Source organism: Diabrotica undecimpunctata, chromosome 3 (assembly GCF_040954645.1).
Source record: "Diabrotica undecimpunctata isolate CICGRU chromosome 3, icDiaUnde3, whole genome shotgun sequence".
NCBI classification, from domain to species: domain Eukaryota; kingdom Metazoa; phylum Arthropoda; class Insecta; order Coleoptera; family Chrysomelidae; genus Diabrotica; species Diabrotica undecimpunctata.
This window is the reverse complement of record NC_092805.1, coordinates 108,835,571-108,979,749: the sequence shown is the minus strand read 5'-3', so window position 1 is coordinate 108,979,749 and position 144,179 is coordinate 108,835,571. Positions and strand designations below refer to the sequence as shown.

The 144,179-nt window shown below is 33.3% G+C and overlaps 4 protein-coding genes across 7 annotated transcripts in view; 2 read left to right on the top strand and 2 right to left on the bottom strand.

Annotated features, from left to right (window-relative positions):
- Window positions 1-26,686, bottom strand: part of LOC140437209 (farnesol dehydrogenase-like) — a 123,110-nt gene extending 96,424 nt beyond the window's left edge. The window contains exons 1-2 of one of the 3 annotated variants that reach the window (XM_072526577.1): window positions 26,527-26,686; window positions 25,096-25,163 (exon numbers count right to left, since the gene is read on the bottom strand). The gene's annotated coding sequence lies outside the window, so the exon portion shown is untranslated. Of the gene's footprint in view, window positions 1-14,779; window positions 15,748-25,095; window positions 25,164-26,526 lie in introns of those variants that run through there. The other 2 variants (XM_072526579.1, XM_072526576.1) reach the window with 2 other exon arrangements.
- Window positions 26,687-53,148: 26,462 nt separating this feature from the next.
- On the bottom strand, window positions 53,149-61,769 carry LOC140437208 (uncharacterized). The gene is made up of 2 exons (XM_072526575.1): window positions 61,617-61,769; window positions 53,149-54,329 (listed from the first exon to the last, which is right to left on the bottom strand). The coding sequence occupies exons 1-2, from the start codon at window positions 61,628-61,630 to the stop codon at window positions 53,420-53,422; spliced, it is 924 nt and encodes a 307-aa protein (XP_072382676.1). The 5' UTR covers window positions 61,631-61,769; the 3' UTR covers window positions 53,149-53,419.
- A 14,257-nt stretch (window positions 61,770-76,026) lies between these two features.
- LOC140437207 (arrestin domain-containing protein 3-like) lies at window positions 76,027-138,586 on the top strand. Of its 2 annotated transcripts, none has more exons than XM_072526573.1 (9): window positions 76,027-76,269; window positions 92,347-92,453; window positions 98,441-98,593; window positions 111,056-111,267; window positions 117,433-117,615; window positions 130,083-130,274; window positions 130,331-130,466; window positions 134,036-134,320; window positions 134,371-138,584. In XM_072526573.1, exons 2-9 carry the CDS (start codon window positions 92,351-92,353, stop codon window positions 134,463-134,465), a joined length of 1,359 nt encoding a protein of 452 aa, XP_072382674.1. In that variant the 5' UTR covers window positions 76,027-76,269; window positions 92,347-92,350; the 3' UTR covers window positions 134,466-138,584. The 2 variants fall into 2 exon arrangements, with proteins under 2 accessions (XP_072382674.1, XP_072382675.1); XM_072526574.1 differs by lacking the exon at window positions 76,027-76,269 and adding an exon at window positions 76,655-76,821 and having other exon boundaries at window positions 134,371-138,586.
- A 288-nt stretch (window positions 138,587-138,874) lies between these two features.
- On the top strand, window positions 138,875-139,660 carry LOC140436014 (uncharacterized). The gene has a single exon (XM_072524724.1). The coding sequence runs from the start codon at window positions 138,875-138,877 to the stop codon at window positions 139,658-139,660; it is 786 nt and encodes a 261-aa protein (XP_072380825.1).
- The last annotated feature ends 4,519 nt before the right edge of the window (window positions 139,661-144,179 follow it).

The window sequence follows — 144,179 nt, the reverse complement described above, 5'->3', positions numbered from 1 at the left end:
CAAAGCACGCTAAACCGTAAGGCGACTAAACCACACAAAATGGTTATTTGAGAAAAATTATAGCTCGTTCCAGAAAGAATTGTAAATATAACATTAATGTAGATTAAGAAGAAACGCTGAAGAAAAAAACAGTAGCGGTTAGCCTAAATAAAGAAAGACAAAAAGATGTAATTTAATGTTTTGAAAAAATCTGATCCGAAGACTATATGAAAAACATTTCATAGTATAGACATCGAGCGCGGTGATGCCTTTGCCGTCTGGCGGCCTATATCGGAAACTTTTACTACCATTTGACTATTTGTGTACGATTTTGTGTATGGTTAAGTGGCACACCACAAAAAGTGATTTTATTTTCTCTTTTGTTCAACAATTAAAATGTATTACTATACTTCTAGATGTTCCAATACAATAAAGGATAATAAACATAAAGCACAGGCTACAAAATTATACTACAGTATACTACAATTAAAAACTATGACCACTAGGAAAAAATACGGTAGACTATAAATTCATTTGTGCTTTAGCACTATAGTAAGAACAAGATAAAAATCTAAATTCCTACATAATTATATTAACGAGAAGTTAAAAAAACTTTTGTTCGTTATCAGTAATAGAAAGCGCATTTCAGAATATATTATGAAAAATGTTGTTGATATTACAATATCAGATGATAGGAATACAAAAATAAAAAACAACTTACCTTTTCAAAACAACAATCAATCACTTCATTTTATCACGAAAAATTTAAAAATTGCAATGTAATTGAACCCATTTTGTGAGCTATAGTTACATTGATACTTATGTGGCAATTAGCTGTAAAGTCATTAGTCGTTTTCGCCGTATCATATTTTCCTGATATTTTTTGTAAGCAAGCGGTTTAGTTTGTGTAATATAATATCCCCAATTCGTCTCATAATATTTAGTTTTCAAAACAGATGTTACGCTAATTCGTTTAAATTTTTTAAAGCACTTTGCAGTACATTTGAAAATAAGTCGACAGTTTTCCTTGAAGTCTTTACTTGGAGATTACTCCTTGTTAAATTTATTAGTTTCTTAGGTAAGCCTAGTTCTGCAATGGTATTTCATAGTTTTATTCTTATGATTATATCATGTGTTTGTTTAAAATCTATAAATAACTAGTTTAATGTTTTTTTTGTATTCCCAACAATTCTCATTAACTGCCTAATAGTAAATAATTGATCAACGATTTATTAGTTTTTCTAATTCTACACTAATAGCCTCCTATTTGATAGTTCACCTATTCACTCAATCGTTCCAGGTGTATTAGAAAAAATACTGTATATCCTAATAATTAACAGATATATAGCTTATATATATCTTATATCGCAATAGTTTCTGCAGTACATTTTATTATCCCTTTTGTGTTTGGTATGCTTTTTAGGCCAAAAGGTAAATCTACCTAGGCCAAATCCTGAGACTTGACAAAGAGAACCAAAGTGCGGAAATTACTAGAAGAGCAAGACTAGCATGGGTAGGATTTGGAAAACTTAGTTGGATGCTTAAGAACCGCAAAATACCCCAATACTTGAGGAGCAAAGTGCTCAACCAATACATCCTTCCTATCATGACATATGGAATGCAAACCTAGACCCTAACCAAGGCAAACATGAATAAACTAGCCACAACAGAAAGAACAATGGAAAGAGCAATGTTAGGTATACGACTGTCAGATAAAAAAAAGAGCGACTGGGTAAGATCAAAAACAAAAGTCGAGAACATAGCAACAAAAATTGCCAAACTTAAATGGAGCTTCGCGGGCCAGACTGCTAGACAAAAAGAACAACGTTGGAATACTACAATACAGCATTGGAGACCTTACGAAAGTAAACGACCAAGAGGAAGACCACAGATGAGATGGGTTGATGATATTAAAAGAATAGCCGGAACAAATTGGAAATATGTTGCTCAGGATAGAGACCGATGGAAGGAGTTGGGAGAGGCCTATATCCAAACGTGGACGACACAAGGCTAAGAAGAAGAAGATGCTTTTCAGCAAGTTGGTACTTGCTCTTACTTCTAAATTGACAGAGCAGCTGTTTAACTGCCTGTACTGAACTTTCTTCTTCATTTTGCAAATATATATATGAAAACTAATAAAACTCTGGCTTACCGTTAATTAAAATATTGGATACCCTATACTATTGAATCAACGGAAATACTAAGATCACACGGGGAGAATATTATGGGTTATTTCTGGTTTCGTAATAATTTACACTGAAATTACTAACAAGAGAGTGCTCTCACTTCCACATGTTTAAATTGATATATAGTACCAACATATGCTAGTTATATACCATCAGTACTAATAAAATGGAAACTATCAAATTAATGTCAATTTTATTGAATAATCAAAACAATCGAAAATATATACCAAAACAACACAATAAAAGTAAAAGAAGAAGAAGAACTAACCGACCCTATTGAAGCTGGCAATATTTAGCTTCAACTAGCAATTTAAATTACTAACCTACTAACTACTACTAAACTAACTTTAAATTTCTAACCTACTAAACTACTAATTACTGACTAAACATATCTGAGTATGTAAAATTTAAATTTTTATTGAAAAGTAAAAGATTAGTCATTTTATAAAGTTCATCGTGGAAGCCTTCACGAAATTTGAAGTAACAATAAGACCACCGCAATCGAGCGTACTCTGGGTAATGAATAATTGTTAAATGGGTTAATTCTTCAATCACCCGTTCAATATGATTTTTATCAATTCGGTCCTTTTTAGGACCAACTATTCTAATTATGTCTATAAATATTAAGGACATATCTACAGATAAAGACACTCTACTTTACTTAAGCTTATGAGACATATGTGCTTAACACAAATGTGACGTATTTCTACTGCAGGAAGCAAATAGGGGGCTAAACCTAGGGTATTTGGTATTAAGCTGATCGCTGAAAATAACGAAATAAACATATTATATAATATATATAATAAATGCCGGCAAAGAAAAACATAAAATGAGAGAGGACAAACAAGTCAGCTGAGGAAACCTTTCAACGATGTTGAATTTGGATCCACTATCCACGTATATTATGAACAATATTACGGCTCCTGACTGAGGATCTAAGCACAAAACTAATTATAAAATTTGGACAGAAAAATACAACAATGGCTAATATACAAAGTGTGTAGACAAGCAAAGCAAAGACAAAGTTGTGGCCTTGCTTAAACCTGACAAAAACCCCAACGACCACAAAAGCTATCGGCCAATATATCTATTTATTTTTTCAGCTATACAAAATACTTCTGCATATGATCCTTAATATAAACCGATATTAGAAGAAAAACTTCAATTGAAAGATAAAAGTGGCTATATATGACAGGATAGATCATGTTTGTTACACATACTAAATCTTGCCCAACACAGCAAAGACGCATATGAAAAATATCAGACATGAGGAGTGGTATTTGTCAATCTAAATTCTGCTTACGACACCTTAAATTAAAGCACATTTCTTCAAAATCTATGTGATATCCCCTTAGGTAATAAACTCACTTGTATTATCCGCGTATGCCTACACAACAGAAGATTTTCCGTATCACTCAATGATAAGAATAGAAGATGAAGATGGAGAACGTAGTAGAACGGTCTCCTTTGGGGTATCGTAATGGCACCTACACTGTATAATATTTACACAACCCATACCAGTAAATACTAGGACTTTTATTTTGTAGACGATACATCTATTGTTGCACAACCAAAAAATTTTGTTGCTGAAGTGGAGAAAAATCTAAATATCATATCTTAAACACAATAAAAATAGATTATAAATTAATTTTAAGCCAAACCCTGGAAAAAGTCAGGCGGGCTCCTTCAATGTCCTTAACAGAGACGCTTTCACAAATTTGAACATATACCTGAACCAATAGTGTCATGAAATCCTTAAACACACTTTGTAATTCACAGAACTTTGTTTAAAACTAAATGGAAAACTAGAACCAGAAAAATAATATTCTTCGCGAACTTGTTAGCTAAAAATGGGAAGCACATCCTTTCACTCTTAAAACGTAGACGCTTGAACTCTATGCTTCTGCTGCCGAATATACCTTGCTTGTATGGGTGATATCAATACATACTTAACACGTAGATTTAGCTATAAATTAGTCAGCCAAATTCAGCGGATATTAAGACTCACATCGATACATAAGCTCTACAATATCGTAGTTATCAATCCACATAATATCCGAAGATAAGTAGCTAGAGAACAAAAGAAACAAAGTCTAGATTCGTAACATCCACTCCACGAATAACAACCCATTTTATGACTAGAATCGAGGAATAACTAGCTAGACCAACACATCTGCAAGACATACAAAAAAAATAAGCTGCTTCTCGCCATCTGAACTCTCGAAAGGAACTTCCTTATGGTAGTTATCTTCCTTAAATCTGCAATGAGGACTCTTGCCTTCAAATACCGGTTAACCTGTGTGAATCTGGGGTGATACAAGATTCATTACACTTTCTTAGTTGACTTTGCCATTCCAATCGCTCTTTTCTGAAGGGACAAGGTTTATTTATTTGAACTAAACATGTAAAGTACAGTCAGTAAGCTATTACTTATATTGATCATTGCAAATTTGACACTAACTACACTTATATTGACTACATATTACCCCTAAATAGGAGATAAAACATTCAGTATGTAATATGGGTGTAAGTATGTAATATGGGTGAAGTGGTATACTTGTTGTTAGATAAATTAAGCATTCTTCTTTTTTTTGTGCACTACTATCTGTAGTACACAGATAAAACAAGAAATAAAATAATAAAAAAATCTGTATAAAAGATATCATAAAACAATGGATAAAATAAAAGAAGTTCTTATCTATCGAATTCTTAAATAAAACGTATGAAGACATACTCACGTTAACAAAATACATTAGGAAATTTCCGCATGTGAAAAAAATCCAATTTGGTAACAAAATCCTTTTGTATCTATAAAGCTATTTTTAGAAAAGCACGTACCTACCAAAAACAGGTAGTTAATAGTATTCATATCTGTTACACAATGTAATGCGTTTGAATGATAACAAAAATAAGGAGTCCATATAAACCGTTCAGACTATACGCGAGAAGTATACAGCTTAATGGCAGAGTTGCCAAACTATCAGAGCTTACTTAAACCGATATACCTATGGTTCCAATATACAATGAAAAAGATCTGAACGACCCCTATAAGATATACACGTGAACTAAGCAATATACATTCATGATACAGGGGTACTTAAGGGCTCCACAAAATTTTTAAAAATTATGAAACTATACATGTTGACGAATCGACAGAGCCAATATTATGGAATGGTCAAGTGAGCTCCGTATATCGGTGTCGACTTGACCACGGAGCTCACTTGGACCTGAATTTTAACATGGGCGGAGTCCACTTTATGCCGTAGATATATATATATATATATATATATATATATATATATATATATATATATACATATATATATATATATATATATATATATATATATATATATATATATATATATATATATATATTATGACATATAAAATATATTAAGTCACTGGGTAAGATAAATATACACTTAATATAAAAATAAAATGACGTTTAACAAACGTTAACGCTTTACCAAAATAAAATAAAAACTAAATAAGATTAAATAAAATTAAATAAAGGTAAATAGAATTAAATAGGGGAGTAGGCAGATTGAGACCCAGATATATTTTATATGTCATAATATATATATATATATATATATATATATATATATATATACATATATATATATATATATATATATACATATATATATATATATATATATATATATATATATATACATATATATATATATATATATATATATATATATATATATACATATATATATATATATATATATATATATATATATATATATAAAACTTAGAGCTAAGATTAATATTATTATAAAAATTAATATTAAACTCACCAGTCTTCCGGGTTGAACCGCGTCGATATCCATTTTGCCGAGCTTTCGACATCCTCTCTGATGTCTTCTTCAGGGCTTCCGAGGTCTCAGTCTCCCGAGCCCCCAGACACTACTACACTCACTAGTCACTTCTAGTTCACTCACTAGTTCACTACTACGACTGGGACCAGGGGACTATTCATTTATACCGTCGATGGTGACGTGGCCTAGGTGGGGGTTAGGGTGGGGATTGGCGCGAGAGTTGGCGCGAACATTTCCGACAGTGGGATTTTGATTCGAAGATGGAGGGGGCGATATTTTGTTTATGAGAGGTCTCCATGTAGAAGGTAACCGTATGGCGTCATCTCTTTTATTAAGGCAATTTGGTCTTTTTTCTATTTCTATGGCTTCTCGGATAATTCTTGGTTTATAAAAGCGGATGGGGGCTATGGTTCTGGAGTTTTCGAAATCAATTTTGTGACCTGTATGAAGATGGTGTTGACCGAGAGCTGAAATTGAATCGGAATTGCGAACAGAAATGGAATGTTCATAAATCCTATTTTGAATTCTACGATTTGTTTGGCCTATATAGGATCGGGGACAGTCTGCACAAGGAATTTCATAAACTCCGTGCTGTTCGTTTGGAATATTGTCTTTGATTGATCGAACAAGAGATGAAAGTTTTTGTTGGGGGGTAAATATTGTTTTTATTCCTCTTGGTTTAAGAATTTTGTCGATTTTGTCAGTGACACCTTTGATGTAAGGAAGCAACGCTTTCGTATGATAAGAGTCTGAGTCTTTGGATTGAGATTGAGTGGGAGATTGATGTCTGTGGATGCTCCTATTGATGTGATTTTCGCGGTAGCCATTTTGGATGAGGGCTTGTTTTAAACAAGAAAGCTCAGCGGATCTACTTGCATCATCGGAAAGGCGTATTGATCTGGATACAAGAGTATTAATGACTGAATTAATTTGTGAAGGTGCGTGGTGAGAGTTGGCATGCAAGTAACGATTGGTATGTGTGGGTTTTCGATAGACAGAGTAATGAAAACCTTGGGATTGGTGTTTCTTTATGAAATCATCGAGAAACGGTAGGTATATACATATATATATATATATATATATATATATATATATATATATATATATATATATATATATATATATATATATTATGACATATAAAATATATCTGGGTCTCAATCTGCCTACTCCCCTCACTCGGGACGTACCAGTATCGTGTTCTATATATATATATATATATATATATATATATATATATATATATATATATATATATATATATATATATATATATATATATATATATATATATATATAGATATATATATATATACATATATATATATATATATATATATATATATATATATATATATATATATATATAGATATATATATATATATATATATATATATATATATATATATATATATATATATAGATATATATATATATATATATATATATATATATATATTATGACATATAAAATATATTAAGTCACTGGGTAAGATAAATATACACTTAATATAAAAATAAAATGACGTTTAACAAACGTTAACGCTTTACCAAAATAAAATAAAAACTAAATAAGATTAAATAAAATTAAATAAAGGTAAATAGAATTAAATCAAGTTAAACATAATTATGTTTATTAAATTAAATTATTTAATATAATTTTTCGAGCGTTTGTGGTGGGTGTTGAATAGTTTGTCGGATCGTGACGTATGATACATCATTGGAAAGCAGAGGCGGCAGCGAATATGTTGAAACCTTAGATTAACGAAACCGGTTTCTTTAATCTAAGGTTGAAACAGAAAAACACACATTGCGGGATTGCTAGGAAGGCATTACATCATATTTCCTTTGTGTTTGGTCCGATTGGAGCGTGTGATACGTTAAATGAAAGGGAAAAATATCACGAATATATTAAGATAGAAAAAACAATCAAAGCGACTACCAAAAGGGCACTTCACAGTGTCTTCATTATAATGAACGAATAGTTACATACGAGATGTCATAGGGCACTATGCATAAAAATTGTTTAACTAAAAGACAAATTTTGATTTATTGACTTAAAGAAGGGGTCTGGCTGAGTACAAAATAAACAACCAAACTAACATGCGACATAGCAAATGAAAGGAGAGGATATAACGAATATATTCAGATAGAAAAAACAAACAAAGCGACTTCCAAAAGGACACTTACAGTATCTTCATTATTAATAAACGTATAGCGACATACGAAGGATCATAGGGCACTATAGATAAAAATAGATTAACAATAAGACAAATTTTGATTTATTGACTTAAAGAAGGCCTCTGATGTATACAAAATAAGTAACTAATCGAATCCTAACATGGCAAAAAACAAACAAGGCAACTACTAAAAGGGCACTATACAGTATCTTCATTATTAATGAATGTATAGCGACATAGGAGATATCATAGGGCACTATGGATAAAAATAGATTTACCGTAAGAAAAATTTTAATTTATTGACTTACAGAAGGCATCAGACTGAGTAGAGACGTACAGACGTATAGAGTATGACATATTACATGACACTATGGATGATAATAGACATATTTGCCTCTGACTGATTACAAAATAAATAACTAGCCTAATACTAGCATATGACACATCAAATTAAACGACGTGAGACGAATGTATATCGTGCCATCAATATATCTATATATATATATATATATATATATATATATATATATATATATATATATATATATATATATATATGTATATATAAAATATATATATATATATATATATATATATATATTTATTTATATATATATATATATATATATATATATATATATAAATAAATATATATATATATATATATATATATATATATATATATATATATATATATTGTTATGATGTATTTTTTGTTTGAATGATGAGCAATGAGTATTATACACAATATATATATATATATATATATATATATATATATATATATATATATATATATATATATATATCCATGTGCCCGTATAATTCATACGCCAGTATTCTGCTGGCGCCTTCTATCATTTGCAAATGTAAACTTATTCCATGCAGCCAGTAATCATGTGACAAGACTACATTTGTGTCTATTTGATCAGTTCTGTCACAATGAGCAAAAAGTGGACCGTCCCAAATTGTTCAGTTTTTGGAATATTATAAATGCCCTTGTTTGTGAGACGCACATTGCGATTCACATAAAGACAGGAATTTACGAGAAGATGCATCTGAAACCATTGAAAGTAAAGTAAATATCCACGGTTTCCGTGCTTCCAGTGTAATAGCTAAAATACGTTCCATACGAGACGCATATACATTGGAATTAAATAAAATTTCAAAAATCAAGAAGTCGGGGGCCGGTACAGATGAGATTTACATACCGAAAATTCCTTGGTTTGTGGAGGCCAATCGCATCTTGCATGCAGTAGTACCGATACAGGACACAAAATCTATACAATTGGTAAGTATTTTATTTGTTCAAATATGAACCACATTATTATTATTATTTTTTATTTATTTATTTAATGTCGTCCGAACCACTGAGGTTATAGACAACAATGGAAAATACATATTAAAACAAAGAAAGGTTATAATATTATTTACATAACATGAAAGAAGATTGATATATGTAATTTGTGATATAAACTAGATTTTAATTTATATATCTTTTATGCCTCGTTAAGTCGAAGTCGTTAAAAACGTTATAATGTTGTTTAGATGATTATTGTCTATAAGAAGCTCGCCTATGTCGCTGGGAAGGTTGAGTTTACTTCTTGTTTCATGGAAAATTTGACATACAGTAAAACAAAAAATGTTTTACTGTACTGTTGGTTTGATACTGGTTGCCTTATATGATTCGGTAAAGATGTGTATGGCGTGTGTGACCAAGTCGGAGTCGAGTAAAGATGACTTGTTTTTTCCTAGGTAACAAAAAGGCTTGTTTTTGTAAAGCATTGTCTTTAATTCGAATTAGTTTTTCAGAACACTGCGACCATTTGTTTTGCCAAGCACAAATAACTATGTTTTTTAAGCTCAATTTAAGATAACTTGGCACTATTTTATTTAGTTGAACTTGACCATCACTTCACGTCGCTGCTTTGTGAGATAGACGGTCCACAACCTCGTTACCGTGTACTCCAATATGGGATGGAACCCAGAATAATACCACGTGTTTATTTTCCTCTGCAGCATTTTAAAGTTCTTTGTAAATGTCTTTATGAATAGTGTTGCTGAAGTATATGTTTTGGATGTCACAAAGGGCATTCATTGAGTTAGTTATGATTGTGTAATTTCTCTGGTCCGTTTTATTTAGAGCTTCAAGGATTGCGTATATTTCCGCATTGAAGATAGTCCAATTGTTATGCAACTTAAATTTAGCATTATGAGTATTAGAGAAAATGGCTGCCCCCACTCCGTCCGTTGTTTTTGATGCATCTGTGTAGATCTGTCAGTAGTCGCTAAATCTATCCATAATATCTTTGAAGTGGTTTATTAATATGGCTGGTGGGGATTCATGTTTATTAAATTTTGGTAGATCAGTGATCACTGGTGGTTTATTTACAGTCGATGGAGGAGGAGGGTTTTCGGAAGGGAGGTATATTGTCGGGAATATTATGCTGTATTTATGAAGTGATCGGTTAATTCGTTCATAGAAAGGAGGACTGCATTGAGGGTGAGATGAGAAGTAGTGGCTGAAACGATTGTTATGAACGTTATGATAGACTGGGTTTTCTGGAGAGGATAGAACTTTACAAGCAAACGACAAACTTAAAAAATCTCTTCTAAATTCGAGACGAGTTTGCCCTGACTCACAGCATATACTTAGAATGGGGTACATTATTTTGGAAAAGTATTAATCATCTTTATTTGCCGTGGCACAGCTTCTTCGTCCACGAACCAATAAGCTAGTTTGTTTCTAATGCCGCATGTTGAGTAAACCAAATATACTCGTTTTTGCTTTTTACTTGTTTTGCATAAAGCATTAAAAAAATATGTAGTTATGTCAAAAAATACAGCACAAAATATACATATTACATATTATATACTAAACTTGTTTTAAATTTTTAATTCTTTTTAAGTAAAGATTTTTTCAAATAGCGGTTAGATGTATGTTGTATGCAAGTAATAATCCACGACATGACAGCGAATGTCCAGATAACATACGAAACAACAAAAAACATAAAATTCAAACACCAGAGAAAAATAGATCATGGAGTTCCGATGAGGTACTCTGCATTATGGAAGATAGAACATAAAAATCCCACAGAACAACAAAAGTATTTTAAACTAAATAGCAATAATAAACAAAAACGCAGACCAGCTAAAGAAACTGAGTAATTGCCGAATGTCACGAAGCTGAGTAACGGTCTGCTCTACACGAGAATGGAAATTTTCAAAGAAAGAAAAAAGAAATGACTGGAATCACAAAAAAAAGCACCTATAACATCTCGAAAACACGGTGAAAGGTTAATCTTGGACCTGGTTGACCTATGAAAAACATCAAAAGCTGTGGTCAATTGGTCTTGTTAGAATTTCGAGAACTTTGTACTTGTTTTTGTATTATTTTGTATATGTATGGTTTATTATATTATATATATATATACATATATATATATATATATATATATATATATATATATATATATATATATATATATATATTATATTATATTTATGTTTTTGTATTGTTTTTGTTTTTGTACTAGTTTCGTAACTTTTTGGGAATCATGCCTGTTCTCTTGCTTGATAGTAATTCTCTAATTTTCTTTCCATTTTACTTCTCTAAAAGTAGTAACTAATTAATTCATTTTTGATTTTTTTAATTCCACATTTAAGTTTGTTTTTACGTTTTTTTTTGCCACAAAAAGATTTCTAATAATTTCTTTATAATAATAACTACTTTTAGTTCTAGAAACGATTTCAGGTGAAATATTTATCCTTTAAAACTGCAAGAGGCCTCTATTAAGAGTCATTCAGTATAGTAAGATAACTTTGACAGAACATGATATGGCTAAGAGAAGATTCGATGTATCTTTGATAGAAGTGCTCCGGTTTCTAAAGACCAAATAAACATTTTATCGGATATTGATGGAAAGCTTGTATACAGCTGATCTGCCAAAGACCCAAGAATTTATATAAACTCAAACAACATTTTGAAATGCTACCGTTGATGAATTTCTGCTTCAAATATTTAACGGGGGTAGAGATAAAGATCACAGAGGAAAGAGATATGAGAGAGATACTTCTCGGATCAGCATACCTTCCATATGATTCAACCAAGAGGTAATGGAAGAGCTAGTGAGAGATTCTAGTATAAATGGACTTCAATCATCGAATCTGATGTGGATCTTACTTGGAGCAGTACAAATACCAACGAAAGAGATTAGAAGTTAGTCATTACTAAAGTTTGTTATGGAATAAGATTTAGATTTTAGGTAATTAATATAACCGTGGCCTTGATTCATGTGACTAAATCTGTCAAAAAATGACATGTGTCAGATGAGCGGTCTTGTTCAGACTGTCGAACTATCTGTTTTGAAATAACAGGTAATGGGCCTATTAAAGACACTAGTTAATAGTAAATCTTGTAAAACAGACAGGGAAGCATATTAAGCAGACCTGAAATAACAACTTTGCAAATCAAAGAACAAATGAACAGACGAAAATTTAATTTCGCCAAAAGATCGAGTAAGTGGGACTAGAAGCTCAAAGTTCTGACGAAATATAGTAAGGAACTGAGAAGGGGAAAAGGAGAATCGTAGAGAAGGCATTGCGAGGGGATCTAAACCAATTCAAAAGTCAAACTAATACCACAAAGATACATGTCATCAGTCTGAACGAGACATCACTTATGATTCTAGGAAAAACTGGAGTACGACAAAAGAAGTGGTAAATAAGAACAAAATTATCCAGAGAAGTATTTATTCAATACTTCCACAGAAGAGATATAGCCTTTTGTACAAAAAAATATGTAGGATACTACAAAGCTAGTTAAGGACCGGGGTAGGTACATACCAAAAGCATAGAAGCTCATAAGGATAGCTATCCAAACATGGCAAAATTAGACAGTGAAATCGTCGGACGATGAATCAGCTAATGAAAGGTCTTAACTGCTATCTGAGCTTGAACTTGAAGAAACTTTTTGTTTCCTTCTTGATGTTTTGCCTTTTGATGTAGAAGGTTGACCTACGTCTTTATGTACTGATATTTCTTCTTCGGGCGTTGCCGTTTTTTTTTATCTAAAACTTTTTATTGAATTGTTTTTTTCTGGAGCTAATACACAATCCAAGTTTTTCTGGGGTACTAGTTTTTTTGTTTTTTTTTTGTTCTGCAAACTTTTCTTAATTCTTCTTTGTAGGATATTAGAGTAATAAAGTAATAACTGAAGCCTTTCCTGATCTGGAAAGTCCCTAAAAATACAGGGACAACTAGGGACCATTCCAGTTTTTCGGAAACCATTGCAAGATATTTCCATCGTCGCAGCTCTGTTATAAGCTTTACAAAAAATACTGGAAACGGCATAAGGCACAATACTCAACTGATTTTCTCTATGCCATTTTTCTATTTCTTGTGGGTAGTAAGTTTTCAAAGGTGCATTAAAAGCAACATCTAACGGTTGCAACTTATGTGTAGAATGTGGTGGGAGGCAAATAATCGTCACATGAATCTGCTTGGACAAATCTATTGGAGCAACATTTCTCGTATGAGAATAGTGACTATCAAGGAGGAGAAGAACAGGATCTGTAGCTGAAGGTTTAGTGACTTTTATGAAGTGTTGAAGCCATCTAGTGAAGATTAATAATGGTGGTACGAAAACTCCAGCAGCATTCATACACGTAATAACAGTAATCAGCTTGCCCCTTTCTGCTAAAGTAAGTGACGAAACCTGCTTCTTCTCTCTCATAGAAATTATTTTGCTATGTTTGTGCTGAACAATTGTATGGGCTGTTTCGTCCACATTGAATATACGTTGTGCAGGGGTCAACTTAAGATATTCTGGTTTATACAGGTCAAACAACTTGTATACAATGTCAGCAGTAAACGATTTTACTCGAGGAGATGACATTCCCTGAGGAGTACGCATTGAAAGCATCGGATACCTTTTTAGAAAGAGTCGCAACCATTTCTTTCCGGCTGATTTTTTGATTCCGCTAAATAGAGGTGGTATTGAGTTTCGTATTGCAAGTTGAAAGGCCAGTCGTTATAACACGTGCTCTAAGCCCGAAATAACGTTTCTCCATAGTTAGGGCATACTCAACCAACTCATTTTCTAATCCCAAAGGATGAATAGGTCGGCGGCCAATTGATATCTCTACGCGTTCTTCTGGAGTCTTCTCTGATTTCACATATCGTTCTAAGGTACCTTTTGGTACTTCAAAAACTTTTGAGGCCTTCAAATAGCCCATCTCTTTATTTCTTTCTGTATTTACAGCCCGTATCATATCATTTGCGTTCCATTTTTTATTTTTTGGCGGCATCTAAAAACAAAAAAATACATAAAAATAAAAATTTTACACGGGGTCCTAATGTGAGACACTCCCAAATTTGGAAGCTACGGGTATCTCAAATTAGGATTTTTTCGTTAAAAATGAAACGCATTTTTGTTGGTTATGTATGCCATACAATTACCGTTTAATTAGCGTAAAATGTATTAACTCATATTAAACTAACAAAAAAAAATAATGGGAATAAATTTAATCACCTTACCTTGATGTTTTGTAAGTTTTTATAAACACCGAAATAACTTTGTAAATACATAAATCAAATTACCTTCGACAAAACAACAACGGTCACTTCTAAGCGTCAACTGAAAGCAGATCTGCACTACCACCGCACTGAATGATCAGTTTTCAATATTTTCACTAGATGTCACCCTATCGTACACAAATATATGACGGGGTCTTAAATTAGGCGCCCGTCTCAAATTCGGTGCCCTTCCTCTATAGTCATAGTAGCTGAGGATTTAGGAATAGCAAAAAGATGGTACAGGAACTCGTTGTGGCTACAGAAAATGCAGGTTTAAATACAAACATCTCTAAAACAAAAATAATGACAAATTTTGATGATGATGATGATGATTTAGAGAAGTCAGAAATAAAAATAAAACTGACTATTTTCTCTAGGGAGCCACTAATAAATTTAAAAAAATCATCTTCCATTATTTTCCACTTGAAAGTCAGAGGAAAGTTGCCTAAAAAGTTATGTAGAGAAGGTCAATAAATTTGCTGAATATCTAGAACAATCGGTTCAGCCAAACTAAGGAGACAACACACGTGACTGGAAAAACCTAGAACAAAAAAGGTGAAATTAATGTAATTACTCCAAAAAAAGTGGCCAATTAAGGAAACCATCAATTTGAAGAACACCTGGGTTTGTTTAATCACTGGGAAAAGTGAACACTTATAGTAAAATTAAAATGTTTTATCAATACTTCGTTCAGATTAAGGAATTTTAATAATTACGACAATATTATTGATAAGCATAACACCTCTCCTAGTAGCTAAATGTCTAATGTCAAAGTATGGCACAAGGGACTCAAATATAAATTAGACAAGATTTTCTCCAGAAAGTACACAAAATTATTGAAATTATACATTTCGAATAGAGCTATTGGGGTTAAGCAACTTAACGCAAGCTAGAGTACCGCAAGGTTAGGTGTTAGAACCAGTCATGTACCTACTATTATAAACTAGTGATATCGCCGAGTCAGATCATGACACAATAGCCACCTTTAACTATGATACTGCCGTAGGTGACTGTAGGAGACTATTATGAAGAAGCTACAAGAAAACTGTAATTCTCTGCTTTAATTCTCTGTGCTAACACAATAGATTGGACTAACCGATAATGAATTCAATTAAATGAAGCGAAATGCATTTATGTTAGTTTAAATGATACTTATAAAGGATGTTTTTTTTTAGAGGTACAGAAATGTAAGTTGATAACACTTTTTTAAATGTCGGCCATTTTTAGTTTATGGTTAGTTCGGTTTGGCATTTCAGTATGAATAGACTTGACGTCCGAACAACGTTTCTAAATTGTACAAATTTATTTTGAAAATTGTGGTTCTGTTCGAAATATACACGCGCACTACGTCCATTTTAAAGTCAACGTAATAGTCCATCAGAGCAAGTTATTCGATTAACCATGGAACGTTTTTGCACTATGTTTACTCTAAATGATAATATATATCCACAGGCTCGTTGTACAGTGAGTACAGAAGAAGTTATTGCTGCTGTAGAGCGTAGCATACAGGAAGACCCGAATCAGTCTATCTGCCATCGTGCACAGTAGTTGGATACGTATCCATCCACTTTATGGAAGATTTTGCGGAAAGATCTTGCTTTGCGTGATTACAACACCCAATTCATTCAATAACGCAAGAATTGATGGTACATCATCAACTAGTAAGGCGTAAATTCGTAGATTCGGTGAGTGGGTCCAAAACGAGATTTCCGTTGATTCCGATTTTCATAAGCGAATTTTGTTTAGCGATGAAGCTCACTTTTTTTTAAATGGCTACGTCAACAAACAAAACTGCCCTATTTGAAGTTCAGATAATCCTCAAATGTATGTTGCGGAACCATTACATCCAGAAAAACTGACTGTGGTGTGCTTTATGGCTTGGTGAAATCATTGGACCGTACTTTTTTAAAAACGATGCTAGCCAGAACGTTACAGTCAATGGTGATTGCTATAGAGCCATGATTACTGCTTTTTACATTCGCCAATTAAAAAACCATGATGTACAGAAACTGTTGTTGTAATGAGACGGCTCAACATGTCACATAGTTTGTGCCATAATTGATTTATTGAAGGAAGCGTTTGGTAACCGCATAGTTTTACGTTTCGGAACCGTGAATTGGCCTCCAAGATCGTGCGATTTAACACCGCCAGACTATTTTCTGTGGGAATATGTGAAGTCGCTAGTCGACGCCGATAAGCCTGAAACGATTGACCACTTGGAGAACAACATTCGCCGCGTTATTGCCTATATACGGCCACAAATGTTGGAAAAAGTCATCGAAAATTGGACCTTCAGATTAAACTACGTCAGAGCCAGCCATGACGGTCATATGCCAGAAATCATATTTAAATGATAAAGTCAAAAGATTATCTTTCGAATAAAGTCAATTTTATGTCAATTTATAAAAATCAACTTTGTTTTATTCCATTTCAAAGTTATATACCCCTAAAAAAACACCCTTTATAACACATGCTCATGCAAAATGACGTATTCTCCAATAAAGATACTTATATAACACATGCTCATGCAAAGGGAAGTATTCTTCAAAAAAGACATCAGAGGGATGTACCTCAAAATGTTGACCTCATTTTAGTCTTCTTGTGCACACATTTTATGTAACACATTTAAATTGTGAGTATAATTAAAGCCAATAAGATAAAATTATTAAAAAAATTTTGGTTTTAATGAAACAAAAACGAATTAGTTTTTTTAGCTTCTCAAAACTTGTATTTTGAAAACGACTTCGGAAAATAAAGATGATAAGTCAAAGAAGTAGTTCCAATTTAATAAACTGTTGTTAATTATTCCCATAATATGTTCATTACAAGTGTTCGTGTTTTTACTGTGCATTATTCAGGAAATTGTTTTGAACTTGTTCCATAAATTCATTGAAACTGGTAACGTTAATTACAGACAACACGATTGTTCAGGAGTAATTAATTAGAAATATTTTAATGTTGTAAAGTAGCCTTGATGGAAAATTCGCAGACTGAATTCTATAACCACAAAGTTTTCAGAATTGTTTATAAACAACAGAGTGACTTAATAAATTAAATAAATAAATATGCTTGAACATTTTCTTTTGTGATATCATGTGATCATTTTAACATGATTTTGTAAAAGCCTTTCTGGATTAATCCAAATTGTAAAATTAGAACTCTTATTTGATTTTCGGGACAAAAGCTATTTTCAAAGCGTCTCGGCTGCTAAATCTAACGAAATTTAGAATGATATTTTAGACGGCATGTTAAAAGTATGTTATAATACAATTTTAGCCAAGTTCAAGAGTCTTTCTATGTCCCTATTATGGTATAAGAAACAACAGGTGTTTCCTTAAACCGTTTATAGAAATATTTGACCTATAATATTTCAATTAACGCTTAAACTCACAGTTATTTTTAGTCCTGTCGAAATCTTTAATCAATAAAACGTTAAAGTGTTTTGGACTTTTTATTAAAAAATTCAACCAGAAAATTAGTTAATACTGTTCTGAAGCTATTTTTTTGTGGCATCTTAATACAATTACTGTTTTCGTTGGGAATAAGCCACAATAATTGAAGTTTAAAATAAGTTTATTTTTTATGTTTCGACCTCCACTTCGGAAATCGTTCTCGAAATACAAACATTAATAAATTAAATTAAATAAATTTTGTTTTTTGTTATTTGGTGAAAAGTTCTTCTAATAATTTAATTTTATCTGACTCATTCATATATTGATAATACATTATACATTTTAAAGTAGACGACTTTAAAATGATATTGCCAATATTGTTGAGTTTCGTTCATGGGACGACTTTATTGTAAGATAGTTCATTCGATTACATGAAATCAACTTTAACTTGAAAATACCCGTCAGAAAAAATCATAGCATGTGATCCGTCTTTGAAAAGACAACCACTCAATGATGGCAGTAAAATTTTCCCGGTTAGTGATTCCATAGTAAATCATGAGGAAAAAACCAGGAAAAAAACTTATGATACTATCCCGACATGGTAAGTACTTGGAGTTATAATTATTTAACTCTCAATAAACAACTAACTCCGATTTTATATCCTATGTTATTGAAAAACATAAATGATGTATGTGTGTAATGTATGTGATATATATTTTTATTGATTTCCTCTTTTAATATGGGTAACCAGATCATCCGAAAAACATGCTGTTTTGACTTGTAATTTTTGAACTTTCAGTCACGAATAACTCTAAAAATTTGACTTTTCTAAAAAGCTCTAAAGAACATTTTCGCCTTAAAATTCACTTTTCTAGCTACTACCATTTTTGTTTAACTTTATCCACCCGCTATTTTTCATCTACTGTCAAAATTTTAACTACTGGACTAAAAAGTCTTAAATGACAACATATAAAATAATAGCTAAAAAAATTTGACAAAAAAATGAGGTAGCGAAATAGAAAAGTCTTATTACTCTTGGATAATGTCACATCCCGTCCCAAATTCAAACTAGAAAATGCAAAAATTGTCTTTTTGCCTCCAAACAAAACTTCCTTTTGACAGCCTTTGGACCAACGTATTATCGATATCTTTAAAATGGCCTAGAGAAATTTTTGGTAAAAAAATTCTTACCGTTAAGTAACAACGACAGTTCTTTTGAAAGTGAAGAAAAAAGCATTAATTTAACCAGCGTTTTGGTATGGATATCTGAAGCTTAGAAAAGGAGGGCGAAATTCCGGCGAAGTTGTGAGCTTAGAGAACATCTATTGGTTGGATGTTTTTACCGAAAATCATTAGTCTGCCGTTCCATATTCAATACGATGTGGAAAATTCGGAAACTTGTACGTCAAATATTAAAGATATTGGTGAATTTTGTGAAACATTAAGAAACATATAGTGTTTTAAATTTGTAGTGATGAATTGAGCTAGCTCTACTACAAGTACAAAGTTCTCGAAATTCTAACAAGGGCAATTGACCACAACTTTTGATGGTTTTCATAGGTCAACCAGGTCCAAGATTAACCTTTCACCGTGTTTTCGAGATGGTATAGGTGCTTTTTTTTTGTGATGCCAGTAATTTCTTTTCTCTCTCTTTGAAAATTTCCATTCTCGTGTAGAGCAGACCGTTACTCAGCTTCGTGACATTCTCAGTTATGATTGCACAAACTCAAAAAACTTTATATTGCTGAACAGAAGACTAAAATCCCTTTCTCACAAGGTGCCACACGACCCCCTTTGTTATTTAAAATTTTTGAGGGGGTGCTGGAAGGAGATAATATTTTCATACTGTAAATTGTCAATTTAAGAATAAAAATCGACCTGTTTCAGGTTTTTTTCAGATAGTACATAATAACGCTAAAAATGAATTTATTCCATACATATGGACCGCATGGTATAAAAAATGTTAATACAAAGCCAAAAGGAGGTCAGACCTCTCTTGGCGAAGATCAAGAGTTAGTTCTCGTTGATAGACTAGCAGTTTGCGCTGACTGGGGATACCCAATAGATTCTCTCACCTTACGGTTAATTGTACGAGAATATTTGGAGCGACAAGGCAAAGTTATTTCCAAGTTCAAGAACAACACCCCTGGTAGGGATTGTGTGTATTCATTTCTTACTCGGCACAAACAATCACTCTCAAACAGAATGTGTCATAACATCAAAAGATCAAGGACAGCTGTGTCAACTGAGATAATTAGTAAGTATTTTGACGAGTTAGAAAGAGAACTTAAAGACGTTATCGTAAGTCACATCATCAGCTATGATGAGACAAATCTTAGTGACGACCCAGGAAAACGTAAAATGATTTTTAGACGTGGCTCCAAGTACCCAGAACGAGTTGTCAACTCATCAAAAGCGTCTACTTCCGTAATGTTTGCAGCTAGTGGAAAAGGTAAAATACTACCACCTTATATTGTATATAAGGCTCAACATTTATACGACAGTTGGAAGGAGGGAGGTCCGAAAAAGTCTTGTTTTAATCGTACCAGGTCAGGTTGGTTTGATAGTTTTTGTTTCAGTGACTGGGTTCAGTCGATTGCAATTCACTTTTTCAAGGACCTAGAAGGGAAAAAATACTTGATTGGGGACACCTTGTCGTCTCACTTGTCAATCGATTTAATCCAATTGTGCCAAGAAAAAAAACATCAAGTTTATATTTTTACCAAGTGATTCCACTCACCTTACTCAGTCCCTCGATGTGGCATTCTTTAGACCCATGAAGATTATGTGGCGCAAAATAGTCGAGGAATGCAAAACAGGACCAGGCAGGAATGAATCCACAGTAGCAAAATACAAGTTTCCTAGACTACTAAAGAAACTGGTTGATAGTCTTCAGAGGAAAATGCCAAATCAGGGTTTAAAAAATATGGCATCGTGCCTTTGGATCGCACCAAAGTCCTGAGGATGCTGCCGAACTCAGACAATGATAATACCAGACAACCTGGAACACAAACGCTCTTGTCAGGTTTTGTTTGCGTGGAAGGGATTGATGACACTTTTAAAGAACTTTTGAAGACATTAAGACAGTCTGATACTCAGAGACAAAAGAAAAAGAAATCAAAAATGAATGTCGAACCCGGAAAAAGTGTTGTAATGACAGATTTAGAAGAAGAAGAGTTTGAACCTGAAGCAGGACCATCAGGAGTTCAGAACATAGAACTGAATCCTTAAAAAAAAATTTACAGTCGCACTAAAAAGCTAAAACGAGAATCTAGTGCTCCAGAAAACTCTCCTCAAGACAATGACAAGGAGCTAGTGTTGTCATCTGATGAAGAAACGAATACTTGCGTTAATCCTGGAGACTTCTTAGTGGTCGAAGTGTATGGCAAGATCAAGCAATCTTTCACGTTCTACGTTACTAAAGTTCTCTAACATCAAGATGGCGGCTACGTAGGAATCTCTTTTAAGAAGGTTCCACAGGCTTGGAAATTTTCCGGAACTGAAGAGGAAGCATTTTTTATACCCGATGATATTATAAGACAGTTGTCTGTATATACAAACGTGAATACCTCAACTCGGTTTAAAAACATGATTAGTTTTAACAATGATTTGTGTTTATATTAGCCGACCTTAAAAATGTATTTTTCATTTCAACAATAAATTTTTCCAATAAAACAAACTTTATACACTTTTTACCTGTTCCTATTGACCCTACAAATGTATGAATAGAAACAAAATAGTTTTTCATACTGTTGTTCCTATTCACCCCAAGAATATGAACACCAGGTTTTTATTTTTTTTTTTGGGGATTAGAGTATTAACTTTCTAATTTTTTAACACCTAAATATCAAAATAACAATGCATAAGTTCTATGTTTGCAACATGGGCTTTTTTTAGTTGAACGTTGGAAACCGTTTCTATTCACCCCATTTTACGGTATTGTATATATATATATATATATATATATATATATATATATATATATACATATATGTATATATATATATATATATATATATATATATATACATATATATGTATATATATATATATATATATATATATATATATATATATATATATACATATATAATATATATACTAAGGTACACTCGAAGAGTGGTGGGTTTTTCGGTCAAAGTGGAGAAATAAAAGACAAAGAAGGTGGCTACTTCATCTATTTATTGAAGACGTTTCGCTTTCTGCTCAGAAAGCATCATCAGTTCATCTAAAAAGAACAATATGAAACCAAACATCCATAGAGAAGTTACAACAAAAGTGTGTTACCTTACAAAGACATGTAGCAGTCAATGATGTTAAAAATATGAAAAAACTAAACTATGATTGTTAAATTGCAAACTAGGTATAGTTTGCAATTTAACAAAATTAGCACAGCAAAAGAACATGTGATAAACATACATGTATAAAAAAGTTATTATAAAAACTTAAGTAAAAAACATTAGGGTTTATTTTGAAGTGTAAAGAACTAAAAAGATCATACGAATGCACTTCCAACAAATTTATTTAATAAATTAGATTTTAATTTTAACTTTAGGTAACATTATAAGTTATTTAAGATTAATAGTAATAAGATAAAATGAAATTACCAGTCTTTAGCTTACTGAGTCTCGCCGATAAATGAATTTACAGGTTTAACACCCACGCAAACAACGTGAAGAGAATTGGCCTTGAGGTCAAAATGACATAAACAGCAAGGCAACCTACCAACCTCTATATAATAAGGCGGTATATTCAAAAAATGTGATAAATTTGGTTGACAGCTTGTCGGTAAAAAACCAAACAATGAAAGGAAAAGGTGGTTAAGATCACCATTTAACCCAACAGTGATTGATCTGTCAACAAAGAACAAAGCATGCGAAGTCAATCCAAAATATCATATATTATAATATTATGACGTCACTAGTTAGCCAGCTAACAGGTGAAGATTAATACAACTTCCACAGTCCAAAGGTTCAAACATTTAGGACTGTAATGAAAAAAATTCAGTTTTTTTTTATTTTTTATAATAACTTTTTTATACATGTATGTTTATCACATGTTCTTTTGCTGTGCTAATTTTGTTAAATTGCAAACTATACCTAGTTTCAATTAATTATTTTATACAACGTTAACTCTGAATGTCCAGTTTCGTAAGTTTTTTCATATTTTTAACATCATTGACTGCTACATGTCTTTGTAAGGTAACACACTTTTGTTGTAACTTCTCTATGGATGTTTGGTTTCACATTGTTCTTTTTAGATGAACTGATGATGCTTTCTGAGCAGAAAGCGAAACGTCTTCAATAAATAGATGAAGTAGCCACCTTCTTTGTCTTTTATTTCTCCACTTTGACCGAAAAACCCACCACTCTTCGAGTGTACCTTAGTTTATTTTGGATTGACGGTCGTACTCCTTTTCTCGATATATATATATATATATATATATATATATATATATATATATATATATATATATATATATGTATATATATATATATACATATATATATATATATATATATATATATATATATATATATATATATATACATAGTATTTATTCCTTGTAATTTTGAAGATGTCAAATGAACAATATTTATCACCTGTGAAAGATAAATACAGTAGCGATGATAGTACTGGAAAAACACGTGGTGAATCTATAGGTCACTTAAATAAACAGGAGGCAAAAATGTTAAAATGTAAGGAGTCTGAATATTTGCAACAATTTTAATGAAAAAATCAAAACTGGTTATATTTCGTTATAACAAGTAAAAAAAATTATAAAATTTTGTAAAAAATAGTAAAATTACTCTATTTAATTTTAAAAATATTTAAAATACCTAGTACGAAGCTTTTGCTAGTCTACAGTACAGCCTAATGTACCACTCTTGTTTAAATACTTTGGCGCATTAAACTATTAACTATAAGGTAATTTTCAATTACCTTAACTTAATTTATAAATACGAAAAGAGTAATATAAAAATGGCAATTCTGATTGAGAAATCGGAAGAAATAAGTAACATGATGAAATTTCTTATAAAAAAAACATATTTAGCCATATGTAGTTAAGGTTATGTGCTAAAAACATGAGCAAAATATCAAAAAAGTAGGTTTTGTCATATTTTAAGCATGTTGTTATCTGAAAATGGCAAACCTAATCCCGCTATTAGAAATAACGCAAAAATAGCAAAAATCGTTATTTATTGACATGCATTTGAGTTTAACATGCAAGTGGTAAAGTGGTAAATACATGGGGGAAATATCAAAAGATATGAATTTTTTCGAATTTTAAGGATGTTACGAAGAGAAAATGGCAAATCTAACCACGTAATTTAAAAGGACTCAAAAAAATATACGAAAAATAATTATTTAGAAGTCTCACAAAAATTACCTACATAACCTAAAAATTTTTTTAAAAAATTCAAATATTTTTCCTGAGTACAATTTTAATTTAAAAAATCTGGAAAAAATCATAGCGTTTTCGGGCATTCAAATGTATTTTTCTAAATTTTTTCAGATTCTTTAAAGCAAAGGATTGCTCAGGAAATTATTTTTTTCGGGAAAAATACATTTTTTGCGATAGGGTAGCCCAAGGGCCACCTAGAGAGCTACAAATTTGACTAAAAAGGTTTTTAGATATGAACTTTTCAGTGATAAACCCTAAATAAAAATCCAGCCGAGTGGAGATTTTATGATTTTATCCCGCTATAGCCTTTATAATATAAAGCACGAAAACCTGAAAATGTATGACAATTAAAAAAATTTTAAGGCTTAAACTTAAGGACGAGCAAAATGTACGAATTATTTGAGATACAATACCTTACAATTAGAAACTAATAAACAAGATCTAATTAATAGGCCAGTAAATGAACGTGAAATGCGGCGATACCGTGTAATTTTCCGTGTCACCACCAATTGCATGAAATTTTGAGTGTAGGTTGTACTTACCCTCCACTTCACTTTTGGAGTTGTACCGTTGGTTGCTTTTTATTTTTTAGGGGTGAAAACTACCCCTACTAGAAAAAAAATCGTATAATCGTATAATTAGTTAATTATACTGTGACATTAAATTTAGATTTCTGTACTGTTTCAATTTTTTAACACATAATTTGTACTCTTATAAAAACACTCCTTGCGAAGAAATTCGAATAGTTGTAGTAAGTATCTATTTTTCATTTAAACTATAACTATACATCCTGTAGGTTTTTTAAGGCCAATGGGTTCATTTAAATATTTTTTTTAATTCTGATTTTTGAAAGGGTTGTAGCTAAAAAGGCTTGAACAAGTCACTAATCACGAGTATATGCAAACTTTATACATCTATATCTTAACCAATTATTATTTTACAGAAAAGTAAAAAAACATATTCAGAAAAGCAAAACCTATATTTTTTTACTCTTCGAGATTTTTCGTATCACAATACTTTTTAAGTTACTTTGAAGGCATTTTTTCAAAATTTCAAAAATTTTCTTTTACTTTAAAACCTTTTTTTTCAAAAATAAACACTTTTAACTGATCAATTTTACAGATCGTATAAATTATATAAATAATACATAAATAAAGTAAATTGTTAAGTGGTAAAGATTTGTTTCATTTGGGGTGCTAATTACTGGGTTATTTTTATGATTCTTTACCAAGAAAAAGAGGAATCAACATTTTTTTTAACGTAACTGGCTTAGGTTTGATGCTAAAAACTTTTTTAAAAAACAAAAATAAACCTTTTTTAAACACTTTAAAAAAGTTTTAATAAGTTTTCCCCGAAAAGTGCTTCATTTTTTTAATATTTCACGTTAAAATATTCGATGTAGAATTTGATAAATAAAAATCTACTTTTCATGAGCTACAAATCTTCTTTTACTGAGTTTATATACTTCATAAATACACTATTTCTTTTGTTTTTTTATAAACTACATATTTGCTAGGAACATTTTTTCGATAAAATACTTACTTTTTTAGATATTTGCCAAAAACAGTCTGAAAACGTGTTTTTCTTTAAAGAACATTTTTACTCGCAAATAACTCAAAAAGTATTGACTTAGTGAAAAGACTCTAAATTTACTTAGAATTAGTCAATTTATCCATTTACGGACTTATTTTGGACGTATGATTTTTCATTCCTGAGGAGGGGTGGCTTTCACCTCGCAAATTTTTACCTCCTAAAATCCAAATTTTTAATTATTCCGTCGTAACGAAAAAAATTACACTCCAAAACAGTCATTTACTGGCGTATAAACAAAAAGGATTATTCAATCTAAGAGAGCATGATATTCACAGAAAAAAAAATTATAAATGGGTACAGATAATCCATACTAAATATTTTTTACAAATTATTATTTATTAAAGGATTTACAAATTATTCACATTAAAAATGACTCTTACCTTTATTATGTGATGAACTTCAAATACAAACTGGCATTAATTACTTTTGCGGTAATTTATATCCTGACAACTCTATAATTAAAATAATTTTGCAATCAGCGGTAGAAACGTTGTTGCATTTTGAAATATTAAATTTGAAATATATGTATCTATGGGAACTGCGAACGACAGGTACAAATATTACGGAAAATCAATGGGATTTCAAGAATTATTGCAGATTATAGGTACCGCCTGTTACCGAAACCTCGAAACGAAATGTGAAGTTCTGTGTCAAATATTATTGGAAAATATGAATAGCATATACATACTTACATTTTTATTTCTACAGAATGTCTCAAATTATTTTAACCAGTAAAATAAAATATTTACGTTCACATTAAATTTATCATTGCAGCAACGAAGAAAATATAAACTACCCATAAAATATCAAGATATCATCAATTAGCCTATATTTGTCCACTGCTGAACGTAGAACTCCCGTAAAATTTCCCACCCATTTCTATCTTGAGCTTCTTGCATCCAGTTTGTGGTGATGCACTTGATATCATCCATCCATCTAGTCGGTGGTCGTCCTGTGCTTAGATATGCCTCTTGCCTTGGTCGCCATTCCAGAATCTTTCTGGTCCATCTGTCATCCGTTAATCTGGCAACATGTCCAGCCCAAGCCCATTTAGCCATGGCTATTTTTTCAATTGCATCTGTGACTCCTGTTCTTCTTCTTATTTCTAGGTTTGGTACTTTATCTCTGATGGTAATACCTAATATTGATCTTTCCATAGCGCGTTGTGTAACTCTTATTTTATCTATTGTTCTTTTTGTCGGAGTCAGTGTTTCTGCACCATATGTAAGAACCGGTAAAACGCACTGGTTAAAAACCTTTCTTTTTAAACAAAGTGGGATAATAGACTTGAAAATGTTATTCAATCTACCAAAGGCAGCCCATGTGAGACCTATCCTTCCTTGTATTTCAGTTTATCTCGACCTAAGCGAATCTCATACCCTAGATATTTGTAAGCTATTACTTGGTCGATGCTATGGCTCTTGAATCAGAATTTTACCGCTGACTACAAGGTTGGTCATAAATTTTGTCTTTGAGGTGTTAATTTTAAGACCATTGACATTTTATAGAGCGTGTGCAGCATTTTTGTAGCTTTATTAACTCTATCAGATATTAAAACGATGTCATCGGCAAATCTTAGGTGGTTCAGATCTTCACCATTTATATTAATTCCCATGTTATCCTCTCGTTCCATTTGCTTGAACATATATTCAAGAACAGATATAAACAATTTAGGGAACATAGTATCACCCTGTCTAATCCACATTCTATTCGAAACTTCTTGGTATCTTAATGAAGGTGGACACAAGCTGTACCAGTTTCGTAAATATTTTTAATCAAGGCGATATATCGGTAGTCAATGCGGCAGTCAGCCAATGCTCGAAGCATTTTATGATGATCTATAGTATAAAATGCCTTTTCATAATCTACGAATATAAGAAAGATAGGCTTGTAATACTCTGTACACTTTTCTATTAGCGTTTTTATAACTTGTAGATGATCATTTTTCCGTATCTGGAGCGGAACCCAGCCTGTTCACAAGGTTGGTAACTATCCAGTTTATTCACAAGCCGTTTTGTTATTATCTTCATGAATAGTTTGTATGTATGGGAGAGCAAACTAATAGGTCTGTAGTTCTTTAGGTCTGAAATGTCACCTTTTTTTTATCATTTTTATATCAAGATATAAAATATTTTAAATGCATGAGATGTGTGTCCACAACTAATACAGAAATATTTCGAAAATTTACAATTTCAGATCATTTTCATGAAATATGTAGAAGATACATTATTTGTCCAACTCATATCACAAGTTATTTACTATTTTTAAACTATGAGAATGATAAATGCAGTGCCAAAGAATTAATATCCACAAATTTACCACAAATTTTCCCATTATGAGTTCGTTATGTTAACCCTCCAGAGTTTCTATCCTCCCAGTCACCTTCTCTAAGATCTCCCTCCATCATCGCATTCCTTTATACACCAGCCTATCTAGGAAAAAATCATAGATTTCACGTTAAAATCTCATACAGAATTTAAAGGCTGTTAACGGTATATGTATATGAATATTATCCACAGTACTATGTCACCGTATGGCATCATATGCAGAACGGATAGTACGAAAATACCAGGCTGGTTTCAGAGGTGGTCAATCGATAATTCATCAGATTGCAACCCTAAAACACATTAAAAAAAAACATTGGAATGAGGCATAGATACTCATCACATATTGATAGACTACAAAGCAACCTACGACTCTGTGAATAGAAGAGAAATGTTTGAAGCAATAAAAGAGCTAGAAATATCAAATCAGTTGGTAAATTTAACAAAACTACTCTTGAAAAAGTTGAATGTAGAGTACGAATTCAGGGGGAGCTGTCTGAACCTTTTAAAACAAATAACGGGCGGCGCCAGGGAGACCCTTTCTCCTGTATACTGTATATGGCTCTGGAAAAAGTAATACGTATATCACATATTACAACTATTGGTTTAATATATAATAAATCAGTGCAAATCTTTGCCTATGCTGATAAAATCAATATTATTCGGAGAACGGAAAACGCTGTACGGGAGGCGTATGTAGCATTAAAAGAATCAGCTACAAAAATGGGTTTAATAATAACACCCACAAAATGAAGTATATGAAAATAAGCACGCAACCATAAATCCTACGACCACTTGTTATAGAAAACGACGACATCGAAACAGTGAACGAATTTGTATACCTGGGTGCGCTTCTCAATACTGAAAATAATACTACCGCAAAGATAAACCGCAGAATTTGTACGGCCAACAGGTACAATTTTGGGCTAATCTCCTCGTTAAATCCACAATTATATCGAGAAATACAAAAATAAAACTCTATAAAACAGTAATACGCCCAGTCCTAACATATGGTTCAGAGAACTGGATTCTAACAAAAAGTAATGAAAACATGATACGATGTTTCGAAAGAAAAGTACTAAGGCGAATCTATGGTGCAGTGAATGACAATGCAGTGTGGAGAAGACGATACAACTTCGAACTTTATAGAATATACCAGGAACCAATATAGTAAAATATATTAAGATAGGACGTCTAAAGTGGATAGGGCATGTAATACGGATGGAACAAAATGACCCAACTAGAAAAACGCTCCTTGATAGACTTATTGGTCAGAGAAAAAAAAAGAAGACCCAGAACAAGGTTCATTGATAACATCGATGACGACATGAGAAATATGGGAATACGTGCTTGGTGGAGGAAGGCGATGGATAGGAACGACTGGAGAGAAATTCTTGAGGAGGCTAGGACCCACACAGGATTGTAAAGCCAGAATTATGATAAAACGATATATGAGGGGTAGCTAATGAAAACGATGCCATATCGTATCGAAAGATTGTTCCCTTGTTGTGTAACTCGGAATCTCTTACAGTCTTTTCCTATGCTACATTAAAGAGAAGACACGCCAGCGCATCTCCCTGCCGTAACCCCGCAGATGTTTCAAAGGCTTGTGACAGATCTCCTTGTATTTGCACTCTCTAGATCACTTTACTTATATGTAGTTGTTTTTGCAAATCTTATTATTTTTGGGGAATATTAAGTTTATTCACGGCCTTATATACTTTAAATCTTAGGACGTTATCGTACGCTGACTTAAAGTCCACAAATAGATGAAACTTCTTCTCATGGCGCCGTCTCATTTCGAAGGTTGGCGATCCAAATGGCAATTGTAGTTTTGGAAACTGCTGCGCGAAAGATTTCTGCGGATGAGCGGTCGAACCATCTCAGGTCTTTCAGCCACGAGTTCTGGCGTCTTTCTACTGATCTTTTGCCCTGTACTTTTTAATGAAAGATGAAGACGAAACAGATGAAACTTATCAATGTTAAATTCATTGGTTTTTTCCAAGAAAGATTTGACGTAGCACAAAAATCTGGTCAATTGTTAACCTACCTAGCCTTAAACTGCTTTGATATTAACGAAAAAGTTTTTCCACTTTCGTACTTAAACAGCTACATAGGGTGTTGGATAATATTTTGAATATTGTGTTAGAAAAGGTATACCCCTTTAATTTTTTACATTTCAACAAAACTCCCTTTTTGTGCAGTGGACATATGATTCCAGTGCACCATTCCTCTGGTATTTGTTCTTCTTCCCAGACTTTGACTAGTACGTTATGAGTTTGGTGCATAGTGCTGTTACTTCCATATTTGATAAGCTCTGCAGGGATAAAGTCCACTCCTGGGGAATAGTTATTTTTGAGGCGTAAATCGAAGCTTCTATACTGGCGTTTATTTTTTTTTCTCTACAGTAAAATGCTGAGGCCAGCGTCACCAAACTAATTCTGTAATTGCGTCTATCACTTCCAATATTGAAGGAGGTTGTACGTGGATGTTATTTTTTGGCCTTTGGGTTATCTAACGCATCATTTTTCACTTCGGTACCTTTAAACTGAAGTGCTCAACGCATCTGCTTTGTACTGCGTCACTGGTACTAACTACATGTCCATTTTTGTCTCTACACATCGTCAGCCGTGGTTTTAATTCTTTTCTTGTCTTATTTAGGATGTTATAGAACTTTCTAGTTTCATTTTTCGCATAATCTGTTTTTCCAAGGTCCGCAGGTCACTGCTTGATAAGTTATGATTTATGATATGAGTGACAATTAGGTTTTGTTGATTTTTCTTTTTGTTTATGGTCATAGAGATATTAGACACAGTATAGGTAACAACTATTAGATTGTTAAACTATTATAATGGAAAATAAATCTTTGCTCTATTTTACATTATAACGAGTGCTAGCGAATTTAAAAGGTAAGTTATTACGGTTTATTTTTACAATATTTTATACATAGATCATACAATTTTAGAATGACGAATGAAAAGCAACAGAAGTACTTGCAACAATTTATAGACGATATAGATGAGGAAGTAGACAAAAATATCGAAAACCAGGAACCAGATGAGGACTATGTTCCGCAAAGCAAACCAGATGGAGATGAAGCTTCTGACGTAGAGGACGTTTTTACTGATATCAATAATAAGATTGAAACCAACGACAAGATTTTGACGGTTTTCAAGGAAGTTCTTCTCAAAGTGATGTTCTGGTTGCAAAAGATAAAACGATTTGGCAAACGAAAACCGTTTACTGCAAGTCGAACGCTAAAACGTAACCTTTTGCGTGAAAAGACGGGCCCAGTACGTTCTACTAGACCTCTTTCTAGTAGAGATACATTCAAAAGTGTTTTTAGTGACGTAATGTGTGACATAATTATACGCGAATCTAATTGAAGGGTCAGGGGAAAAAACCAGGTAAGTCAATTTTTTTCAATATTGAGTTATCGACTGTATTCGGTACACAGTGAACATATGTATCTTTTAAAAGTCCGAAACTTGGAAAAATACAAGTAACTCACAAGATATACAGAGCCAAAGTTTTGATATAAGGGGAAAAAAGCAGGTAAGTCAAGTGAAACGGAAAAAGAACCAGGCAAGTCAACAAATTCACTTGACTCTGCCGTCGCGCAATGGCCACGTTATCGATATCTGCGAACGCATCAGTCATCAGTGCATTGCTACAGTTGGTAACGGTCACATCGAGATTAGTTTGTAAATAATAATATTATCGCTATGTCAAGCTCGGATGAAGGAAGCTCGGATGAAGGTATTAAGTTATATAGTGAGCCAAAAAAGAGGAAGAAAACCGGTCGGATGTCTGAGGTAAATAAAAAGTTAAGACTTGCGACACATGAAGCTGGTCCTGCTTGCCATTGTAAAATATATAAATGTTATGATGTAACTTCTGAATACAATAGAAAAAAGATATTGAGTTACTTTATTCAACTACCGTCTCATAATGAGCAAAACATGTACTTGACTGGATTAATCACCGTGATACCTGTGGCACAGAGAAGACCTCGACATTGTGAAGAGGAGGCAAAGTTACGAGAAGCTAGTTTTGCCTACAGAGTTCGAATAACTGAAGACAACGGAGAAGTGGTAGATATTGGTATATGTGCAAAAGCGTTTTGCTCATTTCATGGAATCAGTAAAAATAAACTCAGCTATCTACAGCAAAGTTTGAAATCGACGGGATCTGCACCTATGGATAAAAGGGGTAAGCATTCCAAGAAACATAGAGAGCTCAATGAGGTCACTGCTGCTTTAATTGATAGTCATATTAAGAGTTTCAAAGGTCGCCAGAGTCACTATAGTCTTAAGGACTCAACCAAAACTTACTTACCAGAAAGTCTTAACATAAGGAAAATGTACAACCTTTTTAAAGAATTACATCCTGCTGCAGTTGTATCCTACGACACTTACAGGGTAATTTTTAACACAAAATTCAATATTTCTTTTGGATATCCGCGTTTGGATACTTGTCCAGTGTGTGATGAATATACAGCAAAGGTTAAAGCTTTGTCTGTGGAAAAAGATGCACAGCAAATTCATCAGCTAACAGTAATGAATACTCTTCATAAAAAACGCGCAGAGACTTTTTATAACCTTAAAAAGAAATCACAAATTGGAGCAAGACAAAATAAGAAAAAAGAAGCCATATGCGTAGATTTTGCCAAAAATGTCTCCTTGCCGAATATAGCGACCAACGACGTTTATTACAAACGACAGCTTGCTATGTATTATTTTAATGTTCATGTTATGTCAACTCGTGAATCCTTTTTTTACGTGTATCATGAAGCTATTGCTAAAATATGACCGAATGAAGTGGCTTCATTTCTATTTCACTTCATTATGAATTATTTGGACGATGAAGTAGAAGAATTGGAAATTTTTTGCGATTCTGCAGGAAGACAGAACAAAAATTACATCATATTTAAATTTATTCACTACATCACGAACAATAAAGTTCATGGCCTTACGGATATCAAAATTACATTTCCTATTCGTGGACACTCCTACTTGGAGTGTGATAAAAACGTTGGTTTGTGGAACACAAAAACGTTGATGGAAACACCTAAGGAATTCGAAGAAATGGTGAAATTATCACGGACGAAACCATCACCATTTACTGTAATCAGTGTTTCTCAAACAATTGTGCTGGATTGGAAGAAAATGTTGGAATTAAAGTACATTGCTAAATGTCCGTTTAAAATACAGCCCATCAGATTTATACATTGTTCAACCAGTCATAGCCGCTTGATAGAATATCGCACCACATACAATGGACCAATATTCACTGGCATTATAAGGTTACCACGGCATTGTCTGTTATCATTAGAAGAAGGGTTGTTTAAACTTTTCCCTCCAGCATACAATGGTATGTACTAATAATAAAAATAATTTGACTGAATTAACCATTACAAGTTTTCTAACAAATTTCTATACAATAATATTCTTTCCAGGCCTCCTGCCAATTTCGAGTGCAAAATTTAAAGATTTGCAAACCCTAATGAAGTTTTGTGCGCCCGCTACTGTCGAATTCTTTCATCAACTACTCCATGATTAAGTAAATGTAAGTTAACATAATAATATTTATACGTAAACACATTCTGTCAATCACGCTAATTATTTTTTTGCTTTATTTTTATTTACTTATTAATATGCGTGTTATTTTCAGATTGGACACTTTCATGGTTTTTGTGACACTCCAGTGATCTTACAACACCCTTTGGGTTTTTTCTATTTTATTTACTTTTTTGACACATAAAAGTCCAGTTATTTGTATAACTTACTCCGGTATTAGTATTTATGCGTATTCTGTATGGTTTTGAACATTAAAAATGTTTTTTCTCAGTTTTGACAAAAATTGACTTACCTGGTTTTTTCCCCCGACCCTTCAATTGAAAAGCGTTTGTGAAAAGTATAATGCTGAAAACCCAGACAAACCTGGAAAAGTTTGGAAGTCACTCACAACAGAAGAATTTAATGCGTACTTAGGTATTCTTATTACAGCAGGAGTACGTCATTCGAACTCAGAGCACTCGAAAGATTTATGGAAAACAGACTCTCATTCTTTGTACCGTGCAAGTATGGGCATAAATCGCTTTTGGAGCATCAGTAGATTCCTACGGTTTGACAATGACAAAACGCGTGCAGAACGTTTGCAAAATGATAAAGCTGCAGCTATCACAGATACATTCCATCTTCTCATCCATCTTCTCATTCCATCTTCTCTACAATGACTATATAGAGAATGATGACCCAGATGTAGCTAATGATCTATTGCAAACATTAAATGAAGCCCGGAGAGATAAATGGATAAAAACAACGGAGAAAATGGACTTTAAAAGATCCAGCAGACAATCTTGGAACCTACTTAGAAAGCTAGGGAAAAGTGCCCCGCCCGTTAGAAAACCCCACTTTTTGTTCCCCGACCAAAAAGCTAGCAGAATAGTGACCCTATCTAGGGCTCCACGTGACAAAGAACATACAAAATATATAAAAAAGGAACTCAACAACTTACGTCAAATAGCTCGACATAACCCAAGGTTCTCGCACGAATTCACCAACGAAGAAATAATATCAGCCCTCCGAGACATAAAAACTGGCAAGGAGCCTGGTTTTGATGGGATACATCCTGAGTTCCTACTACAATGCGGTCAAAGGACAAGAAAATGGTTGGCTGCGTTCTCTTCACTGATCCTTAGAACTGGAAACATACCAAAAGCTTTTAAAAAGAGCAAAATAATTGCTGTATTAAAACCCAATAAACCCCACGATAAAGTTGAAAGCTACCGTCCTATAGCTCTTCTCAGTTGCTGCTATAAACTGCTGAAACGACTTATCCTAAACCGAATAGGCCCACAAATTCTTGAAAATATCCCACTCGAACAAGCAGGTTTCATACCTAATCGAAGCTGCGCAGTTCAGGTCCTAAGTCTAACTACGCATATAGAAGCAGGCTTCCAAAAGCAACAAAAGACGGCTGTAGTCTTTGTGAATTTGTCAGCTGCCTACGACACAGTATGAAAGGAGGGACTCCTCTGTAAACTAACCAAACTAATCTCATGCCAAAGAATATTGCAACTAATAAACAACATGCTCTCTGATCGATACTTTCAGGTAATCCACGGTAATGACATAAGCAAACAGAGGAAATTAAATAATGGACTACCCCAAGGATCAGTCCTTGCTCCGATGCTTTTTAACTTAATCGGACCTACCTGACACTGATGGAAGAAAGTTTGGCTACGCTGACGACCTAGCAATAGCAGTACAACACAAACAGTTTGAAACTACTCAAAACGTGCTGACAAACGACCTCAACAAACTATATGAATATTTCACAAAATGGCGCCTGATACCCAACTTAAATAAAACTGAGGTAAGCTGTTTTCATCTCAATAACAAACAGGCAAACCAAAAATTAGAGGTCAAAATGAGAAATGTAGCACTACCCTACCAACCCTACCCAAAATATCTGGGGGTTACCTTGGACAGGACTCTCTCGTTTAAAAAACATCTACAAATAACTGCACAAAAAATAAGTAGTAGAAATAACCTTATCCAGAATCTTTGTGGTACCAACTGGGGCGCATCTGCGGACACACTACGAACATCTGTGCTAAGTTTGGTTTATTCTGTGGCAGAGTACTGTGCACCGGTCTGGCTAAATAGTCGTCATGTGAAAATAGTTGATACGCAGCTTAATATAGCAATGAGAATGATTAGCGGCTGCATCAAGACTACTCCACTATATTGGCTTCCGATCCTTAGCCATATTCCTCCGCCTATTCTACGAAGACAAAAGGCCTTGATAACGAAGTATTCGAAAGTAAATAGCAACTTGTAACTACCAATCCATGAAGGCATCCCGAGTTTAGCAGCAAACCGACTCCCATCCAGAAAATCACCCATAAGAACAGCCCAACAGCTAACAGCAGATGATTTCAATGTTACCTCCAGATGGCGCACGCTGTGGATTGAGGAAGCCCCACCTGAAGTATCCAACCTTATTGACCCAGTCCAAAGCCTGATGGCTTCGACCAGCCACGAAACATATGGAAGAGCCTAAACCGAATTAGAACGGGACATGCAGTATGCGCACACAACCTACATAAATGGAGAAAACAGTAAATGTGAATTGAGGGCATATCGAGGGGACCCAAAAGACTTTTTCAAAACTACACCTGCAAGCCTTGAATGGATAGCTCAACTTGACTTAAAGATATAACCTTATCTGTTTGTATTATCTTGTATCTTGTATTTTATCTGTATTTTGTCTATGTTCGTTTTTATATAATCTTATATTTGTATTTTTGAATTATGTACTTACGTTTTTTACAATTATTACTGTATTTACTCCATGTATTGAGCCATACGCTAAATAAAATAATCCATCTTCTCAATGATAATTTACGTCGTAACTATGTACCTTCGGATTGTCTTACTGTGGATGAACAGGTAATTCCTTTTAGAGGTAGGACACGTTCCACGCAATACATTCCAGCAAAACCTGCCAAGTATAGCATCAAGGTTTGGTGGGTTTGTGATGCCGATAATTTGTATCTACTTACTGGACAAATTTATATCGGAAAAAATTCAACTGGGCGTGAAACTAATCAAGGTAAACGTGTAGTAAAAGATTTGTGTTACCGATACAAAAATTCTAGACGAAACATAACAATGGATAATTTTTTCACAACTCTTCCACTAGCCCGTCTTCTGCTGTCTTGGAATTTATCATTAGTTGGTACTTTGAAAAAAAAAAACAAATCATATATTCCACAAGAATATTTGACTTCGCCAGAGCGTGAGCCTGAATCGTCATTAGACGGATTCAATGCAGATCCTATTACCATTGGTTCATATGTGCCAAAAAAAGAAAAGAAGCGTTATCTTGCTGTCAACAATGCATAACAACGATAATGTAAGTGGCTCAAAAAATAAACCTGAAATAATTCAGTTCTATAATAAAACTAAAGAAGGCGTAGAAAACATGGACAAAATGGTTTCTCATCACTCCACTAAACGCAGAACTTTGCGTTAGCCAGTTGCCTTTTTTTACAATATCCTAGACGTAGCTTGCCTAGCAACCTTTATAATTTATACAGAGAATAATCCACAGAGTTCTACTGAAACTAGTAAGCGTAGAATTTTTCTACAAGACTTAGGGAAACAACTAGTGATGCCTGCAATTTCTGCTAGATCTAAAGTACCAAATGTATATCGAAATTTTTCATCAAGGTTAGGAATTGAGTGTATGTTAGAAAAACCTCTACCTACAGATTCAAGTAATACAGCAGAGTCGTTGCCTTTTTAGGATTCTACTGGACGCCTCAAAATTGTTGGAAATTGCTACATTTGTATGTCTTTAGCGAAAAAACGGCTAAGAAAGACACGAAAATCATGTAATGTTTGTAATCGTCCACTATATAACGAACACTCAGTAAATATAAGTAAGTACGGACAATGTCTTTGAAATTGAACTTTTATTTATGTTTCAATATCACTTTTATTATAAAAAAAAACTAGACACAGCTTCATGATTTACTAAACATTAGTGTTACCCGGGTGCCACGGATGTGGACGTAATGGTGTAAAAACTTTGACAGGTATTTTTAATATATTATATGCATTTTTTTCTTTGGTTTTTATTATAAATCTCTTAGTTCTAAATAATTTTAGGAAAAACTAGAAGCTGTAATAAAAATATTTATACTATCACCAATGATTTACATAAATCAATAACCCAGGTATTTGGGTATAGACACAAAGGTTAAACAGTATTCTTATAATGACTAATGGTTTATCATTTTTATTTAGAATGTTAGGTTTTTTATCCTCAATAACGCTATGTGGACCCGAAAACAAAGAGTTTTTAATTTGAAACACTTATATAAGTTACTGCTTTCTATGAACAAAATATTAATAATTTGATTACTAAATCCTCAGGCAATAAAACCTTATAACAGTGGGATATTGATTAAGGATAGTGTTCGTATACTACAATTATTAGGTTGGGTGTGCATTGGTTGTTTGCATTAATAATGAGAATTCGTTTAGAGCTCGTGTCGTAAATATCACCCTACTGTTCACATCACTATATTCTTGTTGAATAATACATTACGTAGAGGTGTTATGTCGATTAAGGTTTTCTTCGTATAGTACAATTAGTTAGATATATATTAATTAGTTGCATTAATAATGGAAAATCTTCTGTTGTTTATGTCAGAAATGTCACCCTTGTTAATAATACTCTTTTTAAAAATATATTATTTAATAGAGGATATAATTTGAAATATTTCGCTTATGTATACTTTATAATTAATACATAAAATATATTTCAAACTGAACAATATATTTTTTGACGGAAGAATTACAAATATATATATATATATATATATATATATACAGTGTAGGTAAAAGTTTATGATCGGTATGGACCTTACGTGAAATGGAGTAAGAAACACCTGTTTAAAACGAGAGAGGTATATTAGGGCCGCCCTTTATATCGTCGAAAATGCATTAGTGCAAATAATAAAAGAGGGTAAATTCAACGTTGCCAAACTTATTGGTTTTATTTGACCTGTCGTCTTTTTAGCATTTGAAGAATGTTCTAAGATAATAAAATTTGGGTGAATTGATTTAAATGGCTGGTTTTTATTGGGAATATGCCACAATTTTACCTTACAATAAGTTTAATTTAACATTTTGATTTCCACTTCGGATATATAAATAAAATTTATTAATGTTTCGTATTTTAAGTACGATTTCCGAATTGGAAATCTAAACGTCAAAATAAGCTTATTTTAAAGTTACATTGTGTCTTTTTCCCAATAAAAATAATAAACAGCATTATGACGCCACAATAAAAAAGTTTCATACAAAATTATTTGGCAATGTCGCGTCGTCAAAGTAACGACACTTTGATTGTGGTAACAAGCAGAACAGAACTCGTTTGGTATTCCATGGGTTAATGGGTTTTTCTTTCATAAAGCATAATAAATAAAGACAGTACTAGTAAAGCATTAGGAAGGAGTAGATGTATTATATTAAATTTAAACTGGACGAAAAATTAAGTCTTTTAATTAAAAATACGATATTATTTGGTATTTTCAAAATAATATTCTTGAAACCATATTTTCCTTTAGATTTTTTGGAGGTAGTAGGTTTGAAAATAAAAATTAATTCTATAAAAATGAAACAAAAAAATATAAAATTAGTATAAAAATAAAATCAAATAAAAAATAAGTCCAACACTACTGATTAATTGTTTAAATTAAAAATACCACCCCCAAATTGTAACGAACGGTAACCAAATCTATTAAACAACGCTTTTCTTATGGCATTGAGTTCATCCGTCGATATGTTTTGGCTAAGTTGGATTATCTTTTCCTTCAGTTCCTTCAAGTTGGTGGCTTCCTTGAACTTATACCTGTACAATTTCGTTTTCAGCATCCCCTTAAAATAAAAACCTAGACGAGCTAAGTCGGGTGACCGAAGGGGCCATTTTATTTTACCGTCTGTACTAATGACACGTTCAGCAAAAATGAACGCTAAATAGTCTCTAACGGCTTTTGCTTTATGTACAGCACAGCCGTCTTGTTGAAACCAAATTTCGTTGAAGTTAATTTGAAGACATTGAAGTGCAGGAATAATTTGATTTTGCAGTAATTAGAGATATTTGACTGCGTTTAAATTGCCTTCAATGAAAAAAGGACCAATAATATGGTCTCCCAAAATTCCAGTCCAAACATTCAACTTTTGTGGATACTGCGTCCGCACAGACACACTCAAATGGTTATTCTCCTGAGACCAATAACGTACAACGAATGGATTATGCTTCTTTTGAATTGTGAAGAAGAACTCATCTGTAAACAAAATATTTTTCAAAAAATTATTATTTGCATGGCATCTCTCCATCATAATTTCACAAAATTGCATCCGTTTAAATTGATCATCAGGAAATATTTATCGCGTTGTCTGTACTTTATAACAATAGTAGTTGTTTCTTTTCAAAATATTCCTCACTGTTTTTGTATTCAAATCAACTTCATCTGCAATTTGTTTACTTGAATACGGAATCGCTTCAGCCAATGCACAAAGTTGAATTTCTCTAATTTCTTGTTCTTGAGATATTTTCTTTTCGCGAGGTTGATCTGATAGGCAGAATTTTTTACATCTGCCATTAGTACAGCCAAACATTTCAAATTGATGAATAATGGCCAATACAGTTTTTCTATAGGTTTTGGCCTATCTTCAAAAGCCGTAATAAATAAATTAATAGTTTCTTGTACTGAATTGCCCCCAAAGCACCATTTTATTATTTGTACCCGTTCTCCGGATTTAGACGCACTCGAGACGTAACAAACGGACTGTAAATATTATTTCAATGTATAAATCGACGGAGTGGAATTTTTGCGCATGGGTAGAAACAGTGGCTAAAGTTGATGACCATGATACTATGATATCCTTTTATTATTTATTATTATTTTATAAATTTTTAATGTCCATTGTAACAAATAATCAACAAAATCAAAATTCGAATATGTTGATAGTCAACTTTACAAAATGGAGGGCGAGACAGACAGTTCACTTTGGTTGACAGCACAAAATTCTTCCTTTTGATTGGCCAGACGTAAGCAATGCACTGTAAAAGATGAAAGTTGGTCAACTCTACCGTTCCACTCCGTTTTACTTACGTTCCGTCATGCGTTTACGTTCATTTATAAATAATAGTACACAAAATTCTATGTTGATCTGTTTTCAGTGCGTCTACGTATACAGTCAGTTAAACTATAAATCCAGCTTTACGCGGTTACCTCCAAAAAGAAATACATAGCATAGCGTTCAGCCTGTTTCGTATGCAGTTTACCATTGAGAGAACGGACGAATGACGATGTTGCCAAAATTTTCTTGTTTTATTGGAAATTAGGTTACAATTTCGTCAAATAAAAACGAATCTGTAAATTTCTCATGGATATAAGAAATTTTGTACCAGTAATTGTGTCAATTAGTGTTTGACTTTTAATATAAGGCAACCCTGCCGCTGTTTCTTACGTATAAGCTGGATCGGAAATAATCGTCTGGCGTTCACTAATGGACGTGCATGAATGTGGAGGGGAGACAAAGGAGAAATATGGTTGTTATCTTTGTCTAAAAATATGATTTTATAAAATATATGTGTTAGATATCCTGTTAAATTCTATTATACCGACCATAAACTTTTACCTACAACGTATATATATATATATATATATATATATATATATATATATATATATATATATATATATATATATATATATATATATATACTAAGGTACACTCGAAGAGTGGTGGGTTTTTCGGTCAAAGTGGAGAAATAAAAGACAAAGAAGGTGGCTACTTCATCAATTTATTGAAGACGTTTCGCTTTTTGCTCAGAAAGCATCATCAGTTCATCTAAAAAGAACAATATGAAACCAAACATCCATAGAGAAGTTACAATAAAAGTGTGTTACCTTACAAAGACATGTAGCAGTCAATGATGTTAAAAATATGAAAAAGCTTACGAAACTGGACATTTATAGTTAAAGTTGTATAAAACAATTAATTGAAACTAGGTATAGTTTGCAATTTAACAAAATTAGTACAGCAAAAGAACATTTATTTAATCAATTAGATTTTAATTTTAACTTTAGGTAATATTATAAGTTATTTAAGATTAATATAGTAATAAAGATAAAATGAAGTTAACAGTCTTAAGCTTACTGACTATCGCAGGTAAATAAATTGACAAGTTTAACACCCACGCACACAACGTGAATAGATATGGCCTTGAGGTCAAAATAACAAAAACAGCAAGGCAAACTACCAACCTCTATATAATAGGGCGGTATATTCAAAGAATGTGATAAATTTGGTTGACAACTTGTCGTTAAAAAACCAAACAATGAAAGGAAAAGGTGGTTAAGATCACCATTTACCCTACAGTGGTTGATCTGTCAACAAAGAACAAAGCATGCGAGGTCAATCCAAAATATCATATATTATAATATTATGACGTCACTGGTTAGCCAGCCAACAGGTGAAGATTAATACAACTTCCACAGTCCAAAGGTTCAAAACATTTGGGACCGTAATGAAAAAGATTCTATGAATCAATTTCAGTTTAAAAAATTTTATCAAACAAGTTCATCAAAAGGAACAATTACTTAATTATGTAAAAGTGATATTGACAAGTAGTTAATAAAATGTAAGTTGATAAATCTAAGATAAGAAAAGAATAATTTATTTTATTTTATTTTTATTTATATTTATTATATGAAAATGTGATAAAAAAACCCATTGTGGGACAAAATTTAAGTAAACAACATATCAAGCCTAATTCTGCAAAATTAATGCGTGATAAATTTGGCTCAAATTACTAATGTCGGTTCTCTTATTAAGGGTATTTGTATGTTTTAATATTGAACACGTTTCTAAAAACCGTCTTTTAACGAGATTGCGTTCAGTGCCAAGAATTTTAACTTCATTAAAGTTTACTTCGTGCTTCGTGTTAATAGCATGTTGGGCAAGAGCACAAGTATGCTTAGATAAATTAATATCACTGCGGTGTGTCGTAAGACGCCCTCTCAGTGATCTCCCTGTCTGACCGATGTAACATGAGTCACACTCAGCACAAGGTATATGATATATTACATTAACTTGTTCCAGAAGGGACAGAGGTGTTTTAGTTTTAGAAAACAAATTCCTGACAGTCTTAGCATTCTTAATTGCAATTTTAACCGGTACGTTGTTATGTTTGTACAGTTTAACGAGTTTCTCAGTAACTTGAGGAAAATAAGGTAACGATGAGTAATGGGTAGTTGGATTCCCAAGTACAGTATTAGGCAGAACAGTGTTGTTAATTGAATTATTTGATATTATTCTAAGTTGGTCACCATTGGGTATGTCACTTGAAGAAGAACCATAGCTTTGAACGAAAAGGTATTTATTAATAAGGGAGGATAGATAGGAATTCTCAATCAGAATATTCTTAAGTAATTGAAGGGATTCCCTTCGATTAGTCGGATGTGTCAGTCTATTTAGCCTGCAGCTTAAAGCTTTAATAAGGTTTAATTTGTATTTAAAGGGATGACAAGAGTGGTAGTTGAGAAACCTGTTAGAGGCCATTGGTTTCCTGTACCAACTTGTAGTTAGGGTGTTATCTCCCATTCTAATGACACGCATGTCTAAGAAGGGAATACTATTTGTGTTAGAGTCCTCAAGTTCAAGTTCAACAGTGAACTGTAAATGAGGATCAAACTCATTGAATAAAGACAAGGTGGCCTGAATCTTGTCTGGAGGTAAGGCTAGTAATAAGTCATCAACATACATATCAACATAATTAACCAGGATGGGAGAGATTGAGGAACCCATAGGTGTCCCAAAAATTTGAAGGTAATATTTGTCGTTGAAGACCAAAAAATTAGTGTCAAATATTAATTGTAAAAGTTCTGCAAATACATCCCAGGATACAGGACAGTTTGGTTGGATGGAGTTCCAGTGATTTCTTAAGGAGGTAATAACGCTAGAAAGAGGTAAATTAGTGAAAAGAGATACCACATCAAAACTCACTAAAATGTAGCCTTGTGGAAGTTCAAAATTATTAATAAATTCACTAAAATGGAAAGAATCAACAATAATAAAGTTGTTATCATAATTATAAGATTTAGATAAGATGTCAGTTAAAAATTTAGCAATATTAGTGTTTGGTGAATTAATGGAGGAAACAATTATTGGCCTCATGCTCAATGTGGGCTTATGTATTTTAGGTAGACAATAAAATCTGGGAGCATATCCATCATAATTATGTAAAAATTTTGCAAGTGGTTGATCTATGATCTTTGTATTTTTTAAATGTGTAATGAATTTATTTATTTTATTTGTAAATTTAGAGCAAGGGTTGGTAGAAAGAGGTTGATAGTATCTATCATCATCTAACAACGATTGACTGAGGTTAAGATATTGATCTCTATCCATGAGGACAGTGGCTTTCCCTTTATCACTTGTAAGAACGAGAAGATTAGGGTGAGTTTTTAAAAACGATACCGTCTCCCTGTAAATCTTATCTAACTCCGATATGGGTTGTCTAAGGCGATTAGAATAGTTCAACAGAATATTATTGGAAGAAGACCTAAGAGATAAAAGGTCAGAATTGTCAGCATGTGACAAAATATTTTCCACATCTGCTAAAATTCTACTAACAGAGTAATCTCTGAAAGTTGGCTGTAAGCCAAATTTGGGGCCCAAGGATAACAACTTGAGAATGTTGTATATATATATATATATATATATATATATATATATATATATATATATATATATATATATATATATATATAGGACATACGTAATATACATTGGCGTATATTACGTCAATATACATTGACGTAAGTGTGGCAACTGCACTTTCTCGAGTCTATGCCAACATCCCTCGACACTAAGTGATAGCCTACAATTAATCTGACAAAAAATGTGACAAATAAATGTAATACAATATTCGAATTGTATGAGGTGTAAATCAGATACGCCGTTTACTTATAATAAAATCAGAATAATATCGATTCACAATATTTTGCTCTCCTTACATTTTAATGGGTAATATTCGACTTTTTCAATGAACAACAGACGAATTCACGATACGTTTTAGCAAATTAATACTTGATCAGCACAAATTATGCGAATTCATAATTTTTTACTCTTTCTCAGTGGCGTTTAATAAAGGCATCTTAAAAGTTTTGTATTGAAATTTGAATTTATTTAAAATATTTATTTTATAAAATAAAAATAGTTGGACAACGTTTTTTTTTAATAATTGGTTTAGATAATAATTAATTGCCAAATAACAAATATAACGATTATTAGTAAAAACGTTTTTATTTATAACTATTTAAATTCTGTTTTTTAAACGTAAACAATTTTACGTGATGTGGTGTGAGTAATACTAAGCCGCAAACCCCTATCTTTTGTAGTACTGCTTATCCATAGGTATTATATTATATATCCTAGGCCTAGGCCAAGTAGCAGACTATTTAGTCTCTATACTGTTATGGTACTCTTTTTGTTTTCTGGTCAGGATTTGAACAATCAATTCACTAGATCATTCACAGTGAAGTCGGGATGGATTTTCTATCAGTCATCGTCATCGTTTAACAAGGCGGCTGTAATAAGATGCATTATCCAATATGATGACAGAGTTATTATCTGCACGCTGGAACCACGTTCTCGAACCACTTCTCGAATCATGTGGAGTTTATGTTTTCATGATAGTCTCCAGTTTTCTTCGATATAAAAACACGAACACCATTTTGCATAAAACCAGTATCGATGCCAATATGAAAGACAATTATATGCTGGCCCTTTCCTGGCTTCGCTTGCAATCTTGTCAATAAACCTTTAACAAAGGCTTGTAGTGCTATTATTACTATCGTATCTTGCCAAACTTTGGCGACTGTATGTCCGGCGTTAACTAAAGTCTCGTAACAAACTTTTCGTTTTGCCGCACGATATTTCAGAATTACGCGTATGTAATTACGTCCCAGGATATAATTTCCTCCTTATCTATTAACATGGAACTCCGGCATCGTTTTGTATATCGAAAGTTAAGATCTTGTAATGCTTTTCATAATAATTCACGTAGATTTGAGAGTTGGAGCCCTGCGGAGGATTTTTTGGGATTCGTCTAACTTAATAGGTTTTCCTCAGCGCTGATTTGCAGCTGGAGGATTAAAACCATTTGTTAGTTTTTTTCTCACGTACAATACGTTCAACTGTTGCCACTGATACTCCTGTTAAAAGAGAACAGCGACTAACAGCTTCCTTTGAAGGTAGTGTTTTTAGTTATACCACTTATACAACTTATATCACTGGTTACATCTATTTTTATTCTACGAAAAACTTATGGAATATACAGGAAATCGTGTTACTTTAACCTAATATTTTGTCATACTTTAAAATAAAAATAAAAAGCGAATTAACAAAATAAATACGAAAACTGTTAAGACAAAGCAATCGAACACAAGTTTAACAGTCATAATAGTTAACAGTATAACAATAACGATAAACACTGGTTGCAAAAACTGTTTGCATGTTATAAATAACATTTTTGCCAATTGATTGATCATTTTCCGATTATGTAATTCTTACTAAGATATTATATAGACCATTTAATTTTCAATAATCAACAAAAATGTAATACACTGACAAGTGTGAATCTGATGGTAGCACTATTTTTGCCGTCGCAGCACATATTTACTTGTCGATGACAGTTTTTAGATAACATCAATAATTTTTCAATGATATGTTTATATTTAAGAAATTCATTTGGTAAAAGCTTTAATCGTAGGAAGCCACGTACCTATACTCCCATAATAGTATGGTAAGATTGTGTAATTCACAGCACGACAAAGGTACTAATAGATATAATGATAGAATAGATTTATAATAAAATAATTTAATTCTAAAAAAAATAATGAAATAACCACTGGAATTGTGTGATTTTTCCAACAGGTGGCCTTGACGACAGCAGAATTCTCCAGAAGAACGCCGTTTAGTTCTAAAAGTCTAAAGTTATTTCAATTTGAAAAAAAATTATATGGGTCCATTAACATTTGTTATGGCAGGTCAGAAACGCACATGCGATGCTTTCGGTATCTCAGAGAGGACATTCCGAAGAATTAATAACATGAGTGAGGATGAAATAAATAAAGTAAGCAAGAGAACTCGTCGGCATCCAAAAACTTTAGATTTGCATCAGTCAATTAAACTTGCAATTAAAAATATTATATATAATATGTATAAAGCCAAAGTACATGTAACAGTTAGAGCTGTGCTACAAAAAATTAAAGACAAGGAACTGTGTGATATTAGTTTAACAAGTTTGTGGAGAGTGCTGAAACATTTCTTCTTCTTCATGTGCCATCTCCTCTAAGAAGGTTGGCAACCATCATGGCAATTCGCACTTTCGATACCGCTGCTCTAAAGATGTCAGCAGAAGTGCAGTTAAACCAAGCTCTCAAATTGTTTAACCAGGAGATGCATCTTCTTCCGCCACTCCTTCTACCCTGTATTTTTGCTTGTATTATTAATTGCACCAAGTTATGACGTTCGCCTCTCATGACATGTCCCAGATATTGCAGTTTCCTGTCTTTAATTGTATTTAAAACCTCTTTATCTTTTCCCGGCGTCAAACAGGGATGCGTGTTGAGCCCACTGCTGTTCTCAGTGGTACTGAATGAAGCAATAAAGAAAGCCAAGAGAAGAATGAGAAAACTAACATTAGGATACTGGCAAATGAAACAGACTCAACTATTAGAGCTTCTATTTGCAGACGACATGGTTTTGATAGCAGAAAACAGAGAAGACCTACAGAACAACCTTGAAATTCTAGAACAAGAACTGTCAAACATAAATATGAAAATAAATACAGAGAAAACAAAAACAATGATAATTTCAAATAAGAGAAAGACACACGCAATATAACTAAACGGAAAACAACTAGAACAAGTGGAACATTTTAAATACCTAGGAGCAATAATTGAATCAAACGGTAAACAAGACATGGAAATAAATGAGAGAATGGGTCGAACAGGAAGCTTATTTAACACTATGAAAACAACATTTTTGGGAAAAAAAGAAATACCGGAGAAGGTACCTATTCATAGGACGCTATCTCGCGCCGTTCGCATTTTATGAAATACCCTGAGGAGCCGATATCGCACTTTCCGCAGAGAAAGATTTAAAGACAGAAGTTTTCTTTAGTCTTTCGAAGTGAAGTACCACTTACATATGCTACAAAAAAAAATAAGAGGACTTCTAAAATTTCCTTTTGATATTTTATAGTTATACTTATATTGGAAAAACATGTTTTGTATTTTTTTACTGTATAATTTTTCATAAGTTTTGCATAAAAACATCTTTGAATATATTTTTTTTTTCAGATTTAAATCTCAAAAAAAATTATTTTTGTGTATCAAGTCACCCTTTAAGCTTGTAATATGATATTTATAAAGATATTACCTCAATCCACGGGGTGACTTGATACACCAAAATTTTTTTTAAAGAAACCTAAACTAAAATTTATAACGTTATGGCACTTTGACTATATAACTAGAGATCGGTTCTAAACTTTTGAGGCGTATAATAACAACTGCCTAGGTCTTTCCATTCCAAAACTACAAGAAATTGTATTTAAAAAATATATCAACTCACCCCAATTGACGGTAATATTAGTTAAGTTAATAAATAAGAAAAAATAGACATTCTTCTTCTCAGTGAAATATGGTTTAAAAAAAATTGCAATATCGATTTAATGGTTACAATCTTGTCAGGAATGACAGGCACGACGGTTATGGCGGCGTTGCCATAATAATTCATAATTCAATTTCTTTTAGTGAATTAAAGTTAAATTGTAATTTTAATAAGGATATTCAAGTTTGTGGTACAAAGATTAAATACGAAAAAAGTGAATTAAGCATATTATCTATATACAGATCGTCTAAAAGTAAAAGCGAAGTAGATGATTGGACGAATATTTTCTCGGAAGTAAGTAAACCAGCAGTTATAGGTGGAGACGCTCATCATACAATCTGGGGATCAAATTTTAACGACGTAGTTGGAAAACAACTTATAACAGCTGCAGATGATTTGGGTTATATAGTAATGAATAACGGCCAACCAACTATTTTGACCCGACCTGATCAAAATATTTCAGCCATCGATGTAACTTTCGCCTCTCCTGAACTAAATGGTAAAATAATCTGGCCCGTCTATCCAGATACTTTAGGCTCAAACTATTTTATCATCAACATGGAAATGAATTACAAGAATAAAATTGAAAAGATTAATCCTGCAAGCAAGTGGAACATAAAAAATGCCAATTTGTATTTATATGCATCTTCTGTTGAACAATTTTTTGATAAGCAGTACCAAATGGAAAATATATCAGAAAAATACAGTTTCTTAATAGATAGGATCAACCAGGCAGCAGAAATTTCAATTCCACTGTATAAACCTTTTAAAAACAAAATTCGAAACCCTCCCACTTGGTGGAATAGAGACTGCGATAGAGTCATCAGTAAGCGACAAGAATCCCTTTCAATATATAAACATAATTCAAATTTTGAAAATTATTTGAAATGTCAAGAGACCATAGCAAACGGTAAGAAAAAACTAAAAGCAATAGCCAAACAAAGTTGGAAAAATTTTGTCTCTGCCTTAAATAAAAATACTCCATCATCAGCTTAATGGAATCAAGCCAGGAAAATAAACAGAAAACCAATTTCGAACACAAAATGCTTTGACAGTACATTAGAGGAAGAATTGTTTGATCAAATAACACCACCATCTGTCATACCACGGTAAATTACAATACATTCTACAAATAACGAAAAGGAATTTTTACTAGAACCATTTAATATTACTGAATTAGAGTATGCACTCAAAAACAGAAATAATTCAAGTCCACGATTGGATAATATTAAATATCCTATGATTCAGTTTCTTCTAAAAATTGCTAAACTATTTTTATCGGATATAATCAACGACAATTCAGTTCTTCATGAATTTAAAGATGTAATTATTATTCCTATTCTCAAACCAGGTAAAAATCCCAATTTATCCGAGTCATACAGACCCATTTCCCTGATGGCTTGTCTACTAAAAGCATTAGAACGAATGATCAAACATGGACTGAAATGATGGCTAGATAAGAAAAAATTACTTCCAGACCTTCAATTTGGATACAAAAAAGGATGTGGTAGTATAGATGCTCTTGCTACATTAGTAACGGACATTCAGGATACATTTTTCAATAATACATACCTACCTACAATATGTTTGGACATAGAAGGTGCTTATAATAACATTTGTCTTGACATGCTTATGGAAAAAAAGAAATTTTTTTATACCAGCTGCATTAGTGAAAACCATTCTCAACTTTTACACTTGCAGAAAAATTTATTTGAGATCAAATAATAACAATAAACTTAGATAGATCCTTGATATAACAACCTAGGACTTCCAGAAGGGTCAGTTTTGAGCCCTTTATTATTTAATCTATATACATGTGATTTGCACAATGTCTCCATAGTAAATAACAGTTTTAATATAATACAATACGCTGATTATTTTTTTATATATTCATCTTCCAAAACATACATTAATTGCATACAAATTTTGGGAAAAATGGACGACTTCTCCAATAGCTGGTTTAAAGAAAATGGGTTTGAAATAGCACCAAGTAAATCTAGTATATATATTTTCACGAGGCATAATCTCCCAAAAATAGACAAGTTAACAGTGAACAGTCGGGAATATAATTTCTGTTCTTCAATTAAATACTTGAGGATGATTCTTGACCATAAATTAACTTGGAAGTTACACATTGACTTCATGTTAAATAGATGTAATAAGTGATTAAATTTCCTTAAGGCAATTTCTAAAACTTGGTGGGGAGTCGATGTAGAAACTGCGTTACTTTTTTATCGATCGTACATAAGATTTATGAATCTCTCATAAAAACCAGCTTAACCTATGGTACAGAGACATGGAGACTAACAGAAAGCAATAAAAGAAAACTCGAAGCAACAGAAATGGATGTATTTAGACGATCACTTCGAATATCTAGGGCAGACAGAATTAGAAACGATGAAATAAGGAATCGGATGGGGGTAGATGGATCACTGGCAACAGATATAGAAAGGAAACAACTTATATGGTATGGCCATGTTCAAAGAATGCCAGAAACAAGACTACCAAAAATCGCCATGAAATGGATACCACCAAATCGTAAGAAACAAGGAAGACCAAAAAGAACATGGAAGGAGGGAATAACAAAGGCAATGAGCTCCCGAGACTTGACCGAAGAACATTGGAATGATAGAAATTCGTGGAAATTAGGCATCGGACAACGACGCAAGACGTTTTGAAACCGATATATATATATATATATATATATATATATATATATATATATATATATATATATATATATATATATATATATATATATATACATAAGATCAATCATAGATTATGGATGCGTTTTGTTTGGTTCAGCAGCTAAGTATATCCTGGGGAATATACACGTGTTTCAAAATACAATATTACGTATTTGCCTAGGTACTATGAAATCAACTCCAACCAATTCGTTATATTTTGAACCACTAGAATTTCCACTCAACTATAGAAGAGAATATCTTAGTCAAAATATTCTGATTAATATTCGGCATAGAAACTGCTCTCTTTACTGCAGTATTAGCAAACTTAATAATGCAGATTTAACAAATAAATATTGGATCCACAAAAACTCTCATCCACTTTATGACGCTTTTAGAAATCTCTCAAATTGCGATTACATTAAATTATACACATATGATAATTCAAACTTTGAAGAATTTTATCTTTTTTTTTTGGAAACTATTACGGTAATTAAACCAAGGTACCATCTAAATACTGCAATCAGCTACAATATTTTAAGGAATTTATTAGAAAACTGGCCAGCATCATCAGTTATTTATACAGACGCATCAAAGTCTTCTCTTGGCATTGGATGCGCTTTTTATATTCCTTCAGAAAGTATAGAAAACATGTTTTCTCTAGGTCGTAATTTTTACTGCTGAAGCAATAGCAATTTATGAAGCATTAAAGTATTTCAAAAATTTCAATGACAACTCCACAATAATTGCATCTGATTCTTTGTCGGTTCTTATAGCCATTGAGACTATATCTTTTCCTAGCCAAAATCACAAATATTTACATCCTTCTAATCAAAAAAATTATTTTTTAATTACATCAGGAACAAAGAACAGTTAGATTTTTGTAGATTAAAGCTCACATAGGGCTTGAGCCTAATGAGTATGTAGATATATTAGCTAAGAAAGCCATTGATTTTGGTGCGAAAACAGATTATAAGCTCTGCATACCAGATGTATTTGTAACAATCAAGAATATTGTAAACAATCAGTGGAAACAAGAATATCATGAATATAGGCAACACTCTAACTCACAAGATGCACTCATGCAACCCACAATCCCGCGTGAATTTTGGTTTAAAAATTACTCTGTTCCACGTAGATACATTACATCTATTATCTTAATGAAATCAGGACACGCATGTTATTCGGCTCATCTGGCAAAACTTAAAATTATAAATTCAAATTTATGTGAAGTTTGTCAAAAAGAAACAAATTTACACCACATTTTCTTTGAATAATAAATATATACAACAAACTGACTACTTAATAAAAAATTTAATCAAACATAAAATCCTTCCACCATATAACATTTGTTACTTTTTGTCATTAAATAACAAAATTGTATTTAACTACTTAACAGAATTTATTTCGAAAAGTAACCTCAATTTATAAGCCCAGTTAAAATAGTAACCTTTGTTTTATCCCATTTGTTTTAAACCTACTATCCGTGACCCAGTCTAGTTTATGTTTTAATTTAATGTCTTGATGGGTCCCTAGACGAGAAGCGAGGAACCATGTTTGTTCCTTTACTGACAACAAAATATGTTTTTAAAATATAATTAATATAAAAATTATTTTCTTTTCTTTCCTTTGGGAAGAACTTAAAAAAGTTGTGACTGGCTGAATGGCAAATGTCTATGCCAAAAAAATAAGATCTATTGTATAAATAAAATAAAAGCACGAATTAGAAAATTTTAATAAAATAATGATATACAAAATTTAAAAAGACGACATTTAAATATAAAAAATAAATAGGACTTAACTTATAATAATTTAAATTTTAAAATACATAATATATCGATAGGTAACTTGTTTTAATGATTTAGTTAGAATAAAGCAGTTTAAAGCTGTTTTATATTTTTTACACTTTTCATTAATGTTACTTATCTCTCTATCACAAAAAAAAATAAACCTCTGTTTTTAATCTATTAATACTGAGTTCATTATCATTTAGTATATATTTTCATCTCTTTTCAGTAATAACTTAGTCAACTTCGTGAAAACATTTGACTTGGTATTTCTTTTGTCTTCTTCCGTTTTCCATCCACCCATATAAGAAAAAAAATTTAGCCGGGGAAACATAGCTGGCACCTTTTCAACATCTATGGATTTCCACGTATTCGTAGGTAAACCAATTTGCGTTAACCTCTTTTGCTCACTAAACATATTAAGTGGTAGTGGAGGTAAGCTCTCACCGTAAATACTAAGCGAAGTTAACTGTTTTAATGGTTCTAATGCTTTTGGATGTATGTTTCTTAAACTATTATCTTCTATGTAGAGTTCCTGGAGATGAGAAAGGTCTCTAAAGGCATCTTCGGCTATATTTTGTGTTGAACAGTTCACTATTGAAAGTTTCTTCAATTTAGTCAGACCCTTAAATATGTGTTTATTTATATGTTTCGTTTTTTGTGATATTAAATCTAAACTGCGCAATCTTTTGAAACTAGATAATACTTCGTGTTTTAAACTAGGACCAGTATTATTTTTAAGTATTAGTTTTTCTAATTTGTAACAACAATTTTTAATATTTGATCCTTTTGGAAATTTGTTTCTGATTAAAGATAAACTTTGAATTGTGTTTGATTTTAATTTAAAAGATTTGAATTCATTTTCCAGTAATAAGAATACCTTTAAACTAGTGAAATTTGTCAACAGGTCTGAACTCATATGTCCATCAATTTTATATAAAGCTAAACTGAAAACTTCAGTTGAATTTAGTTTCGCTAATTCCGGATCAGGAGACTTAAGAGTCATTGAATAGCATTCCCATTGTTCCTCTTCTTCCAAAAATTTACATCCTGGTGAAATACAATTTGAGTGCAATATACAAAGCATCAATAAGGAAATTATGATGTACAGGCTGAAACAAAAAATAAAAAAATTAGAACTAGAAATTAATTTAAGATGATTTTAAATTGCTACATCTTAAATCTAAGTACACTGAACTCTCTCTTAACTAGTCTCTCTACGCGGAACCTTTTGGTAAAGATCATTTCGATATGAGGCCACCAGAACCAGAGTGGCCAAAGTGACATTTTTTCATATTAGACTTTATCACAAAAAACGATGTAAAATAATAATATTTTCAAAGCCACAGTGGCCCAAAATTAGTTTTCTCCGTGAATAACAGATCGCGACACTAGTATTGTTTTGGCATTGTAATTTTATACTCCATTTTAAAAATCATAGTGACCCAGGTGACTTACGCCACTCTGGCATTGGCAACGCTTAACTGTCATTGTGAATATTATTGAGAGGTTATTTGCGTGTTTCTTATTTTATAACAGTGTTTTAATTAGAAAATCAATAAAAACATGAATGAAAGTGAGGACGAAGGCGCGAAAGGCACTGCATGTAACGTAAAACGTGAGTTTCTCTGTTATTTAACCAACAATTCAACTGTTATAACCTTCGTCAAGTTAACATAACCTACAAAAAAACATTAATTGTACTGTTTTAATTTTTTCAAAGCTTACATCTTACATAAATAGTAATTATTGTTGTGTTTGTTTGCTGCAGATGTTCCTGGAGCTGTAGCAACTGCACATGATGGAGGGAGTGGGGCTGAAACTACTGATAACATCGAAAATGAATTACGAGATATACTATCAGGATTCAGATTCCGAGTATGTTCCAGATCATCGCAGCAGGAGCTCTTCGCCAAATTTGGAACACATTCTTGAAGATTTGTCTAATGAAGAAGACCAGTCGTCAGTTTCTACAAACACGACAAGGAAACGCATTCGCAAGGATAATACGTGGAAAAAAAAGTGAGAAAAAACAAACGAGCTAAAGGTGAGGAATACACTAACACTAAAGACGTTCTCGTTCTCGTTAAATCGATAAATACACAATATCAATGTCCCTGTAAAGAAAAATGCCACGAGAAGATCGACCCTGAAAGACAAAGAGTACTATTTTCTAAATTTTATGGATTATCCAATTTCAATTTGCAAAGCTCATACCTGTGTTTACTCGTAAATGTCGTAATTAGAGCAAGATCATGTAAACAAAATGCAAACGATGCCACAACAAAGCTGAGAGAATTTTAACTGACAAATATTTTTTTCAAGATATTTTTATTAAAATTAGTTGACACATTGAGTTTGACCACAGGATATGCAAGAGAATATGCACACAAAGTTTACAGAAAACCAACCCACACCAACAGATATTTAAATTACCACTTAAACCACAACGCAAACGTCAAAAAAGGAATTATCAAATCACTATATGATAGAGCCCGAAACACCTACTACAATGAAAATCCATTTCAGGGAGAAAAAAGCCTGCTAATAAAAGTTTTGACAAACAATGACAACCCATTGTCATTTATAAATAAGGAATTTCACAGGAATTAAAATTCACAGGATTGGAGAAAGGAAACAACAAAACACCACAAGAAATTCAGAAACCTTCACAAGTAGGGATTCAAATCTATAAAATACCCTGTAAATGCAACGATGTCTATGTTGCAGAAACCGCAAGACCAATAAGTGTCAGGATAAATGCACATGAAGTATACATCAAGAACAGAGACTTGGACAAATCTCAGATATGCGAACATGGGATAACGAGCACAGAGTACAATGGAAAGATGCATCAATAATTATGATGTTTAACAAACGTCATTTTATTTTTTTTTTGTAACGTTTTTATAACAGCTCGAGAACGACTGAATTTATTTATCTAATTTTGATTTTAAAATATTTGTATAATATAAAATAAAATAAAATCAATTAAAATAAAATAAAGTAAAATAAAAAAAAATAAATCGAATCGAATGGAATGGAATGGAATCGAATGAATCGAATGAATCGAATCGAATCAAATTGAATCGGGGCGAATAAAATAAAATAAATTAAAATAAAATAAAATGGTGGAGGGAATTTCTTTTAAGCACAAAGTCCATTTAAAAAGGTACAATATCTCGGGTTCTATAATTATAACGTACAGCCTTCTTTTTTATTTGGGGTAGCTGATAAGTTCTAACATTTTTTCACCCCTATAAAACCACCACCAACCTGTAAAAATTTAGTGTTTTATCATTATTTTGCATTTTTTGGCTTGTTCATTTTTTTTAATAATGTTTAAAACTCAATGAAACACCAATTTTATTTTTAAAAAATCTTTGTGCTTTCATCCATTTTTTTTTCTTCGGTTTTTCCCATTATGACTTCGCTGTTTTCGTCCTCTAAAACACTCTATTCTACCAATCACCTTCTCTGAGGTCTCTATATGTCATAGCATTTCCTATGTACGTTTTCCAACTTGGAAGTGTTTTCAAAATTATAGTCGTGATATTCCACACAAAACAACAACAACACAACAACTCCTCCACAATATCAGGAACTGTTATTGCGGTTTACAACCATTTGATTATTCAACAAGTCATCGCTGAGCATTAACACATCAACCCTAAAAAATGAATCAACTAAGACCATGTAGGATCGCACACAGCTCGCATGACAATTGGATTTTTTATGCAAAAAAACGTCGAATAGAAGACATACAGTTGTTGTAAAAAACGCAATTTTGACGAAATCAAAAAACATAATTTCGACAATGCCAAAAAACAGAATTTGGCAGTACCAAAAAAAATGTAATAACTATTTCCAGAGTTGATTCAAGTAAATTCAAAAGAGCAATAATACTGTGGGGAATTTTTGGAAAACAATAGTCTTTAAAAGCTCTCTTATACTCCAACTCTAATGCAAAATGTAAAAGACGCCCGTGTAAACTGTTTGAGATTTTTAAACCATGACATTTAAAATAAATGCCGTACATGTATTTAGAAAGTATTTTGAGGATTAATAACTTATGAAACAACATTGGTATCGTTGGTTCACTCACAATTATTGTTGGAAACACCTTCTTCTTATCCTTCTCTCGTCCATTTTTGGACATAGGCCTCTCAAAACTCCTATCGATCTCTGTCCTAAGCAACATACTTCAAATTAGTTCCGGTTTTTCTTTTGATGTCGTCCACTCATCACATCTATGGTCTTCCTCTTGGTCGTCTAACTGTGTACGGTCTTTAATGTTGTATTGCGGCGTTCCAACGTTGGTCTTTTTGTCTAGCAGTGTGACCTGCGAAACACCATTTGAATTTGAAAATTTTTGTTGTGATATCCTCAACTTTTGTTTTTGAACTAACCCAGTCGTTCCTCTTTTTATCTGACAGTCGTATAGCTAAAATTGCTCTTTTTATTGCTCTTTCTATAGTGGCTTGTTTATTCTTATTTGCCTTGGTTAGAGTCCAGGTTTGAAATCCATATGTCATGATATAAAGGATGCATTTCAAGGAACTGCTAGCGATTTCCGCACTTTGGTTTTCTTTGTTATGTTTCAGAATTTGGCCTGGGTAGATATATTCCTGGACTTGTTCTACCTAACTGCCATTTATAGTTATACGTCTGGAATCGTCCGCGTTGGTCATTATTTTTGTTTTTGTCATATTCATTTTAAGGTCCAAGTATTGGGAGCTGTCTGCGAGTTCCTTTATGATAATTTGTAATTCCTCGAATGTGTTCGCTATATTCACGATGTCCTCAGCGAATCTAAGGTGTTTTAACTTGTTGGCTTTAACGTCGATGCCATATGTTGACCAATTTGTAGTTTTGGTGAAAACATCCAACACAACACAATTTTCAACTTGGAAATCGAAACGTCAGATATATAATATATTTAATTATAATCATTGATTGGTCAGTCATTTATAAAACCAATATCAACTATTGCAAAACAGACTAGAAGGCCCAAAAAAAATTTTTTAAAGATGATCAACACAGAATGAAAAAAAAAACAATAGAAATAAAAACTAAAGAAAAATTTCATGAAATGAAACCAAAATGATTCAACAGTGTATGCGACAGTGGACGAGACAAGCAACCTCACAATAAATACTTTTTAAAATTAAACTTCCGTGAATATTTCTTTGTCTCATTAGGCATTATATCCTATTCTTCTTCTTCTTCTTTAGCCTGTTTGCATCTACGCCTGGACAAAGGCCTTCCCATGAGCTCTCCACTCTTCTCTGTTTTATGCTATTTGGTTCCAGTTTCTCCCCACTTTTGCTTTTATGTCGTCTTGCCACCGTTTTTGTGATCTTCCTATACTACGACTGCTTTCGCGTGGTCTCCACTGTATAATATTTCCCGTTTATCTTTCGTTGTTTTGTCGTGCCACGTGTCCTACCCAGCTCCATTTCATTTGCGCAATTCTTCGCATGTCCTCATTTCGTATATGTTCTCTCAGAGAAACTCCTAATATAGCTCGTTCGATAACCCTCTGTGTTCTTCTTAATCTATTGGCTGACAACTTTGTAAGTGTCACAACCTCCATTCCATAGGTCATAACTGTTAGAATACAACTGTATCCTTTTCTTTAAATTTATTGGTATCTTTTTCTTTTTCAACACAAGAATGAGTATTTCTATTAGGATGTTATATATATATATATATATATATATATATATATATATATATATATATATTGTTATGATTCATTTTATCCGCCAAAGATAAAATTAAAATTACTAAATAGACCATCTAAATAGATTTTCAAGATATCCTGGAGAGTTGTTATGCTATGTAAAAATTAAAAATAATATTGGTTTGCTCTTAATATATTTCAAATTATAAAACATAATAATTCAAAATATTTCAACTGATAACCTATGAAAGATATTTCAAAGAAATGAAAGTCCATTATCTTTGGATTACCTGTAGTAAACAAAAATTTAAGATATGCATAAATTATTTTCTTTGTAAAATATATTTGAGTGAACGTAGTGAATTGAACAATACGACCGGGTTTTCCAAATGGACTTGTACAGTGAATAAAGACAATAGGGTAGAATTTAGAAATTATATTTCTCCGTTAATTCTTAAGAATTTGTAGAAACCGATTAGCATGTTAATAGTTTGTAGGAAATTTATAATTGTAGGTAAAATTGTTTGTTTGTTATCTAAATGGTTTATCGGGATACGTATGACGAACGGGATTGGACGAGATAAAAAAAAAGGTGGGATGGCTATGTACGGATGAGAGTTTAGCTAGATTTTTGAGGGAGAAAAGATAATCAGTTGTTTTCCAAGGGTGCAAGGCGAACAGTCGTAGTTCTTTGGCGGTTCCCAAATGATAGTAAGCATTAGAAGTGAATGTTTGTGAGTTTTCGTGGACTAAGTGTATCCTGACGGAAGCTGATCCAGTAAAATATTGTAAGTAGTACTTTTCTACTTATATATTCCAAGAGTCACTGTTCAGGCTGGAACGAGAGATTCAGTTTATCGAGAGGAGAAGAAGTTTATCTTTTGAACGATACGTGCATCTGAAGGAGATCATTGAAGACGAGAGGCTCGCAATAATTTGTTGTAAGATTGCTGATTACCTAGGGAACTGCTAAGAATAGATAGTGTAGGCTACGAGGAACAAGGATTTGGACAACTCATCATCAGAGAGATAGTTTTTTTTATTCGTCAGTTTTTCCTTTATCAACAAAGTTTTTTTTTAATTGCTTCAGAAAAGATAGAAATATTTATCAGGAGATATAGAACAACAATTTTGATTTGAAATTTTAATTTATGTAGTATATAACATGAATTAAAAAAGGTTACCTTTGACGTATCGCGTATAATATGTCGTAATTCGGCAAAAAGACTCATACGAGAATCTTCGAGACGTTCGAAATAACGACCAAGGCATTCCAGAACATATTGCGGGGCCGGAGTTCGGAGTAGTGAACTTGTGATTCAAGAACATCCGGCATTTGCAACGAATAGAGATTAACTATAATCGAGACGTTCTAGAATAATGTATTTTTGTATATATAAGGAGCGCTGTTATTAGTTTAGTTTAGGTTTAAAGATAATATCGTGCTGTAAATAAATAGTTTATATAAAATCCGCTCGTTTTATTTAAAATCGTTACAATATGATGATGACGACGGCCTTCAGCTTCGTCGCAAAAACGCGACGAACCATCTCTGAGTGATTAGGAATCGGGAACAGAGAGTAAATAGGTTAAGAAAATCCGATTTTATCAATAACAGAAGATGGAAACAAGTAAGTCCAAACCAAATCAAAGCAATATTTGGGGAAAACGTACAGGTAGAGGAAAGAATTTGGTGAAATAAGAATGAATTTATTGAAGTATTTAAAAAGGGATACGAAAAGTAACGTGATGCGGCATACGGTTGAGAAAAAGGATTTATGACGGAATGATACAATGGATATTTATTTTGTAATAAGGCATAATCTATTTAAGCTAATAATCTATTAAATGTAATGAAATGACAGACACCAAACATGTATTATATAAGCGTTAATTGAATATCCGAATTCGGATATTCAATAAACGATATAAGGCAAATACAGTAACTCAAACCGATTTTATGTACTAAACAGTGATAACCCTGACGATAAGCTACAAAATTTGAGACGTAGTTTAATCGTTCATCAAGAAGATTTAAAATTAAATAAAATTTGTACACTTAAAACGCCAAAATAATCAACAATATAAATAGGTATAAAAAACAAATTATACCAGATGATACAAGTATCAGGTAATAAATTAGGAGAATCTCTATTGAAGGGAATGTACAAAATATAAAAAGAATCATCACTCGAGAATAAAACCAAAAGTTAATTTTAAGAACTACGAAACAGAAACATGATCAACTATGACAAATATAGACAAAAGGGGACAGAAACATCAAGAATTAAGTAAAAAATAAGTGATAATACAAATAATAGATTCGAAAAAAATATAGATAGGGTATTACCTTAATACTATTGAATTTTCGAAAAAAAAAAGATCAAGTGACACGCAACAACTACAACAGCGACGAATTAAATATATCTAAGACAATTTGTGTCAACCACAGATGCAATCAAAAGAAGAAACACAGTGTTTTTTTAACAGAAGCGCCCATTTTTGCGTTGTATTTCAAATAACCTACTTAGTACAAAATGAAAATAATATCTCTTCTAACTTAAAGAAATACGAGTATATGGACAAGACACACTTGTAATACAAAATAACTAAAAATGAAATCGGAGAGATTTTAGGTATTTCCTTATTAACACTAATTAAATTATTATTAACAATCTTGCCCATATACTTTTAACCTAAGTAATATACTTACTTCTTACAAGTCATTTTGATGAAAATTTGGTTTTTGAAATATTTTTTTGAATATATATACGAAATATTTGATACACCGGATCAGAGCTTATCAGGAAAAGATTGTATATGAATAATTTTATCTGAAGTAGTAACCTCTTTGAACTTTAATGTTTTGATTATTTTATAGAAATATAAACGAATATTTATATGGTGGTGCAATTTGGTGAAATATTAAAATATCAAAAGTAATAATGTTGTGTTACTGATAGAGTATTATCTTTAAAAAATTCAATTTATTATATTTTGTTGACACGTGAAATATTTTAAATTACATCGATGATTAAGATACTGAAGGGAGTAATAGTATTAATCACTTGTATAAAATGATAAAATTGATATTGACGTTTTTAATTATTTATATTTAGTTACCAGATGTGTCTGTGAAGATTGTGTCGTATTGTAATAACTATTGTATAATTGTTTTCACTTATGTTGCACTTGATGTTATGCAATTACAGTTATAACCACTAAATGCACACATTAATTTCGAGTTTGCTGTAAAAAATTATCATTTTTTTATTTCACAAGTCGAGTATGCATGTAAAATAATTTAAAAAATTATTTTAAGGGGCACAATAAATGTATTTTTACTTTACAAAATTTAATATGTATGTATAACTAAAAGCAAAAACATATAAGGGCGTATAAATAGAAAAAACTTTCAAAAAATTTCAAAAAACGGGTTAAAAAAGGTCATAAAACATTTAAATAAAGAAAATAAACTAAACTGAAAATGTAACACAAAAATATTTACTACCTGACGAAAACGAAAATAGACAAAGTACAGCTTAATATAAATTCAACGTAAACTGTAATAAGGAAAAAAATATTAATTCTAATTCTTAAAAAAAATTGACAATAAAATTAAAAAAAAATACTAAAATAACAATAAATGCGTCATGAATGGGTCAGAAACGGCCATAAAACGTTTGAATAAAGCTGTACTACAGCAGAACGTGTGAGAGACGGGAAAGTCCCGAATTTACCGGCAAGCCGTTCCGTGTCAGACACGGGATAATACATTAAGTGGTTAAAGGCATCGATGATTTACTTTGATTCATTATCTACTGGCAACTCAAACAAATGTAAAACCGATAATGAACGATATACTAACTGGTATGCTTTACAGGAGCTAAGAGACAACTTGACCAATTCTTATCTGATATTAATTTACTCCATAATCATATTGAACTTAACAACAACAATAGACTTGAACAATAGAAACAGAACATAATAAATCCATAAATTTTCTAGATTTAAACATTATCAGACTTGAAAATAAACATGAATTTTCCGTATTCCATAAAACTACCCATATTGACACAACTATACACAATTCATCATCCCATCCTATACAACATAAATTGACAGCCTATCATAGCATGTTGCATAGATTAATAAAAATTCCCATATAAAAAACAACTTCGAGGTAGAATTGAACATCACTAGACAAATGACAGTAAACGATGACTACAACGAACAGACAATAAACAAAATTTTAAACCAAAAAAGTAATAAGTAATGACTAAGTAAGCTGAAATTAGTCTTTCCACCAACAGAGAAAAAACCCAGTACTTTCTGCTCGATTACTTATACAGACAAGATATCCAAAAATAGTCAAACACATATAAAAGAAAGGAATGGCGCCAGTTTTCAGAACAAACAACAACTTAAGCTAATATATTCAGAACCACAAGAGCCAAAGAAAAAGAACTTACACAGTGGTGTATGCAAACTTACATATGATGACTGCCCAAAACTTACATCGGTCAAACGGGTAAAACATTTGACAAACGGATAGCAGAACATAAAAGGGCTTTCAATATTAGAAAAACAGGTTCTACTTACGCACTTCACCTTCTATATTATAATCATTCTTTTAATAACCAATTTCAAATTCTTCATATTCAAAATTAAGGTCTTAAGCTATCATTATAAGAATATATGGAAATTCTTCTTCTTATATTGCCTATCCGTTCCAAATGTTGGCGATCAGAATAGCTATCCTAACTATACTTGCAGCTATTCGAAATAATCCGGTTGTACATGTATTGAACCACTTCCTTAGGTTTTGAAGCCAAGATATTCTTCTTCTCCCTGGTCCTCTCTTTCCAAATACCTTGCCCTGAAAAATGAGTTGAAATAAGCGATATCTCTGTTCATTTCTCATACCATGGCCAAGATATTCTAATTTGCGCTCTTTGATTGTGTTATAGATCTCGCACTCCTTGCCCATTCTAGAACTTTAATATTAGTCACACGATCCTTCCATAAAATTCGTAAGATGCGCCTGTAGCACCACATCTCGAAGGCCTCGAGCTTTCCTAAAGAAGGTTCCCAGATCGTCCATGCCTCTACTCCGTATAATAATGTAGAAAAAGATTTTGGTACTAAGTGGTATTTGCAAAAAACGCCAAAAAACTGTCAAAGTTGAAACACGCTTTTTGAAGTTCCTTACAAATTTTTAGAGATTTAAACAGTATTAATACAATTCCGTAGTAGTATTAATAGAAATTAGACGTGCCTTCGGTACAGCAATAATCAAGACTCTAGTAAAGCGCCGCCCATTGTTTAAATTTAATACAATTAATATTGTGCATTCAATTGTGAAATTTGTTGCATTCTAACAGCAATATCGTTTATTGAACCACCTACCATATGAGTGTCAATAGCGGGGGGAGACCCGCTGACCCCAAAAAACCAGCAAAACCAGCTATGTCTAGAAATATATTCGATAATCAAAGTGATGCCGAAATGGATCTTTCTGTAAGTACTCCTATACCAATAAATTTAATGAATAATCCAAATACAACCAATCCGAATGAAACACAACAAAAAGTAACAAAACAGGTAAGGCAAGCATTTTTATTAAATATTAATGATCATGTATATATCAAGAATAGCTCTACTGAGTTTAAAGGTAAACTAAATCCTTTAAAGATTGGTGAAATTATTTTGTCTAACTTTCCTGAAGAAGACAATATGATTTAAAGTATAGACGCCATTGGCCGAAATAGAATTAGAGTCAAATGCAAAGATTATCAAACTGCTAATAACCTCATTCAAAACAAAACTCTAGAAATATTTCGTTTAAATAATTTAGATCTGTATATTTCAAAATTTATTTTATACAGACAAGGAGTTATTAGGGATATAGACACATATTTATCGGAAGAGTATATTAAAAATAGAATTAAACAGTATGATAGTCATTGCATATTTGAAATTGCAAACGTTAAAAGAATTACGCGTAAAGTAGAAAAAATTGTTAATGAGGAAAAAATTGTCGAATATGTCTTGTATTGTGAACTTTAAATCGCAAACCTTACCTAAATATATCGTAATCAATAGGGCGATAAAGGTAATGGGCCTGCAAGTAAATGAAGATAAAACTAAGATAATGGCATCAACACCCAACAATAGAGCCAGAAACATCGGCCACCAATTCACGGTTGATAATTCTACCTTTTCTATAATTCTACACTTCAAAATACTTTGAAGTGGTGGACAAATTCACATATTTAGGCTCCCTGATCACCAAGGAGAACGTCATGACGGAAGAAATCAAGCGAAGAATAATCCTAGCAAACAAATGCTATTTTGGACTGAGTACACATATGAGAAGCAGAAACTTAAACCAAAAAACAAAAATAATCATATACAAAAGCCTTATACAATCAGTGTTGACATATGGGTCGGAGACATTGACCATTTCCAAGGAAGATGAAAATCTCCTGCTTATATTTGAACGAAGGATCCTGAGAAGAATATTCGGTGGCATCTGTGAAAATGGTGTTTGGAGAAGGAGGTACAACTACGAGATATATCACAGATATAAACATATATTTGGTGGTAAAGACGTAGTATCCTTTATAAAAATAGGAAGACTAAGATGGGCAGGACATCTGGCAAGATCACAGCAGAACAACCCTCCTAGAAGAATCCTTATTTCGCAACCTGTGGGAAGTAGAAGTAGGGGTAGGCCAAAACTCAGATGGAGGGATGGTGTAGATGAGGATGGTAGACAAAAAGGCGCAGCAAACTGGCAACGGTTGGCAATGGATAGAACTGACTGGCGTAATACACTTGGGAAGGTCGAGGCTCTTTTATAGAGCTCTAGCCTAGCACCAATGATGATGATGATAGTCATCAATAAGGTTATTAAAGAAGTTGAAATATATAAACAGAAAGTTTTGTTATGCTTTAACTGTCTTAGATACGGTCACTTAGGAAATCAATGTAGGAGTCAGCCAAGATATAACAGATGCTAATAAACTTATAATTCAAAGGATTGTACAAAACTTGAGTTCACACAAGTATGTTTGAGTTGTAAGGGGAATCATTTGCCCACAAATTTAAGCGCGTGCCCATAATTTACACGACAAAAGTTAATAAAAGAGACAATGGGTTTAACAAACATTAATTTTTACGATGCAAATAAACAAGTGCCTAAGAAATCATATGCTAGTATTCTTAGGACCAATACAGCCAACAATGATACACATTTTCCACAAAATTCACAACCTTCAACTTTCTCCCAGAGAAAATAATTTTGCTAAATTTTTATTTAATCCTCACTCAAACACCAGTAGGCCGAATAAAAGGCAGAAACCAAATAATTCAAACACAACTGATATAGCTAGAAAAGAAATACTGTCTACAGTTTTCCCTCCAAAACATTCTGAGGGAATAGTTAAAAGTCAATTCTACCAAAAAAACTTAAACATTGCAGATTCACGGTCAGAAGAGTTAAATTCTTCTGTAATAAATGTCATTTTAGATTCGGTTCTTACAATTGTTAATTCAATTAAACAAAATAATAGTTTTAATATTTCAAGAGCTGATGTAATTCAGATAATTAGTAACCATTTTAACCAAAATCTAGCATCAAATTCGCAGACTTAAATAAAATAAACATATTACAGTGGAACTGTCGTTCAGCAGTTGCTAATAAAGAGAATTTGGAATATTTACATCAGTACGACATCACTATAGCTCTATTATCTGAAACCTGGTTCAAACCGGGAAAATATTATAATTTTAAAGAATTTAATTGTGTTCGAGCTGACCACCCTGATGGATATGGCGGTTGTGCCATCCTTTTGAAATCAAACATAATATATGAAGAAATAAATTTTCAAAATACGTATTCGTTTAAATATAAGTGTATTTCAATTAAAATATCACATTTCAAGAAACCTTTATATATAATTTATATAACGAACCCAGGAACAAAGTTTTAATTCAACAATGGATCGATTTTTTGGAAAATATACCAAAACCTTAATCAACCGTCTTATAATTGGAGACGATTTAACCGCACACAATTTGGCATGGGGCTGCGAAGTTGATGACAGATTAGGTAAAGATTTGCTAGATGCTATAGAATACTGTAATTTAGAATATTTAAACGATGGGTCCCCCACTCTTGCTATTTCCAATAAACCTTTAGCTGTAGACTTAACCATTTGTTGTCGAGATATTGCCTCTCATTTTCGTTGGAATACTCTACAAGAACATTATGGATCTAATCATGTGCCAATTATTTTTTCATCACAAAGTTTCTCCGCAACAGAAGCCACATCCGGTAGATAATATAGAATATGGAACCTTAGCAGAGCCAATTAGATAATGTATACCAGTACTTTGGGAACAATGAAAATACCATTAATCTACGAAGAATTGTTGACAAATATAAACCAGGCAGCCAACGTCGCTATCCCAAAACATTCTTCCATTAAAGAAAAAAACAAAGGTCATATTCCGAAACCATGGTGGAACAATCATTGTCAGTTAGCAGCCGAAAATAGAAAACATGCGTTTATAAATTATAAACAGAATCCAACGCTCCAAAACCTAATGGAGTATAAACGACTAGATGCTATTGCAAAGAAAATCTTAAAACAGAAGAAAAAGAAGAATTGGATTGATTTTTGCGAAAGCCTAAACTCAAGAACACCAATAAAAGATGTCTGGCGAAAAGTTAATTGTTTTAAAAACCGCAAAGAAGCCAACAAAGTACCTATTAATCAAGAAGATACATGGTTGCAGGAATTCCATAGAAAAATTGCCCCGGCATGGATTCCACATCAGGACACTGTACAACAACATATTCAAACAGTACCCAGACAAAACCACAATTTTGACAAAAATATTCATTTATGGGAATTGCATCGAGTCCTTGAACAAAAAAATAATACTTCTCCATGTATTGACAACGTGTCATATTCCCCGTTATACAACTTACCTATAGAATATAAAATTTCACTAGTAAACATTTTCAATAATATTTGGCAAATAAGACACCAGTACCAAATAGTTGGTAATTCCGTTTAAAAAACCTGGCAGACCAGAACGTGATCCAAGTTCTTACCGACCTATCTCCTTATCTTCATGTCTTTTAAAAACATTTGAAAGAATAATTAAAAATAGATTTAAACATTGGCTAGAACACGATGGTGTACTTCCAAGTTCCCAATATGGTTTTCGCAAGTCTAGGTCCACTCAAGATGCAACTACAGCTCTAGTTACTTCAATTCAGCTGCTTTTGATATTTCTGCTGCCTTTGATAATATGTCAATTTAGAAATTCTTTACCTACCAAAAAATGTTGTATATTGGAATCCCTAGATCATTTGCTCTCTTTTTAAAATCTTTATATTCTAACAGACTAACTTTTTTAAAAAATAATAGGAATTTTCATACCCCCGAATAACTAATATTGGATTACCACAGGGCAGTATTTTAAGCCCGATTTTATATATCGTGTACAACATAGATCTTGAAGTTAATATACCCAACCATACAAAAATTCTTCAATATGCCGATGATGTTGTTTTATATACAGCAGGAAAAATATTAAGTACCTGTGAGGATAATTTAAAAGTAACATTAAAAATCGTAAATCAGTACTATAAAGAAATAGAATTATCAATTTCTGACACAAAAACTGAGGTGTGTTACTTTTCACAAAAACATTGAGTTCCACAAGGCAATCTTAACGTGGCAAAATTTAATTTCCCCATAAAAAACTGTATTAAGTATCTTGGTACCTATCTAGACAGGAAATTGTTATGGAAAGATCACATTCATCAAATTGTTAAAAAATCAGAAAACTCAATAAGCATTTTAAGAGCTTTCTGTAAAACAAATTGGGGAGCAGACCCAAATATTGCTTTGATGTTTTACCGTAACATGATCAGACTGATTTTCGACTATAACTGTCATTTATTTGGATCAGCAGCCAATACACATCTAAACAAACTTGAGGTTCAAAAAAATAAATGCCTGAGATTATGCCTAGGTTATTTAAAATCCACTCCAGTACAAATAATGGAAAATGAACCGGTGGAACCTCCATTGCATTTACGCCGCCAATTCCTTAGCGACAAATTTACAGTCCGAATTATGTCCAAAAATTGTAAATACCTTCAAGATTTTAATGAGCTATCAGTTTTATTATTTTCCCTACTTTTCATCTCTTTTTCGAATGGGCATTTTTGGTCAATTACGTTAAAAAACATTAATTTTAATTCATGTCTGTGGAAACGAAAACACAAATAAAATTAATACAACCCTAAATCGTGCTTGTGTTCATCCTGGCATCGCTGCGCTTCTATCGTCCATAAAGAATACATGGTCCTATCTCCGCAATGTTATTTTCTTAACGTGGAACGCATTATAGTAAATAATTATAGATAAAGTAAAGTCCATGAAACCTTCTGGTTAAGGTCTTGTGTTGGGGTTTTCAGGTCGCGCAAGAGCCCCTAACAAAACTTAACGATCATTTACGAAGTCAGGGCCAACGGCTTTACGTGCCCTTCGAAGCGAGTTGGCGACTTTGTTAAGAAGAAATTAGGCATTAAAAATTGGCCAGTGCTGGCAATCAAACCTATGCACTACAGTCACATAGCCACTGCGTTACGGCTGCCACTATAAATTATAGCGAATGAGTATAGTGTCCAGCCCATCTAAGTCTCTGCACGTTAACGAATTTCACAATATCTGGATCGGTGTATAACTGATATAGTTTAAAGTTATATCTTCGACGCCATAGCCCATTTTCATTTACGGCCCCAAAAATCTTTCATCAAATACCAAGAAGTCTTTCATCATTTTGAGATACGTTTCTCAAAAGAGATTTTGGTCCACGTTTCAGTCCCATATATTAAAACCGGTCTTATTAAGGTCTTGTATATATTAAGCTTTACTGCACGTTTTATATTTTCATTTTTTAAATGTTTCTGAAGACTGTGAACAGTTCTGTTTGCTATTGCTATGCGTCTTTTTATTTCGTCGCTTGTCGTGTTTGTTGCGTTTACTAGCAATCCAAGATATGTAAATTCTTTGACTTGCTAAAAGGTATGGTTGTTAATTTAAATTCTCTGTTGGATATTTCAAGAGTTTTTAGAAACCAACATATATTTGGTTTTCTCCTCGTTTACCACAAGTTCTAATTCACTTGCTGCGTCCGCAAACCTTGTAAAACACTGCACCATGTCTCTCATACTTCTGCCTACTATAACTATATCGTCAGCGAATGCGAGAATTTGCGTCGATCTATTTAAAATAGTTCCATTAATTCTAATATTTAATTGTTTGATTGCCGTTTCCAACGCAATATTAAAGAGGAGACAGGCCAACGCGTCCCACTGTCTTAGACCATTATTAATGTCAAAGAACGTAGAGCTTTCTCCTTCAATTCTAACGCATGAGCTTACGTTGTACAGTCAACAACGACTGAAATAAAATAAGAGGCAGACAAACAGAAGTAATCCTAGTCGCACGAAGAAGAAGAAGAAGAAGAGCTTACGTTTTTCATTATTTATTTTTGTTTATTGGGTCAACTTAGGGATCCCAAAGTCTATCATTGCATTATATAATGCAGTTGTTCTTTTCACACTATCATAGGCTGCTTTGAAGTCAATGAAGAGATGGTGTGTATCTATGTTATATTCTAGTGACTTTTCGGGAATCTGCCTATGTGCTTGAATTTGATGTGTAGTTGACTTTCCAGTAGTAAATCCGCATTGATATTGACCAACAATACCTTTTGTAAAATGTTGAAGTCTTTCAAATAATACATTGCCAAAGATTTTATACGTAGATGCTAACAGAGTAATGCCTCTATAGTTCTTACACTCCAGTTAATCACCCTTTTTATGCAACGGACCTATTATTCCCTTCAGCCACTCTTCTGGTACCCATTCATTCTGCCATATAAGTACTATTAGTTTATGGATTGCTGCAAAAAGTTGATCACCACCTTTTTTATACATTTCCGAACAGATTTCATCGATTCCTGGGCTTTATTGTCTTTGAGTTTTAGGATCGCATTTGACACTTCTTCTCTTGTTGGATCTTAACTGTGTAGTTGACGGTGTAGATTTTTTTTCTATTTTCTATGTTGTAACCTCCTTCAATATCGTTTATATTTAGATGTTTACTGAAATGTTGTGCCCATCTGTTAAGATGCGTAATATTGTTACGATAAACGTGACTCATACCCACGGGTCCCCTCTTATACTTGTAATTGAAAGTTTCCAGATGAGGACCGAATAATATCGTTGGCGTACCGACCGAAGGTCAAAAAAGCGGGCAAAAATTTCTAGATAAACTAATCAGGTATACAACGGACGATTTGAGATTTAAAACGACAGTCTCAAACAAGTGTCAATTAATAAATTGTTCGAGCGGTTATTTAAATTGTAACCGGTGTGAATGTCTTAAATAAATTATATAAGTGTAAATAAATTATTATTTAAGTAAGTGTTTCTACGTAGTATAAATAAATAAATGTACGTAAATAAACTCGTAAATTGTTGTAAAGTGTAGAACATTTTATAATAAAGAAAGTTAATAAATTAAATTTATAAAAACAGTTCAATATAAAAAATTTGATGCCTCCATTCTCCAGCGAAGTACAGGTCTAATGGTCTCACATGTACAAAATACCAAGTTTTGTGGTACCGGAAGGGTTGACAAATGTCATATAACAATATAAGACTCTTTTGAGTGGTCAACTCTGTATTTCTGAATTGACTTTAACCAAAGCTGCATGCTGTATATGAAACGAACATTTTTAATAATTGTGCATATTTAAAAAAAGTCACGATCGTAATATTATTATCTACTGTAATAAAGTTGTACAATTGTGATGTTAGTAATTTTAAAGATCTGATACTTTTAAAGAATCTAATTTCTCATTAATTTTTCTGATAAACATGTAAAATTTTAGTATATTTAGGGATATATTTAAGTATTAAGTATATTTCGAGTAGTATTTAAATATTGTACCGTCTACTAGGTAGAAATGGAAAAATTACATACCAAACTTTTTCTCAGAACTATTAAAAAAACAATTTAGCGATTAATTTGGGTTCTACCTCGCATCATTGGGATTATGGCACCGGTACACTGATATCACAACACCACAGCAGGTTATATGTTAAACTAAAATCCAAAATTTTTTTGTTAAACCCAAATTCATGTCGACTAACACAAACACAAGAGCTGAAAATGTTGACGCAGATCTAATTATCAATGACCACAACTTCGAATCGGTCAAAGAGTTCATACATCTAGGGATATCAGTTAATCCCAATAAGGGGAAATAAAAAGGCGAATTATAATTGCAAATAGGTGTGATCATGGTCTATCAAAATACTTATCTAACAAACGTCTGTCTCAAAAAACCCGTATAAGATTGTGTAGAACACTGATAGTCCCCGTTCTCACATATGGATCAGAGACATGGACCATAACCAAAACAAATGATTCCTCTCTATAGATTTTTAAAAGAAAAGTATTACACAAGATATTCGGAGCGGTCTGTGAGAATGGAATTTGGGGGCGTAGATATTACTTCGAACTGGGAACTCGGGAGGACACTTTTCACTCTCAGGTGTTCATCAGAGCGACTATAACACACAAGACATAAATCACTGTTAGATAGGTGGGCAACAAATAGGTACACATACAAAGGAAATATCCATTCAAATGATCAAATTTTTCATTCACAGCTTTAATTTATTTTTTTGAAGAAATACCATAATCAATTTAGAAATTTTTGTATTATCTTCACCTAATAGTACATTTTAGTTTAATGGCGTCTTTAAACCTGCTTTCAGCAATTCTTGAAGCAGACACGTACTTGTATTGACATGTAATGGACAGTTAAAGAATGTGTGATTTAGATCAGCGATACTAGTTCCACATCACATTTATGTGTTAGAAGAATTCCCATACTAAAAAATAAATTTTGCAAATATGAATAAAAAAATTAAATTTATTATAATAAAAGTATATAAATAATATATAAATCGTTCTCAAAATACAATGTATTTTGTCTGACGTCAGAATGGGCGATGATTTTAAAATCCTTTCCAAACATTTCTAATTTGTGTATATTTGTCCCATAAGAAGTTGGAACTATTGTTTTTTTTAACTGCTAAAAGAATAAATAAGGACTTTTGGTTATGAACACTCATTATGTGCGATTGGTATTATTTGTTGTTCATAAATTTGTGAGGTAAGCATATCAAAGTATTAAGATATTTACTAGGAGTGTTCATATTTTAAGGTTATGTTAATGTTTGATTGAAACTTTAATTATTTTTTACTGCATTTTAAGGTAAGTATTTTGTTGTTGTTTTTAGTAGGTTTATTTCAAAATAAATCAATAAATCATTTAATTTATTCACGAAGTTAAAAAATATTTAAATGAATGTTTTATTATTTTTTCGTTGCCAGTGATTTTATCCTGTGAAAGACTAAAGATATTCGTTTTCTCGTAGTTTAAGTTGTAATATAACATTCTGTGGAGACCTTTCGATCAAATTGCCATAATAAGTGTATAAAAAAATGGTTTTTGAATGTTGTAATAGTTTTTGAGTTTATTTTTTTTGGATCTGGGCATATAATGGCTAGAAAACATATGTTGAAGATATCCAGTTTTACTCTTTAAACTCCGAGAAATCGAAAATATTTAGTCTTTTAATGGATAAAATCACTAGCATCCAAAACAGAATAAAACATTATTTTAAATATTTTTTAGCTTCGTAAGTAAATTCAATGATTTATTGATTAATTTTAAAATAACCCCAATAAAAGTAACAACAAAATATCTTAAAATACAGTCAAAAAACTTAAAGTTTTAATCAAACACTAACATAACCTTAAAATATGAACATTCATAATACATATCTTATTACTCTGATATTCTTACCTCACAAATTCACGAACAACAACTAATACCAATAGCACAGAATGAATGTTCATAACCAAAAGTCCTTATTTATTCTTTAAACAATTAAAAAATCCAATATTTTCAACTTCTTATGGGACAAATACACACAAATTAGTATGGCACATTCTTATGGGACAAATAAACACTTAGTATTTTAAATACTACTTCAGCACCAAAGCCTAAATCTGATTTTGTTGTGCTAGCACCACCGTAAGGTATAAACTGGAATACGTATCCATCAGATGAACAGAGGCATAACATACCTAATACCCAAAACACAGAGGTTTTCGCTTTATAAACATTTTTGCAGTGTGCCTTCCAAGAAAGGGTACCATTTCTTCGTCTAAACATAAACTATAGGCGAAAATACCAAATTTCAGGAATTTTAGATTCATGTCGAGAAGTGGGCGAAGTTTTGCAAATTTATCATTTTTGTGTAACACCGTATTATTACTTACATCAATATACTTTTTGATACGCCGAAATTTATTTCTACTCATGCAGTTACTAATAAATAACGCGTTCTTATCCTGACCCTTGTTCCAGTACATATCTATTTGTGGTAAGGTGTGATATCCTGTAGGAATGATTATTCCCAAAAACTTGCATTCGTGACAATTATTATAGTGGGCATATTTTATGGTAAAATTAACCAATAGGTTGTAAACTTCATCATCAAGGAACAATTAAAAATAGTCGGAGTTTTTCGGGCGACACAGTTCTCTATTTCTCATGTGATTGTGGTTCTAATGAAAATTTTGGAGCAGATTTGTAGACCATTCTGGAGTTATCACACTACATAGGTACTTTACGTTTTTTATTTGATTTGCTTGTTGTAGGTTCGACGTCCAATGAATCCTTATTAGGAATCTCTACAAAGTCGGTAACTTCAGATTTACTTGTGGAAGGTACCAAAAGGACGGTATATTTAGCAGAAATCTAAAATGTCGGATATTTAGAAAATATTTTCGTAAAGAAAAAATAAGTTTGAAAATTTATTCTAGTTACACTTATATCTTCTGGTTGCTCCAAAAATGCTAAGATTAAAAAAAAAAAAAAAAGGATTACCAATAAAAACGGGTGTGGTAGTCCAGTGGGACTACCGGTAGAAGTTACACTTCTATACACGCATTCGCCGTTACAAATTTATTTGGGAGTCAATCTGCACAATCATTACATATATAATGCTATAGGTAAGACATAGCAGAAAGAGAAACAAAATTAATAACAACTTACTAACAATTAATAAACAACATTTGACCTGTAATAGGAGTATAGTAAATGAAGGATTGAATCAATATTTTGATGAAAATGTATATTTTTATTTTCATGTATGTATGAAAGGAGTTGAATGCAAAAATTTCTTTTCGCGTACTCTGCAGTAAAATTCATTGTTTATTTTGTTATTAATATAAAAATACAATACAATACACTGCAACATAATTCAATATAATAATACAATACAAATTAAGATTATTATTTTGAAATACAAAAGACTAATATAATTATGAACGTTTATTAAATAATACAAAACATATCACATAAATAATAATATTAATAAATATATTTTATTATATATAAATATTATATGTATATATGTATATAATATATATATATATATATATATATATATATATAATATATATAATATATATATATATATATATATATATATATATAAAATTAAATATATATATACAAAAGGAATATTTTTATATTCGAGAGAGGAAGAGAGAGAAAATATATCTTCTGTCTCTCTCTTACTCATTATCTTACATATGTAATGATTTCACAGATTCACTCCCATACAAATTTCCAACGTGGAGCGCGCGTATAGAAGTATAACTTCAAAAATTCTAAAAAAAATGGAGCTAAATCGGTTAATGTTGATTGTGTTTAAAATTTTATGTAATATCACAGAGCACATGTAGTGCTCCATATTTTATTTTGTAATATGTTTACTTTCACGTGTACTAATGTATTATTTATATTTAGAATAAATATAAATAAATAAATAAAATTGTTAAAGGTGGCATCTTAAAATATAATTGCAGTCCATTTAGTTTTAATAATTTTTTTATAATTTAATTATATTGCAACATTTTATAATACCTTGTTTCGGCGCTCCTGATCACACGTACCAGACAAATCGGGCGCCATGCTGTCGTTTCAAGGCTTTACAGCATAAAAAATTCGGACTTGCTGGAAACGTGAATTCTGATAACGGGCCTACTTTTGAGTTTGAACGCCCAGCTAACAAACTTATATAATTTTTGTTTACATTATTAATTATTTGCGGTTTGTTCTGTGCAAGTGTAATTTTCTAGTAATCACTGCGGTTAAGTAACTGATGATAAATATTTGCGGTAAGTTATCTCTATTCTGGCTAATTATAAAATAGGAATGTTTCGCTCTAAGTGTTATTAAATAACAATAGTTTTCTCACGCTACTATTTACAATTATTATTATTAAGTACTTTCCACTCGAAATCTGTATTTGTTGAGAATGCAACCTTTTCTTGAATAATGATATTAATATTTTATGTAGTTTTAGTCTTCACCTGAATGAAATTATTGTCTCTAAAATACTAATAAATATTTTATAGAATCAGGGTCATAGATTTTAAATAAATCAATAATAATTACAATACATTATTGGTTTCTTATTGAGTGAACATACTTACCGATATCTATTTGTTATAAAATAAATATGGTGGTAATAAATAAATTATGGTGTATACAGTACAGTAAAGTTTTAGAGGAGGTACGATACACCAAGGCCACATGTTACTTTTTGTTTTTGTTTCCTTCTCCTGATCATGTGGATAATTGAATAACCACAGGCGGTACAGAAGGATTATTTAATAAATAAAAATATTTTTTCTTGATTACCAATTCTTGTTTATTGTTCAATCATGGTAAGTATATTATTTAATGGTAATTATTTAGATAATTAAATTTAGATAATTTCTAAAAATTATAACAAATAATACACATCCAGTACGACGGAAAACCATATCAAAAATGATTTATTTTATGTCATCCATTTATAAAATTGTAATCTTGTAATTAATAAAGTTTCGGTGTTTATATAGAAGATACGGGTTTGGTATCCTAAAATAATATTTCTTCTTGTTTAGGTGACTTCTCACTTGAAGATTAGCCATCATTTATGGCAAACTGATCTCTATATTTTGCTGTTTTTAGTACTGAATGTGTATCCGTAGATATAGGTACAATATTTTATATTTTTTTATTCACTACCATATTTTTTGGACAAAGCACATTAAAACCGTAATACCTAAATCGAACAGAATAAGTATGTTATAGTGTTTACAGATAGAAAGCACGCCGATTAATATAAATATATGCTCCTCCTCCTACGGCAGATAAACCAAACACAGAGGTCGAACACTTTTAAGAAGAATTGGGAAATGTTACAACAGTAAGTTTAAACCAAAAAAAAATTAAAATCATTCTCGGCGACTTGAATGCCAAAGTAGGAAAGGAAGCAATAAATCATTATGTAGGACATTTTGGATTGGGACAAAACGAATGAACGATGAGATATGTTGGTACAGTTCTGCTGACCCCACATAGGGATAAAGGCAAAGAGAATGATAATATATAGAAGTTTGCATGTGGGAGCATCACTTTTGTTTTAGTTGTATTTATTATTTATTTTTAATTCGTGTTTGTCGTCTTTGCTTGTATTAGCATTATTGTTTGCAAGTGTTCACTACTTTCATCTATAATAACTGTTGTCATCTGCGTACCACAACTGGTTTACATATACTCCACTGACTTAATCTGAATATATATTGAACAGAAGAGGAGAAAGTGCACAACTCTGTCGTACTTCTCTCTTTATCAGTACGTGCCTTGTTAGATGTTGACCTCTGTTAGAAGTTGTAGTAGCAGATAACAGAATAATTTCCTTTGAAATTGAATTCATAGGTCAATGTTTCTAATAGATCTTCCTGTTTTACTCGGTAAGATCTATTAACGAGCGTTTGTTTCCCATGAACAAGTAACTGTGGATGAACAGCTGGTAGATTTTAGAGAAAAGTGCCCATTCAAACAGTACATGAGCTCAAAGCCTGCAAAGTATGGTACTAAGATTTGGGTACTAGCAGACATGGAAACAACATACCTGTATAATTTTCAAATTTACACAGGCAAGCAACGAGGAGCTCAACCTGAGAAAAATCAAAATTTCAGAGTAGTACCAGATTTAGCGTCTTCTTTATAAGACACTAGTTGAGAAGTTACTTCAGATAATTTCTTTACGTCTCTAGCCTTGGCCGAATTTCCTCTGAGCAAAAATCTAACCCTGCTTGGAACTGTGTGCAAAAACAAGCCCGACACCCCAATGGAACTAAACAGTTCTAGAAACCGAGCTGTTTTCTCTTCTGAATTTGCCTTTTCGGAAAAAGCTACCGTGGTATCTTATGCATCAAAGAAAAACAAACTGGTCGATGCCCTGTCTACGAAACGTTAGAATAAGTCTGTTTCGGATAACGGAAATAGAAAACCAGAAATGATATCATGCAATTCCACCAAACGGGCAGTTGACAATGCCGATAAAATGATTTTGGAATACACGTGTGCTACGCACTTCTCGCTGGCCTTAAGTATCGACTTTTTCTGAACCTTATTGATATTAACAGTTTCGTCATATATGTAGCTAAGAATTCAGGTTTCTCATCAAGGAAACAATTTCTTCAAACACTAGGAAAGCTGCTAGCTAAACATGCAAAGGAGACTGGCAAATACAAAGAGAAATTCAAGTATTTACAGAGCAATAGTTGCATGAGAAATAAATACTCCTGAGCAAGAAAATCAAGCAGAGACAATAAATAAAAAGAAACGAGGAAGATGCAATTTGTGTCCTCGTTCACTTGATAAAAAAGTGAACTATAAAGGCGGAAACGCATTAGAGAGTCGCGGACGCGACTCGCCTCGTCGCAGTTCTTTACGTTATTTTTAATATTCATGAACGCATTTGGAAGTCGCGGACGAGGCACAGTCCCTACGAGGACTCGATTCAGTCTTTGATGAGAATTTCAAAACGTCTCCGTCGCGATTTCTCGAGTCCGCGACTCTATAGTGCGCGTATACAGAGGGACGCGAACACATCACAGACAAGACAACTTTGACTTATCGTGTATTCTCGAGAATAAACGACAGCGCTCGGCTATTATTAAACAAACGTGCCTCTCACGTCATTATTTAATTTGTAATATTTAGTTGCTCTAAGTCATTTATGTGTAATACTTATCAGGGTTTGTAATAAGTATACTAACCAAGGCGACTTATTTTATTTATTGGAAAGATGGATGACGAGCAGATAATAATCGAAGTGCAAAAGTATCCAGAACTATATGATTCTGCACATAAACATTATTTAAATCAGCAAGGAAAGGACAACTGTTGGCTTGACTCCCAAGATCTCTTAATGTTATGACTTTTTCGACCGTAAGTTGTGTGGGGGTCGATATTAGATTTCATACAAAGGAACAGGACCGAACTAGCTTAAAAAAAGGCGTCAACCTTAACTCTAAACGGAAGGCTCCAGACCCCCTCTCCTAAGCTTTTTAAATCAAAATTCAATGAAATCCTGACTTTGAATTCAATGAATGCATTTAATTTAAAGTAAAACACCTTTACATCGAGTATACTTCGTTATACTCTTTTCTACTCCCTGGATACTCCAATAATTTTTTAAAAAGTGTGAGAAATTCACACAATGTACAAAATCTCTTCGTTCAAAAAAATTGAGAAAAACTATGGTGGTTTTTTCTAGGTACTCCCTTTCTAAATTTTTTAGATTTTTTAGTGTGTTTCAAAGTCCCATAAAAATACTTTTTAAAATGGGAGTATTTTATGATTCTACATGATAAGTTTCTTCCTTTCTGAATTCTGGAGTCTAATGCCTCACTTCCTAAGCGGCCAGTACCTGTAAAGCCTCGAAATGTTCGTAGCTGATGTGGCACACCAGAATAAAACTCATTTCTTCTAATTTATTTATTGCATACTATTTATCAGCATTACCTTTAATTTCTGAGTTGCATAAGCTACGGAATTTTTCATCATTATTGAACAAAACTTTGTTGGCTGTAAAATGATGTCTTAATGCACGACAATATATTTTAATTGTACGCAAGTAGGCTGCAGTTTAATTTGGGTGTTTTTTCCGTTTTCGATAGTCAACTTCTTTATTTTTAGATCCCGACTAACGGTCATGAGACTTAGACGAAGTCTAAGACCTAATTTCCGAGTCCAATTTCCTAATTGGCCCTTTGCGGCTTCCAGCAACCTATTTGACTGGGCATTACTCAACGCTTTAGGTCGTCCGGTTTTTGGAAGATTTATACATGAAGCGTGTATTTCCATAACGTAGTAAGTGCCAAATTATAAATTTTTCAGGAGGAGTAAAAAACAGTTTTTTATCGAACATGTTTATTTCTTATAATGTAACATACTGAAAAAGGATTAGTTTAAAGGTATTATATAATACAAACATACCGCAAAGGAACAATAAACAAAGCTTACTTAAAAAAAAAAATTCAAAAATCTGTCTAAGGTCAAAACGTTGTAAGTGCCATCAGGTTTGCAAGTCAAAACGTTTTAAGTGCCAGATTTTTAACCGTTGTTTCCTACAGTAGAAACTTGCCCTGGTTGACCTAATTTTTCTTTAAAATACTTCTTGGCATCATCGTGAAGATAAGGGAGCATTTTTTCAATATCTGTTCTTTTTTCTCTGGGATACCAAAGTGAGTTCTAGTTTTTTGAAGGTCTATGATTTTAAAGTCTTCTAATGTAACTCCAGATTTGAGTACATTGGTCTCACTCCATCCAGCGAGCTCACTATGTCCTTTAGCCACCATCACCGTACCAAATTTCTCTCTTGTAAGACGAAGCTGCGTAGCTGTTGAAATTCCTAACTTCTTTGTGTTCAGTTTATCACAGGCAACGGTTTTGAAATCATAAAAGTCCTTAACCACCATGCACGAGAATGGATTTTTCTGGGCCGCACTAGTAATGATGTTAACAACATTCATCAATGTATGAGCCTTACACATTTTTTTACGTTTTTCTATGATTGCGAAATCTCTGTCGCAATTAAGGAAAGTGTGTCCTTTTACAGGAAATTTATGAATAATTTCCTCAAAAACGTTATTTGCTAGTATGGTCAAATACATGGCGATCATGAACTGATTTTTATTTTGACCCCCACAATTATCCGACCACAAAATAAGCTTTTTTTTTCCGTGATTGCCAATTTCCTTAGTAAGGTAAGTATATAAACAGGAGTTAATTTCCAAGGCACCCCTTCCCCCAAAGTCCTCAGTCCATAAACACATGAATCCCTTTCCTGTGATGGAATCGTGAATTCCTAAGTTACACACTGCAAGCTGTTGTGAATAGTACATTTCGGAGTGAGTTAATTGGGGAATGTACATTTGCTGCTGCATATCGAAGGAAAGAACATAGCAATTACTTGTACATGCATTTTTGGTCTCAGTTGACATTGCTTTTGTAGCAGCCTCTGCTCTCCGATGGTGAAGCTCCTGTTCTGTTACAGCAGCTTTATCTCCTGATTTTATTTGAACAGCCAAACTATCACATGTGGAGCATGTATCTACTTTAGGCCTTGCAAAAGATAAGTTAAATTTTGATATAAAAATTTCATTATACCATTGTCTAGTCACTGGTGGTTTGTTAGGCGGCTGATAATCCGCAGAATATTTCTCTAAAAATGCACGGTACATTCTACTTACGTTTAAATCCGGTGACAAGAAGAGCTTATCCGGGGTTTTCGCCCTTGCGTAGTGGCTCTCAATTTTTGGAAAACTTTCGATATGCTCTATAATCTTGTTAGTCCAGGCAGTCTTGAAAATATTTTGTCGAGCCCCTCCTCGTTTTTCTGACATATCCATTTTACCATCAAGAATTTTTTCTCCCAAAAGTTGCACTCTTCTTGGAGTTACGGCAAACGTACTACAAAATGTTTTGAGGCAAACCCTCATTTCAGATCCTCCAGGCAAAAGTAAATGGTAGCTTTCTCCTACTTTCACTGGGATGTTCGTACTGACCATGACGTCTCCTTTTGATTAATTGGGGATGAATAAACCTTTGTAGGTAACTTTGCTGCTTACTATAATCAGCCATTTCATAGAAATGATTGTACAACTCAACAAGGTATTCCAGTCTTATGGATCTACATGCTAGTGGACACTTGCATTTTACCTAAAACAATTTTGGATTATTTAGATAGATTTAAACAAAAAAAAATTATTTATGTTTTAACGTCTATTTAGATAGGTATCTCTTTAAACCATACTTACATCAGCTGGTGGCATTTTCTTTGTAACTGTCTTTTTATTGACTAGAGAAACATATTCTTCGCCAGAGTTTCTCATTTTCTTGGTTTTATTTTTTTTTTCAACTATCAACAACTCTTCTTTTCTTTTTGGACCGTTTTTCTGTAGTTTCATCCATATTCGTTCCAAATACTTATGTTTAAACCCAACCCAACACGTCCAAACAAAAATAATTTAGTAACTGATGCGCCACTCTACATTTAACAGAATTGCACTACGATACTTACAACTTGCACCGCTACTTTATCCCCACTTTTCACGCCGTCGCTAGCCATATCGACATGAAATAAATTTTAGGCGATGGAACATGGCACTTGCAACTCATTTAACTTAAAAAAACCAAATGAGGCATATTGGCACTTACAACGTTATGGAAATGCACGCTTCACATGTATACCTTGTTCGCATTCATCTATGGTCGAATATAATTATGGTTTTATAAATTACCTAAACTGCTACATTTTGCTCTCGAAATAGATTTACAATTTCACGTTTTTGCAATCGTCTAAATTGTACACAGGTTTTCGGTTATCCAGTTAGTACGCCATAACTTTTTTAATATTTGACAAATATGATATAACATATTGAAGTTAGACAATCATCCAAAATTTATTTCCAATGGCTACTAGATGCGAAGGTGTTTACAAATAATTATAAGACAATGATTTTTTTCTGTAAACTTTTGTTACAACTATTAGATTCTACTCAATGTTTTTAGATTCTTTAATTTCCAGTCAGTGGGTATGATTATTTACTTTTTACCAGGGCTCGACCTAAAGTGATTTTAACTAACTAACTTAAGTGATTAAAATTAAAATGACCATATGATATATGAATATATATGCATATGCTAATCGGGAGTAAATAAAGAATGCTTTAAATCTGCTTCGCCTTAGACCGTTAATATACCTGCAGTTTTGGTCATTCTTTATTTTTACTCCCTCGTGGCATAATGTGCTTTTTGACCCCAATTTTGTGGCTCTAAACTTTTTCAAAAATGTTGACATCAGAAATAGAGCATGCTGCAAATATGTTCATCCGCCTCTTCTTAGGAACATAGAATTTTTAGAAAAAACGTAAGGCATACAAAATGTATAAAAGAAAGATAAAATTAAAGTACATGATTCGCAATTAAAGTAATAATTTCTTCCGACATCTTAGGTTAGTTGGAAAACTCACGTTCGACAGTTCGAATGGAGAAATATTTTATTTCGAGTAGGGACTTATGTTTCCGGTTAATAATCTAATTATATCGGCATATTGCCGTATAATTTAATACATTCAAGTATGTTTTCATCATTGTAAATCCAACCACTGTTTGGTTTTGCGGTTAGTTATGCAAATACTCCAAAGTTCATTGAAGATGGAATGATTAGCCCGGAAACGCTCTGAACTTTCTAATCCATTTGGATTTTTTAATTTAATTTTTTAATTAAATATACCAATTACACCAGAAGTTTTTTACTTTGATGTTTGAATTTCTCAACTAATATGGTATACAGCCAACTCCCGGGAATTATTCCTTTTTAAGAATTAAAACTTCTTCAGTGTCCAAATGTTATTCCCAGTATTGACGTTGCGATGACTAGATCGTTATTCTAACCCGAAATCTATTATTGGGACTTGCCAATAATGATACTACTACTAAGGATTTCCACACTTTTCACTGTCTTCCTTCACTCAACCGTTTTCTCCAATTTTCCCTGTCATTCCAGTCTCCATCTCGCAGGGTTCTTTTCTCCATAGCCTCGTCGATTTCATCTCTGAATGACCTTCGGGGTCTTCCTCTCTTTCTTCTTCCAATCGGGCTCCATTCTGTGATTTTGTTTATCCAGCGTCCTCTGTCCGCTCTTCTGACGTGGCCGTACCAGGATAGTCTCTTCTCCTCTATATAGTCGATTATGTCTGATTGCACTCCCATTCTCCGCTTAATCTCTGCGTTTTCAATTCTGTCTCTTTTTGTAAGTCTACAGCTTCTCCTCAGGAACTCCATTTCTACTGCTCTTATTCTACCTCTATTTCTCTTGTTTATTGTCCAGTTTTCGGACCCATATGTCAGGATACTTCTTGTCAGGGTGTTATATATTCTCTTTTTTGTCTTTATCGTAATGTTCTTATCCCACAACACTGAGTTTAGTTGTCTTATACAGTTTCTTGTTTGTCTCAGTCTGTTGTTTATATCTTCTTCTGTTGTTCCCTGGTTCGATATTATGGTTCCTAAATACTTGAATTTATCTGTTCCATTTATTTGTCTTCCCTCGTCTATCTCTAGGTTTCTCTTTATCCTTGTTTTCTGTTGTTAGGTATTCGGTTTTCTCTAAGTTTATTTCCATTCCGTTGTTTTTATATTCTTCTTCTAGTTTTCTGAGCATAAAGCTGAGATCTTCTTCATCTTGTGCGATGACTACTTGATCGTCGGCAAAACTTAAGGTGTATAGGTATTCGTCTCTTACTGGTATGCCCATTCCTTCGCACTTTCTCCTCCATGGTTTGAGTGTCTTTTCCAAGAATATTTTAAACAGAGTAGGGGACGTAGCACAGCCTTGTAGAAGTCCTTTTGTCGTCTTAAATGGATTGTAGGCTTTATTTCCACATTTAATAGCTACTTTGTTTTCTTTGTATAGTGCTTTAACTGCTTTTATTAGTGTTTGTCGGATTCCGAGATCATTCATTGCTTCCCATAATTTGACTCTAGGTATTGAGTCATATGCTTTCTTTAGATCAACAAAGGCCAGATGGACCGGTCTACCTTTTGCCATTTTCTTCTCTATCAGTTGTTCTAATGTGTACGTATGATCTAGGCATGATTTTCCTACTGTGAACCCTGCTTGGTCTTCTCCAATTTTTCCTATTATTTCAGTTTCTAGTTTTTCTTTAATAATTTTCCCGTAAAGTCTACCTACCGACGATATTATACTAATTCCTCTATAGTTTTCACATTTTTTCCTGTTTCCTTTCTTATGTATGGATGTGATGTATGCTTGTGTCCATTCCGCAGGTATTTCTTCTCCATTTCTCCAGATGCATTGCCTATTGCCTAAATTCCTTTATCTTTTTTCCACTTTAAATCCTTTCCATCAACTTTCAGTTTCATATACCTTTCCTTTTCTCTTTCCTGCTTTTCATCTATATAGAAGCTCTGTCCTACTATATTTTTGAGTTTGCTTTTGTTTTCCAGCACACTCACTTTATCCGTCATGTTTTCCATTTCAATAAGGAACATTTTGTCACCTATTTTCCTATCTTCTTTCAAGTTAATGTTGAAGTGAAGATTTGTTTTTATAAATTTCTCCAGTTTATCTTTAGTATCTCTCGCATCATTAGTTTTCAAATCTAAGCCTTTTATAACTATATTAAAACCTTCTTTTGTCTTCCTCCAGCTTTTCGATTCTCTTATTTGCCCCATTAAATCCCTTCTCTAGTTCTAAATTTTTCTGTTACAATTATCTAATACAATCCAGTGTCTCTTTTTGTTCTTTACTTTAATAGGGAAATAAGATGCTTTACTTTAATAGGAAAATGATTTTAAAAACTAATAGTTTAATATATATTGAGGGAAATATTACAGAGCAATGTCGAAATAAAAGAAAATTTATGCAGTACAGTTAGAACAGGATAAATGAAAGGGAAGGAAGCAAAAGGTGTTTTATAAAAGAAAAATTCGAACTAAACTTAGCACTAAATTCTAAAAGAACGCCAAGGGAGGTTAAGTCCAAATTAGACATGATTGGAGACAATTGGAGGATACGTCCGTGAAAAGAATTAATACTCATATGTCCCAGGATAGAAACATGAAAAAACATGTAATTATAGCAACCAAACTCACGTAAGATAAAGACAAAGAAAATGATGATACAGATAATAAAAAATAATTTTTTTAATCATGTAGAAGACCATATGTACCTATATAAAATATTCCTTATTATTATACTGTTAAGATTATTTAATATACTCCAGTCGTCAGAGACAAAAATACCACTGAACCTATAAAAATTATACGAACAAGCTAAATTTTGCCGAGAATATTAATTTTCGGACCATAAAGAAGATGCAAAACCACTTTTACCCCCGGGCTTCCCCCTAAAACCCCCATTGCAGGGGGGTAAAAACGCGAAGAAATCGGTTTGCCAAGAATCTGTACACCGTAGAAAAAAATTTTTCACATAAAAAATGTAGCTGAGATAATTTAAAAAAAAATGTTTATAAGCATTTTTTGTGTAGAATGAACTGTTCGCTTAGAAACAGCGCTTGAAGCGACCGTCGATTTTACATGTCAGTTCAATCAGAATCAATGTTCAATAAAATTTGTATCAGCTTTACGGTAAAAATTTGATATCTTGTGATTCAAGTAACCTATTGACAAAAATTAAGATGCGTTTTAAAGGTAAAGAGTTCAGCTTTTCTATGAAGTTTTGTATTTTGCCGCAAATGAACTTAGATGTTATACAGGAGTTAAATAAATACACGTAGCGCGATTTTTGCCATTTTTATGATTCTCACGAGATCAATACAATATATCCCTTTTATTGACTTGCCACTATAAAGTGGCATTCGATTACTAGAGCCTAACTTTTAAAACCTATAGCATGAAATTTTAGTTTTGAGTTTTGGCAACAAATGTGAGGCATTTGAAATATGCTTAAAAAACGCTGGATTTAAACTTTCACACAAGACATGATCAAAAACATTTAATTTTAAAGTAGCAGACTTAAGTTCTCCAATCAACAATACATGATAGTTTGAACCATGTTCTTTCAACCATCAATTTATAGAGTACCGGCATGTAAGTAACGTTTTATTTATTTGTTCATTTATTTATTTATTACAGTTTAATAGACTATTTTACCAATTTGTGGGTCTTACCTTGTCTGCTTAAACATTTTATTCATTTTGAAAAACCACAGACATGTAATATTGGCATAATTACTGTAATTTATTTCATCTATCTTTATTTATCTTTATTAGACAACACCCTAACATGGGTTTATTATTTCAGCATTTATTTAACTTTGTATTGAGACCTGAAGATGCTTTGCATATTGTAGAAAGCGAAACCGGTCGTCTGGATAGTTAAATTAAATTGATTGTAAGTCTAATTTATTATTTCTTTTACTTTTTGCAATGGACTCACACAAGCAACACATTCATGATTTCATTTAAGACTTTTTTTTCAATTACACTAGTACGTTTTTCAAAAGAAAAAAACTTTTGCAATAAACTACGCCTAAAACAGTCTTCTTAAATGCATTTCTCGTGACGTGTGATCGTTTGTAATGCAAAACATTAAATTCTGCGTTTTTTATTCATATTTCAAATGCCTTACATTTGTTACCACAACTAAAAATTTAAATTGCATATCATAGGTTTAAAGATGGATCTTTAAAAATGGAAATATTACTATAACTGGTCAATAAAAGTGATTAATTTTATTGATCTCACGAAAATCGCAATAAATAACAAAAATCGCGCCACCTTAATATATTTAACATCTTTATAAAAACTGAATTTATTCTCTATTTGTCTATTCCTATAATGGTATATAATTTCACTTATTCTCGAGAATTTTGCATATGGCGACCGAGTAACCTTGGAATTTTTCACGATAATTTTGCTAATAATCATTATTATTCTATATACCTACCTAACACTTGTTAGTCAAAGTGCAATGTTTTCATATTGCTTGCAAGTATATAAATAGATATCCTGATTAATAAAATCATAGGATAACAGAAAATAATAGTTTTTAATCTATTTGGCAAGACACAGGTATTCGACAGCAGTTTCTCCTAATTTTTAACACCCACATTCTTCAAATACTTTATACTTTAATGTTCAAAACACATTCAAAGCGGGTCTATTATATATATATATATATATATATATATATATATATATATATATATATATATATATATATATATATATATCATGGACAAATCATGGACCACAACAAATGCAATGCTTAAAAACCCCGTCCATCCACTTCAGCTTTGGTCTACCCCGTCTTCTCATTCCCACGGGTTGCGCTGTTAGAATCTTTTTTATCATGAATCTGATAATTAACGAACATTAATCATATAGAGCACTTCAACAAGAAGAATTTTAACTCATAAATGGGTCACATCAAAAGTACATGTGCGAGCTCAAAGATAATTTAGTACTAAATCTAACTTTAGTTATGAAATATAGGCTTTTTAACAAGTTTTCCGGTTCGATAAAAGAGGGCGTTGCTACTAGCCTAAAGTTATTGTTATGTTGGTACCCTATTCATATGAGCGTATGTGAAGTTTAATTTTAGGCCATTTAGTATCGACGTATCACAGTATTTTTTTTTAATGGAAAAAATCAAGTATTGTGAAGTGATTGAATTTTTATTTTGGAAAGGTTTAAAAGCAAAGGAAATTTATGAACGAATATTGAAAGTGTATACGTACTCTTCGCCTTCAATTAATACAGTAGAAAGATGGATTGCTTAATTTGAACGTGGTCGTATGAGCTTTAAAAACACGGTCCAAAAACATCAACAACACCAGAAATCGTAGAAAAATACAGCATATCGTATTAGAAAATCGTTGAGTGACTGAAAGAGATTTAGTAGAAGCACTAGACATTTCATTGGGAAGTGCAAGCACTATTTTGACCGAAGTATTAGGTTTCAGAAAGCTGTGTTCCCAACGGATGCCACATCTGTTGACAATGGAACAAAAACACATTCGAATGTAACTTTCTCATCAACATTTCGAGCGTTTTTGAAAGGATAAAGTGGATTTTGTTCATCGATTCATCACTATGAATGAGACTTTATTCTATCACCATGATTCTGAATTAAAATAAGAGTCTAGAGTGGTGTAAACCAGGTTCTTCAGCTCCGAAATGAGTTCGTTATCAGAAATCGGCCAGGAATGCGTTCGCATCAGTTTTTTGGGATGCGTAAGGATTTTTTTTTGGATTACTTGCAAACTAGTAAAACAGTAAATTCTGAATATTATTGTAACCTTTTAGACAAGCTGAGGAAAAAATTGGTGAAAAAAGACCCGGTTTTCAGAAGAAAAAAATCCTTTTTCATCAGGACAATGCACCGTGGTATATGAGCATTTTCACAACGACTAAAGTTCATGAATTAAGGTCCGAATATTTGTAGCATCCACCATATTTGCCAGATTTGGCCCCTAGTGGAAAGCGTTGTTCATCAAATAATGAGGTCATAACCGCCGTGGAAGCGTATTTTGCAGACCTTCCAGATTCTTACTTCAGCGACGCAAGTAGCAGACAATCTCAAAAACGATACGACAATGGTCATATAATGAGGTTAATCTTGCATGGTTAGCTATACAAATATTAACTTCTTAGATACATAGATACATGTATCTAAGAATGGCATAGACATTAGTCATTCAGCAACTTGCAATAGATTCTCAAATACTTCCTAAAGACATTTTTTTAACATTTGTAATAATCAATCATTGTAATTACAATTTGTGAACAATAAAACATTTGTAACAATTAATTAAGTTAAATTTTGTGTAACATATTTATACATTTTAAGTAACCTAATAAATTGTTCGGAACTAAACTTTTGTTGAGGAGTGATTTCAGGTTATTTGGGAAATTTTAAGACTGTCTTTGATTTACATATTTAGGACAGTCTATCAAGAAGTGCTTTATACTGTCTACTGTATTGCATGTTTCGCATTTTGGAGGTTCATTATTTGAGAAGAGATAGGCATGAGTATACCTACAGTGTCTAAGTCGTAGATGTTTAATAATAGTTTGGCATCTTCTACTTCTGGCTGTGGACTTCCATGAAAAAATATCACTTTTGATGGTTCTGAGTTTCGAACTAGAGTCATTCCACTTCCGATTCCACGCACTTAACAAGTTATTTTTGAAATAAACTTTTAGATCGCCTGCGATACTCAGACACTGTGTTTCTGATGTGTCACTGGTGATAGCGTTACGCGCACTAGTATCTGCTTCTTCATTCCCTTCTATGCCTATATGAGATGGTATCCATAGGAAGTGGACTCTTCTGAAATTTTCTTGAGCTTTCATTTATTCGGCTCTGATAATTTTTTTAATGGGGTGTTTAGGGTATACATTTTGCATAGCTTTGACTGCGCTGAGAGAGTCAGAAAGGACTAGACAACAAGGGATGTTTTTAATTAATGTTGGCTTAACTGAGATGTGTCACTTTCTGCTTCCGATGCTTCACTGCTAATATAATTATGGATTTTTTTCATTATGGATGTGAATTTACGTTTTATGGACCTTTCCTTTAAATGAGGATAAACTTGACTGAGCATATGGGACAAAGCTGATAGGTATGTGGTATATTCTTTAATTGTGGTTATAGGATCTGCTGACCCCGTGATATTCATTAGGAGCATGTTAAGTTGATCAACGTTTAGAGGGAAAGGTAGAGGGTGATTTTCTATGAAGTTTTTAGCAGGGTCAAGTAAGAGAGAAAATGAGCATTCAGAAGTGCTTGCTAATTTTAGCTTTTTTAGATTTTGTTTGGACTTTAGGTGGTGGAAAAATGTTACATTCTTTTAAAGAGGGATCTGCTTCAGGTGAAATAATTTCATCAAAGTTTCTTTTTGGTTGATTAATTATGTGACTGTCCTTATTTGATGAGTCTACTTTGTTCGGTATCTCCTGGATATTAGAAATAGACATTTGTTCACACTGAGAAGGGTTTGTGTCATTGGATGCTTGCAAGGATATATTTGTTGCGCTGGATACCGATGCTTCGTTGTTTTGGTTGGGGTTTAGTTGAGCTAGTGGTTCGGAGCACATGAAGCGAAGCACTGTGTTGTCAAAAACAAGAGTAAATGACTCTGGTAGTGTTATATTGTGAGGACTGATATATATTTGTCTTCAAAAACTAAGGATGTGATTGTACTCAGGCATAGAAGCACTTATTTTAAGGAAGGTCATGGGGGAGACAGGAACTATGCCGATTTTTTGTAACTCACTGATTAGCAAGTCGTGCGGTATTGAAGGACATACGCCGGAGAGCACAAGTCGTTCCGCTGGTGTAACTAACCTTCTTGCTCTGACAATTTCACCTTGTATTTCTATTTGACCATGATTATTCATAAAATCGTCCACTATTTGTTTATTGGATAAATACATACATATGCGATTATTAGATAATCTAGAAGAGAAGATTATATTTCCAAGTGGGAGAAGGTAGTCTTGAAGTTTGGTGTTTTCTAAGGCACTAAAGATAATTGCTTGGGACTTTAATGAAAATTGCACTCTCGACGCTGCCGAAGAGTATGACTGTGATGTGTTTATTTGATTTTGATGGTCTTGTATTATAGAACTGTTGTGTGATTCCATGTTTGAATTCATTTCGATAAACGTTTGTGAAAAGTAAGTCCGACTCTGTACAACTGCTAAAACAGGTATATCGGTCTTTACTAAAAGCGGTTTTTTGCTGGTAAAACTGGATTTGTTTATTGACAACAATAACAAATAATTGCAATTTGCTGACTTTAATACTAATTTAACTGGATATTATGTAAGGAGTTTGTACACTTACAGTTTATTTCAATATATCACTAAGATTCACAATTTATAACTTACATTAAACTTTGTTAATGTTAAAAATATTCGGAGCCCATATTGAATACAACATTATAATTATCGATGCAAACTCTATCGAACTCCAAAAAGACGTTTTTAGTAATTTGCATTTTAGCTTTTTGAGATTACACTGTTAATCATTTGCATTTTACAATTTACATGTTGCATCAGATTTGTTTCTTGTGATTACAAATACAAAACCTGTCCGCTTTTTTATATTGCCCTACTCGATTATTTTGTTTATTTTATGGAAGAAAAATATAATACTTGCAGATATTATATATGATTGTTATAATCGTAATGAACCCTTTCTATTATAATTACAATTTTCTTCAAGGCTAGTGGATTTACCCATTTAACACAATTTAACAGCTGTAGTAACTATTAGTATTAATCATCTAAGATATGTTTTCAACATTTTGTGCTAAGAATAACGTAATTTTCTTATTTTTTTTTTTGTTTCAGAAAAATGAGCTGTAAGATTATACTTAGTAATCCAGGAACCTACCATCCAGGTGATATTGTATATGGAAGAGTAATATGTGATTTTACATCTACTGAAAGCTTTAGAGGTTAGTAGGCTTTTTTGTAAAATATTTTGTCAAAAGTTCCGCTTCAGTGTATCTTTTCAATTGAAGCATTTTAAATTGATTATTTTCTTTAATTTTTATAAAGACATTTTGGTTTTATTAGTTTCTTTTCTGTATTTCTCTCGAGAATTATAAACTCGAATGAAATGTGCAAAACGCTTATAAAGTGCTATATTTTTTTCATTCTTCTCCTACATTTATTTTTACTGTTACTTACAAATCTCTTCTTATTTTAGGAATATCTTCTTTCACTCTACACAAAACTTTATCTGAAGTCAGCATTTCGTTAGTAATATAGAGTGGATCTACTTTTCTTCTTGGGATATAAAATATTTTATGAAATATAAAATGAATATGAAATATAAAAAAAAAAAAATTTTGATATCGAGAAAAAAGTGACATTCATCTTTTTCATGAGATTATAAATAAAATGGACTGGATATATTAGGATATGAATAAATATGAATAAATAAATATCAAATATTACATTAAAAATATTAATTATTACTATAAAAATTGTACATTTTTAAAATAGAAAAAAAAATTTACAAAATTATATAAATTTACAAATTGTCCATCAATAATTTGCATCTATTTAACATATGCTACGTAAAAGAAATAATTTCACCGTGACTCGATTTGACACAACACACTGCATTTTTTTTTCAATTTTTTTAAGTATGTATTTGAGGCACACGTGTATACGTTATTGTAATCACCACAGTAAATTGTTTAGTGCCAAAAATAACGCGAATGCGTAGTAAACGAGCAGGTGATCCCATATAATTATGTATAAGCGCGAAGTCAATTAAAATTGACTTATTGAAGAAAGTATATTATATTAAATATAATTGTCTCATAATTGATTTTTGACATTAACAAATTAATTTTCCAATAGTTGATATTGCGTATATTTATGAAATTATAAGCTTAAATATAAAAGTTATATTAAAAATAGTATTGCAAAAAAAATTATTTAGTTTCAAAAGGATCAGATTAAAAATAAATACGTTTCATCAGACAGTTGAAGGGGTTAGAATAAAAAGGGTATAAGTAGCATAAACACCGTTTTGAGATAATTTAGCTTAATGTTGTTTGACTTTGAAAAAATCTACATTTAACTCATATCTTTGATTGCTTTTATTAAAAGGCTTTTATTTCAAATTTAAATTTGAAATTTTAGTTGAACCTTGAGTTTTGGAAAATATTTTGTTTTTTTATAAAAAGAAGCACTTATACCCTTTTTCAGCTCAATTTGATTAAAATGAAAAAACAAAACATTTAGAAACATTTTTATTCAGAATAAATATTGTTACAAACATTAAAATAAACGCTATTATCTGAATCAGAACAAAGCCATATCCATCTCACTTTCAGAATCCATGGTATAATTACAAGCATCAGCTGTAACCTGCTTTAATGTAGATGCAGCACCTCCGACATTAGTTTGCTTATGTTTATTAATCTTTACTGTTTAAATGGGAATTAGCCACAATTAAAGGTTAAAGTAAGTTTAATAACGTTTCAATTTCCACTTCGGAAATCGTTCTCAAAATAGAAACATTATATTATAATATTATACTAATGTTTGTATTTTGAGAACGGTTTCCGAAGTGGAAATTGAAACGTTATTAAACTTACTTTAACATTTAATTGTGGCTTATTCCCATTTAAATACCCACTTGTGCGGCTTCGTGCTATAATTCCTCTTTGGAAAGGCGGTATATCCACGACATACCTGGCGTGGCATCACAGCACACATCATAAACAGCAGACTCAGTAAAACTCTAGTTTAATTTTAATAAAAATACATTCGAGGCAAATAAATAACAAAATAAAATTACATCCTAGATAATATGTACACAATTTAAATGTCAATCCTAGGACGAAAAATAAAATATAATTAATGTTATCAAAAACCAAACTAAAATACGGTTTGTTATAGTGTATTTTTATGTATGAGAGAGTAATAAAACAATAAATTATGTATGCAAATCCCTAAACTGTTGATACGGGTGACTCAATGAAAAACAGATATTTGTCAACAAGTTTACAGAAGTATATAGGAAAACAATTTTAAATTGAGTATGACCACCAGGTATAAAGGTTGGAGCAGAATAGAATACAATAGTTGTGAGGGTTACTAATCCCTAAATAAGGTTGCCAGTGTCGAAGTGATGGAGGTTAACAGGTACTAATGAATTTGCAAGAAATGTAAGATGTTTATTTTATTGGTTATATATAACCAATAAAAGTTTAATAAGTACCTACCTATTTGCAAAATAAAGTTTAATTCTTTAGATAACATAAAACGTTTTATTTTATCTGAAATGAGTGCATTCCACGAAGTAAGGGTTTCAACAATCAAACATTTAATTCTTTAATTCCGGGAATCTACGACAGTAATTGACTAGATAATTACCTTCTAAACTTATTCCACAGAAAATATGATAGTGGGTTTTTCCATTTTGTATATAGGAAGGTCCAAGTGGCGTATTCAAAATTCTTAACAGTTCACTAAAAGTAGGTACTTCAGTTGCAAGGTGCAGTTTATTGTGTATACTAGTGTTATGGAAAATTTGGAAGTGCCGTGTAAACGCCGAAAAATTGGTCCTCTAACAGTTAATGAAAAAACATTAATATTTAATTGTTTTAAATCATTTACAGACAAACGTTTATGTGAAAGTGTTGATGAGACCGTTGAGTTAGTTAGCAGTACACTTGGTGTTGGGAAATCTACGATTTACAGAGTTATTAAAGAAGAGAAATGTGGTAGTTTTCAAATGCCACGTAATGCTCCAGGGAAACCAAAATTTCAAATAGAATATCATTTTAAAGAAGGACTTCGACGGAAAGTGCATGAATTCTTCTTTAGACAAGAATTTCCAACATTGGATAAAGTTCTTGTCTCAGTTCGAGATGATAAGGATTACCCAGAAATGAGTCGAAGTACGTTATGGAAACTTTTAAAAGAAATAGGCTTCCGCTGGAAAAAGAATCCCAGAAAGTCTATTTTATTAGAAAGAAGCGATATTGTCATATGGAGAAGACATTTTCTAAGAACCATAAAGGAAATGAGAAACCAAAAAAGAAAAATATTTTATCTTGATGAAACATGGATCAACGAGGGTCATACACCAAATAAATTTTGGCAGGATGAAACTGTTACAAGTCAAAGGCACGCTTTTGTAAATAACTTATCTAATGGTTTAAACCCAAAATCAGGAAAGGGACGCAGGCTGATAATAGTACACATTGGCAGTTCAGACGGTTTTGTTGAAGGTGGTTTATTAACTTTTGAATCAACTCGTACCGGTGACTACCATGAAGACATGAACGCTGATGTCTTTCAAGAATGGTTCGAACAAATGATAGATCTTCTTCCTAAGAACTGTGTAATAGTAATGGATAATGCAAGTTATCACTCCAGACTTATAGAAGGACTGCCCACAACCAAGTGGTTAAAAAAAAGACTTGCAGAATTGGTTGAGTTCAAAAAATATTACGTACCATCCCGGATCTATAAGAAAGGAACTTTATTCGTTGTGTGCCCTTCATAAAGAAAAATTTAAAAAATACGAAATTGATGAAATTGCCAAAAATCGTGGAATGACAGTACTTAGATCCCCACCATATCATTGTGAATTAAACCCGATTGAACTGGTATGGGCACAGATAAAGAGTGAAGTTTCAAGAAAAAATACCACTTTTAAAATTCATGATGTTAATGTCAAGTTGTTTTTGGAGGCCGTAAATAATGTAAAACCTGAAAACTGGGAAAAGGCAGTAAATCACACTATTAAAGAAGAGGAAAAAATGTGGAAGCTGGACAATATTACTGATAAAATGATCGAGCCAGTTATTATAAATCTTGGTTCTGAAAGTTCATCTTCTGAATCTGATTTGGATTTGTAACAAGTAACTGTAAGTTTTATATTAATATTTTTATTCATCTATTTAATACCTTAGACGGTTTTAAAAACTCTTTTTCTCTTTTGTAATTTTTAAAAATTAAAAAAAATGTGAATTTTTTAAAACCCTTTTTAATGTAGGCCAGTCAGTTCTAATATAGTGTGTGATAAAAGAGGTCACTTTTGTTTACATACACATAACACTTTATAACACTGAAATAATTCATTTATTTTTCACAATTATTCAAAGTAATTTTTCAATTAATCTTGAGCACGCCCATGGAGTGGTCGGAGCTACCAGTTAAAATTATGCTAATTACTCTCTCGTTCATAAAAATAAACTATAATACACACTCGCTAACGAAAAGGAATGGTCTGGGTTAGAGGTGGACGGATTAATCAAAACTCGATCCGACATGGAGCAGGAAGTGGCTAATCAACACTTCTCTGTCAGATCAACACTCTAAGATAGGTAAAGAACTGCCACTAGGTCAACACTCTAGCAGAAGCGGTTGACTTTCAGTTAACACCCTAGGACCCGTGGAGTTGTTCCCAGATCAACACTTTGATAGAACTCAATTCTCTCGTTCGGCGGATCTTTTTTTCTACTTATAAAGCTGCCGGATTTCCACCTCCTCTAGCACGCATCGATAGAAGTGAAAGTCGGTGAGGGGAGTGCGTGTATACGGAATATTGACGGGACGATGGTGATGCACATCGTTACACAACTTGGCGAAGTTTATTCTGTACACTTCTCTAACGATCAAATATTTACTTCTGGTAAAGATTCTTTACACTGTGTTTGGTAGTTGTTTTTATATATTTGTTTGTTGGACCTACGTCTTTAAATCTGTCTAACAATATATATGTTGTCAATTCCCTTAAAAAAAAAAGGTAACTTTTCAACTTTGTCGTTGGTGGTCATTCAGCTCTTTGCGTTGCGTTTTATCTCGTGAAATAAAGTCCGTCCATTCACCAGGTGAACAGCTAAACTAACTAATAACCGCCTCATTGACATATCTTCCCATCTGATATGGTTGAAACTTCATCGTTATTATTTGGAGCCGCAATACCAAATACAGCTATGTCGTTATATCAATTTATCAATTCTGACATTTATTTTGTCAATCATAGCTTCCTTTGTTATTCGTAGTATGGCACCATCTATTAGTTATATTGCGATTTAAAATGACGGAAAACAGAAAAACCTTTTTACGACTTTTCGTAAAAATTTTTAAAATTATCTTTTACACAAACATTGTCCTGATAATAACAAACGTAACAAAAAAAGAATTATCTAATTTGGTATAACCCTTAGGAAGTTATGCGCGTACAAACATTTCGGCGATTCATTTTTATTAATACAATCAAATACAATATTAACACAATACAATAATTTTTATTAATAGATTACATTTATTTTTAATATATTTATACCTTTTGTTATAGGAAGAACGGCGATTAAAAGATAATATTAAAATAAATATTTAGCAAAATAAAACAATGTAATATTTTATGTTACTTGTTTTAATGCTGGTACACGTTCAAATTTGACGAAAACCGTGGAAATATTAAATTTTTAACAGGGTTAATTCAGATATTGTTATCCCACTCCGTCCTCTAGGACATATCCAACTTGCCCAAAACCATATATTGTGTGACACTAACTCCCTTTAATTATTGTGCCAGGCATGTACTTATAGATTGTCCAAAATATCAGTTAACATTAGGAAACCTAACCGAAATTATAGAAGTAAATTGTAAAATCGAACGATTAATAAAATACCTTAAGACGATATCAAAGAAATTAACTATGTTTGTTAATGATGATGTCATGTTTATAATATATGAATTATTATTTATACATTTACGTTGCTATTAAACTTAGAACATTGATTAAAAACTACTCTACAGGGTATGTGTAGTTTTTAATCAATGCTTAGAGTAGATGTGACAAATCTGTAAAAAAAAAAAATATCTTACCTGTTATTATGTCTGTAATATTAGGTAAGAGATTAATGAACTATTAACGGTACTACAATTAACTATTGGTTTTAGGTATAAGATGTAAATTCCGAGGAAGGGAGCATACTGCCTGGACAGAAAGAGAAAGCTACTACGATAGCTCTTCCAAATCGACAAAATGGAGAACGGTCCATTACTCAGGAGATAATAAGTTTTTATCTATCAATCTCAATCTTGTTGGCGAATGTAAGAAGTTTATTATGGATTTATTACGCTTGAAATCAAAGAGGTAGGTGTGACAGTTTAGCCGATGCACTCATGTTGTACTACCAGTTAAAAAGTACCTTTTATAGACTGGCCTAATATGCGGGTCGTATAAGATATATATATATATATATATATATATATATATATATATATATATATATATATATATATATATATATATATATATAGTGTAAATATAGTTTTCAAATTTTGTTAGAAATAGAGTAGAATAGAAGTATAATATGTTCGAATATGATTTACTTAAAGAAAAGGCCAATGTAGTTCTGTTAAATAGTCAGATATCATCGTAATAAGTGAGTGTATCATTTTAAATAGCTCTTCAATTAAAATCAATTATTTTGGTCTTCTCTTTCCATATTTTAGATAAGATATTGAATATACAGAGTGTAACAAAATGGTTATAAATTAAATCACATATTCTAGGGCCAAAACCGCTTCAACAATTAGATTAACACATTTTTTTGCTTCTTAATACAATTTCGGAAGCTAGTTATAATCGAGATAATGCCCAAAATTCTATAAGCGGATGTTATACATTACTTTTTTACTACGGATACTATTAAACAGTGACATCAATAAATATTTTAAATAATACATATCAATTACTATTTAAATGGGAATAAGCCACAATAAGAAGTGGAAATTGAAACGTCAATAAACGTACTTTAACCTTTAATTGTGGCTTATTCCCATTTAAATAGTAATTACTTTAAAATGACACAAGAAAATAGCTTCAAATACATATCAAGGCGTCAGATTATTGTATAATTAAGCTTATTAAGAACAATTACATTTTTCTATTACAAATTCTACTTATCCTCCTGCTCTTGTTATTTATTTGTTTATTATTGCTAACACCGCTATAAAATTATAGATAACTTCTTTTGTCCCCAAGACTAATCTATCTAACGCATAGTCGTCAAAAGTCTCAAATAGCTCATGTTTGGTACTTATACCCTGCACATTCCTACATCATCACCTCATTTTCACTAAAAAACTTTTAACGGAAGAGTCGCAAGCCCGTTGCCCCAACCCCCAACCCCCAACCTGGAGGATTAACATTTCCTGTTGAGGTTTTTTCCTTAGCCGTTTGCTACATAAGGCACACCCATTTCACGCGATGCACCCAGTGGTTACGCGGCAAAAGACTTCGGGAACGTGAGAGTAGGATTTTTTGGCAGATGCTTAATTCCATTTCTAGAACCCCCGACTCTTTCGTCGCAAACAGTGGACATTATTTGGAGTTTTATTACAGTATGAACACTGGCAACTCATACTGCCCGCAAAATGGTTTACCAGCCTCAAACTAAATATTTAATGTGTATATAAGACATTTGCAAAATACGCTACAAATTTGTAAATATGCTTTTCATTTGGTTACTTCAAAGTGCTGTACCTTTTTTGTGTAAATTTGTACTAGTAAGTTAGGTTCAATGAACTTATTTTTGGGCTACGGATTATGTGGCTTAATTTATGATCTTCCTTTTTGCTATGCCATGTCCAAAACTTTGCCTAAATCTTTATAGTATACAGTACATCAAAAGAACTTTTACGAGACAGATATAGAAATCCAAATAAAGTATAACTATATTTAAGTCAAAAGACTATAAATATGAAATTTTATATTTGATAATGTTTATGTATATTTTTATCTTAATGTTAATAATAACCATTTTATAAAGTTTGTTTATATTTAAACTGTCTAGTCGTTTCTACGAGAAAATATTGATTTTTTTTATTTTGCTGCTAATATACAGAGTGGGTCATGAGAAACTGTACACACTGCTACCAGTTTGCTGCCGTTTGCAGGCCCCTATGGGGAATATCAAATCAAATTACCATTAAAAAGTGTTTGCTTCCATTGTTTAATAATGTACAGAGTGAGTTGTGAATTTTGACTGAAAATAGGTACTCCTATTTTAAATCGGTAAGATATATCGTTTTCTAGAAAAATCGATTTGAAAATTTTACGTTTTTTCTTCATGAAAGTTAAATTAATAGGTACCTTAATTAATTTTATCAATTATCTCTTGTTTCAATAAATGCAGCTCAATTCGTAAAAAACGTTTAGGAGAAAAGTAAAATATCAAATTGTAACACACAATTTTATTTAAAAGCTTTTAAAAACAAAGTATTTTTTACGATGGAACGAAACTAACACAAAAGAACAAGTATCAAAAGTAGATAGTTACAAAAAATGCTCGATATGATGAACATTAGTTACTATGCATAGATTAGTCCTTTTGCTTAGAGAACTCAGAATTATTAGTTATTTCTCAATTCGTTGCAAGTATCTTGTATCCTTAGCCAGAGTTGGGCACGATTGTGTATCGGAACAGAATAAACAAATGCTTTTATGTATCCCCAAACAACCCCAGGCGACCTTGCTGGCCTGGGCCGGACAGCCGTCATGTAGATACCGTAAGTTTTGCCGAATAAAGGCACATCATCTAACGAATCAGGTAAAACATTTTGCAGGAAATGTAAGTAATCAGCACCATTTAAACGAGCAGGCAATTCCACGGGCCCAAGTACATAATCGTTAACTGCTTCTATCCAGATTTTTATGCTAAACCCATGCTGATGCCTAAATTCTTAAAAAAAGTGAGGATTGTCACCAACATACGAGTTATATTGTGCATTATGCATATTAAAAATTCCATTTTTTGTGAATGTAGCTTATCGAAAAAAAAATGTACCTGAAAAAAATTGTCATTTGGATTTTTCTGATTTTGTAACCATCTAGCAGGCAGGCAGACTTTTTTACGAGCAGGCAAATCTCCTTGCAGCAGTGCTTGTACCTTTGTAAAATGAAAAGGATATAATTTTTCGTTGTGTAAGATATTTCTTAAGAAAGATTTTAAAATTATAGGATACATGGCAGATAGTCTTCGAAAGCTAATTTCTGTATTTTCCTCAACTTCCATTAAAATAACATCGTCATGGCAGCTGTTTCTCTTAATCGTTGATAAAGAGCTGTAAATGTTAAGCGCGTGGGATCACGGTTGGGAAATTTTTCAGGGTGTCTAAGTTGTGATGCTTGAGCGTTACACCTCATTTTGTCGTACGGCCGTAAGGTCCTCCTGGTTTTCAGGAGTTTCTGGACGTTCTACGACCGCGGCTCTAGAAGTGAATCTCAAGTTTCGAGAGTCCATCTTCGTTTCAAGGAGTTAATTTGGGATTCCGGCCTCTACCTACTCTACTCTACTCTCCTCGAGAGAGGCACAAGAATGCCGGTCGTATCGACTCTTCTTACTGCCCGTAGCTTCGTGTCACTACCTTTCGCTAACAGCATTTCCTATACTTACTATTTGTATAAGGTTTCTGGCGACGAAACGCTATCGCAGCACGACCCTGATCGGAAAAGCAATTACAAGTCCCCGTCAAGGATTTTGTTCGCTCTTTACCGTGACAGGTCCCAAAGAACGCTGTGGTCAGTTCGACACAATTTAAAATAGTTCTAGGACCAATGTCTTTTCTATTTCAAAAATTGTGTTCTACTACCAGGGAGCGTTCGTAGTCGATCCGCCGGTTCTCGTTCTCTTGATCCCTCGCCACCTTGTCCTTTGGCGAGGGATGAGGAAAACTCGACACTTGATCTATGGAATATTGGTTTAAAAAATATTCCAAAAGAATGACAAATATTATAAACTCTTAAAAACCAAAATACATTCATAGTCAAAAAGGAGGATAAGTAAACACACTTACATTATATTGTCCCTCTACATTTCTGTCAGAATTACTTATTATTAACAATTTTTATTTTTTTAAACTTCAGCCAAGTAGAAGTTAATAAAGAATGTAAACATATTAAACATAAATCAAACAAAGCAAATAGCAAAAAATCAAAAATGTAAATTTGGACAAAAACAAAAATCAAAAAATATTCCTAGAATTAGATAGAATACCTTTATAACTCGGTAAAGCTGGCATTACCTCAGTTATAACTAAAGCTCGGATTTATAGGCAACAAAAAATTGAAGAAAAAGGCGCCTATATAGGCAAAGATTTTTATTTAAAAAGGCAGGAATATTAACATTTAGGCAAAATATAGGCAATAAAGGAATATAACTTATTATTTATTGTACAAAGTATAAATAAACTAGTAACTAAATAACTGTAAATTAATAATTAAACATTGTAACCACTTAAAATTTTATCATTAATAGAAACAACTAAACTAAATGTTTTTTTTTTATTACTAAATGTTTTTCAATATTTTCGGTCTTAAAACTATGTCTACGATCACTTAAAATTAATTTGTACATTGAAAACGAACGTTCGACATCGACAGATGTAATTGGAGCATATTTCAGAGCGGATAATAAATCTGGCATAATTTGAAATTCCTCGGAAAATGTCCCATTCAAATCTTTAGCAACATTAGATAAAAACGAAAAACCTTCATTCTTGTCGAAAACATATTTCATTTTTTTTTAAATTAATTGACCGTTACTTCCAGGTGCCGATTTAATTTTCGTCTTGAAATTATCTATTAATTTTACTGACTCACATAAATGTATCTCTTGTTTTTCTAATAAGGTAATTGTGGTAACTATTAATTTATAATTGTCATTGATATAAGCGAGTTCCTGTTTCAATTTGGGATTTTTTAATATTTTTTTTGCTTCTCGAATGGCTTCTAAAATATCATCATCAAATTCTGACATAACTAATTCTATTTCATTGCAGTGTTCAAAGTAAAAAAAAACTGCTTTGAGCCAGGTTCCCCACCTTGTAATTACTGGTTTAGGTGGCAAAGGGACACCGGGAAGTCTTTCTTTATATATTTGCACCCTCAACGAAGCCTTTACAAAAACTTTTTTCATAAAATTTATAAAATTATTTACCAACGGAAACAGATTTCTTATTTCTTCTTCAGCAATTCTATTTACCCCGTGGGCTACACAAGTGCAATGAATTGAATTAGGATAAAAAATCTTTAAGTTAACAGCAGCTTTTAACATATATGCCGCAGCATCTGAAAGCATTGAAACTATTTTATTCACTGGTATAGCGTTGGGTAAAAAGAGGTTTGTTAAACTATCTTGTATAAATCGACTTATTGTTAAATTGTTTGTTTTTTCCAATTCTTTAAAGGCAACTAAATAAGGTTTTCTCTCAAAGTTTTCGTTCATTATATTATTATATTAGCTATATTCCTGCCGCATACATCTGTCGTTTTATCCACGATAATATACAAAAAATTGCCCTCTAACTCCCGCTTAATTTTTGAAATACATTCCACATAACATTTTTTACAGTATGTTTTCTCAATGTACTCTCGTCCGGTAAGGATTTATTAAGATATTTTTCGAAAAAGCATTTAAAACTAGGGTTCTTAACTTTATATAGAGGAATGTTGGATGCAATCATCATCTGGCATAAATCAAATTTAAATGCGTCTTCCTTCTTTTTTTTTTGAACTGTTTAAACTATCCCGCAGAGATATTTGGGCTAACTTAGAGGAATTTAATTTTTCCAAATTACGTTTATGAAGTGGGGTTCCACAATGCTGGTCTTTTTACTTTTTTCTACTTGAAATCTGAGAATTTAAAAAAAAATAATTAGAATTCTAAAACCGCTTTAGAATTTAGTTATGTTGTGGGACGAGAAAAAATAAAACTTACCGATTTGCCGCATGGTTTACAAAATGCTCCATCTCCTTCTAGAGAAAGTTCCGAATAAGGTGCGATCCATAGCCTTAATTTAGATGTCATCTTTTTACACAAATGTCTAAAACGTTTTAAAACGTGTTCTTTGCTTTTCGGTATACGCAACAAAACTAAACTCGGATATAGCAATTTGTGACTACACTCTGATACAGTAACCGACTGTACAACTGATAATAAACTAATAAAGCTTAGGGATTTCCAAATAGTTAACCCTCAAGTCTCGATCAGGTACATTTTCCTAGAAATCTGTTATATAAACAAACCATTGATATTTTATTGTTGACCCAAAATTTTATTATAGAATGGTTTAGTAATAAAATAATATCATGGGTAGTACCATGAAATTATAAAAAAGGCAAAAAGTGCAAAAAAACAATTATAATAGGCAAAATAGGCAAAAAAGGCATTTTTCCTATAATCCGAGCTTTAGTTATAACATATCATGATATGATCGGTATTATAACTTACTATCTAATAAAATATACCTACAAATCAACTGAAGAAAAAGTACAATACTTATCCTTTGATCACTATAGTATTAAACATACAAACTTTTGGGTTGTACACAAAAAAACAAAGGTTATTCTCAAATATCAAAAAATTGCCCTATACAAAATATACCCTATATATATATATATATATATATATATATATATATATATATATATATATATATATATAGCCTATACAAAAAAACTTGGCACTGCACTATATACATATGTAACAAGAGCTAAAAATGAAACCAGGTATATTTCCTTAGTTAGGAAAAAAGAGCAATACTGGTTTTAGTTTTTAACTTGATATTGTATTTTTAATAGCTGATAGAAATAAATATTATTTATCTTAACAAAATGGTAGAGTAGTCAACCTTATTTAGACTCCTTCCCACGTGGGCATTAGCGGAAATGAAGATGCAGTCTCAAATGCGCGTAGTGCAGTGACTAGTGCGGATTCAGAAACTGTCATAAAATATGCCCCTAATGACTCGAAAGTGTTGTTAAAGCAATATGTGTTAAATTACTGGCTCTATGAATGGTCATACCAGGCTTACTCACTTATATTTGTTCTCAGCATTTGTGAGTCTTGTAACAAACAACTAACTGTCAAACATATTCTCATTGAATGCACAAAATCTACACAACAACGTATTGATTTTAATATTGTGTCAAAAATATCAGCCTGCTTGACAATAATAAGGTACCAAAAAAATTTAATTGACTTTTTAAAAACAATTGGTGTATTCAATAAAATCTAATATGTTTTTGTAGATAATATATGTAACCTTATACTTATATTGTACCACAAAATTATAATTTATGTATTGTTCCGTCGCTATTAACCATTAGGTGGATTCGACTTTTTTTCTCAAATAAAAAAAATTAATATTATATATGTAGTTAAATATAAAATGTCTCAAATCGTACATCATCAAGCTTCTATCTTTGTTGAACCGATAATATTCTGTTTCTGATAAAAGTTCACTGCGAGGTCTGTATACACGTGTACATCGGCTTTATGTTTTATACCTATCACTTAGATTTAAATGAAATTTTATATACTACTGTGAGGCTATTGTATTGTTTTTATATAACTGAATGATCGAGTTTAAAAAGCATTCAAAATCATTTTGTTGACACCACAGCTATTGATTAACAATAGAGCTAACATATTAATGGAACAGTCTGCGTTTTTTAGTAATTACCTATTTTCCTTTTACAGCTATCAATAATATCTTTGTCCTGAAAAGCTACAGTCTGGAGTAATTTCTTCCTGGCGCTTCGTTTAGTGTGCAACTTCAGCAAAAGGTGGTGCAACAATGGTCGTACCTGTTACTGTCCGCTTAATAACTCTGTTTTACTTTGAAAGTGTCCCGACCTTTTAGGTATTTCTCCGCTTATGCTCTACATAAAGACCTTCATTTGGAATCTCGGGCGAAATATGGGCATTGCACCGAGATTTTCATCTTTTTATTTCGTATGAGGTGGCCCAAGAGGTCTTTCTCTTGCTATCTTCTTTTTGTTGGTCGAGTTCTATTTTATAGGTTGTATTTCCCATCCCTAAAATTGTTGACTGCTTCTGTGTCCTGCAACAAAGGATAATTACTCTTACTCACTCATTTCTTCTGGTTTCTCGTGTCGGGTCATCTTCTATTGGTTAATCCTTTCTATGAATTAAGTCATCATAATGAAGGTTATCATCATGTCTTTGTGTGTCTGCGTTTGTCCTGTTACCTCCTTCTTCTCGTGGATTGATGTTTGTTGTCGTATCAAGTTTAGGTATGGTAACTTTGTTGTGTACAATATCTACAGTTGGCTATAGCGCAGTTTGCAGACTTCGTTGGTTGGTCTCGAAGTCCATTGTATCACTCTGTAGTTTTTAACACATTTTACTCACGTGGAGGCGTTACATCTGCTATTTATGTGTTGACAAAATCGGCCATTATAGCACTGTAACTTTTATCGGTCTGTTCCGGTTTTAGATTATCACTCGTAGCTCAATTTTCCTCTCTTAGCACTTGTACTCTATGGAAGGGGCCTTTTATCGAATCTTGACTTGTTCCGCTGGTTCTTGGATGGACAATGCGGTATTCTTTATGTGTATAGGATCTTCTTTTGGGGGCAGACCTTTTATGACTTCTTTGTATGGCTGATTGTTTCTCTGCGGGCTATATATTCGTTATTTTCCAGTTTCCGGCTTTGTTAATATCAGTGTTGATATTAGGGGAAAATGTCCTTGTATCATGTGGAGGTCGAAGCCACATTGTTTGGATCGGCCTGCATATGGTATTGGCTGTTATTTGCGCCTTTTTATCTAGGTTCTATCCCTTTTAAATTCATGATTGTGACATCTATTCTCGCTTCGAGTTCTATATTTTCCTAGGTTAATTTTTAAATTTTTTGCTTCTAGGTCTTTGCAATCATCGATGTTTATTTTGTACGCTTTATTTAGCTTCTTATGTTTCATTTTCAGGAAATCTCCTTCCTTCTCCTTGCGCTTGCGAGTTTTGAACTCTTATGTGCGTTTGATATTTCGCTTATTCTTCTTCTTCAAAAATTCTATTGTTCAAGTTTCTTGTGCTCACACCGTATGTTCATTTCTTACATACCATAGTATTCTTGTATTATACTGCTGATTCTCGAATATCGCGCTATTTATAGCCTCCTTTGACCACATCTCAGGCTCTGTCGGTCTATCACAGTTCGGTTGGATAGATCAGCGAACATATTATGACATCACCATTGTAGATTTTGAAGCCAGGGTATTCTTCTTCGACCTCGACACCTTCATCCGGCGACCTTGCCCTGTACTATGAGGTATAGATATATTCCAGCTTTCGAATATTCATTATTTTAGTTTTCTCTATATTCATTGTCATTCCATCTAAAACTACTTAATTTTTTTTGCGATCCACCCAGCTTATCAGTAATATTTTTCGATAGATCCGTATCTCAAAACGTTCCAATTTTTTTTATTAGTATCTGCAAGAGTTCAGCTCTACCTCTACGCAGCAATATGGAGGATATGTAGTAGTGTATTAATATTTTAATGTAATATTTTTATTTAAGAGAAATATCTTTATATTGTAGAAGCTAGCTTTGTCAGTTTGATGTTCAGTCAAATTGTTTTATTGTTTTAATATACACTGAACCACAACTACTATAGAGATTGCGGTATATAGTGGAACGACCGACGCGACAGTTAACTTTTTTGTATGGTCTTCGATGATTTAAAGATGCATTTTCAATATAGAAACGATAAATAAGCTTTATATTTTGGTTGTCGTTATTGGTCGATATTTCGGGTGATTATTTTTGGGCGTATAGATCGTTTGATGTCTCTTAAAGTATTTCTGTTCTATCTCGACACTTCCTCTTTCCTCAATATTCAGAACACAAGAGTATTTCTAGTATCTATTACCATGTCTTCTATTAGATCTTTCCATTTATTTAATATTTTCTGGATTTTTTGTAACTTTACAAAGTTACATAAAATCCATTTTGGTTTTTAAATTTTTATACTTAGCGTCGGTATAATAAAATATTTGTATTTTTAAAGAGCACTTTTTATTAATCTGTTACAATTGTCCGTAAAGTTGTAGTAATAACTTAATGTCGTTTAGATAAAAGAAATTGAAAATTTAGTACATGTCTTATCCCGAAAATTAAAAGGTAAGTCATGGTAACACATGACGTAAACATAAACAATGTATCACTATTTAAAATTAGTTAATTAAACATCTAAATTTAGTTTTATAATTCCAAATGGAGTCAGTTACATAACTAGTCGACTAATAAGTAATGCAAAATTTAAATTAACAAATATGCGAATAATACTAGGTCCAAATTTTAACATGTCTGAATATCAATTAATTTCTTTAAACATAGTTCGAAATAAAAGACTAAGTTATTTACCTGTTCTATAAAAACAAAAAATTAGCATGAACGAAAATTGGTTTGCTCCGAATATTTAAATTATTTGAAAATAAAGCTAAGGAATATGATTATCACTGATACACTCGAAAGCGAACTAAGACCGACAATCAATAAATTTAAATCAAATAAGGCACAAGGCTTAGATATGAACACTATAAATGCTCAAAGAAACCAAAGAAATTGAAATACAATTGCTTTCCCTCTCTGCAATCAAATACGGCATTTCAAACAATGCCACACACATGAAACTAGAACGAGTAAGAGAATTTAAATACCTTGGCTCCTACATTGATTATAAACCACCCATGTGGGTGGTTTATAATCAATGCTCCTACATAACGGAAAACGGGATACTAGATCGAGAAATTTTCCACAGGATTATTGTGTGTTGCATATGTATTGTGTATAAGATTGTAAGTGATGTTTCTCCGACCTCCTGTTACTCCGCTATTGTTGGTATGTTCTTGTTGTTGATTTCTTCTTTTAGTATTGGCAACCAAATCCTGTTACATTATGCGGATATGTTTGCTACACATTTGTCTCTTCGTTAAGTAGGATGAGATCTGATTCTTCGACTTTTCTCTTTTTCATGTCTGTTTCTTTTATGTTTTTTGATGCATCTTTCCATTGTAGCTATGCTCATTGCCCCAGGCATATTTACATATCTGGGATATTTCGAAATCTGTGTTCTTGATGTATGTTTCATGCTCAGTTTATACTGACACTTAGTAGTCTTGCGGTTTCTTCCACGTAGAAATTGTTGCATTCACAGGGTACTTTATAGATGCAGTTTTTTATCTTTTTTGTGTGTCGTTGGTTTTGGTATTGAACAGAATATATCTCAGTGTGTTGGTTGTTTTTGGATTTCTTATGGTGTTTTATTGTTTTCTTTCTTCCTCCTTCTCTATCCTTTATCCTTCGTAAGGATGTGGTGACGTTATGGTATTTGACGAATGGTTGCTATCCATTCTTTTCTCTCCTGGGCGCGGTGTGCTGCCTCAGACAGAGAGTAACCGGTAGCGCACTTTATTTGGCCTGACCATCGGAGTGGCGATCTTCCTCGAGTTCTTTTGCCATCTCCCTTGCCTTCAACCACCAACCTCTCCATGCCTTCCATTCGTCTGGTAATGTGTCCAAAGTACCTCAATATAATTTGGTTGATGATTGTGATAAGCCTAGTATTGATGTCGAGTTCTGTCAATATTGAGACATTTGTGCGATGTGCCGTCCAAGTTTCTGACGCATAGGTAGCGATAGGAAAGATAAGCGTCCGTACTAGGCGCAGTTTCGTGTTCCTGGTTATGCCCGTATCTTTCCAGATTTTAGTAAGTTTGACCGTTGCTGATCTGGCCATTGTAAGGCGTCGACGTAAGTAATTGAAATGGCTTACCACTTCAAACCCTGCTACGTTTCGTATTTCTGGCTGGTTATTTCTAATTCGATCGATATTTCTTTCTTCAATCGTGTGGAATTCTTAGTTTATATATGACAGTGGGTAGTCATTTTTAGTCAAAACCTTTGTTAGCAGTAGGTTTTTTTTCTTCCTGAAATTATTTTTATTAGAGCAGGTACTTCAGCCTCTATTTGATAATTCTTTTTTGATGTTTATGTTGTGGTTGGAGTAGTAATTTAAAATTTAAATATCTATTGGCGTGGATTGGTTGTCTGTAGACTTTGCTTGAATATCATCCTGTGTTTTCTCTTGTGAATATCACGTCCAGAAAAGGAAGTGAATTATTGTTTTCTGGTTTCATGGTAAATTTAATTTATTCTTCTTTATTATTGATGTCCATCAGAAATGTATTCCATGCTTCTGGTTGGTAAGGCCAAATGGAGAACACATCATTTACATATCTGCATCATACTGTGGGTTGTTTGACTTGTTCTGTTGTTTTTTATTGTCCTTTTTGTATATCAATTGTAACTCATTTTAGAGATTTAGATATATCACATGTTCAAATATATTTTAACGTTTTTAAAAGCTATTTATCTTTTTTAGTGTGTAGATTTGATATTAAGTTAGTTGTATAACCAGGAACTAGGCAGGCTCACATTGGTCACATCACATTATATATATGTTCTTGTGACTTCTGTTGGGCGATTCCAATTAACTTTGAATCGTTTCTTTAGATATATTATTATTAGTACTATCTACTTACTAAAACGATTGGAATTTTATTCATAAACGTTAAATATTGAGTATATGTTTTTCAATTATATCCAATGTGCATAACTTAAAATATTTACAATAGCCTTGCAGAATGTTTTAAAACTATATTTTAGTTAAACAATTATAATAATATATTTTTAAGGTACATTACAAGCTGGTCACTACGAATATGAGTTTTCTTTTACAATTCCAAGAAGTGGTATTCCCAACCCATATAATGGTAATTATGGGTACATTAGGTACTACATTAAAGCAAATGTTGATAAAGCATTCGCTTTTGACTACGAAGATGAGGTGACATTACATTTAATTGTACCTATAAATTTTAATGATATTACACATGAGTTGCAACTGGTAAGGTGGTTAAAATTATACTAAATTTTCTGTATCTAAAATTAAAACGTTGCTTTCGAATTTTTATATAAATTGTACACAGAGCCTTCGAAAACAAATCGTAATTATAGCAGGCCTTGGACTTCCTCCTTTTATATGCTTAGTCACTCCCACACAAGGAAGTGAAAATATAACCGAACTTGTTTACTTTTTTCTTTCTTTAAATTACGTTTAAGCCCTTTTTGTTATATTTATAATAAATATAGGAAAATTATTTAAGTCAGTAATGTAATAAAATTCACATTCAAGGTCATTCAAAGTCAAACCTCATTTGACTGCACGTGGTATATTTTAAGTATTTTCAAAACTTCTAAAGCATAGGTTACCTACTTTTAAGAATTGAGAATTTCAGTGATAGCATTAGTGTCCGTGGTGAAGCGCTAGCTTTAAGAGTTAATTTACTTAATTTCTAATTTAGCTTCGGTCGAATCTTTATCCCACCACAATTGTGAAATGTATAATAAGAGCATTTACAACAACAAACTGAACAAATTTTCTACAGAAAGAATAAAGTAGTTGCTAAAATGGAAATAAATTAAGAGCGTAGGCGCAAAATTCCGGACCAATGCTTTTTAAATGCATTCATTTTTTTCGAATCCTAAGAAAACTAACAAATATTTTTGAAAAATTTAAACGCAGAATGAAAGAATACATTATTACTGAGGGCCGAAAGTCCCTGAAAACTTCTATAATGTTTATTTTAATAAGTTACAGGGGTGAAAAAAAGAGAAAATTTAGTATGATTTTTAATTTCAAATATCTCATTCAAAAAAACTTTTTGTTTATTCTAAGGGACTTTCGGCCCTCGGTAATAATGTAATATTTCATTCTGCATTTAAATTTTTCAAAAATATTTGTTAGTTTTCTTAGGATTCGAAAAAAATGATTGCATTTAAAAAGCATTGGCCCGAAATTTTGCGCCTACGCTCTTAACCCTGTTTATATTGCTGCTGGCAATAAAGTTTTATATTTTTGCACAGCAATCTTTCGTGAAGCAGTTTCCTTCGAAAGAAGACGGCGCAATAAGAAGAAGAAAAACGAAAGTTAAAAATTTGCCTAGCTCCTACATGCAAAAACTACAAAAAAATAAGCAGAGAATGAAGTCTTGGTATTCTAAGTTTATACCCGGAAACCTTTTTGATGATTGGGATTTAGTTTAGCTGATAGAGCTTCTCTCGCACTATTTGATTGTTTCTTTAATTTCAATAAGACCAACCTTATTTGATTTTTGGATCGTGTAGTGCGTCGTGAGCAGTCATCATCATCATCATCAACTAGCCTCTAACGTCCACTGCTGAACATAGGCCTCTCGCATGCTTTTCCATCTAGTCCGATTTTGCGCCATCTGAATCCAATTTGTAGTCACTCTTTTTATGTCATCTATCCATCTCGTTGGTGGTCGACCTCTATTTCTGTTAGCTTATATTCGGTGTCTCCATTCCAAAATTCTCTTTGTCCACCGGTTATCAACTGATCTTGCTATAATAATTTCGAGGGCATTTTGGAAGATCTTTTCGAAATATATATTAAACAATAGTGGAGAGAGTACACATCCCTGGCGAATTCTTCTTTTTATTGACATTTCTGCTGTCATACGATTGTCTATTTTAATCAACATCATTTGATCCCAATATAGGTTTTTAATAAGGGCCACCATGTTATGGTCTATACCATGTTGTATTAGGGTTTCTATGAGTTTTGTGTGTTTTACTCGATCAAACGCTTTTTCGTAGTCGATAAAACAGATAAACACGTCTTTTCATTGATTTCGGCATGTTTGTAGTAATATCTGGAGGCCAAATAATGCCTCCCTCGTACCAAGCCCCATACGAAATCCAAATTGATTGTCGCTCAGAGTTGTTTATATGTAAACCTACATTTTCTATAACGACAACAAGTTTCTGTACCATCTCTCTTGCCATTCCTAAATTCTCAGCTACTATGACTATATTATCGGCGGAACGTAAGTAGTCCAAATTTTTAAAAGCATGTTCCATCACAGTATTAAAAAGTTAAGGTGACATTGGGTCCCCTTATTTAACCCTCCGCCCTGTTTTTATGCGATTACTATTAGTATGTAATTTAACAGTGGTTGTGGCCGGTAGGTATGGTGAGGGACAAGATCTATGCGAAATTTTAAAAACCGACCTACTGGTAATCCTATATTGATACCTATTGTAACACAGACCCCCAGAAAGATATTTACAGAGTTGTACTAATCTGTATCCAACATTCAAAGAAAATTATCGGAGAAAGTGTTAAATTTCGAATTATTAATTTATGTACTTAAATGTTTTTACCAGTTGATCGAAATACGGATTATTTTTAAAGTAAACTACCTCATAATATAGTATTTAAAAAATTTACCTTCACCTTTTTTCAAAATTAAGTCTGGCAAAATAAAATATTTTTTCAGTTACAAAAATAAAAATTTTCTTTTGGTGGATTTACAAGTTTTTTTATTAACCGTGCCAAGTTCGTCAATGAACACGTAATATTAATATATTCTACAGTGAGGTCCTAAAGTAACGGATAAATGTAATTTCTTCGTAATTATAACGTAGAGAAAAACTACTGAACCATGTCGATTTTACACACAAAAATATACATATACTTACAATATACAAATCATCAGTAAATATCTATCACCGTCTTAATATAATCGAATTATCAAAAACACCAATATATTTTTTTTCACACTTAATTTGCATTAATACCTAACTTAAAAGATTTAGATGTAGCAACTAACTTCATGCTGTGAATATGCTCGTACCTACTTCATACTGTGAATTTTATAAAAATTCACTCTCATCAATTTTTCGCAATCGCGCCTAAAGAAGTATAACTTCAAAAATAGTTTTTATTTACTTACATGTCACATGCGATGCCACAAAAAGTTACCCATTGGTTTTTTTACTATTATAAATTAAATGGTATACTAGCCACTTTGGAAATTCACATTCATTTGCGATCTTCCAGTTAACAGTTATTCCAACTCATCGTCATTATCGTTCTCTTCATCACTCTCAGCCAAATTAATAATAATTTTCTTCAAGGCTGGGACATTTTTCATGTAATCTTTTTCAATCTTCTTTACATGTTCTATTGCATTTTGCCAGTTTTGAGCACTGATATTTTTGAACTCTGTTTTTATTAGTTCGACTTTGGGCATCTTTTGGAGATGTGTTGTTCCTCCGGACATGGTTTTTTAACTAAGTCCATAGCAATTCTATGGGATTCAGCACACAGTAATATGGAGGTAGAGGTAATCTTAAAACCATATGTCCGTTGTTAGTGGCTAATTTATCTACAATATGTTCTTTAGTTACGACTTTTGTATGAAGAACCTGGATTAGTTGATCTTTGGTTTAATGATCCTCAAAATATAGGTCTTCGGCTATTAAAAATTATTGAATTTCATCCTTCCTACTCTGTTTGGTTGGAATTTTTTTAATGCATCTGGAGTGATAATATGATGCATTCTCCATCACACAATCACGCTATTTTTTTTTTAATTTAGGAGTAATGTATTCTCAAACCACGGTTCAAAAAGCGTCCCTTCGATGTCTTGGTGGTAGTCTAGAGAACTGTCTTTAAGACTTTTGGAACTCAACAATAACGCATCGTTCACCCATCCATATTGTCCTCCGCAATGTAATATGCAAATTCGCTTGCCTCTAGAATGGGGTACATCTATTTGGCATTTTCTTGTACCGTTTATCCAGGCTTTATCTATCGTTTCGTGAGAATCAAACCAAATCTCGTGTCTCGTCCAGATAATAAATTTCTCGACACTCACTGCGGTATTGTGAATTTTTTTGATATATTCATTCCTCCATTTTATTAGGCGGCTACTTTCCATTATGATTTGTCTCTTATTGACAGTTTTATATTTAAAACCATTTTTGGTCAAAGATCTTCCCAAAGTCTTTGTGGAACAATCATCAACAATATATTTTTCTTTTAATTTTGCCATGATATTGTTTAGATTAGGCTTTAACTTCACACATATTATATATTGTCTCACTAATAGGTTCCAAGAGGTAAGGTTGAATTTTTTTAGAGCTTCCCAAATCCTTTCTTGTTGTTCTACTTTTCTAACCTGTCTTTATTAAACGGTACACTGTTGCACAAGAAATTTTTGTTAAAACCGCCGTTTGCTTAACAGCTTCATATTTGGTCATTTTTTAGAAAGTCCATCAAATACATCTAACACCATATTTTGTTCAGCTACACACAAATTATTCCTTTGCTGAGTACTTGGCCCCGTACTTTTATCTTCTTCTTCTAAATTATCCGTAGGTTCATTTTCGTCAGGTAAACGCACATCACTTTCCCATGGCCGGCACATATTTTTCTTTGATAAATACTAAATATATCACAACACTTTTTTTCGACAAACTCTGCACACTTTCAACTTTCAACAAAATGTACTTATCAAGTACTTAGCCATTACCGGAAATATAAAATTGTTTGTAAATTTGTATTTAGGTCAACCGCAGGAATTTCTTTTAATTATTTTTAAATGTTATAAACAAAGACATCATATTTCTGATAACATTTCACAAAAATATTTACTGACAGTGATTTGGAATAAGTTTGACTTTTTTTGTGTATATCAATAATTAGTGTTCATTGCCGAACCCACAAAACAAAATGTATACTTATTTTCGTAACTGAAAAATATTTTATTTTGCCAGTCCTAAGTTTAGAAAAAAAATGAACGCAAGTATTTTTTTTAATACATAGTTTATTGCGAGATTGTTTACTGCTAAAAACCATTGTTCCGATCAATTTGTAAAAACATTTAAACAAACTAATAATTCAAAATTCAACACTGCTTCTGTAATTTTATTTGAATGTTGGATAAAGGTTAGTACAACTCTGTAATGTCTCTCTAAGGGTCTGTGTTACAATAGGTATCAATAGCGGATTATCAGCAGGTTGGTCTTTAAAATTCCGCATAGATCTTGTCCCTCACAATATAATATATTGTATAATAATTATGTATACCTATAATCTAGTCTGCATTCTTAAGCGCCTGTAGTATTTTGCTTAGCTTAACTGTGTCAAAGGCAAAGGCTTAACTGTGTTTTTCTATTTAGTAGTTTCTTATGGTCTTTGTGATCGTCTAATTTATTTTATTTGGCGCTTCTTTGCTTATTCTGTTATTTCCTTTCATCTGTCGCCTTTGGTATATAAGGGTTTTCGTAAGTTGACTTAGTTTTTCATCTTTTTTGTTTGTTTGACAATGTTAAGTTTGAGCCTGTTGCATTGTGTTGACTATTCGTTTGTTCAATATATTGATGCCTGTTATTGTTATGTCTTTCAAGGAATTATCAATATATTTTTTGAACCCCTGAATGTTGAAGATAGATACAATATGTTAATTATTGGCTGCTCACATTTTAAGAATAAATGACGCAGTAACCAATCAACATCATCATTAGTCAGACCTGATTTATCCATTGTTGAACATAGGCCTCCTCTAGACATTTCCATCTATTTCAAACCTTTCCGGCCTCCTGGACCGAAAGACTGGAATTACTAATACGAGTGACTGAATATGACTCTGTACTCTATGGGCCAGGTTAACGGACATTATGCTGTTGTATCAGGCCTACTACTGAAAAGTTTTAATTGTTTTGAACACAAAATAATCTCATATGTTATTAGAAGTTTATTTTAAGTTTTAAATTCATAATTTGTTTAATTAAATAATAATAAATATAAATTACTTACACGGCTACGTTTATAGGAGCATTGACAAAAATTTTACCTGCAAGAGTACACAAGTTTAAAGATGTGAACATGAACTGTTAGAAAAAAGGACAAGTTTCGGGATTATAGCGGTCAATTTAATAACATTGACTCAGTCCTAATAATAAACTATGTACTTCGTAATCAAAAATTAGCTGAGAAAAAAATTGTTACTGTTTGCTGTAAATCAACTTTGGTGAAATTTGTATATCAAATATTTTTAACTAAGAAACTATTAATAAAAGACTGAATGAATATTTAGAATTTATTGATAAAAAATAAATATTTAGAATTAACTAAGTATAGGAGTAAATTGTTAAATAACCTATATCTTAGTGGTAAGTGTAAACATATTTTATTTTTTAGTGTCCAGTTAACTACCAGGATGAAAAAACTATATGTTGCATGTGTTGTGCCAGCGATCCTATCACCATGGATGTTTTTCTGGAAAAGGAAGCATTTGTAGTAGGCGAAGTAGCAAATGTAAAAGTAGAAGTTACTAATATGTCTAATGAAAGTATTTCCGAACTTAATTTAACGCTGAAAATGGTAAGTTTTGGATGTAAAATAGAAACTAGAAAACAAATATACAGAAATATATATTATGTATATAAATGCACACATACATATACGAGTAAAGACGAATATGAATTGAACCAAAACCAATATGGTTTTGCCAAACAATACATTTTAACAACTCGACGCGATATTATCTTCAGACTGTCCCACACAATGAAAGTCCCGCTAAATATACCAAAACAGCCGTTAGCATGGAATCTCTCGAAGCCCATGGATGTTGACCTGAATTGCCTCGAATGAAGGGGAACCCAGACTGGTTTTTATATCTGCTCGGAGAAAATACTAGAACAGAAGTAAGAATAAACAACATGTTTACAGGTTTTTAATATGACTCATATTTTATCGTTACATTGCCCCCCTCTTAAAAGATGGTTCTTCCTGGAACCTTGTCGGGACTGGAACTGGAACGGTATGCTGATATCGGCAATTGGACCCTCTTTTACAACTTCCAGTTGTATAAAAATTACAAGGGACGGTTTTCTCTCCGCACCAGTAACTATGCGGATTGCAATAGACTAACACCTGAACTTCGGTGTCTTTAAAGATCTCCACCATACTTCGGATAACCCTCCAATCTAATTGGCGGTACTTAACTTTGCCATGGCTAACTTTTGCACGTCGGACTCTAGTACGTGCTCTCTCAATTGAAGTAAGGCTTTCCATAGCCATCTTGGTAGGTAGGTTGGTTACGGGCAGTGTCTTTTGTTACCAGGTAGAAAAGGTAACGTGATGCATCTTGAAGTTTCAAGGCTTTCCCGGGAGCTGGCACTTGGCATTAAAGTTCTGCAACTCGACTAAACTTCCTTCGAAAGACGGATGCCAACACTGGTGCGTCTTTGATACTGGCCGGGATAGTAAGGGCCAGTGAGTAGTCATCGGGAAGCGCGAGTAGATCTTGCCTTTCTTCAGTGGTAACACCATGTCTTGCTTTACCTGTACCTCCATAGGTACCTATAAATTCCTCAAACGTGAGGTCAGACACATCCTTGACTTGGTTTACTTCCACTTCTTCATCTACGTCGTGGTAACCTTCGAAAGACGCCAGCCGGTTATGATGTACTATCATCGGCTTTCCCCTCGGAATCTTGCTTATTCCGTAGATGACATCATTGATCTTCTCCATAATGAGGTATGGACCTTCCCAAAACTGTTGCAACTTGGGGGAACAACCGTTTCGCTTCTTGAGATTATAGAGCCAGACTTTGTCGTTCTTCTTAAATCAACCCTTTTCGGCTTGTGTATCGTACCGTTTCTTCATTCGGTCGCTAGTAATCTGAAGTTGGGAATGGACCAAGTCGTGTACATCGTCCATTCTTCGTAGTTCGATCACATAATCTTCACCTTCTACATTTTCTCCAGGTCGACACCCAAACTCTAGATCACAAGGTAGTCGCATCACGCGTCCGAATAAAACTCTGGCTGGTGTCTGGCCTGTTGATTCGTTAACAGCAGATCTGTAGGCCATTGTGAAGAACGGAAGATATTGGTCCCAGTCTCGCTGATGATCGGACACCATCTTTGTCAAATACTTGCCAACTGTCCTATTCATCCGTTCTACCATACCATCCGATTGCGGATGATATGCTGTAGTTCTTGTTTTCTTCATGCCTAGTCCATCACATATTTCTTGGAATAGATCGCTTTCGAAGTTCCTGCCTTGGTCATTATGGATCTCCAAAGGCACTACAAATGGGCTGATATATTCTTGGATCAACTTATCTGCAATGGTGGTGGCCTTCTGGTCTGGAAGTGCGTAAATCTCGACCCACTTAACCAACATGTACTTGCCTCCATTTTCACTTTCTGGAAATGGCCCAGCAATGTCCAAAGCTATTTTTTCAAATGGGCTTCCAACATTATATTGTCTGATAGGAGCACTACTTTTTCGGTAAGGCCCGTTATTCGTAGCACAAATAGTACATTTCTTACACCAGTCTTTTACGTCGTCGGAACTGTTCATCCAATAAAACCGTTCCCGAATTCGCTGAAGGGTCTTCTTTACACCAAAATGCCCTCCTGATGGACTGTCGTGTAACTGACGAAGTACTTCGGCTATTCTGCTCTTTGGGATCACCAACTGTCTTCTCTTCTCCGAACCGTCATCATTTTCCAGTACTCGTTCCATGCATCGTACTATCTTCCATGATAAATGAGTCCCACTGGGCCCAATACGTCTTAACTAATGAGCATAGGTTTGATATTTCTTTCCAAGGTGGTCGACGGTTTTCCTCTTTCCATTTTCGAATTTTCTGTATAACTGGATCTCTTTCTTGTTCTTCCCTGATCTTAGTAGGCGTCCAGTCGTCGTTGACCATCGTTGTTCTTAGCACTGCTGCTTCCTTGGATTCCCTTTTGTTGCAGTGGGAACACACTGCTAGGCATGGCCTTCTGGAAAGAGAATCAGCGTTTCTGTGGCTAACTCCGGCCCGGTGCTCAATCTTGAAATCGTATTCTTGGAGTCGTTTGATCCATCTGGCTATCTTACCCTCTGGATTCTTAAACTGCATCAACCACTTAAGGGCGGCATGGTCGGTTCGTATTAAAAACTTCCTTCCATAGAGGTATTGATAGAAGTGCTCTACTGAGTTCACTACTGCTAGAAGTTCTCTTCTCGTGACGCAGTAATTCCGCTCAGGTTTTGAAAGAACTTTACTAAAATATCCGAGGACTCGTTCCTGTCCTCCTTGAATCTGAGACAGCACTCCTCCAATTCCCACATTACTTACATCTGTATCTAAGACGAACTCTCCTTCTGGCAGTGGATACCCTAAAATTGGTGCAGTGATTAAATGCTTTTTTAAGGTCTCAAAAGCATTTTGGCAGTCTGTATCCCAGCGGTAGTCTCTTGCTTCCTCTGTAAGTCGCGTTAATGGCTTAGCGATATCTGCAAACTTCTTAATAAACCTCCGGTAGTAAGTACATAGTCCAAGAAAACTTCTCACTTGATGTTTGTCCGTTGGTACTGGCCATTCCTTGATGGAATCGATCTTTCCCTTATCCACGGCCACTCCTTCTTTACTGACTATATGACCCAGATAATTGACTTTACCTTGAAATAGCTGGCCTTTCTTGGGATTTAACATCAATTGGGCAGCTTTAATTCGATTAAAAACGTTTTCTAAATTCTTCAGATGATCTTCAAATGTCTTCCCCAAGACGATTATGTCATCTAGATAAACCAGGCATGTTTTGCAAGATAACCATCTCAACACATTTTCCATAAGCCTCTCACATGTCGCAAGAGCATTACAGAGTCCAAATGGCATAACGTTGAATTGTCACAATCCAGATCCTATGGTGAAGGCTGTCTTTTCTTTATCTACTGGGTCCATTTCTACCAGAAGTATCCAGACTTCAAATCCAAAGTAGAAAACAATTTACTTCCAGCCAATGTATCCAATGTGTCGTCTATCCGAGGCAGAGGATAATTATCTTTCTTGGTAACGTTGTTCAGCAAACGGTAATCCACACAGAACCTCGTTGTTCCGTCTTTCTTCTTAACCAGGACCACCGGAGAGACCCATGGGCTCGTAGAAGGTTCTATCACCCTGTCTTTCTTCATTTCCTGAACAATCGTTTCAGCTTTCTCTCTTTTCGCCTGTGGTTATCCTCGAGCTGTTTGACGAATTGGCTTATCATTACCAGTATCAATTTTATGGTTAAAAACGGTTGTTCTTCCCGTCTTTTCTCCTTTCGGTAAGAAAATATAACGATATTGCCAAAGAAATTTCCCTAATTTCCTTTTCTCCATCTGATTTAGAAACTGTCCCGCAACTGCAACCAATTAGTCGAATTTGTTGTTGGAATTATCAGATGTTGTCGCCTGACGGATTATGGATGTCACAGGTACACAAGTTCCTACTTCTGTCTCTTTCTTGATGGTCACTGGGTAGTCATTGACATTGATAAGTCTCACAGGAATTTCTTTAGCCGAAGTCACCAATTCCTTTCCAATTATGATTCCACAGCCAACCTTGTCGTCATGGTTTCAAGACTCCATCATAACAGGTGTCCCTTCGTCCACAATTCCCTGTAACCGCGCTACTATGATCGTTTCGCTTCTCGCAGGCACGACTGCATCTTCTTTAATGGCTGTTTGCACAGTGTTGTCATCATGTGGATGAAGAAATACCTCCTCGTTGCCAACTTTGATTACCTTATTCTTAAAATCCAATTGGAATCCATGCATATTCATTGCGTCCATTCCTAATATAACATCCTCTTCGATGTCAGCAACTATAACAGTATGGACGAACTTTTCTGCTCCAATTCCCAATTGTACCTGGATTTCTCCATGAATGTTGGCATTTTCACCTGTAGCGGTCCGAAGTCGCAACCTCGTTGGTAACAGTTTCTTACGACTGTTTATAACTGTCGGGCGTATAATGGTTCTGGTCGCTCCGGTATCAACCAACAACGTATGCCTTTCACCATTTATTTCTCCATCTACATATACCCTATCTTCACGACATTTCAAAGAAGCTATTAGTATGAGAGGGTCTTTGGAAAAGTTCCGGGTCGAAGCTGCCCCCCTAAAGCCGACTCGTTCTAGTTTTCCTGATGGTGAGTTTCTTGATTTTACGGTCTTCGTTTTCTTGTATGTAATACTTTTCATCATAATAACGAGCTGGTCAAGTTTATCTTCATCTCCTTCCTCTTTTACTGTACCCGCCAGAGCCGCTTACTCGTATTCGAGGGCGGCGGATAAGACATCAACCAGCGTCTTGTGACGAGCTAATCGCAGTGTTCTCTGCATTTCATGATCACGAAGACCATCAATAAACGTTTGAACGGCCAATTTTTCCATCATGTCTTCGGGAGCTGTTGGATAAGCATATCGTACTAATCTGGCAATATCCTGGCCATATCTACCTCATATTCTTGAAGAGCCTCATCTTTCTTCTGTCTTCGATTTTTAAGCTGCGACTGATATACATGCTCCAACTGTTCGTGGCCATATCGCATATTAAACCTCTTCTTAAGTTGTTCCAAATCATCCGTCTCCTCTACGGCTATTCTCTGACTCACATCTAAGGCATCTCCTCGAAGAGCGATAGTCAGGTTTACAGCCTTTTCTTTTTCAGACCATCCATTCGCTCTTGCAGCTGATTCGAACTGTTTCATGTAGTTGTTCCATGACGATTTTCCGTCGAAAGTTGGGACTTGAACATGAAAACCTCCACTTCCTTCAAATTTCGGCCGTGTTTTCAACTTACATTTCGTCTCGTCTTCTTTTGTCCCTACTGTAATTGGATTGTTTCTTCTCTCTGCCGTCCCTGTTTTCTCCATCTTCCTTTCCATCTCTTTCCATATCTTTTCTTCGAGGGCCAACATATCGGCAGCAACTTGGTCTTTTAACGAAGACATTCTATCGTCGAGGGCTAACATCTCAGAAGTGACTTTAGAGATTTCTAAAGAGATGTTAGCAGAAACTTTGACTACATCAGAAGAAACTTTCGAAATATCGCCAGAAACTTTGTTCTCTAATGACGCGATGTCACCAGAAACTTTCGAAATATCGTCAGAAACTTTGTTCTCTAATGATGCGATGTCACCAGAAACTTCAGCCACATCAGAAGAAACTTTCGAAATCGACGAGATAACAGTAGCATGTTTGTCCTTCAAATATATAAGTTTCCGGATCCAAACCCTCTTCCACCAAAGCGTTCTTTAGTCGTTGGACTAAATCAACCTTTTTTCCGGTAGAAGCTAATTCTTTGTCCTCGAGATGTCTTCTTAAATTCGTAACTGTGAGCTCATAAATCGTAGTCATTTTCACAATTTATTTTATATTTCACTTTTGACACCAATTGCACTGAGTTTATTAGTCTAATTTATTAACTTTATTTATTATATAAATTATCTAACACTTAGTTTCTTTAAAGTCTTTATTTGTACAATATAACTAATTTATTTCACACTAATAATTATATAATTTATTTACATTTATTACAATACGCGCGTTACATTTTAAAAACTCGACGCAATATTATCTTCAGACTGCCCCACACAATGAAAGTCCCACTATATATATACCAAAACAGTCGTTAGCATGGAATCTCTCGAAGCCCATGGATGTTGACCTGAATTGCCTCGAATGAACGGGAACCCAGACTGTTTTTTATAGCGGCTCGGGGAAAATACTAGAACAGAAGTGAGAATAAACAACATGTTTGCAGGTTTTTAATATGACTCATTTATCGTAACAATATTTATTTATAAGTTTACAGCACGAAAATACTTTATCAACTAAAAACTTCAATCATCGTTACTTATATATATATATATATATATATATATATATATATATATATACAAAATATTATGTACTAGAATATTCGGGGGTAGTCCACCTCTATCCTTCACAATAAAAGCGCATCGAGAATGCCAACAATCGAACATTCCGGTCTAAGAACTGTGACACGTAACATCAGAGATGGACTATTTCGTTACAATACGAAATACGTATATGTTGCCAGTGAGGTTACATTGAAACAGTTTGTCAAGAATTGCGTTTCTTGAGATTGTATTAAATGAGCCTTCTATATCGAAGATAGTTGCTATTAGATCTTGTTTGCTATTAATTGCGTTAGAGATATGGCTTTGGAGTAATATAAGATTATCTCTTGTGATATCTTTGGTACAAAGATTGTTCCTTTGATTGTCGTTTTTTAAAATACCATAACAGACGTTTGTTGATCATTTTTCCATTAGCTTACACATAGTGCATGCGAGGGAGGGTCTGTAAATTGTAATAAAATAGTTAGAATAGGTAAAATACTGATTCGGCTTGAGTATTGGAATAACAATATAGTTGCTCTATTGATATGAAAATTTAAGTGGTGTCTAGATTATATTGGATGAAGTTAAGAATTTATCGAGGCTATAGGTAGACAGATGCTTTAGAAATACATAAGGAATATCATCAAGCCCAGCTGCGGTGTTTCTGCTATTAGCTAAGTCAGATATTAGCTCCTGGATAGTAAAAGGGGAGTTAAGGAATCTACTATATTCAGATGCTATCAGATCATGTCTGTGTGTGGATGTGTTTATGATGTGTGGAAATATTTCATGATGAGAGAAAATAATATGACTATTTATTTCTGAACTTCTTTTCGAAATGTTTGACAAATGTGTTAGGAATAAGTTTATAGCTAGTAATCTCTATGCCATTTGAAATTAAACGAGTAAGTAATTTATCATAGTTTTGTGACCTTGAATTTGTCGTACTTTTTCCAATGTTAGCAAGGATTGGAAGTTTTGTTAATGGATGATGAAAATAATCCTTCCAGGATGATTTTTTGTGTTTTTTTCGACTTTAGCTGGCTCTCAATTTTTTTGTAATTTATTTAATTTCCGAGGCTTGTTTTTCTGGTACCGATTTAGAGCTCTTATGGTCAAACGAATCGACCCTTCTCAAGAAGAGTTCCATCAAGCAACCGCTTTATGATTTGGAGATAATGATGTCTTGCCACCAATTTGAGTCTTAACACACAAGTATTATTGAAAATTCATGGTCAAGAAACAAACATAAAATATACACACACACACACACACACACACACACACACACACACACACACACACACACACACACACACACACACACACACACACACACACACACACACACACACACACACACACACACACACACACACACACACACACACACACACACACACACACACACACACACACACACACACACACACACACACACACACACACACACACACACACACACACACACACACACACACACACACACACACACACACACACACACACACACACACACACACACACACACACACACACACACACACACACACACACACACACACACACACACACACACACACACACACACACACACACACACACACACACACACACACACACACACACACACACACACACACACACACACACACACACACACACACACACACACACACACACACACACACACACACACACACACACACACACACACACACACACACACACACACACACACACACACACACACACACACACACACACACACACACACACACACACACACACACACACACACACACACACACACACACACACACACACACACACACACACACACACACACACACACACACACACACACACACACACACACACACACACACACACACACACACACACACACACACACACACACACACACACACACACACACACACACACACACACACACACACACACACACACACACACACACACACACACACACACACACACACACACACACACACACACACACACACACACACACACACACACACACACACACACACACACACACACACACACACACACACACACACACACACACACACACACACACACACACACACACACACACACACACACACACACACACACACACACACACACACACACACACACACACACACACACACACACACACACACACACACACACACACACACACACACACACACACACACACACACACACACACACACACACACACACACACACACACACACACACACACACACACACATATATATATATATATATATATATATATATATATATATATATATATATATATATATATATATATATATATATATAAGAAAAAACAAGTACTTGTGACTCGTTTGGACAAAATATATAAATGTTTTGGATGGGTTGGAGTCAATAAAAGGGTTAACTATTTATTATCTCGAGCTTTCAATTGTGTTTACAATTATTATCAAGAGCTGCTAAAAAAGACAAAATGTCTTACAAAGTTGAACTAGAAAGAAAAAAAATTTTTTTGTTAACTCACCAAAGCTCGCTCAGCTCCTTCATCCCTCCATACACCATGACATCTGACGTCCGGAAAGAGCTCTCTTGTTACCTCAAGCTTCTTATCCATAGGCATTTCGTAAGGAGAATACGCATGGAACTTCTTCATGACGATCTTGTACCCCTGACCCCAGATGTCCTCATCCAGCTGTTCACACAACTCTTTCCAGTGCCTTCTTTTTTCTGTACGGATTTTCCTGTACAGTTCCCTCTTCCTTGCGCGGTACTCTTCCCCGATCTCCTCAATGATCTCAGGGTTGATTCCTGCTCTACCTCTTGCTCTTGTTAACCTTCTTCTCATTGCTATACACACATTTCTTAGTGCCTCTATGTCCGCATTCCACCAATATGGCATCCTGTTGACATCTTGGCGACCAATCTTGCTTCCCTCCATCGCTTCTTTAATGACTCTCTCCAGGCTTTCCACTGTCGGTGATTGACCCTGCATTATGCTCACTCTCCATTTAATTAGTTCCTCGTATACTTTCCAGTCATTCCCATCGCCGCATCTGCCCACCGACGTCCCGGATGCACGAACCGTGTTAGTGGTCCCCTTTCCAGTTATCGAGAACTCAATGTATTGATGTTCAGTTCCAGTGTAGTCTGGCAAAACCTTTCAACCTACTGCTTTCGCCGCTATTTCTTGTGTCGCCATGGTCACGTCGATGTACGTACCTGATTATGATTAACTAACGAACTAATATTATGCTCAACTAAATTGCCTGCGTGTTTACTATATTTATAACAATATCGGTTATTAGGCCAACGAGGATGTTTTTGTAAAAATGCCTAAAGCCTTTAAGGTCAGATTTGTAGCAAAAGTATTATGAAACACACATATATGTGTTATTCAATACCTGTGCTTTAGTTTCTAATTTTGCACTTGGCACATTGCCAAGGAATATGACTGCCACGACAAATCCAACGTTCAGAAAAGATATATTTAAGTATGTTCTCACTGCCTTCTCTCTAGAATGTGGTGGTGTACCATCTTACATAAACCACATATTTTGGGTTTTCAGCATTTTACAATAGGGAAAAAGTAATACAACGCCAGTAGGTATAGAAACTTAAGAAGCGATAGAAAAGGGAAATTGTAAACACGATGACGGCCAACGTCTGAATATGGACACGGCTCCTAAAGAAGAAGATGAAGAATATTTTCTCCAATAAGACATTTAGCAGCCATAACAGAAATTTTGTAATGTTACATTATCATCTTTGAGTTGTTATACGAATAAACTATGAATTATTCTTATCTACAGGTATTCAGTGCTTTATCGCACAAATATCACAACTAAGAATTATTATGCAGCTGACTTATAACATGCGATTATCTCGAAAACGGTTAATTTTTAAGGTTACTAACAAGTATACCTTTTTTTTTGTAAAAATAATGTATCTTTAATATTTTTTAACACAAATAGAGCTAACTTAAAGAGCAACAAAGTTAAGCGCATATATATGCCACATATGTGGCATATGTGGCGCCGTCTATCAGTTACATTAAAGTATGTATAAAATTATAATTTATCCTACTTAAAAGCATCCAATTATAAATTTTTGTCCAAAAATATTTACAAACGTAAAAGTTGTAGCGAAAAATAAAATTTTAAATTTTCACTTTAACACCCTGTATCTTTCTTAATATCAACATTTTATTAAAGCAATTTGGCTTAAATCGTAATATTTTAAAGTGTAGAATCTACTGTTTCTTTTTGTACAGTTACTTAAGACCTACACTACAACTATCTCGGCACCATAATAATTGAAGAATGGACCAACAACCAGGAGATTAGAGCACGCATCGGAAAAGCTAGATCCACCTTCAATCGGATGGGGGCCTTCTTTAAGAGTTACAACCTCTCTCTAGATACAAAAGTAAGAATGCTGCGATGCTACGTCTTCTCTGTCCTTTTTTATGGTGTTGAATCGTGGACCTTGAACGAAGATATGTGCAGAAAACTGGAAGCATTTGAGATGTGGCTATGTTAACTCTTTATAAATTCAATTATTTTTGTTAAGAAAATGTTTTCAAAATTATATTAAAATTTCAGGAAAGAATTTATTAGATAAGGGCATTTTAGTATTAATTCTTTTTGAAATGTATTTGCAGCAATTTTATGAACCAAACTAATTTTATTTGGTGAGTTAACAAAAAAAATTTTTTTTCTTTCTAGTTCAACTTTGTCAGATATTTTGTCTTTTTTAGCAGCTCTTGATAATAATTGTAAACACAATTGAAAGCTCGAGATAATAAATAGTTAACCCTTATATTGACTCCAACCCATCCAAAACATTTATATATTTTGTCCAAACGAGTCACAAGTAGGTACTTCTTTTTTCTTATATATATATTCTCTTGTCTCTAGTCCGTTTGTTCGAGATGTAATTATAACATAAGCTGTAAAGTAATCATCTAAATAAGTAATGTCATCGATAGGTTATTCCATGTGTGTATATAAGTAACCAATGAATGAGCCAATAAGATTTGGATATGTATCCAAAATATATTCATCCATTATACATTATAGCCACCACGTAGCCCAGAATTTAGTCTGCTTGATTTTGGTGTATGGGGCGTATTAAAACAACGTGTCTATAAGAATCTCATTAACATTCGCAACCAACTATGGGAAAAAATAAATACTGCAGCAGTTTCTTTAGAACCAATGATGCTATTTAATATGAGACGATCTTTTATAGAATATATTGACAAACGAATTAAAGAAAATGGTGGACATATCGAACACTTATTTTGACAAAAAGTTATGTTATTTAGTTTAACTATTTCTTAATTTGGTTTGTAAACAAAATGTTTTGATTATGACTTTAATTTAACATAAAACGTAAAATGTTTTATGGAAAATCCTATTATTCTGTTTTTTGTTAAATCCTATTATTAATTATTCTGCTGATATTTTTATTTTATTTTATATTTCGTTAACTATTAACTTTAGTTAAAGGTATTTTATACCAAAATTTAGATTTATTAATGTGTTTGTCTATTTTTCCTTCGTTGCCTGGAGTAATTGCCTTAAATCAGAATTATGCAGCTGATTTGTAAAATGCGATTATCTCGAAAACTGTTGAGTTTTGAAGTTATTAACAGGTATACCTTTTTTTGATAAAATAATGTATCTTTAATATTTTATGTCACAAACACAGGTAACTCAAAGAGCAAAAAAGTTATGCCACATATGTGGCATATGTGGCGTCCTCTATCAGTTACATCAAAGTGTGCATCAAATTATAATTTCTCATATTTAAAAGTACCCAGTTCTAAATTCCCATTTTTATGCATAAATGTTTACAAACATAAAAGTTATAGCGAAAAATAAAATTTTAAATTTGCCCTTTAACACCCTGTATCTTTCTTAATATCAGCAATTTGGCTTAAATCGTAATATTTTAAAGTGTAGAATCTACTGTTTCTTTTTGTACAATTACTTAAGGACCACCCTGTATATATATATATATATATATATATATATATATATATATATATATATTCGTAAAGAAATAAATGCTATTGTATGTATTTGGATTTTATAATGTAGTATTATTATTTTTAGACGATAGAATCAAAAACTACCAGTCCAAGAACCTCTCACAAATATGACAATGAGCTGATAGCTCTTACATCAGCTACAGGTGTAGGAGCCCATGGTCAAAGAACATATAACTTTGATTTCCAAATACCACATAATACCATAATTCCAAACTTCGCCGGAAGTTATCTTTTTAAGCAGTGGTGTGTACTAAACGTAAGACATTCCTTATAAAAGTAATTTTTTAGTTTTTTAAATGTGTGATTCCGTAGGTTGAGGCAGTAATACCGGGATGTCACTCTAATTTGGATATTTCTGCCGATATAAAATTAGGTCATATTCCACTTATTGGAAATGAGTTTCCACCTTCTCAAGTGAATATGATACCAGTGCATGAAGCACCAGGAGGTAATTATAAATTGCTTATATGTATATTTTATGGTTTTTAAATGTTTTTCATTTACGGTAGATATTTAGGAAATACATTCTATAGCAGTTAATAGGATTAAGCATCATACTAAATTTAAATTTCATTTAAAAGCAGAAATATATGACAAAATAAAATACATTTCACAAAAAGTATCCTATAATTGAATTTTGTTCTAAAGTTTTTATTATTATCTCCTAAAACTTTATGGAAATTGAGGGTAAGGAAAATCAGGAATGCTTAACATCAATTTATTTGAGTAAAATTCAAAACCATAGAATTACTGGCAAAAATGCTAAAACTAACAATAATTCCATGAAAATAGTATTGGCATCTCTGACTCTAAGAGTATCTATTAATGTCCACGTAATGCTTATATCTTCTATCTACACGTAAGACTTATTTCATTACATTGTTAGTCTAGCAGCGGAGGAGCCCTCTTAATACACCGATCACTGTCGGGGATCCCCTACAAAATACTGTTAACTTTTTATGACATTCAAAGCAGGTGTGTTCTGATAACATAATTTAACTAGTTTCATCATTTCTGACTATCTCAGGTTACACTGAACAACTCCCTTACCTATGTCTTTAAACTAGAATATGTCTAGCAAATCCCAAAATTGAATCTAGACTTATCTGTAAAAATATTAAGCCAATCAGTTAACATCGAATCTTACATAAACCACATGGTGAGCTCTGGCTAATAGTTGAGCAGTAACGTGCATTCTGTTCCTGAATTAATTTTTTTTAATCGGTTTTTAACGAAATTAACACATGCGAACATAATGGACGGAGAGACAATTTTACAATTGCCTGGATGTAAATAACGGACGTCTGCAAAGTTGATGTTATGTTAATCTACAGTTTATCTAAACTTTTTTAAAACGCTGGATTGATTGATTCTCATAAATTGCAACTTAGTGCTTGTACCATTCTTTTACAATTAAGACTACAATTTGGACTGCTTGTTCTGGCGTCATAGTACTTATTTTTTAGACAAATACTTCCAAATGGGAAGAAAAACTAATGTACTGCACACAAAAAATTCTAAAACTCCAATGATAAAAATAAAACGTCCCAATATTGTATTTCATTTTTGTTTATGTTTTTTTCTTCGACAAAATGTCTATAACATTACATAATTTTAATGTTATACATAGCGATCACAATCCAGTTATAATGGATTTTAGATTAAGAAGATTTCTCAAAATCAAAAAGAAAACAGTGAAAAGAAAAATAGACATCTCACAACTGAAGAAACCTGAACAGAAAAAAAAAATAAATATCAAGCTTGAGGAAGAAATAAAAACCATCGAAAACTTGGTACAGACATTGAAGTAAGATGGACTGCTCTAAAAACAAAAATAACAAAGATACAGGAAGAAGACATCGGGTTCATAAAACACAACAAAAAACAAGAATGGATAACGCAAGAGATCATGGATTTCATGGACGTAAGACGAAAACATAAAACAAGCCCAATAGAATACAAGCGAATTAACAAAATCATTAGAAAAAAGTGCAGAGAGGCGAAAGAAAACTGGATGTCAACAAAATGCCTAGAAATCGAACAACTTCAGGAAAAATACGACACCTTTAATATTCATAAAAAAGTAAAACAAATGACAGGTAGACACAAAAAGAGACAAGCAACAATATTAGAAAATGATCATAACGAAATAATTATGGGTACATAAGACAAACTAGAGAGATGGAAAGAATACGTACAAACTCTTTTTGACGACGATAGACCTTGTTCTCCATCATCCACAGATAATTGAATAAATGAAAAAGGCCCAGAAATAACCAAAGAAGAAGTGATTCACGCAGTAAAATATCAGAAAGATGGTAAAGCCACCGGCCCAGACAATATCAATGTCGAAATACTAAAACTAATTGCAGATAACGAAAGTAAAAGCCTAGACTTAATAACACAACTATTCAATAAGATATATGACACAGGTAAAATACCAACAGACTGGCTAAAATTAACATTCGTAGCATTACCAAAAAAATCGAATTCCTCACAATGCGATGATTATCAAATATTAAGCTTGATGTCCCATGTCCTTAAAACTTTTCTCAGAATTATCCATACACGAATTTACATGAAGTGCGAGTTCCAGATGAGTGACACTCAATTCGAATTTTGAAACGGATTGGGAACATTACGGATTAAATGTGTTAACGCAACGATGCAAAGACATGAATGTAGATGTATATGCATGTTTTATTGGCTATCGAAAAGCATTTGACTGCGTTAACCATCAAAAGATTAAAATACGTTTATTGACGTTTCAAAAGATGATCGAAATTCTGAGAACAACTGGAGTTGACGAACAAGACTTGTGAATTATCTCAGAACTATACTGTCACTACACGGCAACAATGGAAATAAAGCACACAACATACGAAGATGTACAAATCCGACGAGGAGTGAGACAGGGTTGCGTCTTATTACCGCTACTGTTTAATTTGTATTCGGAGTCTATATTCAGAGAAACATTAGACGAGGTCTAAGGCAGAATTAAGATTAACGGAATCAGCATACACAACATCAGATATGCTGATTATACCGTCTTAATAGCAAGCAACGCACAAGAACTACAAAATATAATAAATGCGGTAGTTCACCACAGCGAAATGTTCGGTTTACATCTAAACGTTTCCAAAACTAAAACTTTAGAATTTTCAAAGACACCGATAAACGTACATGTGTATGCCAAGGGTCAAATAATAGAACAGGTAAATTCCATAAAATATTTGGGAGCAAATATCAATAGTCAGTGTAATCCAAAAAAAAAGAAATCCTATCAAGAATCGAATAAGCAAGGAAAGCATTCATGAGCATGAAAACATTTTTTACAAGATCAGACCTTAGTCTGCAGCTTAGAATCCGAATGATCAGATGTTACGTTTTTTCTGTCTTACCGTATGGCTGTGAAAGTTGGATAATGTACTCTGAAATAGAAAAAAGAATAGATGCCTTTGATATGTATATATACAGACGAATGTTGAGAATTTCATGGGTACAAAGAGTTACTAATGTTGAGGTACTTCGTCGCATGTGTAAACAAAAAGAATTACTAAGAATAATCAAAGAGAGGAAAATGCAATACTTGGGTCATGTTTTGAGAGGCGAAAGATATGAATTACTTCAAGGTATACTGGAAGGAAAAGTACAGGGCAAAAATCAGTAGGAAGACGCCAGAACTCGTGATTGAAAGACCTGAGGAGATGGTTCGACCGCTCATCCGCAGAAATCTTTCGCGCAGCAGTTTCCAAAACTACAATTGCCATTTGGATCGCCAACCTTTGAAAGGAGACGGCGCCATGAGAAGAAGAATGTTGTAATGTTATTGACATGTTAGTGCTCATACATCTGAATCATACACTATATTAAAATATTTTGAAAAAAAATTGATATTTTTAAACATTTTCTTTTAAAATTTAAAAAATTATGTGATACTTTTTGTGACGAGTGTATTTGATAATAGTTTTTCTAAGACACTTTCTATAGATCAGAAATCATCATTTTTATTTTAAGGAGCATTCCCGTCACGTGAAATGTATGATCCATCGTCTAATCCTCCTCCCTACCCTCCAGAAGGCGAGAAAGCTCCTCCATATCCAACGGGCCCTGCTTCAGGTTTTCCTGTCCTCAACGGGGCTGGTTTTAGTAGAGCTCCCTATCCAGAGAAAGGAATGCCAATGCCTATTCCACCAGGAGGAGCTTCCTCTAGTGGGGCAAGTGCTCCAAGAGAAGACGGTGCTCCATCTGCCCCTTCAAAAGCACAAATGGCAGAAAAAGATAGTTTTGAAATGATAGATGGTGGGTATTTTGCAATAAATGTTTTTCGATATTTAAGTTGATATTTTTAGATGGTGCGTCAGAGCCACCTCCGCCATCTTATCAAGATAGTATGAAAGGAGGTTTTTCTACAGATCCAACTGTTCCATCAGCACCGCCAAAGTAAATATGATTCGCTACTACGTATAAATACAAAAGTGTTAAAAGTGGTTTAAAACTCTGCCCGTCAACTACGACAGCTCGAATCTACAAATAAGACTAAAATGGTTTTCTGAAAAACGACTAATACGACCACCATGCCAAAATATTAAATTAATATTTGTTCCCCTAGCTCGTGCATGTGTTAACTTGTCTTTTGAATATTTATTTCTAGTACGGTCTCTTTTGCACCTGTTTTCAATTGTGAATATATTTCTGCCACCTCTTCCGTTTTGCAAGACAATGCTGATGTCATCGGCATAGGCGGCAATCTGTATTGATTTATGTATTAGGAGATTAGCTTTTCCTACATTCAACTGTCTTATCACATATTCAACAAACAGGTTGAATAGGTTCGGTGCCAGCTAGTTTCCTTTTTATATACATAGGAATATAAAAATATGAGGTACTTTATAAATGTAAATAATTATCGACTTTTTTAATTATATGTATAAAATATTTTCAATATATTAAGCTAAAGTGAATACTGTAAATTATTTTAACGATGTTACAAAATACAAAATCTATTTTAAATTTAAAAATTATTGATGGTCTAAAATAGTTTTCACAGTTTGCACGAATTTTCTAGAAGATTACTTATTAAATTTGTATTGACGTTTTAATTGTAGATATACAATTTATTAACAGGCGTTTATATAAAAGTTACTAAGTTAGATAGTAGCCCATTATGTCCTATTATGTTAAACCTGTGATCGTCGCAACTCTCGGTAGAATATCACTCATCGCGTCAAGTATGTTTTGTAAACACAGCTGCTTAATTGCCCATTCAGACGGCATACAAGATACGATATTTTAATCGAATCGAGACAGCCCATTCAGACGGTATGTACGATACGATAATTTATTTTATCTTTAGCCCAGCGCCTTAAAACGCCGAAAACGATGAAAAGAAAAGTTTTGGGAACAAAAATGTACACGTCTACTTTTACCATCTTACCTACTACATTACGCCGGAAACAGTGTTACGGTAAAAATATAAACTTTACCCTCTTTAACAGTGATCATTAGGATAATACTCAAAGCTTTACTCAAACTCGACACTCCAGCTAATAACAATTAAATTTATTGAGAACCCTTAATCTTCTATGGGAGTATTCTCTTAGGGAAATTGCTTCTTCCTTTCAGGGGTTCAAAAAGGAATCCAACAACCAATAAATATTCTTTATGGGCGCCAGATATTCATGTATTAGCCTGTGAATACCTCCAGGTATTTAACAAAGTACTCGATCTTAGGACACAAAAAAAAGAGTATTTATGGTTAATGGATCACCCTTGAACAAAATATATCCTGGGGTAAACTAAATGTTGTGTTATAAAAAGAAAACAATATACCTTGTATATTGTTGTAAAAAAAAAGTGGGACTTTTAAAAAGAATTTAAATACGTTAATGCTGTACTTAACTTAGTTAGATTCTTCCATGTTCCCAGCCGTACATAGGTAGTATACAACCATATGAAAGGTCTTTAGTACCAGAATAATTTGCTCTAAACCATTAAAAATATTCAATTTTCGGAATCACCCCAAATCAAATCAGAAACAGCCTAAATATAGGGATACCAGAAATCACCATTAAAAAAATCTTTTCAAAAGTCGCAAATTCTCCGCTTCCTTGTTACCGGTAGCAGGTGAAATTCCAAAAAATAATCAAGGCAACTTAAACGCCTACAGGAAAAATATCCGTCCCGGACCTAGCTGCGTTTTTCTACAAGACAAAAACAGAACTCATGATCATCATAAAAAGAACTTACAAACAATAGATACTTACCAACGCCTTAATGGTTCTAACAAAACTCGATTCGAAAATTAAAATAGTTGTCAATTTATATCGACGAAAATTGGACGTAGCTACTGCTCCCGTGAAAATGGAATATCTATATCAAAATAAATTGGAAATATTTTTAGGCAATGAAATTGAATTTGACGATAAATAAAGCATGTTACATTAATTGTAACAACAGTAGATAACTACTTCCTGTGAGTAAAAGAAATAATCAAACCGACAGTTAAGATAAAAAATTATGTACCTCCGATTTTTTGGTAGTCGACTAGTTCGAAAAAATTAGAATCGTGTGAAGAAGCATACCTAGATCAAAGCGCCACTGACGTTCGATTCGAATTTTATATCACGTCACGGCACACGGTTTGCAATGACGAAATCGAATGTAAATTTGGACGTATTCAGTAAAATTTTCGAGTGCGATATACGATCGAATAGTCTTAACGCGCTCATCTAAATCTATGTGCCACTGACACGGTATTTATATCGATTCGAACAAAAGTTCAAATTAGTACCGTCGAAACATGCTTAACATATTGTGTTTTACCGAAAACTGTCCTGTGTAATATGATTTTTTTATGTACCCAGTCAAGACAGAAAGAAAGAAAATGTTTTAGGAATATAAATGAGATTTGACATTGTAAACCAAAAATTTATCCATCCCACGAACCTACCACATTTGTAATTTTTGAGTGCCTCTTGCTAGAATAGTTAGAAGCTTTCTGATTTTTATATTTAGTAGTACTTTCGTCAATAAATATGAAACATTTACTAAGGAAAAACACAGTCTCGAATCTCGAAAACAGTTAGCCCCTTTTTCTTATTGTCCTAGAGATGGCAGAGACACAGTTAACACACAGTTTACTATACCATGCGGTATAGTAAATTTAATTCTTTACTCATTCAGTATTGTCTTTCGATTTAGTTTGTGTTCAATGTCCAAAATTTGTTTTTCTAATATGTCTTTAAACCAACCGACATATCTCTGAGTACAAAATTCACTATTGCTTTAATTGAAATATTCAATAAATATTGAAAGTTGAATAAAACTATTAACAGATTATTCTTTTAAAAAACGATTATTCATAACATTTTTTTTATTAAACAAATTGTCCAGCAAAGTCTCACAAGGTGTGATCTGCAAGGTTAAAATATATTTGCTCGTTAAAAGTTTATAAATTTGATATTTGCCTTCCAATAATTCACCACCTATTGTATATTTAAACTTCACTTTAACAATATTGTGAACTACGTCACATTCTTTGAACATTCATTTTTGGATCTATTAAACATTTAAAAATTATTGCTTTTATTTTCTATGTATTGTGAATGGGGAAGTAGATAGATGTACATACCGTAGAGTTAAAGATGGATGAAATTGATAAATAAACGAGGAGGTGAGTGAGGTATTCTGTGACAGAAACGATGAAATCGAACGGAAAATTATATGAAATTTCCATAACCTCCTATGATGTATGGAACTGAATCTTGGTCAATTTAAAAGAAGGAAAATAAAACGAATCATGTAGCGGAAATGAGAATGTTTAGATGGATGAGTCAATTGTAGTGAAAAGTCAAAAAAGGATCAAATTAAGAATGAGATGGCACCAATTTATGCAAAATGAGAAAACATTAATTTCAAATGGTTAGAGCATGTTCAACGGCGAGATACGAATTTAATACGTAGAGTTGCTGACTTGTACATTCCTGGAAGGAGTATGTGAGATGCTTAAGCAAGACATATCTGTGTAGGATATTGATATTAGTACGATCCAAGATACAAACTTATGAAAAAGTTTAATTAGAGAAGCCGAATTAAATTCAAAGATAATAATGACTGTGTTATTATTATATTTAAAATATATATGTCGTTATATTAAAAATATTTTATAATTGATCATCATTAAAAATGTACAAGATTCTACATTCTACTAAGAGCAGACTTAGCAATGATTTTTCGAAATTGAAACACAAAACTATAATGTGATGATGAAGTAAATGTGATTATTTTGACAAAATGTGTTGATATTGTCGCTTTTCCATAGTATTTTAACAGATTTTTCCATATACCTAGCTGTGAAATAAACGTAAAGATAAAGAAATTAATTTTTTATATTTTCGTTCTAGAAACACAGTATGTGCCAAATGAACTACGTGCCCTATTTTTAATGTACAAAACAAATAATCTTAATCGTCGTAAGTGCGCAAGATCACATTGTTTTTATCAGTAGTCCGGTAATGGCGTTTGAGGTTAGGTCGCTAAATTAGTAGTTTGTGGCAGATTGACAGTTAACCTCCAGCCACACATGGGTTGACTGTGCTATTGAAGTGAGGGAACGTCGACGGAGAAAAGAAGAGGAGATGAGAGCAGCTGATGGCTGTCAGAACACGATGACACGACGAGGTGACAACGAAAAGAACTCTTACAGTTTTCTTACTTGTTTTTAGTATGTAGTTTATTGCTAATAAATCAATAAAACAGTTTAAAGTGTGCCCCGACTACTTTGCTTCCCGCAAACAGGCCACATTGGTGACCCCGAGAGAAAAAAACTGTAAGTACAACGATTTATACACAACTATGACAAACACCGACCAAACAATGCCAAACAATATGAATATTACACCGTGCGAAGGCGATAATCACTCATTAATTGCACGGGTAGGCATTAAAGCGCCAGAGTTTTGGCGCACTGAACCAGAACTATGGTTTCTCCGGCTAGAAGCGCAGTTTCGACAAGCCAAAATCACAACTGACAACTGTAAATTCGACCATACTGTTGCTAGTTTAAACAGTGAAGTACTTATAGAAGTAGCAGACATGGTAAAGAATCCCACTGCTGGCAATGCCTATATACAACTGAAAACTCGACTTCTCGACAGGTATGGCACCAGCTCAGATGAAAAGATCCACAAGTTGATGGAACTCACTCTGGGTGACCTAAAACCCACTCAACTACTCCATCGAATGCAAGCTTTGGCCATGGATAGCATTAGTACGCAAGTTCTCAAAAATTTTTGGTTGGACCGCCTACCACCTTCAGTTCGAAGCGTTATATCTATTCTTGATGGAGACCTAGAACAACTTGCTAAGAAAGCCGATACGTACCTACGGTGTTCCAGTTTTCCAGTCATGGTTGTTACCGAAAGCTCTACCTTAGACAAAACAGTGGCTGCATTGAGTGACCAAGTGAATGCTTTATCCAACAGATTAACTGTAGCTGAAGAAGGGCAACATATTCAAATGACCAAGAGTACCAAGTCATCATCAGACGAACAGTGTTACTACCATCGAAGATTTGGTGCACAAGCAAAGAAATGTAGACCACCCTGCAATTTTACAAAAAACGATCAAAGGGCGCAGTAATGGCGGCAACCGCAGCCCCTCACATACCACGCCGCCTCTTCATTACCGATAGTGCTCTCCAACTTCAATTTCTTATTGATACAGGGGCAGACCTAAGTGTGCTTCCACGTAAAATCTGCACTGCGACTCAGCCCAGCACTGTTCGCCTGTATTCTGCCACCGGATCGTGCATCCAAACATATGGTCAGAAACAGCTCACACTAAACCTTGGTCTAGGCCAACCTGTAACATGGACATTTGTAGTCGCAGATGTCACCACACCCATACTAGGAGCCGATTTTCTGACGTACTGAAAGAGTCCAGCACTATATTGAGACTCGAGGTACACCAGTTTTCTCTAAACCACGAAGACTTCCACCAGACCGTCTTCAAGCTGCACGAGCAGAATTCAACGAGCTGATGCAGGCAGGCATTATCCGACCATCAAAGTCATCTTGGGCCAGTCCGCTTCACTTAGTTCAGAAGTCCAATGGACGATGGCGTGCCTGTGGAGACTTCCGCCGTTTAAATGCCATGACGAAACCAGATCGCTACCCTATACCGCACATCCAGGATTTTGCTAACCAGCTACATGGTAAGAAAATTTTCTCTTGCATCGACTTGGTACGTGCTTTTTACCAAATTCCAGTCCACCCGAAGGATGTCCAAAAGACGGCTGTAATAACCCCCTTTGGGCTGTACGAGTTCCTCCGAATGCCGTTCGGTTTGCGAAATGCTGCCCAGACGTTCCAGAGATACCTCGATCACCTTTTTCGAGAATGCTCATATGTGTATGTATACATTGACGATATCTTGGTTGCCTCGGAGACTGAGACTGAGCATGAGCAACACCTGGCATCAGTACTTCGGATTCTGGAAGCAAATGGACTCCAAATAAACAAGGATAAATCAAAATTCCGTAAACGTGAAGTAAACTTCCTGGGTGCCACGGTATCTCCAACTGGCGTTCGTCCATTACCGGCTAAAGTTAGCGCGATTCGTAAGTTTCCACAACCTACGACCTATCGACAGCTACGACGATTTATGGGTATGTTCAATTTCTACAGACGTTGGTTACCTAATGCTGCCAATGAGCTAATGCCACTAACGGAGTTATTGTCTCAGCAAAAGAAAAAGCAGCAAGAACTAACATTAACACCAGCAGCTGCAACAGCTTTCACCAAGGTAAAAGAACTCTTGGCCGCGTCGACTGAATTGGTCTTTCCAGCACCAAATGCCCAATTGAACATGTCAGTTGATGCCTCAGATGCTGCCATCGGCGGTGTTTTGCAACAGCTTATAGGTGAACACCTACAGCCCATCGCTTTCTTCTCTCGAAAGCTTTCTAAGACGGAGCGAAACTACAGCACTTATGACCGAGAGTTGCTTGCCATATTCAGTGGCATACATCACTTCCGCCATTTTCTTGAGGGTATGCCATTTACCATTTATACTGATCACAAGCCTTTAACGTTTGCCTTCCAACAGCGACATGAGCGGCAGTCTCCACGACAGATACGTCAACTAGAATTTATTGGCCAATTCTCGACCGATATTCGACATATACAGGGCGCAGCCAATATCGTTGCCGATTGTCTCTCACGACCTGAAGTAGACGCTATCACAACACCCATTACTATTGACTATGACCGGCTATCCGAAGCTCAGACTACAGATGAGGGTCTTCAACAGACCCTGAACGATCCTGCCAGTTCCTTACAACTTCAACGCATAGTTCTACCAGATAGCCAGCGGCCTATTTATTGTTCAGTCCAAGATGGTCGTATACGAGTTTATGTGCCAGCTGTGTTCCAAAGAGATGTTTTCCTGAAGTTCCACACGCAGTCCCACCCAGGGCATGCTGCTACATTACGAATGATTGCTGAACGTTTTGTGTGGCATAACATGAATCGCCAAGTCAAGCAGTGGTCACGAGAGTGCATCCAATGTCAACGTGCCAAAATCGGACGTCACACTGTTACACCTGTGACACCTCTAGGAATGCCAGACGATCGATTCGCACACATACATGTCGACATCGTTGGCCCACTTCCAGCAAATCAGAACTTTCGATACCTGCTCACAATCATCGACCGTTTCACAAGATGGCCAGAGGCCATACCTATCTCGGAGATTACAACCGAAGTCGTCGCGCAGAAGCTCCTTGAGGGATGGATATCCCGGTTTGGCGTGCCAGCAACCATAACAACGGACCGAGGTAGGCAATTTGAGAGCCAGTTGTTTCGCCAGCTCAATGGATTGCTAGGTGTACAACATATTAAAACCACTGCCTACCACCCACAATCAAACGGATGTATTGAACGTTTCCACCGAACGCTCAAGGCTGCTCTCATCGCCGCGGACACAGTATCGTGGGTTGAAGCCCTACCTCTGGTCATGCTAAGCCTTCGAAACACTTTCAAACAAGACATTGCATGTACAGCCTCCGAGTTAGTGTATGGTACCCCAGTGAGTCTCCCTGGACAGCTGTTTGTCCCTAGTGCTGTTACACCCGACGAGCATAGTTTTGTCCAACGACTACGTGAGACCATGGGAGCATTGCGTCCTGTACCGACGAGCAACCACTCAGCCCGCACTGCCTTTGTCCATCCGGATCTACAGACTACGAGTCATGTGTTTGTGCGAACCGATAAAGTGAAGCCTCCTCTTACACCTCCTTATACCGGCCCGTTTAGAGTGTTAGAACGAAGTGATAAGTTTGTAACTGTGGATGTCCAAAATGTTCCTCAGCGAATTTCCATGGACCGACTCAAACCAGCATATATTCCAGCGGCCCAACAGGTGCAGGAAGAACATGCATATGCCAACCGTCTGATGAGCAACACGAGTCAACATAGCCGTTCGAAACCAGCAGGTTCCTCACTGGAGGGGAGCCCTGTGGCAGATTGACAGTTAACCTCCAGCCACACATGGGTTGACTGTGCTATTGAAGTGAGGGAACGTCGACGGAGAAAAGAAGAGGAGATGAGAGCAGCTGATGGCTGTCAGAACACGATGACACGACGAGGTGACAACGAAAAGAACTCTTACAGTTTTCTTACTTGTTTTTAGTATGTAGTTTATTGCTAATAAATCAATAAAACAGTTTAAAGTGTGCCCCGACTACTTTGCTTCCCGCAAACAGGCCACAAGTTCTACACAATTAACAAAATGTATGTAATTAAAAGAAAAGACAGTTTGGTTTCGTCAATAGAAATCTTCGCATTTCTACTTTCGTGATTTGTGTGTATTTAGTTTTAATCTAAGGTTCAATGATATTTAAGATACCCGCAATTTGATAATTCATTAAATCCCCTATGCAATAATTCAATACAAACAACTCGATTGTTGAAGATTGCAGATTTGACTTCGACATTTCGCAGAGCCGTTGTGAATGGAAGAAAATTCTTTATATTAAAATATCTCTTTGGGTTATATTATATTAGCTATTAATTTTGTCTGTACGTGAATTGCACCAAAAAGTTTGTGGTGCTGCCCTACGTGAGTTGCACCAACAAGTTGGTGGTTTTGTCCTGCAAACAAGTCTATATATTATTCAACTTTGTGTACAGGAGAGGGGTTTCTGGCTTGCTGTCCACTGACAGCTGAAGAATGCAAATTCGTCTAAATAGGGTTTTTCATCAGCCGCCATGTTTTTCATACAGACAGATTTGACAATGACGTATAATATATATTATACGTCAAATATTATACGTCATACGTACTGGATTGTAAAAAAATATTTATTAAATAAATATTTTTTATAAAGAAATAAAGGCTTTAGAAAATTTATAAAATAATATGTATTGTCATTAAAGGATATAGAGCGTGTATCACGTCTTAAAATGGTTTATAGCGTGTATCACTCTTACATAATCCATACACCGCTTTGTTGTTCGTAGATTTATATAAAGAGTAAGTTTTAAAATCAAATTACTTTTTTGGGATTGTATTACGGTAAATGGTTATGGTAAAATGAATGCCAATGACAGCAGATCGTATGAACGTACTAAAAAATATTGTTCAATGAGTACCAGACATTCCATCATAACATTGCTCTATCTCACAAATCTCGTAAAGCAAACAATTTTTTAGAAGAAAATTGGATAGAAGTATTGGAATGGCCTCCATGATCTCCAGATATGAATTTTATCTAAAATATTTAGTTTTTTTTTAACAAAAAATACACCAGAGATCGTCCCACGCTAGGAAAGATTTTATAGTGACCGTACAATATAAATGACAGAAAGACAATGATATACGCGGTACGTGTGAATACATTTATCATTAGGTGACCATGACCACTTCTGTAATTACTTTCAGTAGTTCTAGAGGAGGATATACTGATAATTGAATAAGTATGTACTTCGTTATAACAACTTATATTCCTTTAAATATTATTTAATGCAAGTATATTTCATAAAATTAACTCATCCATTTAGTATGTACAAAAAATATTCTAACTGCGTTAGGCAGGGTGAGCACGTAATTTGGCATGTACTGTAAACCTCACTTTAATAAAATAACCATTATTAGGAAA

Coding starts and splice junctions, on each gene's coding strand:
- LOC140436014 (XM_072524724.1), top strand. CDS start 138,875: ATGACAAACACCGACCAAACAATGCCAAACAATATGAATATTACACCG.
- LOC140437207 (XM_072526574.1), top strand. CDS start 92,351: ATGAGCTGTAAGATTATACTTAGTAATCCAGGAACCTACCATCCAGGT. Junction 98,594..111,055: donor TCTCAATCTTGTTGGCGAAT/GTAAGAAGTTTA, acceptor TATATTTTTAAG/GTACATTACAAGCTGGTCAC. Junction 130,275..130,330: donor AGCAGTGGTGTGTACTAAAC/GTAAGACATTCC, acceptor GTGATTCCGTAG/GTTGAGGCAGTAATACCGGG.